General features: G+C 35.7%; 7 protein-coding genes, 3 long non-coding RNA genes and 1 pseudogene across 13 annotated transcripts; 5 read left to right on the top strand and 6 right to left on the bottom strand.

Annotated features, from left to right (window-relative positions):
- Positions 1 to 9,223: 9,223 nt before the first annotated feature.
- LOC119076558 lies at positions 9,224 to 20,611 on the bottom strand. Its single transcript, XR_005087650.1, has 3 exons — positions 20,425 to 20,611; positions 12,121 to 12,125; positions 9,224 to 9,237 (listed from the first exon to the last, which is right to left on the bottom strand). It is a non-coding gene; the product is annotated as an uncharacterized LOC119076558 (long non-coding RNA).
- Positions 20,612 to 41,251: 20,640 nt separating this feature from the next.
- LOC119076557 lies at positions 41,252 to 44,790 on the top strand. The gene is made up of 3 exons (XR_005087649.1): positions 41,252 to 41,423; positions 44,630 to 44,634; positions 44,780 to 44,790. It is a non-coding gene; the product is annotated as an uncharacterized LOC119076557 (long non-coding RNA).
- Positions 44,791 to 52,319: 7,529 nt separating this feature from the next.
- LOC119076562 lies at positions 52,320 to 53,050 on the top strand. Its single transcript, XR_005087654.1, has 2 exons — positions 52,320 to 52,471; positions 52,600 to 53,050. It is a non-coding gene; the product is annotated as an uncharacterized LOC119076562 (long non-coding RNA).
- Positions 53,051 to 58,316: 5,266 nt separating this feature from the next.
- Positions 58,317 to 59,483, top strand: LOC119077206. The gene has a single exon (XM_037184389.1). It carries the CDS (start codon positions 58,317 to 58,319, stop codon positions 59,481 to 59,483), a length of 1,167 nt encoding a protein of 388 aa, XP_037040284.1.
- A 4,234-nt stretch (positions 59,484 to 63,717) lies between these two features.
- On the bottom strand, positions 63,718 to 66,125 carry LOC119076513 (annotated as a pseudogene).
- Positions 66,126 to 66,748: 623 nt separating this feature from the next.
- Positions 66,749 to 68,026, bottom strand: LOC119077205 (uncharacterized protein K02A2.6-like). The gene has a single exon (XM_037184388.1). The coding sequence runs from the start codon at positions 68,024 to 68,026 to the stop codon at positions 66,749 to 66,751; it is 1,278 nt and encodes a 425-aa protein (XP_037040283.1).
- A 3,943-nt stretch (positions 68,027 to 71,969) lies between these two features.
- Positions 71,970 to 73,094, bottom strand: LOC119076542 (L-rhamnose-binding lectin CSL3-like). Its single transcript, XM_037183336.1, has 3 exons — positions 72,888 to 73,094; positions 72,414 to 72,704; positions 71,970 to 72,348 (listed from the first exon to the last, which is right to left on the bottom strand). The coding sequence occupies exons 1-3, from the start codon at positions 72,991 to 72,993 to the stop codon at positions 72,038 to 72,040; spliced, it is 708 nt and encodes a 235-aa protein (XP_037039231.1). The 5' UTR covers positions 72,994 to 73,094; the 3' UTR covers positions 71,970 to 72,037.
- A 14,554-nt stretch (positions 73,095 to 87,648) lies between these two features.
- On the bottom strand, positions 87,649 to 91,545 carry LOC119076525 (pyruvate dehydrogenase E1 component subunit alpha type II, mitochondrial-like). 2 transcript variants are annotated; one of them, XM_037183311.1, is made up of 6 exons: positions 91,278 to 91,545; positions 91,082 to 91,147; positions 90,499 to 90,891; positions 88,424 to 88,595; positions 88,187 to 88,364; positions 87,649 to 88,128 (listed from the first exon to the last, which is right to left on the bottom strand). In XM_037183311.1, exons 1-6 carry the CDS (start codon positions 91,332 to 91,334, stop codon positions 87,798 to 87,800), a joined length of 1,197 nt encoding a protein of 398 aa, XP_037039206.1. In that variant the 5' UTR covers positions 91,335 to 91,545; the 3' UTR covers positions 87,649 to 87,797. The 2 variants fall into 2 exon arrangements, with proteins under 2 accessions (XP_037039206.1, XP_037039207.1); XM_037183312.1 differs by having other exon boundaries at positions 91,287 to 91,521.
- An 11,697-nt stretch (positions 91,546 to 103,242) lies between these two features.
- Positions 103,243 to 142,137, bottom strand: LOC119076515. Of its 3 annotated transcripts, none has more exons than XM_037183300.1 (9): positions 141,266 to 142,137; positions 124,281 to 124,435; positions 120,559 to 120,734; positions 119,070 to 119,186; positions 107,731 to 108,074; positions 106,276 to 106,464; positions 104,879 to 105,020; positions 103,615 to 103,979; positions 103,243 to 103,526 (listed from the first exon to the last, which is right to left on the bottom strand). In XM_037183300.1, exons 2-9 carry the CDS (start codon positions 124,400 to 124,402, stop codon positions 103,323 to 103,325), a joined length of 1,659 nt encoding a protein of 552 aa, XP_037039195.1. In that variant the 5' UTR covers positions 124,403 to 124,435; positions 141,266 to 142,137; the 3' UTR covers positions 103,243 to 103,322. The 3 variants fall into 3 exon arrangements, with proteins under 3 accessions (XP_037039195.1, XP_037039196.1, XP_037039194.1); XM_037183301.1 differs by lacking the exon at positions 141,266 to 142,137 and adding an exon at positions 126,209 to 126,367; XM_037183299.1 differs by lacking the exon at positions 141,266 to 142,137 and adding an exon at positions 126,192 to 126,221.
- LOC119076535 (GMP reductase 1-like) lies at positions 110,253 to 112,103 on the top strand. Its single transcript, XM_037183323.1, has 5 exons — positions 110,253 to 110,450; positions 110,514 to 110,633; positions 110,790 to 110,873; positions 111,055 to 111,382; positions 111,445 to 112,103. Exons 1-5 carry the CDS (start codon positions 110,364 to 110,366, stop codon positions 111,873 to 111,875), a joined length of 1,050 nt encoding a protein of 349 aa, XP_037039218.1. The 5' UTR covers positions 110,253 to 110,363; the 3' UTR covers positions 111,876 to 112,103.
- On the top strand, positions 114,895 to 116,621 carry LOC119076534 (GMP reductase 1-like). The gene is made up of 5 exons (XM_037183322.1): positions 114,895 to 115,151; positions 115,228 to 115,347; positions 115,492 to 115,575; positions 115,637 to 115,964; positions 116,035 to 116,621. Exons 1-5 carry the CDS (start codon positions 115,065 to 115,067, stop codon positions 116,463 to 116,465), a joined length of 1,050 nt encoding a protein of 349 aa, XP_037039217.1. The 5' UTR covers positions 114,895 to 115,064; the 3' UTR covers positions 116,466 to 116,621.
- Positions 142,138 to 144,179: the final 2,042 nt, after the last annotated feature.

The following is a 144,179-nucleotide window of genomic DNA, read 5'->3' as shown; positions in this document are numbered from 1 at the left end:
CAATTGGGTATACAAACATCAAGCATGACATGAATATATACCCTGAGTTTCCTTTAAATTAATAACTCACACAAATTTGTCCGTACGTACGTACGTGTACTGGTACGCGCAAACAGCGTAACAATCTGGCTTAGTTAGCCTAAAACTAAAACGTTACGGTACTTCCCGACAAGCTATCCTTCACTAGTGTATCTTTACTTGAAATCGAAAGATAGAAAAAATGATGTGACAAATGCCCTCATTATGAACGGAAACTTCGATCGGATCTATTTGATTCAAATCATGGAAATAAGATTTGCTGTTCAGATTTCTATCGTTACCGGTCCTGCTGACTTTCTTGTGATTCCGCGACTAGCGACATTGTACACAAAGACGTTCGATCTTTTTTTTGTTCCGATTCGATTTCGCTGCTACATTGGCTTACCGACGTTACTGCTATTATTACCACTCGTTTCATCCTTCTTAGGGGCCCTGCAATCGGATTGAAAATGTCCAGGCTTTCCACAGTTGAAACATTTTCCCTTTGGCCTATTTCTGCCAGCATTCCGTGCAACAGAGTCTGCAATTTTCGTTGCAACGCCACTCGTACAACGCTTCTGAAACTCATCCAATATACGACTTTTAACGAAATCGATTTTAAGATTCACCGGATCGATCGTTTCGATTACAGTGACTAAGTTGTCGAAACTCGTTGGTCACAGTCAAAAGCGAATGGCAAACGATATCGGTTTCTTCCATAGTCGCCCAAACTCTCAAGTCGCTCAAATCTTGAACACATTCGTCGAACTTCAGAAAGTGTTTTACCATTTCTTCGCCATCGGCATACTTCATTGTTAACAGTCGTTTTCGGATTATAAGCTGTCCCGCAACGCGGGAATATATCTTTGGATTCCTTCTTATCTTTTATGTACTCCAATTGGCTATCGTGAATGCACTGGATTTATATTGATTTGCTCTTCTTTTCCCGCAGCCTCAATTTGTTCTCTTCCTCCACAGTATCAACGGTGTCTACCAGATGCTTCAGCGGAGTTTCAATGAATTCGAATAAGTCTTTTTCCTCCAAGAGAACTCCCATGCGGAACTTCCAATTGTTGAAATTGGTTCCGTCAAACTGGATATATTTATTGAATTGACGACCTTCCGTAGCCATTCTAACGTTAAACTGGGCCGATAACCTCTTGGATTAAGAATAGTTGTGGATAGAGAAAGCGGAGCTTTTATAAAAGATGTCTTTATTGTATGACGAACTTGTACAGAGTTTTAAATTAATTTTACATTAATTCATCAACACGAATAATGATCAAATTAGTAAACCAACAAACGTGAAAAGCAAAGATCATTTACTGTCAAATTTAGTTTTTGTCAGCTCTAATTAAATTGTTGTTTACTGAGTTACTACATCCCGTGTTGTGTTATGTATAATTTAAATGCAAGTGATTTAAAATTTATTTCGATTGTGAAACATCCATAGATTTTGACAGAAAGTGATCTTTGCGTTCCATACAAATTAGTGACAACAAAGCGACCTCTGCAGTGCATTGAGTGCATCTCAAGTGACAATAAGCACAATGACTTGACGTTCTTATTGAGAGAAAAAATCGAACTGATTTGCCTATGAACGTCCATATGTTTGTAATGACACTGGTAACTTCTGATAACATCTATTTTGTGTTTCATGCAGCGAACTTGGCATTGTGTATCTACCTACTCCAGACTACGCCTACGCTACTCCAAATAGAACAGAAGTGTTCACAAACCAAACGAATGACTACACCATCGTCATTTTTGCTAGCAATAACGATGAGGGTATAGTTCTCGCATCACTTCTAAGTGACGATGGTCAACTTATAGTTCAACACCACAACAATGAAGTGATTATCGTAAATCCGACGAATCCGGCCTGGTCGCCAGATCCAAAGTACCACTTTTGCCACGAAGTACAGCCGGATGGTATTGAAAACTGTTTACGTGATTTGAAAAAACCTTTCAAATTTGTTGTTGCATTTGATGTTGACGATATGTTCACGGACTCATTCTGGGAGATGCTCTTTTATTTGGCACTTTATGATTCTCAAGATCACGTCTTTTCGAATAAGTTACAAATGGTAGCAACAAACATTCCACATGATGGAATTGTGTTGCAGCAGCATATCGACGAGTTAAAAGGTGCCATCGATAATGCACTGCAAGTTCATTACACGGCCGTATTTCAGATGGCTGGAATGCACGTGATTGAACATAACGGTGTTGTTGCACAAATGGCACAACTTGAATCCGAACTGGTCGATATTAAGAACGCTGTTGACCATTGAAGTGAATTTGTTCGGAGACAACGCCAGATTTTATGAACTCTTTATCGAAACATATAACGCAAACCTTAAATCCAAACGTCACAGCGCCAAATTCGGACAATATATGCGAAACAAGACGATTTTCAAATTTTGACTCTCAAGGATTTTGATCAGTCATAATTCCAGTGTGTAGAGCTTGATAAGTGCCTCGAAATAAAGATGTCGTGATTTCAAAGCTACTCAAAAATGTTTCCCTTAGAACTAATTTATACCAGGAAACGGGCATACATATAAATAAAATCATTCAAATTCACACATTCAAATTTACCACAGAATTTATGTGACTGACAAGCATTTTTCTTTCAACTCATGTCACACCAAACGAGACAATTGTGAATATTGAAAAGCTGCAAACGCACTTACTCCGTTTAGGTCTCCGTTTACTTTTTAACAATGAGAAATGTGAGGAGCTTCCATTGTTCGTTAGAAACACACATGTACAAAGTCCACTTCCTAAACAGATGTGTGAGAATTCTTAGACGTAACTGTTGCCGAAGTACATATTACATAAGGGAAAAAAATTGTGACAAAAATAACTCGGACATGTTTTTGAGCAACAAGCTACCGTAACTGCCTTTTCGACCACTTTAGAGTCGAAAAACAGTTTCCTGAGCAAGTTGCTCAGAAGTGACTCAAGTGAGTTTACGAGTATCAGAAAATTGTTTACGAATAAATCAACTACTTCCACAGCATCCAATGTATTCCGGAATATGCCGCATGCAAAAGTTGGTAATCACAAAGAAATTCACGTAAAATGAACAGAAAATATTCTTCATACAATGGATCATTTTCGCAGTGGGCAAACTGATATGTAATAGTTAACTTTCGCATGGAGCAGGCAATAAAGATTTCGCATCAAACCTGTATAATAAGGGAAGCAACGGAAGCGACCCATCAGCGCCTTTAATTTACCGACGATTTAATAACGTCAAAAATTTGTAAATTGCCTTAACCTCTTTAATTCCTGACAAGTGGGACTTTCGAGCTTACGCCTGTGAAAATCTTGAACAATTTTGAATGGGCGTCAAGACATTTATTTGGAAGATTTTTACCCTACATAGTTACCAATAACATCCTATAGGTTCAAACGCAGCCCTGCGCTAAGGAGTACCTTGAAACGTTAAGCCTTTTCAGTAACTAGACCAAGGATCAATCTAGTTCGTAAACGGTTTCTGCACTGTTGATCGGTTAGATTTTATGGCTGAAAAACGGTTACGAAGAAAAGTGTCGTTGAGAAAAGCTTTCGAAGAAACTTACGTACCAAGAAATGCATTAAAAACAGCAGCGGAAATAGGTTCAGTTTGCAATTTAAATAAATTTCGATCAACATCTCTCTCCCAGTAAAAAAAAAAATCCGCGCTTCTATAGTACACACAACCATTTCTTGCATTTACTTCGCAGTTAATTTTAAAATAATGGCGAATGGTTGGTGTCTCCATTTTTATTCTCAGCTCCATTGTGGCATATACAGAAAGAAACATAAATTTTTATGGCTACAATTTTGTGCACATTTATGAACATTTCATTTTCATATAGAAGTACATACACTATGTGTGGAGAGCACAGACAAAGCAAATTCGTTCGCTCAATGGTGTAATAACTTCCGGATAAATTGCTTTCGGTTAGAATCGAAAAATAAAATGTTATTTGCAATATTGTGTTTATGCAACGTCATCGTCACATATTTCTCAATATCCGGAGACTCCTAAACACTTCCATTTACATTCTAAAAATTCTATTTTCACATTTATATGGCACGATAAACCACAGTATGAGCGTTATGCACCAAAAAAAAGCAAATTTCTGTTCGGTTCCGACGTTGTCGATAAATATCAGCTGGAATGATTGAATTTCTGCTTTTCGCTTTAGATGTATATGACATGACAGTATTGCGAGACGAGGCTATTTTGGAGACAAGTCACACAATGAGCCACAATCTATTGAATATTGAAATACCCGAAGTTAAAGCAAAGTTGTTTAACAAAAAAGGATCGGATCTGATTTGAGATTTGAGTGACTGGAGAACCAAAATCATAATATTTTACTTTTCGTAAGAATCTCAAGGAAACGCAGACCTTCAAATTACATTTGGCTCCACCGGATTCGTTTCGACACAAACTTTTCTACAACGGGAATGGGATGCGTTCCGTATCCTTATATGGAGTGATATGCACACTAGCTTTTAGACCAATACGTTCCGATGACGCGAGATGTGCCGCACTTTTTGGACTAGGTGGACTAAATTGAAGTACCTTCAACGGAGGCTAATCCCATTTAATCCCATCCTATTTAGTCCAATTAGTTCATTTTGTCCAGGAAGAGCGGCAACCCTTGGAGTTCAGTACCACAATGTGCGTGCGCAGAAACGAAAACCAACGTTTCATATCCAAAGTTTCACTACTATATGACAAAATAGGAAACAATAACTATCGTGACGTAGACGTGTCTCTCTATATATTCTTCATGTAAAAGAAAATTGGATGCAATTTCCTGGATAGAATTTTTCATTATAAAAGGCGAATACACCACGACTGTCGTTAAATAAAATTTCTTTTATTCAAATAAGAAAATATTACGACGCACTATGCTAAAATTTCATTAAATTGCAATATCATTTTTCATATAATATTCCTTTCTTGGAATACGTTTTGCGAGTCGTACTGCTTGCCACATATTTTTAGAATATTTGCAGGGGAATTATTTTCTCTTCTCTACTTAGCTTGCATAGGTTATCAGGTTAATTTGTTTATCTGCCTAGAACAATAATTTTCCGCTTATCCCTCTAGAGCATTTCTGTTTATCTCGGTATATATGATTTCGGTAGATAAACAGTTAAAAACAGTAAAATCCAAAGAAGAAACCCTATGATAATTGGTGATACATGCAACTCAAAAGCATTTTTAAGACACTTCTTATTTCCAAATACGACCCGAACTCAGCCCGAATCTAATTTTCGAAATTCAAGGACCCAAAAATCCGACAAAATTGATTTTGGGTCGGAATACCTAATGAAAATATGTACATTGAATCAAAAGTGAAATTTGGCATGTTTTCTGATCTGGGAGTTGTTTAGAAAATGAAAATCTAGATTTTTAGCCCCGTACGAAGTACAAAGGGGCTTATAGGATTACGATGCCGTGTGTAATTGATGGAATTCGAAGCAGACGGTAAGGGCAAAGTGTTTGCCTATGTTCATAGATGCCAAATCCGCAATAAAAATTTTGTCTGTCCGTCACGTCGATATCTTGAGTAGATCAAATCCGATTTCAAAAATTTCCCTGAAAGATAGTCGAAATAGTGAGGCTAAGTTCGAAGATGGGCATATTCGGGTCGGCCCTTCGTGAGTTAGGGCCACCTAAGTGATTTAAGGTCTTTTGGTGATATTTATGGCAAAACAAACGATGGAAATGTAAATGACATGGCAAATGATAGGTATTGTCAATACCAATCCAGGAAAAAAAAAGTTTTTTAAAATCGGGTGAGTGGACCGTGAGTTAGGGCCTTAGAAGTGAAATGCTACTAGGGCCCTATGTGTATTTTACATAGAACTCGAGTAAATTTCATTCGTTTTTCGTAATTTTCGTTTGATTTGGAAGGTAATCGAAGGCCGAATAGAATGTTGTTGAAAAAAAATTAAATTTGGGTCCTTGGCCTAAGGCCGCTACTAGGGCCCTAGGTGTATTTTACATATAACTCGAGTAAATTTCATCCGTCTTTCGTAATTTTTGTGTCATTTGGAAGGTAATCAAAGGCCGAATAGAATGTTGTTGGAAAAAAAATTAAATTTGGGTCCTCGGACTAAGGCCGGTACTAGGGCCCTATGTGTATTTTACATACAACTCGAGTAAATTTCATCCGTAACAATTGAATACGATTTCATCTCCAAGAAAAGCGAAATTATCTGCAACACCGACACTAACTACGAAACCACTACGCCCTAGACTAATTTAATAACGAAACATGCAAACGTTTGCAGCATTAGCATTAAATTCTAATGTTATTTCAATTCAATAACAGCAGACAGCATTTATGAGTGGAACAAATTTAAAAGATTCGCATTGAAGATGAATAAATCAAGAAAGCAGTAAAACCTCAAGCCAACCGATTTTCTCACACCGAACAATAATAGAAAAGTCAGAAGGGAAAAAAATATATAATTCTACATCCACCTCATCGCTCTCCCGCTCTCCTCCACATCACCCATATATCATTACATTTCGACATATCTGCACCATCGAAAACTTATTATTTCTTGAAATGAAATTGGGAAAAACCATAATTTTGAATATAACGCTTTCCATTTTCAACGTATAGGTACCACACCATGATAAACGTGTTTTTGAGTATAAAGAACCCCAGAAGAGATTCGAGTCGCATTATTTGTAGCGAGGGGAAAATAGCTTTTAAAAATCCTGCTGCAACACGGCGACAAATTGATCCCAAAGATCTCAGACAATTTCATTTATTTGCTAATAATAAGTCTACTACCTGTGGAGACACACAGCGCCATATGCCACGGTGGGCTTCAACGATGGCTAATTAAAAATGTAATGTAACTCAAATTTTATTGTAGATAAATGTTAGTCGATGTCCACTGATCATAAATCAGGGCAAGTGGTCGGAAAGTGGACGGCAACTTTTTGAAATATTTTTGAAAAACTATTTTTTAACGGGTACAGCGTCTCTCCTGCACAACAGTGTCAACATTAAGGTCCTACCATACAGTTTAAATTAAAGGCTATTCAATTACCTTTCGAACGATACCACACTTTCTATATTTGTGTTTAAAAGCGTGAAGTTTGAAGAATATTTTCATATGAGTAGGTACTTTAGTGCATTTATTCAATATTGAGAGCTAAGATGGATATAAGCCGAGACTCTTTGATGTTAGTTTCGTATTCTAGGAACTATTCTTGACTAAAACTGACCAAATATCTCGAATATAATTTAGTTTGTTCGATTGATTCAATGTTTTTCAATAAATTGCTTACCGCCGCGAATACTTTTGAGCATCTAGGCAACCACATGGTGCTTAGAATGGTACCAGATTTGCTATATGTAGTGTGCCACAGCTGTGCTGTACAACTCATTTTATAGGCGAAAGTCAGTCTACTCGAAAGTACAGAGATCGTAAGATTTTGGACTGAACTCAAAACTCTTTTCATTGCCAATGTTTAGTTTCATTTTGGTTTCTATTTACGATTATAAGCTAAAACGTTCAATAATTTTGCCATGTAGACTGATTAAAAAATCTTCGAAATCTTACGATCTCTGTACTTTCGAGTAGACTGACTTCTATTCGCCTATAAAATGAGTTGTACAGCACAGCTGTGGCACACTACATATAGCAAATCTGGTATCGTCGTGAAGCTGGGATCCAGGACAATTCAACTGATACAAAATAAGACCATTCTAAGCACCATGTGGTTGCCTAGATGCTCAAAAGTATTCGCGGCGGTAAGCAATTTATTGAAAAACATTGAATCAATCGAACAAACTAAATTATATTCGAGATATTTGGTCAGTTTTAGTCAAGAATAGTTCCTAGAATACGAAACTAACATCAAAGAGTCTCGGCTTATATCCATCTTAGCTCTCAATATTGAATAAATGCACTAAAGTACCTACTCATATGAAAATATTCTTCAAACTTCACGCTTTTAAACACAAATATAGAAAGTGTGGTATCGTTCGAAAGGTAATTGAATAGCCTTTAATTTAAACTGTATGGTAGGACCTTAATGTTGACACTGTTGTGCAGGAGAGACGCTGTACCCGTTAAAAAATAGTTTTTCAAAAATATTTCAAAAAGTTGCCGTCCACTTTCCGACCACTTGCCCTGATTTATGATCAGTGGACATCGACTAACATTTATCTACAATAAAATTTGAGTTACATTACATTTTTAATTAGCCATCGTTGAAGCCCACCGTGTATGACATGAAAAAAAAATGATATTCTTACGCAACCACGTTCACGTTTTGATTATGTCATACAGATATTCAAAATGATGAAACTTCTTATTAGCCTTGAAAGACTGTTGATGAGTATGCAAGGAAGTAAGGCTAGATACACAAAATCATCGTATTTGGGTTTCGTCATACGAGTCATTCAGTTTACACACTCCGTTCGTTGCAGCAACCAAACACACTAAAAATACCGAAATTATGAAACTTGATTGAACGACAGGATGTTTGTGATAAATATTCGCTAGAAAAAGGTCCATGTGGAATTTTGTCTGACATGGGATCATGTTGCTGGAAGGGAAGAAGTTAACCACTGAGCCGTCATGCACTATAAATGTTATAAGCCTTGATTTACGGTCGTGAAACGGTAGATGCCACACGTCAGTTTTTCTACGTCACTCTGTGATTCTTAGGAAAGAATTCTCCAAACCAAATTTTATAGGAAAAAGGGACCGCTTTCTAGATCAATATAGCTTAAACTCCGGCTAACCTTATTGAACTACAGGCAGAGTTAAAAATTTCTGGACTACGTATGTACGATGACGAAATGATCAAGCGATAATTGTTTGCATTTATCTAAGCTAAGGTTGTCTTATCTAACCGAATTTCCGATACAAATATTCGAAGTAATAGATCTCGTAACAATCACTGTGAGTTACTTTACACAAGTGAAGTGACAGATTTTGTTGCGATGTTATTTGCCATTTCTAAAATGTTGAAACCTAGTCCCAAAGTTTTGCCTCGTCGTTACCCCTCGATTCGTCTGGTGTATGTATATTTTCAAGATATATACCCAAGCCGGTTGTATATACTATACTACACATAAATATCAATTTATTGGAATGTAAGATTATTTCCGGCAAAACGTTATTACAATAGACGACAATTTATACTTTGATTGGTTTTAAGAATTTTCTTGTCTGTAAAACGGTAAACGCAACCTCACAATAATTTTAAAACTCCGGAATTTAATCGAAAGTAAATCAAGTGTTAACGCGATGTTATGTACAATGATTTTTTTTTGTTGTTTTCGTGGCTCCCTTCAACGAGCAACGGATATTGGATTAAAAATAACAAAACAATAAAGCATTTAGGGTCGAACAACTGGCCCCGTCGAAAATTCCCATTCATTGTAAATTGATTCGAAAATGGATGTCTCGTAAATTTAAAGAAAATCTGATTAAATATTCCCGAAACGTTTACCACTTTTATTTTTCAATGAGAGATTTCCATTTACGAAAGCTATTATGCTCAAGTCCTTTCACAACAAATTTCAATTCAATTCATTATGTACATAATAATGTTTATGTGTGTGTGTGTGGCTCCTCGGTTCGGTAGATGATAATAATTGATGTTAATCTTTAACTTTTTCACCGCAATAACAATGTTGCCCATAAATAAAATGAAAAACAATGAAAAAGTTTCTTTCTTTCGTTTTTGTATATTTTCTTCTACGGCCCTTATTATATCAGCCATAGATGGATAGGGTGGATCAATTTTATGGAGAGGGAGTCTTCGGTAAAGTAATAAACTTTCGAACTGAGATCTTTAAAAATAGGATCATTAAATAGGTCGCTCTATTGGGCGTCTTGGACACTATATGCACAGAATGCGAATAGTCTTTCTTCGACATTATTTACAGGTGCCTCCTATTAATCTCTCCTGGTTAGAAAGGCTATTGGTAAGAAAGGATGATGTCATAAGATGGGATGAAGGCGAAGAACGAAGTGCAACAGAGTAAAAAAAAAACCTATGAATGTCCAATGTCATTCACTTCCAGCTGCTTATGTAGACTCAAGGAAATTATTTTCAAATACTTTTTAGTTGGATGGACTTTATTTGTAATTTCGATGAATTGGCTACTCTTTACTGTACACCCTTTATGAACTAAAAGTTATGTTACTTCCGGTTCGGTTTTGAAAGAAGCAATAAGCAGAATGAATTAGTTAATTGGATTTAACCTGCCCTGAGGCTGAGACGGGTTTTTCATCCATCCACTCTAACCCAAAATCAACTACGTTGCGCACATTACACTCGCCAAACTATGAAAACACTGAATATCGGAAACCACACTTTTTTAGTTCTCTCTCAGCAGACCTTGCAAACAGGTCTAGGGATCCAGGCGATGTTTTACCTAAATGGTGGAGTTTGTTTATGTTATTCGTCAAAGAGAGAACTTTGATACGAAGGCGGAGTTTACTCTCCGTATCAACGAGAAGTGTGATGCACATCGAGCGATCAACTCGCTCGGCTTTATATCGCGTATTTTCGGTTTCGTTTTTATTCTCATTCTTCTTCTATACATTCAAGTTCAGCCTTGAACGACTTTGTCTCGACGAAACATACATACTTATGCAAAAATTATTCTCTCGGTATACGAATTCACACGTATACTGTAATTTCATGGTTTCAATTCAAGTGATGCAAATAACTATTTATGTATCAAGTCAAAATACATTCTCCAAACCAATAAGTACAGTCAAAGTAAACTAAAGATGTGTCGAGGTGAAATTTCGACACAACCCTACTTTACTGTTTTGACGTGGTCATCGTAAAACCGTCAATGTGACCGATGTATAAATAGACCAGCTGGTAAAAACGTTTAGACACAAATTTCGTCGACTTTAGCTGCAGTTTATTTTACTCGCGAAGACCATCTCAAACGAGGAGTTGTGACGCTAGTATCTGTGGAAGACGACCAGTTTCAGGAAGATAGCTCCGACTGACAAAAATTATTATTTTTCTTATTGCGCGGAAATAGCGGCTCAAAAGTAACTAGAATCTACATCTCTTTCGAAAACGTTTGCTACGGAAAATAACTGAGGAGATTCTCTCCAAATCGAGATGTCCATGACTAACATATGCGATGCCTTCAAATCGATTCACCCTAATTGGAGTATAGCATGCATTGTATAAGAGGACTTCGGTAACAACAGATGAACAGTAAAAAAAAACGGTAACAATAGAATGCCGAACGTGCTGAAATTAAAATAATCGTCACGTTTTTGGTCAAACATTCTCTGAATGGAAATTTAATGTATTATCTGCGGCATAATGTAACATTTTCATAACAGTTAAGACGGTCATATGGACACCGACCCATAACGTAAAGTTAGACTTAAAGACATTATGTTTTCTTGTGTGGATGTTGTGTATAAACAATGGCTTACACTTATAGTGAACCCTCACAGTTCTTCCATACCCTTCGTCACAGTCATTTTATCTGAAAAATTTAAAAAGAAAGCCAAAAAGTACAGTTCAGAAGTTCTGTATTTTTTCTTCCTTCGTCTTCGTTCGCCCATCGAAAATAATTTGACACTGGAGGATTACATGGGTAATGTAGAGTAATGGGATTTTTTTGTTATTGTTCTCATACAGCCCAGTGTCTCAAGTTATTATTCTTGTTTTAGATGGTGCTAAGCCGAATGGATATTGTCAACTTTGGGATAATTTAAAAAATATTTCTTCGATTGTTCTTTAAAGTGGTTGGGCTACCAGTCGATATTACTTTGTTCGTTTGATGTTCATCGCAATAATAAGAAACATAGTAATGGAATGGGTGGATAGGTAGATATGCTTGGGATGGGTTTCTCTTAGGTTGTGTTGAAGCTTCAATATAACATATCCAATTTTATGTAAGTACTGATAACAAAGGCATCTTTACCAGTGTGCCTCACAAAAATGACTAGTTAAATTTTCTAGGTTATGGCCCTCACTAAGCGAAATCGAGAAATTGATTTGTTCCTGATGAATCTTGGAGTTACATACTTTGCTTACCTAGTAAATGTTGCATTCTTTCAAACGATTTCTGAATGAATATAAGCCTTTGTGGAAGCTAAGACAATAGAAACATCGTTATTAGTATTGGTTTCTTTCGGATCGATTCACATTTACGTGCACTGAACTGACCTATATCCCCATACTAAGCCCTAATCCAAGAATGTAAAGAGTAACCAAATTGAAGCTTCAATTACTTACAGACATGAACATAGCGGCAGCGGTATTCGTGACGCAGTTGTCTATCCGTAAAAATCGAAGCAGCCAAGGCAGCCAACACAACATTTTTTTAGGCAAATTTTCGTACAAATTGATGCACTTGGACATCTCGAAGTTAATCATAATTTTTCCCTCGATTTACTTCTCATAAACGAGACTCGGTAATTCACGTCGTGAGTGCGATGCAGAATTCGAATTTTCAGAGGATGAACAAATGAATTTAAAAAAAATAATTTCAACGCACTCTGATACGGTGAATTTAACACTGTATTTGGTTTTAAGGTAACGGCGTCGATACCCATTACTTATATGGAGCTTCATATACCATATTTTTTGTTACATTTTTCTTTTGGTAAAATGTTTGCGTTAAGGTGCAGAAAGCATAACCAAAAGTCATCATCGATACCCCAACTGCGGCACCTTTTCCTCATTTGGTGGTGTATTTGCGGGATTTTCTTCCACGAACGTATCGGTGGTGGAGCATATTAAATCACAGCTCAAGTGACAAAACACCTTGCTCGCAAATCAATACTTCTATGGAACGGAAGCGGCTTTATATTTTCGTCATTCAAATAACACTCGAATTCATCTGAAGATAAATCTCTTTTTTTTCGTGTGTCTGAACTTTATGTGCCTACCTACCTACCTGCAACGTCTATTTATGTATACATCATTGACATACATAAATGGAAAATACTTGATTGGAATGAATGTATTTTTCTGTTTGTAATGAGTTCTGTTTGTATATTATATGGTATCGTTGAATCGATTCCAGTGATTCTCGATTACCTGGAGGGCATTTGCAATACGACAAAGATGAATCTAAAAAAGAAACGAGGAGCACATAAGCCTAATAATGACAATTCTATTGTAATGTGGTACAAATTGAGTATTCCGTCATTGTTTGATTTTCTTTTCTGTTTTTTTCTGAATTCTGAAAACGAATGTTAGGTTATTCATAACATTATACGTTGTCGGTGGATATGTATTGATGTGGTTCTGAACTTATGTTTTCCAAACATATTTTTATTCCGAATTTTTGAATAAAATTTTTCTTCTTCTGTGCTGAGCTGTGTTGGATGGTGTATAATACATATATGTGTAGGATGAATTGGATGAATGCAAAACGTGAAAAATCTTATTATAAATATTTATCCAGCATTTATATGTCAATTCAATGTCTTTTGAGATGAAAAGTGGTTTTTTGAGCATAACAAAATTCAGTACGTCTGTTACTGATAGGATTTGTTAGAATATTTTCTTCGTTTTCGTTTTTTATCCGAATATTATATTTCGTTTCCATTCTAACGGTTTGTTGTCAAACAACGTTGTTTATCAAAAATATTGAACATTTTTAATTGAAGATTAGAACATGGGAGGGAGTCTAATTTGGAACGTTTTTTTTATCCAAATGTAAATCACTGTAAATCATTTGTCAACAAAGTATATATGGGAGACGAGAAGACGAAAATATTTGTCTTCTATTCGGAATTTTATTATTTGCTCAAATTTTGCATTACACTGAAGTGCTTCTGTCATAATAATGAATGGATGGTAATAAACGAACGTTTTTGGTTGAGCGTTAAAAATAATTCAATTTACCAATATTTTCGCTCAATTGGTACCAATTTTCTGAAAATAACGGTCGAGTGCCTAATAATATTAATTTGTAAAAGGAAGATATCCCAGAAATATTACGCTCGAATATAATTTTCCAATAATGAATTATTAAAAATGTTGTATTGATGGTCAGCGAGCCTTCAGTAATAACGTAGCATTGCAGAAGGTATGACCAGAATATTGAAAAGTCTGAAAAGGCGTTAAAATGACAAAAACATTGTGGATTATTCGGTCTGGACAACTTTTGTACTTAAACATAAAATGTGTGCATCGGTAGGACGGACGTTGAAAAAGATTTCATCAAAAACATAATACGAAACGCCAAAACGTAGGCTTTAATTTTAGCTGAGTATCGATTGCTGTTAACAATGATTTCTCGGATCAAACATTCTTCTCTCGTTTCTTGAGAGCACTCGTTATTTCCTTGAAAAGCCTGAATTTGTACGGATTTTATTGTATTTTTGATATCTATTTACAAAAATCCTTTTTGAAAAATGTACGACGAAAATAGTGACCACACACGACGTAGCTTTCAATAAAAAAATTGATTTGTTTGTAGAAGGAGTTCTGAAATAAGTCAGCTCTTTGCTTAAATTTGCTGAGTTTCATGGACAAAACAGATGCGTTGTTTCTAGGCTGATGCCATTCCTTATCCTTATTCATGTTGACTATTCGCACGCGCGTGCAAATAGCCATTCCACACTGTTGAAGAATATTCGCACGCTCGTGCAAATGGTCAAATCAAATGAATTGTCAAAGTGTAATGGCTATTAGCACGCGCGTGCGAATAGCCACAGCGTTTATCAGTTAAAAAAGACGTTCTGGGTAACAGTAATAAATGTCTTGTGTGGGGTAATTTAGCAATCTTTGTGACCCTACAGCTGCAGAGCTGTTTTGAAAATCGTGAAAATTGAGGTTTTTTCTCCGTCACTGCAAATACGAATGTAGCACTCTTACGGAGAACTATGATGTCTCTAACATTTACTTTATTTAAAAAAAATTAAGATCAATCATTTTTAACTTACCAGTGGACATGGACAGCTTACACGTTCGGGGATTCTGTATCATTAATAAACATCGCACAAACACCGAACATAATTGTTTCCATCGCTTGCTCGTAGTAGAGAACCACGAACAAAAGATAAATTTGAATTGCGCTTCAAAATAAACAACAAATTCCACACAAAAATATTATTCGGTTCATATCACTATCATACAACGAGCTATATGAAACCGTGCAACCGTTGGTTGTTTGTTTGCTAGAGTCTTTCATCACCGTATATTTATTATCCGACAGTGGATCAGTACTCACATGCTATGTACGATTCGTTCAACCGTTAAACCATTGAAACGTAAAACGTAAACAAGAATGCCTCATCCCGACCGAGCTATTGAAAGCTGAAAGAATATAAATGGTGAATGCGACGCAGTAGTTTCAGTAAATTTTTGGGTTTTTTAAATTTCAAAGATGAAAGGGAAGTCAACTCTTCCAAACACCAGCTACGAACTGTTCGGCTACACCACGACATGCACGACATGTCATCACTGATACCACACAAAGTACCGGTAATTAAAGCACGTTCAACAGTTCAATGAGTTCGTTACAAAATCTTGTAGTTTCTCATTTTGCAAACATTTTTTTTGCGTTACCAATACTCTCTCTAGCAAACAAACTTAGCAAACAAACTCTCAGCCTTCTGTGTCAAATTCACACCCTATAAATAATTTCTTTATGTTTTGGTAACATGAACGCAGTTGACAAATCAATTAAACCAAATCCAGTGATCCATGAACTGCCTAGATATATATACCTTGTAATCTATTCAACAAATTCGTTCGATATATGGCTTCGGCCGAGACAGCAACGTGTTTTATTCCTTGTAGATAGATTTCTCTTACTACAGTATACAGTATTTATTATACAAACTACAAACACTACTCTGCATTTTCACTGACTATGCTGCATGTAAATTCCAAAGGCTACTGGATTCTTTCACTGTTTGTTTGCTGCAAAAAAATCGAAGGGGAATTAGTCAGGAAACCCACAAGATTTTTGTAGTAATTATATTCTTCATACAAAATAGAACAATTCTGCGTTCACAGAATTTATTTTCCGATAATTAAAATATTTTTAAAAACCATTTAATGATTTTGCATTACTTTCTATTAAATATTCAAAAAGGCTGTCAGGAGACTGTAAGTTTTTTAGAACAGTTTAGAACTTTCATTTACTAACACATATAAACAATAACAAAGCCACATCGGAGCCATGTCATAACATAGCCGTTTGTTGTTGTTGCTAAGTTAAATTTGATGTGAGTTTTATGGATTTTCATTTCAATTTAAAAAAATATAAAATTGCGTTTTTTTTCGTATATTGCTGAAGGATTAATCTTCCTAAAATAGGTCTATTTATCAAAATAAATTATAAAAATTGGCTGTTTCCTGACTAATTAGCTTTGTAGCAAAAGAAAAACTGAACAACTTTTTAGAATAAAATTTCGCGGCCTGTATGTGTTAAACATACCTACCACCCACACACCCACATGTGTATCTAAAACGGAACATGTTCTTGTCATTTGTAATGAAATTACGTGCAAATCACATTGATAGTTTCTTGGAAAACATTCATGGCATGTGCTGAGTTATTTGACAGTTTGCGATTTCCGCTTGTAATATTACATTTTGAATAATGCAGATCATTATTATTGTGTTTGGATACGTGGATGTGGTAGTGGTATGTATCTGAAGTCTGAAGTCACATTTCATATATTTGACAAAATAATTTATGAAAATCAACAGTTGCTTTAGTCGAGATTGTTAAATTGGTTACAGAATCATTGGAATGCCACATTTCTGTTGTCAAGTTTGAAAGGGACAATTCAAATGGACAAGAAGGGCTTTAGGGAATGGGTGAATCCATTAAGTCCAATATCAACTAATGGAATTTAAATAAATTCACAAAAATGCAAAATGTGAAACTTTAGGCGTGTTTCATAAGTAGGTAGAGAGTAATGCTAAGGTTCTGGGCGACGATTCTCGTACTTTCGTACCTCAAAATGTCGTAACTTGACAGTTGTGTGTATAAAATCCCATAAGAACTCTCATGTTACGAATTCTTATAGTTAAAAACGTATGAGAACGCACTGAAATACTAGGTTCGTGAGAGAAATAACCGAAATAACCGGTTATTTTCGATGGAACTTCAAAACAAGAAATCTATTACAACCCTGTAAAACAGCGGTGTTTATTGGCCTTGGCTTTGCCTCGGATCAACAAAATTCACAAGAAAACTCTACTTTTCATCTTTTTATCCCTAAATATTAATATGTATTATCACATACGCGCTGTGTTCGGATGTCAAAATTACTTAACTAGAAGTTTAATTCAAAAATTACACTTCAGGTCTATGTTGTTGTCTCGTTTTCGCTTATGTGATAAAATAGAGTACACACTTGTCACTATCAGTCTCGGCAAGCCTCGACTTCTTCGTGACAAGTGTGTAATATATATTACACATAAGCGAAAACGAGACAACAACATGGACCTGAAGTGTTATTTTTGAATTATTCTTCTAGGTAAGTAATTCTGACATTCGAACACCGCGCGTATGTGATGAAATCCATTACATTGCAGGGGTGTGTAAGAACTACTGAGTGCGCAGGCTGTGTTAAACTCTAAGCTGAAATAACTTTGTAGGCGAATCTCTGATCTCTCTGCCATGGTTTGAGAAGATGAAACTTTTCACTTATCTAAAGAGAGTGTATGACCGAAGCCATTTACAATAATTTCATACTCCCGCAAATGTATACCAAATCACGAATTGACATTGAGCGTTACAGTCTTGGTTTACAGTGAATATATTTTCCATGATTCGCAATATAACTTATGTATACTGTCGCGATTACAGTTCACACACACCCGAATATTATATATGCATGTAACGTCGGGTATTATTGAATTTTCCGAAGGATCTCTTTTAGTGAAAATGAGAAAAAAAAGGGAAAAACGAATAAAAATTGTCTGAACACAAATTGAAAATATGTTTGAACGAACATGCTTGACTTGCATCTCTATGGAAAAGAAATAGACAAGTTCCATGTTAATGGTGAAATGTTGCTTATAGATCGTCGAATCATTTATTTACTTCTTTCGAACGATATTTAGAGTGGTATTTCAAATTGATGGAAATTTGCGATTGAATTTAATTTTTGAATTTTATTGAAAGTTATTTATTTCGCTGTTGCTGAAAAGGATTATGATAAAAATAAAATGTAAACTTGAGGAATATTGCATTCATTTTGTATATTAAATAAGCTCTCCAAATATTTTATCGGAATAAATCAATTCTACACCCTCCTGCCAATTATTCAATTCAGTCGAGTGTTTAGGAAAATATTCAATCAAAATTATATGGCGAATCCACATGAATTCGAATATGACGAAATTCAAAACTCAACCATTGTCCCGATATTTATACAAAATTAAAAGTCCGCAAACCTCGATGTTTCCTTTAAATGGCAGGTTTTTTTTTGAAGTAGCATTCCTCTTCGACCATCAATTTTGCTGTAAGCCAGCAGTATTGTGCAAATGCAAAAATTTAGTGCAGTCGACCGGAGTACATACTTTAATTGTTGGTTTTTAAGTCGCCCACAGTTTCAAAGTTACTTATATGTCGAGCGAGCTTTGATTGAGGGTGCACGACTCTTTGCGGATTCTACCCGCTTATCCTATTCCATTCTGTATAGAGTTGGCAAAAGAATCGAAAAAGAAATAGTTTGCATGAATTACCGAAACCGAGAGAACGAATGAAATTTAAAAATTCAATTTTTCATTGAAAAGTCTGTGCTTCGTCCGAGAGAAGCCGAAAAAGACGAGTCAAAAATTAAAAAATTGCAATTTGGCACAACAGGCCTTCAACAAAAACCAAGTCAAGGACCTTCTAGCAGAGCCGATTTTCGCGAAATTTAAAACTCAGGAAATTTTCTTAGTCGTCTGGGGCTCAGTAGTGTTTCATTGTTGTCCCATGAAGGACGGATATGTGCACAGACTCTCGATATCACTATTAAAGGTAAGACTCTTCTAAATTCTACGTTTCAATGAAATGTGACACCTGAAATCATTCAACTAACTAAAATGAATATGCATGCGAATGAAGAGCGACGAGACGACTTAACATTTTTCCTCGCTATGGTAAATAAGTAGCCACAGCCACATTAAGTCAAACACAATAAATTATTATCAAAAAAAAAATTGTTTTGAAGAAAAATCTCCGTTACATTAAAACCTCCATCCATTCCAGTGTTTCATTTTTCTCAATAGGTTCCAGGTCATAAATAAAAATTTTTGAGTATATTATCCCCGATCCTATAATAAATACCCTCCGGAAAAAATAAATAATAATTTTACTCGATTCTGGTCAAATAGAGGAAAAAGAAAATCCAAGCAGAGCAAAGAAAGAAGAAATGTGTGAGAAACACTTTAGCGTTTAAATATTATACATAAAAAGAACATTCAACCGTATCCATCATACATTTTTATTTTCGCACGTTTTCTATTGTATTCTGGGTGGAAGACTATGCCAACAAGAACCAAGAGTATAATATAACAGAGCTTATAGTTCCACTGACTGGTTTATCTCATCTCATGCTATATACAGCGAATCGTGTAGCTCTCTGTCTATATGGGGAAGGTGTGTGTGGATAAATATCTCAAAAAAGATACAAGCGAAAAAATAAAACATTATTCAGCATTTTCCTAAAAGGAAAACGACGTTTATTCTTCCTCAGAGCGGGTATTGAATAATTTTCTAATAAAATAATATATGACTCAGTATTTTTCACAGAAAAAAAAGAAAATAAAAATAAATAAAAAATTTATTCCTCATCATACATATAGTACTGGGAAATTATACTGGTTTCAGAGATTGATTTGAGTTTACGAAACAACGCCGAATGTCAAACTACCGCTTAGCTATGGGTGCTGATTTGTAGAGATATTTATTTATTTATTTTTTATTTTTCATCGTTTATAGACCAATTAACAGGCCGAAGCCCAATAATAAATCAGTCTTATACAAATCTTAACAATTAGAAAAAAGAAAGAAATACAAAAATAGAAGACCTTATACTACTAATAAAATTCATTCATAATAAGTATATGTAGATGGGAGGAATAAACATTAACATTTTCAACCAGATTACAAAGTGCAGGCGAATAATACGGTATCTTTCACCAAGTGAACGTGTTTCTCACCAGCCTTTTAAACGTGTTCAAACTTACGTTTGTCCTTCTAATATCTAAGCTATGAAAATGTGAGTCATGATTTCGCTGCAACCTATAGATTGAAGAAAATTGGTATACTAGTTACTAGGTATTCATTTCTCATGAACTTATTTTGGTAAGTACGATTCGCACATGTGCTATTAGATTCGATATTCCGACTTTGTGCGGTAATACTTTACTTCATTATCCGCATTTTTCTGCAAGACTAGAAAGCTTTTTATGACGTAATTCACGCCGTAAGTGTGCCTAAAATTTGAATTTTAAGTGAACGATTCGATGAAAAAGTGAACAGAAAAGTACATTTCAACACTTCCTTGTATGAAGATGACGTTACGTTAGAAAGACCTCCGCACTTTCCACTTTGAATTTCGACCGCACTTACGTCGTGAATTAATGAAACCAATCTCTTAGATAATTTTGAAAATATAACCGGTTATGTTTCTTGTTATGTTTTGACATAATCGTCCTCGTCGTTTTGTAAAGAGAGCATCACTCTGTACTACAAATACTTTGTGAACATCGCTCTCTTCAACAAACATTTTGTAAACAGAGCATCACTCTCTTCTACAAATACTTTGTGAAAGGTAACATAACTGTCTTTAACACTTTGTATAAGGAAATAAAACTCTCTTCTACAAACACTGTAAAAGGAAGCATTACTCTCTTTGTATAAAATACTTTGTAAAAGAAAGTATAGCTCTATTCTACAAACACTTCGTAATATACATAAGTGCTTGTAGAAGAGAGTGATGCTTTAGGCCCAAAAGTAGTTCACCGTTTAGGGTCTGCGTTTGGAAAATGCACATGCGCATATAGAGAGTTCTCCCTCTGCGCATGCGCGATATCAAAACGGTGTCCTAAACGGAGTGACTGCGATTATACGCAGGTATATAAGTATGGTTTTCACTCAACAAAAGTCGAGTAAACAAAACAAAAATTGGAAAAATGCAATTTTGTCTCTCACGCTGAGTACTTTTTTGGTAGGTGGAAATCAAGCCTTAGCGATTATATTTTAATGCTAACTTTATTAATTATATCACGAAAAGTTTTCCAGTTTAGCGAAAAAGTGCGAATAGTGAAAAAAAGGCTATTCGTAGAAAAGACGATTAGTCTTTATTTTACAGTTTACAGTTTGTGCGATTAGTCAAATAAAAACTCTGTGTGAAGACCTTTTTCGGTTTTTTATAATTCATTTTGATAAGATGTCGACCACCCACAGATTACCACCTAATAGGTGACCTTACGCATTCAGTTGGAAGGGCTGACATTTGGGGTTTATCAAAATGTCAGGATTTCGCCCATTTCAAGGGAATGCGTTGAGCCTACGGCTTACGGGTATCAATAATATTCAATATGATTCAATATAAAAAAAATCGAAATTTTGATAAAATTGTAGATATCGCCACAGCATGTTTTATTTTAATTTTTCAACGTTTTACGACCAACTAACGGGCCGAAGCCCAATAACAAGTCAGCCGACTTTTATTCGCCAAACTACTCCTTTATAGTTTATTGAACTTAAACATAATAATAACAATGTGCAATAACAGCCCACGGAGGGAATAGAAGCGAAACTATTAGTAGAGTAGAATACCAATTATCGTAACAACGCTTTTGCCGGTAAATCGTGATAAAGCTTTATTAACTCAAGCTCACTTGACTTAAACCGATTCAGTCAGCTTTCTTTTGTTTACAAATCTGACAATCGGTTTAAAACTGTTTGCGGTTGAGTTTCGAACTTAGAGTAATTAGAGTGGTCCCGACATCAGTTTGTATAAGATTCACATTTCGTACAATTTTACGTAGAGCTTTTACTAACACATGTAGGCGTTGACAATTTTGATAGTTGTCAGTTTTGTATCTTCTAAATCGCGTACCTCTATTTTGAAATTTTGTTTGAAATCATTCGCAATAATAATAATTAAATATGGTGCAAATGTGATTCATTACGGGATGCCAAAGTAAAGGAGTCAAGGGCAATGCCTGTTCATTTTTCCCGTGATTTTATGCGCTTAATAAAAAATTGCGCGAGTTGCATTTGTTTGTTGATTTGTAGTTTTCCTTCAAGAGACCGATTGCCCAACTAATTTGCTGCATAAAACAACACGGGTCAATTTCTATTATTTTCGTTGTGTTAAACCTGTTAAACACAATGTGTTTGTTGATATCAGTTCATATCAGTGGTATGTAAAAGGTTCACATTTTAAAAAGAATCCTTCTCGCAGGCCGATTTAAATTTTTTGCGCTAATTTGCCCACCAATATAGTAGGGAAAAACCCACACTACCAAATATTACGTATTTCATGTCGGGACCACAAATTTTACGTAATTCTGTTCGTAATTTCCTCTCTAGGTATAATTACTCTAAGCTCTAAGGTTTCGAACAGAAATATTAAAGTAACTTAAACAATAGCAAAGTAAGAAATAGTTATTTGTTCAACGAGGGAAGAAAAGTTGGAAAAGTGTTGTTTGTTTGCTGCGCTATGGCCAAAAGTAACTCCGAGATAAACACAACGTTTCTCACTACAAAGGCTATCGTAGTTCCAGAGGAGTAGAGAAAATGACTATTTTTCTGCCTGAGTTGTGAAAAACCCATTGATAAAATTCACAATGAGAATATCTTTAGTTCTGACTGGTTTCCTTTCTTTGTGAACAAATGAAACAGTAGCAGCCAACACAGTTGCTTTATCTTAGTTATAAAATCTGCAAATTTCTTTCAGGACAATTTTTGGAAAAACATTTTTCCAATTTTTCCCTTCTTCCTTATTTTTTCCTGACTTTCCCAATAAATATTTTCGAGATAATTTAGGAAAATAGCTTTTCAAAAATTTAACCCATCTTTTTGGAATGATACAATTGATGCAATAGTAGCTTATGTTTTATACTGCAAAAGTAATTCATTACAGGAGCCTCATGTCATGAGGTAACATTTTGATGATGAAAGCAAATTCAACAAGCAACAAGTTTGAGTTTATTTAGAGAACTGCTGGTTCCAATAGTAGTACCTGGCCTGGCTTCTTTACCAGAAAACGATACAAATACAGGCCGCTCACTCTAATTCCGGACTCCTTATTAAGGAATTAAGGAGGTTTCAGCTCAAAAATAAGGAGAAATAAGGAAATTGTTAATTGAAATTAAGGAAAAATAAGGAGAAAAATAAAAATTTTTCAACTTAAAATTTTTGCTATTTTACAAATTTAACGAATTTGTCATGAACTGTAACAATACTCTCTCTAGCAACCAAACTCTCAGCTCTCTGTGTCAAATTCACACCTTATTTCTTTGTATTCTACATTTTGACTGACTACGTTGTAATCTAAATGTAAATTCCAAAGAGAGGGTATTGACTGTAAGTGTCTGTTCGAAAAGTAAAAAATCGGTTTTTAATGTTTTTTTGAAGTGTACCGAGTTTACTCGACTTCGGGCAACGAAAATTGATATTTATCGAACCAAATAGGGTGTGTATGGTATCGTTCGAAAGTTTAGTAGTCTATAGACTAAAGATTGCAATCAATATTTGCACATACCAATTTGATTAGCAGAGGCCTTAGGTTCGAACTGTTTCACGCCGTGAAATTCACGGGGGTGCACAATTTTTTTTATATATATTTTGTCCGACACCTTGTGATGGGATCTTTTCAGAATACTTTCATCGGATTTTTATCTAAGAAATCCTGCTGAAAGCTTACTTGGGTCACTTATTGTAATGGAAAATTCAGTAGGCACTATGCTACTAAGCTTGCAATAAAACAAAGAGTCATGGGGTTTTATTTCCATATGATGCGATTGTCCACTTTTTTTGTTATGGGTAAGTTTCGCAGAACTCTTTTATTGCAAGCCTCCAATTTCGATTGAAGATCGACCTTATTTTCGAATATAAGTTCCTAACATTTTTGTCTCTTGTGTCTCTTGCTTTAATTATATCGAGAAAAAAAAAAACATTTTTGCAACCCCTTTTTGAAGGAATGCCATTTACTTTGGCTTGGCCTCTATAAGTCCGAAAACAGTAAATTTAAAAAAAAATGTGAAACAGTATCTCTTAGAATTGAAAGGCGCATAAATGAGTCATTCCATTCCATTTTAGAAACCTTTGTCTTATAAGTGATACTCGAGAAAAAAACATGGTAAGTCCAGTAAATCAATCATATTGGAATGACAATGCGCCACCACTTCACTTTTCTATTAGAGTTCTTTGTGTTAAATAATAAAAGTAATTTTAAAATCAATATTTGCCGCGCAGCGATTTTTTTTAAATTAATTTTTGATTTTCTGTCAGTAAAATTTGCGAAAAATAAGGAAAATAAGGATTTTTTATCAAAATAAGGAGGAATAAGGAGGTTTTCATAAAAATAAGGAAAATCAAGGAAATAAGGATGTGTGAGAGGCCTGTACAAATATTGCCAACTGCTGGCATTTTGTCAGCTTGAGCTTCGAGTTTCAATTGTAATGAAAACGTTCAGCAATAAAATCTTCTCCACCACAATCGAAAGTTTTTCACTTGATTCGGTTAGTCCTGCCATTCGACTTTGCATTCACATCCCAAAAATTCGCTGCAAAAGTTACAGACGAAGTAAGAAGAACGGAAAAAAAAACTAAACTCAAAATCGCTCCGGTCTCATTAATGGTAAATTTATGCGGTTAGCAAAGATGTTATCATTATGCCGTATAGTTCGTTGGAGTGGTTTGGTTTTCGGTTTGCGTTTGTTGTTCGTCAGGAATTTAATTTAAAATGCGGTTACAGCGTTCCATACTTATGAATCTAATTGAAAGAAAAAAACTAAAAAAACATTTTTGCTAATTATGATTTCATTAAAGACAGCACCATAAAGTGGGTTTCTATTAAAATTTCCGTCCGTGCGGTAATTAACTTTAAATAAACATTCAATTATCATGTCTTCAATCGAATATTTTCCATTCATGCCAAACGAATGGAAATAAATTTCGCCAGAAAGCTCCTTTTCGGTAGCTCATATTTCAATTGCTTCATGTAAAAGTCATTTCTTTTCAGACTTCATAAATAATATCCCATAAATGGCACCCCTTATACAATTTAAATCTGAGTTAATGTGACCCCGATGACATGAACTGTATATATAGCTTCATGTCTGACCCGAGATATCATTAAATCTGAACGGATTCATATAACGATCTGTTCAAAAATATTGAAATGGGCTATTGAACCGGGGTGGAGAGCCTCGGTGAGAGCGTATTATGGGATATACGGTTAGAATTATTGGAATGTGTGTGCATGTTAATATACGATGAACGATATTGGTAGTTATTGTTACGAGTGCAAATCAAAAATTTATTGGTGTATGGATAAACTGAAGGTCATGCTTGTGGGGGGTGGAACTTTTTTGTTTGTTCGTATTTACAATGGGTCTTTGAATAATGAATAAATGTTGGTTTTTCATTGAGAATTTCATTAACAGTGGCGATGAAATTATATTTCCATAGCAACGCAGCTGTGACTTCTCATTGTGGAATTTAAAATTTAATTTCAAAAGTTTTTTTTTTCAATGTAAAGTGGATTTCTGCATTTCGGTAATTTAATTGATTTCTTCGTCGCACAGTGTACGAAGTATGCAAAAAAATATCCTTGGACTCCTCTCTCTAAAGTCTTCTTTTTGTAGACCTGTAGTTAATCCTAAACCATTAAGAAGACACTAAATAATGATTAAGGATTGAGTCATTGCTCCACTTGAGGTTCGCGAACAAAATACTGTCATGGCTGCGTAAAGTACTTACATACTGAAATAAATTAACATGCCAGCATTCCCAAAACTCAAGCGGTGTCTCCTATTTAGCGCACATAAATTCACCGAGTCAGACACGATCCATTGTTTGACCATTGTTATTCTGACCAGGAGAACCAGTTCATTCATTAAAATTAAAAGTTTCTAAATGACTTATTTCGCTACTAAACGTCTCAAGTTTCAGTGCGACACAAACATAGACTGCAGTAAACGAAATTAGCTTAGAAACTCTGCTTTCTGAGAATTTGTTAACCCATAAAATCCACTGTCGCACATACGTATTTAAATATCGTCCAAAACCACTTACAGTGGAGGTGTGATGCAAGTACTGTTATCCACTTACAAAAGAACTGATATAGGTGTACGTGACGCTTACAGATTTTTGACACGCAAAAAGATATGCGTACAAATGGCAGCTGATGAGGAAAGTACGCGAAAGTTTTATCAACAAAAATTTTACCCGAAAAATTTTATGAAGAAAATTAAAACAAAACAAAATTGTATCAAAAAACGGACGTTACTTATGAACGTTCCCTAACATAGCTAAACAAAAATTATTGAACTGACAGGCAATAATGTTCGTACTACATGTGATGACATGTGTTACTCTTGCCAGTAAAGTAAGTTTCACTCGATTGAACTCGAAACCTGTCGATATTCGACAACAAAGAAATTTTTGGAATTCAGCAGGAAATCACAAAATAAGTACTATACCGTCGAACCGGAGAAGACGAAGAAAAAAATTAATTCTCGTCACAACCATTCGATGCATAGTGTCGCTGTGAATGAAGTTGTTATGACAATTTAAATTGATTTCCCTGCAGATATTGCTTAAAAAAAAAATTCGATGCAAAATTATATATTGATCGAAATTCATTCATGATACCTACGACACATTTGATCACACAAAAGTTGCTAGGAGAAAATGGATAAAATAATATTGTAAATGCAAAAAATAGTATATTTTAACATAACCCAATACACACAAGGTGTGTACGTCCACCGAGAGCGAAGTTAAAGGGAAGTACACACCTTGTGTGCATTATTGGGCTAATTTAGAGCCAAACCACATCGAAACTTTTTTTGTCATGAAGTGACAGTTTTGACATTGACATATTTAACGTTGTCATTTTTGACATCTGAAAAATGACGTCATAACCTCAATTGAAAAATTGTCTTTAAACAATTAATTTTGAACAATTTTACAGTGTTGTAGTAGCCTTATTGTAATATTTACGATAATATTATTCAAAATTAATTGTGTAAAGAGACGTTTTGTATACAGTTCACGTTTTCAATTGAGGTTATGACGAAATTTTTCAGATGCCAAAAATGGCAAAAATGAGTGGAATTCATCACTCAAAAAAGAACACGAAAAATGATAACATCAAAAATGTCAATGTCAAAACTATAACTTCACGACAGAAATTTTTTATTAACAACCGATTCATTTGTCTCCCGACCGAATCGTTATCTCACATCAATACACTCTCATCGTATAAAATGTGTTTTTTGATTGTTTTTTATATTTTTGTTGTTGCAATACACATTTCACCGGGGTAAGTATATTCATAACCGTTTCATATTGCATGCATGGTACATATAGCAAGTATGTAGTAAATATACCTATTATTATATACTTGTGCACACATTTATAAAATATTCGATTTAAATTGCTATGTTGCATTTAATTTAAGCCTGTTGGGAATGCTTGTATGATGTTTTATAATATTCCAGAAATTTCACCACGCGGATTATGAAAATGTTTTTTTGGAAGTGGATTATTTAGTAACAACACAACCTACCCCTTGGGACACTTTCACATTTTAATTCATTATTATTTCACAGTTTCACATTATGGTTGCGATTATTATCGGGCAAATCATCGTGGCTTTAATGCAGGCCCGTAACTAGAACGAAATATTTGAAGATGTACCGCGGTGTAATAAATACCGCATTTATCAAGACTTTGCATTTACACGATTAAGTCGTCAGTGCAAGACTCAAACTCAATGAATGGCGTTACAAACAAACAATTATATGTAATACAAAGAGATGTTTCATTATTGTGGAAAACAACCTGATAAAGCGAATTGTTTGTGTTTGCGGTTGAGTTTCGAAACCAAAACCGACAATTCAATAATTCAATGTGAAGTCTCGACTTACACACTGCGCTATTGAGTTATTGTCACGGTGAAGCCACACATTTCCCATCATTTGGTCAAAAATGTGCCATCATTCATCAGTGTGAGTCACTGTGAAAAACTGGTTCAAAGGATGTCTAGGCCAAAAATAGATCTTACAGTGAAAATCTTTACGTCTATCTGAAAACAAAATGCAGCAATCTGACTAGTGTCGAGCCCTAAACAGTGCACCTACCTGATTGCGGCCCTGCTTTCAAGATAGCCACAAATGATTCTAATCAAAATGTTAATTGTTGCCAAAGAGTGACAATAATCAGGGTCAGATTGACTACCGAAAGACACTCTTATGAACTACAGGAAAAAGCGCTTTGAGTGAAGGAAAGGCGACAAAAGACGCTCTTTAAGTGAAAAAGGTGTCAAACGGCAGAACGACTGTTACAAGACGCCAGTATAGCGAATTAAATGAAAATCATAAAGTGCTCGTGTAATTTGCCTAGTTGCCGCATATAATGGCCCTTCCGGGCTTGATAATAATGGATAGTCAGTCTGCTTTAAATTTTGTTTCGGCAATATAAGCAAATTGCTTGTCTGTGCCATAAATGTTACAACTGACGTATCGATTTTTACCTTGAAAACTTAAAATAAAACAAAGAAAAAAATCATTTCTCGAAAGTGACGACAGCCCAAGTATTTCGGTCCATTTGCTTTTGGAAAGATATCCTATCTAATGCTAATTCCATCACCGAATGAAAAGAAAATTGCAAACTTGGAATATTTTACTTTTAGAAATGTGTACAGTGGACACTTCTTTCCACATGAGGGTTATAAGTAAAGTGAGGGTGGACATGGTTCGAACATGGGTTAATGCAAATGCAAAGAATGTGGATCGAATTGTCATAGGAATGCTAACCCCTTTAAGTAACAAAGCACACCCAATTTCTACATGTGTGTTTTTGTTTTCGTTGTACATGTAACATACCTTGTTCGGCTCCTGAAAATGACCGAGTGTTTGAGATCGTAGAAATATATGTTCCATTGAATAAGTCACGTGTTGATTCCTGCCTCTCTATATTGTTTTCAACGCTTAGTATCAGGGCCTACTTTTTAGAAACTTTTAGAGAAAATCGAGAAATTCAAGAAACTTTGAGAAATTCAAGAAACTTCGAGAAATTCAAGAAATTTCGAGAAATATTTCTTGAATTTCTCAAAGTTTCTTAAATTTCTCGAATTCGAGAAATTTCAAGAAATTCCAGAAAATTCAAGAAATTCGGGAAACTTCGAGAAATTCAAGAAATTTCAAGAAACTAATTTCTCGAGTTTCTTGAAGTTTCTCGAATTTCTCGAATTCGAGAAATTTTAAGATATTCGAGAAAATTCGAGAAATTTCAAGAAATTCAAGAAATTAGTTTCCAAAAAGTAGGCCCTGCTTAGTATTGAATTAAAACCATTAAATCAGCTACTTCTTTTATTAAACGCTTCATATTGTCTTTGATATCAAATCTTGTATTTCATTTGTTTCAGCAAACATTTCGTGTATAAGACCGCATTAATCAGGGCTGTCGTTTATTTCTGACACCGTTTTCGATAACAGATGACTAATAGACCTTTTAAGTTCGAATGGAGACTAGCTGGTCTGGAAGGATGAATTACAGTTCTTCGATCTAAAAATGACGAGTGTTCATAAAAACTTATAGACTTCATTTCATTCATCTCTCCAGCTCATCTAGCCTTTTTTCGAACTTAAAAGGTTGATAGACTGTTTAGTTGAGGAATTCATTCCATCACACTAGAGCTACACAGATGTTTTTTGTAAAAACTTTTAAAAAACTGAAATGAAAATGAATTAATGAAATGAAGTACTAGATCAACCAGGGATACTTTGTCAGAATATGCATACAAAAATTTGTGTATGCAAAAGCCGAGGTCTTACAATAGAAGGTTACGCCAATCAGTCACTGGGGCAATTACTGCAAAGATTTTGGTACGTTCTGCTGTGATTTCCAAGTAAAATTTTAGTACAATTTCAGTTTTCATAATGAAATGAAGCGAAAAGTAACAAATTTTTTGCGATACTGCCCTAGTGAAAAAATGGGGATTTACGCCGTCAGTGTGCCTAAAATTTGAATTTTGAGTGAACGATTCGATGAAAAAGTGAACCAAAAAATACATTTCAACGCTTGACGTATGAAAATTACGCTACGTTAGAAAGACCTACGCACTTTCCATTTTGAATTTCGACCGCACTAACGGCGTGAATTAGCGTAACCTTCCATTATACGACCGTTTCTAAAATGAAAATCGGTTCCGTTGTATTCAAGCCGATATTACAAACAAACTTATCGTTGATTTTCATGTTAACAAAATGTTACGAACATATAGCCCGGCATTAAAAATGGTAGAATGTGTTTTCCATCACACTTATCCTTTCCACATGGAGGCATGTGTGTTTGGTATGTGTATAAAATACCTGTTCTTGTTTCTTGGAAATTGCCTTGTTTAACTTTTGAAAACAAGCAATAAACACATACTTTGTCGGCGAAAAAATCTAACCAAAATTAAATTAAAGGAAAACCACCCGAAACAACGGACATGAAGAAAAAGTTTTCCAATTTTAAATTTCTTATTTGACACAACATCTCTACGAACACAACAAAACTAGAACACATACCCAACCTCACATATATAGATAGAATACCCGTTTCCCATGTCCATTTTGACAAAGCTACAGTTTCAATTTTGTTTTACAACTATAGTCCAGCCATCGCCAGCCATAGTCGCTCAGACAGTATGTTCAGAAAGAATACGTTATATAATAACGTCGTTTAGGTTATGCATCATATTTGCGCTGAATAGCACCACTAAAATTTTGCCGTAAGGGATATGAGTGGAAAAAAAACTTTTCTCGGTAACAAAACACGCTCCGTCGGATAGACACAATGTTGGTGAGGTCTTCTCCGATAGTATTTGTAATGGTAGAATATGCATTTTGTACATTTTCAACTGGTTGAATACATTTTAATCCACTCAACGAAGACTGTGTGTATACAATATCATACTCTCTGCACAATCACACGGTGTGTTTGATAACGAACGAATTGATATGAAAATTTCAACCATAAAATATATCAGTAAATTAGATATCCATTCGTGTTCCATGAGTATGTGAACAATTTCCGTTTATCAGTCGCATAGTTAAGAAAGGAAATTGGCCGCAAGAGGATCACTATAGCGGATATCCGTTAAACGAAAAAGAAAAATGTCTTCTTCACCGAGAGTTGGACTTGTTGGATGGAATGGAAAATTGAAATGAATTTTTTGGGAAACGAAATCGTTGGTTGTCATTAGAATTTAAGCAAAGCACAGAAGAGTTTTTTTCGTTGATAGTCCAGATGTTCGTGGTCGTGCTGGACCAACTGGTTCGTAGAAATCTCAGTTATAACTCCCTTTAATTTTGTAATTATCGTACCTTAAGCAAAGAGTAAGAGCAATACCCTGCCTATCAAACAAACTTCGTTTCGACGCTGTCAAAATGCCACCTTTATCCTTTGTTTGTAGAATAGTACACTGTTGACTAATTTTTTATTTTACATGTAAAATGGAAAGGCTACGAAGGCTACGTTGCATTTTTACACTTTTTTTGAAAGAGAATATTTTTTCCGCTGAAGTGAACACAGCAAACATTCATTCTAGTACTTATAATAGCAATGTATCACTAATGTGTCGAAATATTTTCTGTGCTTTTGTCGCCACAAAACAAAAAAAAATTGTTTTTGCATCGAGTAAAATGTTCAATTATGCCTTGGTGACCTAAAGAGACTATGCCCGAATACAATGGAAAGCATAAGAAGTAAGTTTATTTGAATTTTTTCAGTGAAGTTTTGTGATAAAATTTTCCATACATTTTCGGGAAACTGACCTGTCATTTCCCTTTGACGGGCGATTGTTTCCATTTTTAGTCAGCGAAAGATTTCATTGAAACTATGTTTGACTAGTGTCAACACACTTCAAGCATGAGTGTTACTCTAAATAGGGTATTGAAACTTGTCATATAACTGTAAAACACTGTAAAAAACAATTTCATACAACTAGAGAAACACTACCCTTCGCACAATCTAGCCCTTTTTGTACACGTTAGAGAGAAAAGTGAAATTCGACATGTTTTCTGATTTGGGAGTTGTAGTGATTTGTCAGGTGTTCGAAAGCAGTGCTTTCGACAGTTAAATGATAATCTTTCATTTTGACGAATTGTATACTCTTTTGAATACGCCAGTAGGTTTAAGTGCAAGCCCGTTGGTGTTAAAATAATAAATGAAAATAAATAATTGATTCCACAAGAAACTCGTTAAACAAATGAAAATCTAGATTTTCTGAATTTTGTGTAATCACAACAAGAATAAAATATTAAAATCTAGATTTTCATTTGTTAAACAAAACAATTTTTGTGTGGACAACAACTTCCACTCACAAAACAGAAAGCATGTCGAACTTCACTTTTTTCCTTGTAGCAAAATGTCCTAAACGGCTATGATTGTTTGAAATCAAATTTATTTTTGGAACTTCTGTTTACTTTATAAGCTTCTAGTTCGTTTGAGTTTTGAATAAACTTAATTTTAATTACGAAAAAGTTTATGAATTCTCTGTCCTCAGGTACATATTACACATAGTACGGTTATATCTATAACTCGCTAGTAATGTACAAATCTCTTGACTGTTTTTCCATCTTTTAATTTACTTTTTCTCATTTTCTTGATAGAGCAGTTTATATGAAAAATGTGCACTTGAAAAAACTTTCAATTACTCGTCTGGCTCGTTAATATAATATTTTCTACTACGCTTAACATTTTAATTAGCTGCATAGCGTGTTATTGAAAATGAACTCTAGATATCATGTTTGCTGCTTCTCGGATATGGAGGATAGGTGACCGGAATGGCGCACGACACGACAACGTACGCCACACCTCTTTCCTATTGTTAAAAACAATTTGTCAATTTAACGGAGCTAAAACGAAGTCAAAACGGCATGCTTTTTTGACTGCGATTGAAGTGTTAATAACATAAAGGACAGAGCGCTTTGATGGCTTTAAAATTTTGTGGTTATTCGCAATCAACTAAACATAATCACTAATAGTTATGCCAATATGTCAAACGTTGGTATTTTTGAAGGTCTTCGAATCAGAATGACAACGTACTATTTGACAGCGGTCACTACGATGACTCATGCTTGCAGTGCGTTGATAGAATGAATGTTATAAAAGTGTTTCAACACTGCAAACATTCAATTGAAATAGTAACATGAAATAGACTTTCGCTGAACTTGAATCATCCGAAACGTGGATCAATAAAAGTAAAAATATTTTACTCAAAAATGCAAAAATGTTCAATTTTTTTCATTTCAGGCATCAAGAACAAAATAATGAAAACTATATAAAACTGAGGGAAATTTGAACAGATTGGAGGTGGGTTCTCTCTCTTGCTTTCTCTCAACTCTTCCTTTAAAAAAGAAATTCTAAATCCGCAGTCAAACATTTCACCATTCAAAAATAAATGAAACATTTCGTCGGCATCGACTTTTAATTGGTGTCTCTGACCTACCTGCATGATAATACGACAAAATTCAACTCGTATACATTTGAAAGTTTTAGATGTTTTGTTTGAATTTGTTTCTATGAAAAAACATTCCCGCTCGTTTGGGTTATATTTGTTTAGGAAGCATGCCTGAACCAGAGGCGCCGACTTCTAAGGACAAGCGAGGCTCGGGCACCACTACTCGAACGATGAGCACCACTACATCTTTCCAGTTTTACTTGAAAGAGCACCACTACTACCAGATTCGCTTGTTGTATGAGCACCACTACTCCCAAACACAAGTCGGCGTCACTGCCTGAAACAGTTATTAAACAAAAACGGAAACCTGTCCCGTCATCCTCGTCATGCTGGGACAGTTGTGTAGACTTAAACAGATTGTATTTTATACCAAAATGTGCACTTCGTTTCTTTTCACATTTAAAATGGGTTTTATGTGGGCGAACGTTAGATTCGGTATGGAAGCTCTGGCTTTGATGATGAATTGTTCATTCATAACCTGGGCAAATTGCTTTTATGCATTAAAATGCACATGGCGACCCCACTATCCTGTACACATATATAGCTTTTGCAACAATTGCGCTTATAAAATTTATGCTCATATACCTTACGAACTACACAAAGTGTATGGCTGACTGGTTAATGTGCCCTACTGCATATGATTTGTAAGATTTTTATGAACGTTTCCGGGAAACGTATCGAAAATTTAAATTGAATAATCGAAAATTTAGTGCAGGGCGGTAGTGGAAAGGCAACTGAATAAATTGATTTGTTGCTGAATCGTGTATGAGGAGTTGAGATGGATGTGTACATATGTGGTGGATGTATTACGATGATTTATATCATTTTGTTACTACAAACTTCGCAAATTGTGAAATCCGGACTGAGGATTTTTTTTGAGCTTGGACAACACGACAGAATTCAATGAGTGTGATACTTTACAGTCGATAGTATCACACGCTTGACGAGTTGAAGGACGGGTTCTTATACATTTTTAGAATGCCACGTCACAAGCAGCTTCATTTGCTGATAACCTTATCATCATTCAGGTTCATCAAAGCCTTCAGCTTTTTCTTTAAATATGCTCAGAGTATTTACATTAAATTAAATTGATCCCAATTCAATAAGCATATTGTCAGCGTATCTCATACCTAGCACCAAAAGCACCGACACATGTGTTTACATTCCGTTGTGGATGAATCATCTCCATCACTGCTGGCAACCTCAAAACCTTCCATGTGTCCCTTAAAACAATTTCCATTGTTAATTATTTCAGCTGAAAACTTATACAAACTGATATGGAAGGAGATCTCATATAACTGTCGCTGTCGCATAGTGCGATAATTTTAGGTATAACAAGTATCGAAACCCCACCAGGCACAAACATGAAGTCTCATAAAATATCCCCGCACGTATTTGCTGCAGATAATAATATATTCAGAATTCCCTCGCATTAGAACCCATATATGCATTTCAGTTACATCAGCTACATTTAACTTCTTTTCTTCGGAAAATGCATATAAAATGCATATACTATACACAGTCATTGAGAAATCCTTTGGGTTGCATTGAATTATGCACCATGTGTACAACAGCAGTACACTTATAACTGGAACATTATATATGCACCAATTTATACACATCTTTGAGTTGTCTCTATGTCGTTTCGTGCACTTTTTCACCGACAAAAAAAAAGATTGTTGATTTTCTGCATTTTTCCGAGTTTGTTTTTGTTAAGAAGAAGAAAACAATATGGAAGGGGAAACAAAAATACAGCAACGAATAATGGAATGAGCTTTGACTGCTTTCTTGCTCAGAATAATTTCTTTCTTCCTTCGTTCCGCGTATAGAACTGTAACGACCTGCACCTAGAATTGGTGGGTAATTACTTAAATAAGTTCATTATTAACATTCAGATACGGCTGCTATTCATCTGTTATCGACAACGACAATACACTTAAATGACGAGCTCTTGCCAACGTCGCTTTATATGGCAAAATGTTCGTTTGAACAAATGAAGTAAAAGATTTGTAATCAATCGAATTAACGCCATTTGTATAATTTTTAGAAAATAAATTTTCCGTAGCTATTTTAAATTGATTTCATCATACTAGAGCTACGCGGAAGTTTTTTGTAATAACTTTTTGAAAACTGAAATAAATGAAATGAAAATGAAATTTTCCGAAAATAGGCAAGAGATCCATTCGTTTAAATTAAATCAATTCTTTTTGTGACTTTTTAAAATGTTGAACTAATTAAGTGAAAGTACCAGATCTTATATCAAAATAATGAGGACGGACTATATTTTGAAAAGTAACTATCTTTTTTAATGACTTTGAGTGAATTGCGCACTTTGTGTAAAGGTAGATTTGTAGTCATTTCATACTTTTCGTGGGATAGGTCTGTTCCAAAGGTATTTGAGCTGTCAAAGCGTCATCTACAAACAAAAAATTATTGTTGACACAATGTCCGTGAAGAGGTTCTGTGTAAGCTGTCATTCGTATTCGGATGTTGTCAAAAAACATTTTTACCATAAGTTACAGCGGCTAACTCTTATAACCCAGCCGCTAAATAGTTGCTTTTTAGGTCTTTTTTCTTTTAGAAAAAAACCCTATTGTGGACACTTCATCTGTCCGTCTGTCTGTCTGTCTGTCTGTCCGTCTGTCTGTCTGTCCGTCCATGTGTCTGTGTCACAAATAAAAAATGAGACGATAACAGCCTTGATTCAAAATTGCAATGCTACTATGAGCAAATCAACACCAGGCAAATAATAATTATTTGTTATCTGATAACCGATCGCTCATAGTTAGCATTGCAATTCGAAAATTTGGTAGTTGGTATCTGACAACCGAACGTAATTTTCGGCAGAGATGTTTACTATTCGAGAACTACGCACCGACTGACGAAATTATTCTACCTGCTTGCCGATTTATAAAACGAAAATTTGGTAGGTGGTAGTTTTGGTAGTTGATATTTTTGGTAGTTGCCAGCTGAAATTCAAAATTGCAAAGTCACTATGAGAAAATCAACACCATGCAAATAATAATTATTTGTTATATGATAACCGATAGCTCACAGTTAACATTGCAATTCTAAAATTTTGTAGTTGGTAGCTGACTGCCAATATTATAATTGACTACCAAACGTAATTTTCGGCTGAGATGTTAACTGTTTGAGAGCTGCACACCGACTGATGAGATTATTTAGGCTGCTTGCCTATTTATAATTCGATAATTTGGTAGTTGACTACCAAACTGGTAGTTGAATACCAAAATGGTTGTTGAATAGTTGAGTTTGGTAATTGAATACAAAATTGGTAGTTGACTACGAAACTGATGGAACGATGGTGGCGATGTTTACTGTTCAACAGCTGGATATCGACTGAAGAAACTATTCTTCCTGCTTGCCTATTTGTAACTCACGTATTTGGTAGTTGGTATCTCGAGAAGTGAGAAAATTGAGAGAAAGAAAAAAGACCTCACTAGGCTTATAGCCGGTCTATTCTTGTTTTATTACAATCGCTATACCGAACTGGTGTGCATACGTTATTTTGCACCAGCTGGTCCCATTTGGAATTGTATGTGACCAGCTGGTGCAAAATACCGTATGCACACCAATTCGGTTTAGCGATTGTAGATGTTGTAGATGCAACAAAACTTATTCTACAAAACCAGTCCATTCAGTCAACATACATTTTTTATTGAAATTTCAATCGTCAAAATAATATCGGTACCACGGTGAGCTTCAAAAAAATTTTATTCGTCCTCTCGTGGACATGATATGTTTTTAGTGGTTTTTGTAGAGGGCGGCACCACGAGTAAGAATAACATAACAAGAAAATATTTCGATGGAAAATTTTTTAATTAGATTGATTTTTCGTTTTTTTTTTTCGAACCTGCGGGAAGCTTTGAAGACTGTGTGGACCCTACTGGTGACTTGTTTGATGACAAAAATATAGTTGCTGTTTAGCCTGAGGTCTGAGCTTTTAAGAATCTCTGGCTACCTTCGTGAAAATTTCTTGAATTTTTCTTTCAATTTTTTCTTATCTTAGAAATTTTCAGAAAATGGAGCAAATCCAAGAAAATTCGATAAAATCGACTTGTTCATAGGGAACACTCCTAAAGCTCATGGTGAATGTTTATTCTTTAAAGTTTGGCTGAGCTAGATTCTAGATTGCATAAATGTCGGACATGTTGTACACCTAAACGATTAAAGTGTGCCCACTTTATAAGTTGATTCAGGGTTCTAGACTCAAAATGTTGTTATTTTTGCAACATAAATTGTAATTTTACGAATACTAATGTAATAATACCACTTAAAATGGAATTACAGGCAAAAAATGCTTGTTATGTCGATGCGAATATTCAAAATGCATATCGCACAGATCCTTATTTTTTTGTACTAATCCTTGACGGGCGCAATTATAATTGGTACTTGAAAGACTACGGTAAGCTGTAAATCAGCGTTTATTGTGTGCATATAAAGTTGCTTTGAAGGGAACAAGGTATTTTAAGTATTTATTTAAATCTCAAAATATAGCTTAGACCTTCTCCTGATTGTTTAGTAATCCAGAAAGTTGGTAATGTCAAGTAAATATTTCGTTTTGCCGTTGATCCTATTGCGCGAGGCATAAGTTTATCGATAATTTAGACTATTCAATTAAACCCTTTATTCCGTGTCAAATAAACTCGTCAAAACATGATTCCAAAAACGTAAATCGATAAAAGAAAACGCCACACTTCTGTTGCCAATATAAAAGAAAAGAAAAACTTTTTAATCACAAACTCGAAGCAACTATAAGTTCCTTAATTAAAACAATATTGCTCAAACTATTCATGCCGAATCATAGTTTTGCTGGTATTTTCTGTATGTGTATTTGTGTGTGTACACGAGGACCATGGATGACAATGGGGGTTTTAAGTTTTTCCCTAAGTAGAGTTTTGGGAATAACAACAAACTCTCCATTCAAATTGAGCGCAATTGAAGTGTCTTGGTATAGACGCTACCATATAATAAGCGAATGCTGTATGTTCACTGCCTGGGTTTCGGTTGGTTTTATTACACATTTTAGCTTTCTCGTTTTGTGTATGCTTAAATGCAATAATGAAAGTAACGAACGAAGTTATATCAGAATCGGGTTTTGGTGTTCTATTAAAAGCTATTAAATGTATTGTAATAATGTAAAATGTTTTCGAATCGTTTTTCGGGCTACTTATACAAACGTGGTAATGAAGCTATTAAACGAAAAAGTTTTTGGTATTGTTCCGGAAATATCTAAACAGAGCACCCAAGATAAGTTAGTCAGTCAATGGGTTTTTGGTGGAGGAGTAACTTATTACGCAAAAAAGTTAGCCGACTTTAGGTCAAACGCTGATTATACGGTTGAAATATTATGGAAATGTGGACTGGGCGCACTGGGCGTTGTTTGTGTCTTTTAAATAGATTCATTTAACGAGAAGGAAAGATACAACTTGGTTATGTTAATTTATGACCCCGAATCGGAATATTCGTTAATTAATCGCGATATTCATCGATAATTAGTCAGGAAATGAAATTTTCGGCTTTTTTTTAAACAGGAAGGCTGATTCGGCCTTAATAGGTCGGTTGTTTTTCAATGTTTTCGAGCTCTGTTTGTAGCTTCGAGTTATATTTTATTCTACCTGCGAAAAACGAGAACAATGACGCGGCTGTTGTTATTTGCCACAGTAATATATTGTGGCATAAAAGTGAAAAGACAGCTCTGATTACTCCGCTGCAAACTAGTGGAACCTTAGAAGCTCAATAGTTATCACACATACCATAGCGTTAGCTTCATAAAAACGGGTCCTTTCGGACCGGTGTAATGGGTCCTTTCATATCATTTTATCACCCGATTTGATGATTCAGATTATCTCCAGATTAAAACTAAACTAATTAGAAATTCAAAGGAGCACTCATGTCGAACAAATTATGACAAAACTACCGCTAATCGAATGTAGAATGTAATTAAACTGAGTTAAAATCCAACACACCTTCAAAAATGAACGGGATGTGGTAGCCTTCTCTCGTGTGAAATCAAGTGAAAATAGATCTTTCCGAAGTTTGTCACAAAAACCTATTTGATGAAGCATCAATATAATCAATATATTAAATGAAATATTGCGTAATACGAAATGCACAAGGTACCGTTTCCCATTTATCCATTACAAAATTTGCCAAATAACAGAAACTCAATTCAGTGTAAGGTATGCAAACCATCCATGCAGGGGTTAAATGGCTATAACACAGATCCATACACATAAGCTAAGACATTGTAAATATATTTCTCTCGTCATTACATTATATTCAATTTAAATAATTAAAGTTCGTCTTTCACATATTATAACCCTTGCAAGTCGTGCAACAAGAACAAAGATTTTATTTCCATAGAACGAAAACTCTTGTATGTACATTGTACACATTCATAATCGCACAATCGTCCGTATGCAAAATTGCACTAAGCTAAGATTGCAACCGATGAAACTGTGTTTCTTCTCAGACTGTAATACGTGAATGTATAGTACGGCTTTATGGTAAATATGAAATGTTTTTGTGCTACATAATCTCATTTCGAATACTAAAGAAGGTGGTAATAAAGGTCGAATTGATATGCCTTCACATTTTACATTATGTTATGTGGAGTAGAACGTTACACCGAGCAGGTAATATTTGTAATTTATCTGATGCAGAGGCTTTTGTGTTCGGAAAAGATTTAATGAATTCCAGTAAATTTTGAGCCAGATTTTTTCGTTCTTTTCAAATTACCATCATCATCATCATTTTGAAGTAACGATCGCCATTGTCTCTTACAAATTTAAGTTCACACACGTTGTTCAATAGAAGATGGAAAGATTTGAATGTTTTGATAATAGAAATCATGTGGAGACGTGATACAGTTTAATTCACAGTTTTCCTTCGACAGTACGGTCAAGCAAAGCAATAACCCAGTACTTTCTTCTACATAAGTGTTTGATGCAAAATCTATTACTTCAACAGTTTGGTTTAGGGCTTGCGCCAGGTCGGGTTGAGGAAATTGACTTTATCCTGACCTCACCTTAATTTTGAGATTGTTATTTTAAACCTTCTGTCCAAACAATTTTACAATAATTTTGATGTATCCGAGGTAAAACAAATCCGCTTGATTGTGCAACATAGGCTTGTTTCCATTATCCATTGCGCAAAGCAAGAAAAAATCAGGCTAAACCGGACTAAACAGATAATTGTCAAGTTAAGTTGTCAGACCTGACCTGACCTTACATTTTCAGGTAACGGGCTGTACACCTTGTTTTAACATAAATTTAGCTTTGAAAAATATACGTAGATTCATTCTCCCTATTTTACAGGTTGTTCATCTTGAGAAAACACAATTTTAGATTTATCCGAGTTTTAAATGTCATCGACGAACCCAGATAATTAAGTGCTTCCCAGTTTATGATATTTTGGCGCAAAATTTGAATATTCTAATTCAAAATATCATAGACTGGAAACACCAAGGCTGTAAACTTTGGGAAGGTCACGCAGGTCGCCATTTTATTAGATACGCGGGAACACACCACTTCTGAAGATTTTACATATAAAGAAAATTCACCATTCGTCATGGCGACGAGAATCGTCAAAGTAGGTGAATTTTTGTATGAAATCCGCCATTTCATCGTCAGCTGTGGTGTGTCACCCCCGTATCTGTATCTGCGTGACCTCCCCAAAGTTTACAGCCTTGGAAAAATGATGCTATCGAAAAATGATGCTCACGATTCAGTGTTGCCAGACATCAAAAAAGTGCATACGATCCGAGTAATCGATGAGTTGTCATACTGTCATACCAACAGTAATGATGCATTCCCTCTTAATCACAGAATTTTCGGTACTTTAGCGCACTTAACAGTTCCAACAGTTTCACAGGAATTATATGGACTGTAAATAGTAAATTTTGAGTATAGGCTGACGAAACGGAGTCTGTAGGTCAAAGGAATGATAACAGGTGATGCTGATGCTGTGATGACTCCACAGATGGGGAGCACCACCTTGCATCGTTTCTCTACTACAGACACTTTATGGGTAAAGTGACCACATGAACTTCAGTAACTTCCCTGGATCCCTTGCCACTGTATTCTAAAACCTTTTTCTTTTTGTTATTTTCATTGATACTCACTGAAACCGAAACTTCTGAACAAAATTCCATAATTCAAAACGTATTGACATAGTTAAATAAATAGTTGAATTAATTCATCAAATTCGTTCGATCCAGCGACTAAACCCAAATGCAAATATTAAACAAAATGTTTTAGCTGGAAGCGCCACCGCGAAAATAATTCAAAACTGGAACAGTGGTGCAACTTTTATTAAATTGGAAAACTTTATGGATATTGAATGTTTTGCGAAATTATTTTTTTTTTGTTATGATTAAGGCTTTTTTCCTCCGTCTCGTCTATCGTTTATTTAACATAAATGTTTCGTAACCGAAATGTGAAACAAATTTCATAACAAAAAATAAATTTAATTTTATTAGGAACGTTATTGTACATACCCTAAATTTCGTTTCTCTTCTTTTTTTTTGGTTCGTATTTTATGAAATGCTCCGAAAGCTTAAAACAAAAATAAAATTTACTCGGAAAATAAATATATCGCTCCATATAATACATAAACGAAGCTCTTAACTTAGAAATGTATATGTTCCACTTATAAATTGCAAAGCCCCTCTTGAATGTTCTAATATAATCCTTTTCTAAAGCTCCATTTTCTTCTCATAACCCATACATTCTTTGTTTGCCAGGGGCGTAATGACATGCGGGTGTTGTTTGGATGTACTATGAAAACATCACCAGCGCTGACCATTATATTGATTTGAAAAAGAAAATATTCGACGTGATCAAGCTAAGCTTGTCGTAAATTAACGACTTACATTGATCAATCAAAATGTTTCCCTTCCCTAAACAAGCAGAATCAATACTGTGGACTCCTCCATTAGAACATTTTCTACACTAAAAAGACAATGAGAAAAACGATGTATTGTTGACACTTCGTCTGATGACAGTTCGGAGGAGAAAATGTCTCTTTTGTCACCTCTTGTTTTGGAAGATATTTTTCCCTCGAACCACCTTGTTTTTGATTCGTGGTAAAAACGGTTAATCACACCTCGCACATAGGGTTAAAGGTGTTCACCTCTGGACGAAAATAAGATACGGCTTGTCAACTTTCGACACCCTGGACTTTACTTAAATAGTCGTGGAATACCTCCTAATAAATGTCTAAAAATCTAGAATTCAGTTTTGGATTTTTAGAAATTTATTTGGAGGCATTCCTCGACTATTTAAGTCCAGGGTGCCGAAAGTTGGCAAGCCGCAATTAATTTCAATGTGTTAATCGTCTTTATCAAGCGATTCGTCACCCTGGCTCCGCTCCGGTTGCAAAACTTCGCTCTTGTACTTCTTGGGATTTCCTATTGCCGCCCCCGGTAAACAAATACTTTTGCTGATCAGTACCTGATAGTGATAAATATCCACTCCAAATTATTCTCTCTTCATTTGGATTCACCTGTTGTAAGCTTGGTGGAAGCACTTTATGTAGCTCAAGTGATTTGAATTTGAAAGGTTTGCGATAAGAGCTCTAAGCACTTTTTCAACATTCAGGCGTGAGACCTTACAAATATAGAAAAAAAAAAGTTTCAACCTAAGCTTTGGGAAACAAACTGAGAGACGACCGAAGCTCCCCCTCGGAATAAATGCCAGCTCCTGCCCTGTTTTCTTACAATATGTATAATGTGATATGTGAGAAATTTAATATATTTGTATTATAATAATGTTCTCGATGTTCTAAATTCAAAAAACTGAAATAAATAAGACAAAGAAGAAGAAGAGGAAGAAAAACGACCAACGAAGAAAAAAACAAAGTAAACTGTGCTACCATCTGGAAGGCTAATACATTACCGATATTTCGTATAAAATGTTATTTTATTGAATTTAATGCAATGTCCTGGGATTTTCCCATCAATGTGGATTGTGGATGCACCAGATGTGCAAGTTATTAAATGACCGACCGACGGTGCATCTATACTCATACGTACTAGCTGAAATTATTCTCGCACATCGATCGGACAAATTGTGCAAAATGTTCGATAAATTTTATCCGTTTGAACGAAATGATTTTTTGTAAAAATATTTTTTTTCGGAAATTTTAGTAAATTTAACTTTCAGTTCCGGTTAAATTTGATTATAACTCATTTGACCATACTAATGCAATGAATAAATATGTCGAACGCAGGTGTTGGGAATGCTCTTTTTTGTGTAGTTTGGGTTATGAAGTCAGTATAGGTAATTATCTGTTTTCGGAATAGACCGTGTGCAGTATAAATAATTTATTTTTAATTGATGTAGATTATTATTCTGTAGAACAAAAGTGTAAACAGAATATCTGAAAAATGTCTGCTTGATTTTATATCTCACTTTAAAAGCTGTAATTTGAATGAAAATAAAAGGATATCCGAACCATTCTAATTCATTCTAATTGGATTCTTACTAAGATTCTAATAAGTGGGATGGCATCGGGATGGCAACAATATTTTTTAATAATTTCTATAAAAAAAATTAAATATTTTTTTCAATGGTTTTCATGGTAAATCTTCTTTTTATTAAAATATGAAACTTTTTTCTCAAAATCGCACACGCTCTATTAAATATCACGTTGTTGTTTAAACATATGATTGGCTAACGACATTAAATACGACTCATTATTTTTATTAGTCAAGTTGTGAGGTATGTTATGCAACATTCTTTTCGATTCTTCAATACGATTAAGTCGTCAGTCTTCAACTACAAGCTTGGCGAAAAATTTAGAACCTTAGTCTCATTTCGAGGATCATATTTCTAAATTTAACCGATCTTCATAAACTTTTTATTCCTTGATTGGTATGATAGTCCATGTTCTTGTGTCAAAAAAGAAATGGTTCCGTGCGTCTAAACTTCTTTAAGATTTTTCTTTAATTCGATGTTGTTTGCTATTAAAAGTTGTGGAGCAAAAACTTTCATATTTCATGGAATAACTCTCTTTTGGTGGAGTCGGAATAGGGTCGGTATAAGGTTTCCCCCAAAAAGGATCTGGGAAAATTTACGAACTTTAAAGCTGTTTTCTCTGGCAATTTCCAATCCATTTTTCATAAATGAAATGTTATTCGAATGCTATATTCAAGTACTTCCGATTTCAGCTGGTCGGCCATGATCCATATGATATGTCCTTGGAAAGTCATGTATGTCCTAATTTAAGTTTTTTCTAGATCAATTGAAGATGAGTAGTTATAATTTGGGATACTATTTCCAGTGTTTCTTGGAAAGACATTTCATCCATACTTCATGTGTATGGGAAGACTCAAAAATTGTCTCATCCAGAATAGCGCCAATTTCAATGATCTTTCGCTGACTCTTCCTATAAACCTTGGTTCATTCGACACTCCTTTAAATCGAGGCTTTATATTTAGGAATTAATCTGACCGTTACCACATAGTGAACCATCCCAAATATACAGACTTCACACAAATACCATTGAGCATTCATCTTAATTATGTTGGCCTTGAAGTACTAGATTTATATGAACGTATGTGTTCTTTAAGTCGCTTTTCAGATGTTGAATTTACAGCTTCAAAATGTAAGGCAACTTATAGAAATTAAGGAAAAATAAACGAAAAAGGAATGTTGTCAAAGCCCGAGGGGGACCGCACTGAATTTGCAACTCTTTTTGCAACTCATTTGCAACTCTTTATTTTTGCATGCAACTCTTTCGCAACTCTTTTTTTCCGCGTGAAATTCCTTTGCAACTCTTTATTTTTGCCTGCAACTCTTTCGCAACTCTTTTTTTTAGATTGCAACTCTTTTCAGTGCGCTCCCCCTCGGCAAAACCGTCATAAAACTCTGAAAGTTTACTTTTGTGGAATATTGTCCCAAAATATCAACGTGGATCAATGGAAAAACCACATTCGTCGATTAATATATTTCACCACAGCGAAATCTGAAAGTGAATACAAAATTGAAAAGAGAATGGCATCTATTTTTTTGTCAGCAAATTTATTCTTTTAGTAGCAAAATTATTTATTTCATCAGCAAATTTATTCTTTTTTTCTGCAAATTTATTTTTTTAGCAGCAAATTTAATCTTTTTTATCAGCAAATTTAGTGTTTTGTATCAGCAAAATTAGTCTTATTTTCAGCAAACTTATTAGTACTCGAACAGCATCTTTATTGCTTTCTGAGCAGCAATATTACTGACTGACTGAATAATTCTTTTGCAGCAAATCCCTGGCAGCAAATTTATTACTTTGTAGTCAGCAAATTTATTGTTTTGTAATATGCACTTTTAATGCCTTCGAACAGCAAAATTTATACCTCGAAGTTATTGCTTTTTGTCAGCAAATTTATTAGTGTTTCAATTGCAAATTTAATTTTTTATAAGTAGGAAAATTACTATCTTCAATCAGCATATGTCCCGCAGTAGGACATATAAAATTATATCACTAACACCACTAACACGAAAACGTCAACTCAACAAGCGACGAAAAGTAGAACTTTCCGTTGCCTTTATTGCGAAAAACGTTGTACACAACTCGGTGATAGATCTTTTAGGCACACGATGTGTATTGTCACGCTCGACCTGCGGTATCGAGTGACAATCTACACACCTAGTGCCTAAAAAAGCATTTATCCCTCGATTTGAATGGGGCTTCGTAATTTCGCTATGCGAATTTCTAGGATGCACACCTTTCATAATAATTTCACTTTAACTAAGTTTACGGATCGCTCGGCGTGTTAAAACGCTCTTTATGGGCAATGAATTACACAGACTAATTATTAGACGATGCGAGAAAAAAAAAATTAACTCCTAAGTTACCGACACCGTTCCGGCGCCCGGCTCGCATTGCGGCCCTCCGCTTCGCTCCGGGGCAATGGGCCGGATCGCTCGGCGTGTTAAAACGCTTTTTAAGTGCAATGAAAATTGGTATCCATTTCGTAAAAAGAAATGAATTGTCCGTGTAGTGTCAATAACTATTTACGTTGACGTAAGACGTGAAATAGTTTGTGTCACTAGATGTAATGTTATCAAACGTGCGAAGCGAGCGAAGCATGTGACAAAAACTACCACTTTCACAACGTGTTGCATACAACGTTTTCTGCAACCAGCTGCGAAAAATGAACTTTTGAAAATTGTTACACTGCGATTATATATCTCAATAGCCGAATGGTTAGAGGTGTTGCTCGATAAGCATTGGGTTTTGGTGTCCATTTCACCACTAGTGACGAAAAGAATCCATTTCACCAAAAATAGATAAAAAATAGCTAAAATAAACAATTAATTTTGCTTATGACAAGAAATAAATCTGCTGACAAAAGTAGAATAAATTTGCTGTTGCAAATCAATAGAATTGCTGTTAAAAAATAGCTAAAATAAACAATTAATTTTGCTGATGACGAATAAATAAATTTGTTGACAAAAGTATTAACTTTGCTGATAGAAATAAATAAATTTGCTGCTAAAAAACAGCTAAAAAAATATTTAATTTTGCAGATTGCAAAAAAATAAATGTGCTGACAAAATAAGATTAAATTTGCTGCTTCAAAAAAATAAATTTGCAGACGAAGAATTAAATTTGGTCACAATAGCAATAAATTTGCTGAACTAAAAGAATACATTTGCTGATAAAAAAAATAATTTTGCTGCAAAAAATAGTATGTTACATACCAAGGATCAAAAAGGTCCGCTTCGCGTCGCTCCATCCCTGGACGTTTTCAACACCGTGGTCTAAAACACACCTTTTTGATCCGTGGTATGTATACTATTTTTCTTCCTGGAGTACCAAAGTCACATTCCGAACAAAACAACATACAAAAATTTAATGTCGTTGTTTACATTTGCTGACCGTACAGCATTATTCGTTCAGCGCGTAGCAATATCAATTAATGCATACGCGCGTAGCATTATCATTTAATGCATCTTTATAACAAAAAAAATCATATTTAATACGCTTCGAAATTCGAAATGTAGCGAAGCAACGCTCAATATTAATACAGAATGAATATTGAACATAAAATTCGTGCATGTTATTGCAGTTCACACAATAAATTGCTGGATTTGTGTTTAAATTGACTTCATTATATCACATGACACATCTGGGAAAGAATAAAGATAGGATCGAAAATGACATAAGCGGGAATGAAAATTGAGAGAAAAAGGTAGGGGAGAATGTTGCTCTTTCGATACTAAATTTGGTGAGTGAATGTGACGGTTTTGGTACTACAGGAAGAAAAGAATAATTTTGCTGACAAAAAAAGATTTCCCAAAAGAGAATCACTTGGAGAATCATTCCGACTTCGTGTTTTACTTTTCACTAATCATCAGAATTTAAAACGTTGTATAGAAAAAGCATCACAATAACGCAGTAATTATCCGATTTATGAATATTGAATGGAATAAATTAACGTATGTAATGTACGGATATCATTAAACCATTAAGAGGCAGCCAGGCAACTGATGATGCTAGCGCCAAACATAAAATTTTATTAATTCCATCATTAATCGTTAAAAATTGTATTCGTTGTACAAACAAGGCGTAATTGAACCTCGCATCCGCATTCACCTAATGAGACACAGACGGAAAATATATTTAAATTGAAATTGAATTAATGATCAAAACATATTTTCCTCTTGTCGTTTTATGTTTGTGCGTAAATGTCGTTTTGAGTAAAACAAGCCTAACATGTATCTCCAGATAGAGGTATACAACGTGTATAATAGGATGTAGAATGGCATCAAAAGAATATGAATCATTGAATTTGCGTTAAAGAATACCATAATGTCGATTATCCTGTTTGAAAAGAAGTTGAGAGGTGGAGTAATTAGATGTTCGAAAGGATTTTTGACAAACTTTCGTAAATTGAGATTCGCTGGCAATTTTCTGCCAAAGTACTGTTCGTTGTGGAAGAAGTGTTCTACTCATGATTCATGTCGATGTATCTTCGACATAGTCCCAAAGAAAAGTCGCTTATGTTTTCGTCTGCGTTGGACATTCCGTTTCTGTTCGATACGAACAATCTGACGTTCCCTACGCATACAAAGGTCACACTTTGTGTACAGAAGCCATTTTTTGTGTACAATCGAAAACTACCTGTGCATTAGTGCTACGTATCATCGTAATACCAACCACATGAAATTTGTGGTTGGATGAAAGTCATGAAGTAGTAATATTACTAATGCACGGAATTCGTGAGGTAGTAATATTAGTACCATTTAGAGTCGTGCGTCGGTCATTTTTTTTTCGGCGGCGATCAGCGCCTCTAGTACCACGTGAAATTCACCAAGCAGTGCAGTAGTAACGCATGATGTTCATCAGGTAGTAATATTACTAACTCATCTCGTTGTGAAAACAGTCATTTAAGTTAATCAAAAACCTTTCAATACCGGTTGATTTAAAAAAAAAAATACGAAAGCCTCAACCCTACAAAACCGCAAATATTCATCTGTACAAAATGTGAACAAATTTCTCAAACATCGTACCTATACCGAGAGAAAAAAAAACCCGTCTCCCCCAAATGTAATAAAAGTTCATTGAAATCATACCATAAATAGTCAAACAATGTCGTAACATACTTCACATTTCACTTATAGACTTCTTATAACCAAACAGTAAAAAACATACAACAGAGAGAAAATCGCAATAAATACTAATATCCTAAAATACTCTTATCTCCCCAATAAAAATCATAAATACTTCAACCACAATCGCATTCTATGTGTATATGTATGTACACATCAAAACAACATCCACTCCACAGTATCCACATCACAAGCGACGCCTCGAAGTATACGCATAACATAAATACGATACAGACAACTATTTCATGTCCAAACATATTTTTTTCTGGTAAAGCCACACTCATCCAATACCCACATCCTTTTCTCCATTTCTTTCGCTTCTTGAAGCCTATACGAAGGTCAAAATATAGGGTACCGGGTAATTAGATTTTATTAAATTCTAACAACCACTTCCGCTTTCCACTTAGATCCGTTTCTGTCTCTTTTTCGGATAGTCTGTTGAATGATAGACATTATCGGTGAAGCTCCCATATTGTACGTACAACTAACTTTTCGGTTAACGTCCTCTCTCTCTCTCTGTGTGTGTGTGTACGACAACGTTTTTATGGCTGGTTGTTTTTTATATTCAATATTCGGATAGGGGACCACATTTAAGGACTTATGACTTCGACATTATTTTGGATTTAGTACGTTTACTCTGGGTGTGTGTATTCTCCGTAAACAAAAGTTTGCTTTCGGAAATTCGGATTCGGTTTGGTTTTGATTTGGTTGGTATTGTGTGTATACGTCTCTCTATTTCCGGCTGGGTTTTGGAAGATTTTTTGTAAACACACAAACAAACGAGACACACATTCATTCCATTCTTTCCATGAAATGTAGCCACACATAAGAGAAAATGTAGCATTCATCTTGAAATGTTTACTTTTGTATATCCACATCCGCTTTGCTCTCGTACAATTTCTGGTGAATGGGGACGAATTGTGGTGCATTCAACGGTTTCGGCACATATAAATCTTATACCATAAGCTGCTACGCTTGAATGGTGATTGAGATAGTTAAAATTATGTTCTTTTGTCGTTGTAACAAATTGATTGTTGAGAAACGTGTGAAAATATCGGATTAGATTTGGAAAATCTTTATCGAGTGGACATTTAACAGCAAATCTCGAAGACTGATGATAGACCGAAAGAAAGAAAGACTGATCAAAGATAGACAAGCAGCTTTAAATGAATATTACTAGGAACAAAATCAAAGGAGTAAAGAGAGACGTACGTTTAGAAGCGGATTTAAATAGGCTGACAACGAAGTACAATCGAGGACACCAGTGGTATTATGTTTGTAATGCTGACAAGTGATGAGGGCCTAAGTTATATGAACTGAAACGAGAAGGTCTGTATTAGTGCAGCAGGTGGTCAGCGTGGGAATAAAATTGAAAAATTGGCTATTTCTACAAAGGAACAACGATAAAGTCAAATATGAAGTGACATCACTCCCTTTTAGGGATGGGAGACCTTTTATATTATCGATAATATCAATCAAAACAATTTATCGATAATTGATATATCAAATCGTTATCGATAATTTGATAATTATCGATAATTATCGAATTATCGATAATTTGATAATTATCGAAATATCGATAATTATCAAAATATCGATAATTATCAAAATATCGATATTTCAATAATAAAGTTATGTTACTGTGAAGAAATTGAAAACTGTTCTAAGCAACTTTTCGAGATCTCTGTCTAATTTATCATCATCCTAATGGAAAGATGGAAGAGTTACAGCTGAAAACTGCATGCATTTGTATTGGTTTATCTAAATATTCATATTCATAGTAGCTATCAATATATCGATTTTTCGATAATTATCAAAATATCGATATTTTGATTATTATCGAAATATCAATTATTATCGATTATCGATATTATTTTTGATAATTTTCGATAGAAAAATTTATCGATAATCGATTATCGATAATCGATAATTATCGATTATCAATATCAATATCGCCCATCCCTACTCCCTTTCTACTTCATTAATGGTGATTAAGTTCATGTCCGAGAGCCTATGAATGGATTTTCGTCCTGATAGTTTCGTATCATTCGCACCGACACCGATGTAATTCCCATTTAATTTAGAACGTATATGGCTCATGATCCTGATATGACAATCAAAAAGAAAATCCACTCGTAGGTTAACGTAGACATAACTAGCTAGCACGTGACAGTTATAATTTATCAAAGAGATAATTATCAAACGACACCCCTATAACCAATGCCCATTTATAGATGTCTCCGAACTTTTCCTCGGCAGTTTCAATTCTCTAGGACTTTTCATCTGGGCTCCCATGGAGAGACAAACAAGCAACAAACTTATATACATTATGGCTATAACAAGCGAAGTTGTCTAAGATGAACCTTCCCAAACAGACTACGTAAATAACTTGTCTGTGATGAAAGCTACAAAACAATTTTGTGGATTTAATACAGTTTCCGGAAGGTATTTCTCGTAAAAATATTGCACAGGAATTTCATTTTCGTTCAGTAGGGTATTGATGTATGCAAAATTTTGGCGATGTTTCTTTCTTACTTCTTCGAATCGTTTTGTCATATCACAAGCTTTGATAAAAACAGATGGACCTCGGTGGTACAGTTTGTTCATTTCATTTTTACACAGTTTTAGATCGTATCGCAGACAGTGTAAATATAAATCAACCTTATTAAAATGGTCAGTCATCGTCAACTACACAACATATGATATCAACAGCGACGACAAGATTATTGAAGTAATAGATTCTGTATTAAACACTATGAAATATTTTACACAAATGAAGCAATAGACTAAACGATTTTGTTGCAAAACATCCTACATTAAATTTTGAGAGAACCCTACTGCCACCGCTGATCGTTTCTAGATCAGCGCACATCGCTATGCGTGACTGAACGAAATTCATGCACACGAATATTTATAATTTTGATAATATTCCGCCTACGTATATTTGCTAGAACTGAATAAATCGTTTGCTTCTCGTTATCAATATATTTAGGTCATTTCACAGTATACGGTAATTAATTAACGCAATTGACATTGGGGTCTCGTATTTTAATTTGTTTAGCTACAACCGCTTGTGTGTTTCTTAAAGAGCTCAGTTCATCTCGGTTTTATATTCTTTAAAAAGTAAGTAAGTGAAACTCTGAATGTAAATTCAACTGTGAAGAACCTTAAGACAAGTCAAATCTGCTTATGTAATCGCCTATACTCAACCATTCGACTGAATCCTCACTTCAAAATTTTTAAATTTGAAGAAATGAATCATATTATGATGTACGCCTTGTTGGCCACAGTGGCGGTGTTAGATTTCGTTGCACCTACGCCAGTCACACTGTGTGTATACAGGACATGTTCCAATACCGGAATGGCTTGCCCTACTGGAGCCATACTCCAAATTCGAAATGGTTATCGTGGAGAGGTGTACGCCGAGCGCTGGAGGGATTTGTTTCAAGAAAAATGTTCCAATGATTGGGTTTTCTGTGTTCGACTAGTACCGAATTCTGGAGATTTGTACTTCAGATATGCAAATCGAGAAAGGAGAATTCCTGAAAGTTCCCGACACTCAGCCGTCAGTGATTGGTGTAGAGACATGTCTGGAGTGGAGTACTGGTTCGATGTTTGAAGATCTGTTTAGAGTACCATCAATGCTTGAAGTGCGTTGATTAAATATGAGATGCTTATTAAAGCGCACTTTACGAAGTGAAATCATTGTTTTATCTATACTTGTTGTATCCTGCGGAATTCGAAGGAATGGATGAGATGGTAAGAAAACTCGCGAAAATAAATCAAAAATGGAATTAGCTTAATTGAACTATGAAAGATCCGCCGGCTCCGATACTAAAGTCTTTCAGATTTCAGCTTGTTTGCTTAGAAACCTTACCAACACACGCCCAACAGCAAGTATAGTCTGGACCACCAAATTTAACAACTAAACGCCTTGAAGTATGCAATTAAAACTCTCTGAGGCGCTTAACTAATATCTCTCCTAAATATAGGCTAGACAGAAGCTTACAAATTCATCGTATAAGCATCAAGGAAAGTAAATTTGTGTTTTTTCGCATTAGTTGCTGGATTTTCGGAGTTTCATTGTTATTGTTAGTATGAGCTGGTTGTTCCGATGGTGGTACTTGGACTTCCATCAGGTTTTAGGGTTTTCGATGTTTTCAGGTTGTTTCGACATAACAAACCTGCTCCCGTGATTATGCTATTCAAGGGGTTTCCTCTAGCATTACTCAACGTTCATGAAGTATTTTTTATGAATTCGAGTTTTTGTTGACATAACCGACCTGTTCTCATGATGGTTCCTAGATTTTGGGGTTCGAGTTGATTTCTCTAGCATTTCTCAATTTCCATCAGGTTTTTCGATGAATTTGGATTATTTTCGACATAGCCAATGTGCTCCGAAGTTGGCTCCTAGATTTTCTGTTATACGAAACGCAGCGTAACTATTTGAATTAGTCAATACATAGTTCCAAAAACCTGATATCTAAAAAAAAAACTTTAAAGGGCAAAGATTGATAATGCGATAAAATTGCTAGAAAAAGATCCATGTAAAATTGTCACATGAATGAATGAGCGAAACAACAACAAAAGTACCAAACACAAATACTGTCTTCTATAAATCAGCAATAATTAAAACTAGAAATTAACTTCCCTCACACTAATTTCAAACATATCTTTTAAGGCATGCTCAAACCAATGTATACCCCATAGTAAAACATCCAAAACAATTTATACAAAATAATAAAATAATTACATAATCTTAAGGTCGTTTCGTTAACATAAAATTGACATAATTTCCCTCTGTACAACAAAAGTTTTCCTTTAAAAAATTTTTTTTTTAGTACAAAATTCCGCACATAGCATCAGCGAGCTGGGTTTATATTTTTCCGTAAGAATAAAGTGCTGTTTTATGTCGCGTATAATAATGAACTCGAAACCATTTTGCCTAGAAAATAATGTTCGAAAATATAACACAGCCAAGAATATCACATAGACGTTAAGGAGAAGGAATCCTTCGCTTTTAATGGTCGGAGTATCTTAACTTCACTTTAATTGTGTTTACATGACAGTGTGCATGTATATATTACGTATATTGTGTGGCTTTTTTCCGTAAGATTTATCGTAGATACGTAAAATTAAATTTTTTATTACATCGGGGGATAATGTATAGTAATGGTGAGGATTTGTGTTCCAGATAACAAATAACTACCACATAAGATTATTATGTTGTGCCCTTTTTGACTGTTACAGCATAGTATAATTTCGCATCTTGAATGGGTACCAGATAGTGTGTGTATGTGCCTTTGTTGTTGGTGCTCTGTTATTTTTCTTTTCTTTGGTGGAGCATATGTATTCCAGCTTGAACAGTGACGATGTTACGGTCTATGGACACAATTAAGATGATGGCATTTGGCTCAAATTGTATGTGATATGTGTTGCTGTGTTGACTTTTCCTCGGAGTGAAAGAAAGAATCACGTTACGAACTTCAACAAATCACTCAAGTGACGTCAGTGATTGGCGACTATAATTAAATTTTTCGCCCGTCACATAGTTGTATATGTATCATTGCTGACAAGTAAGGATAGGCTATCCATAAGTTCTGTGAGGGGTTGTCTATTAAAGTCTATTTACCAAAGAGCGAGGCTGGCTTAAAAGCTTACGAGATATTTGCATCACTAGAAACATAATTGCGGTTTTACAAGAGTGATATACATAAACCACTGAAGGTAATGCAAATCCGTAAAAGCAGACGATACCAAAGTTTGATGGTGCACCTCTAACTTGGATTTCGTATTTTCTTGTCATTGATTGTAGGCCGATGACACACGAGCAATTTTTCGTTGATGGGATCGATCAACATCAACGTAAAATTGATGGTGTGTTTCGACCTTAAGATTTGTATCACCTTCAGTATTTATATAGTTGAATTCACATTCGTCCGTTTTCTAGCGATACTTGACAGTTTGACAGTTTGAATTAAAAACAACGTTGCAAAAGTCATATAAACAATAAAGAGGCGTCACGTAAAAGGAAGCAAAAAGAGACGATTCAACAGTTGAATTTCAACTTATACTTCGACGGTAGACCGAAAACATTATGGAACAATTTTGGTTGCTTAGATCGACAATTATGCGTCTTTCATTGTTACGTAGCATAATTATCGATCACGTCAACGCAGAATTGCTCGTGTGTTTTTGTCCTTATGGATAACAAAAACAGGAAAGAGATTCAACGCCGACCTCGCACAGTGAATTCAAAGCAAGCCTCTTGCGAGCAATGGTCGTTTTCGTTTTCGACGACGTTCGGCTTCGTTATTGTGTCAAGTTGACGTCACTCAAATAGAGGACTGCACCGATCAAAGTTGGCTATTTTTTTTCATACATCATTTTTGATAGCCATAAATAGTCAACAGGTGTGTGTTTGGCCTTCTAATTGAGTGATGACAAAGTCAGCTTCGGTGCTTGACAGTGCTATGGTCGAGTATAAGAGTCAAACCACATCGAAATTTTCTGTCGTGAAGTGACAGTTTTGACATTGACATTTTTGACATTGTCATTTTTGACATCTGAAAAATTTCGTTATAACCTCAATTGAAAACGTGAACTGTACACAAAACTTCTCTTTAAACAATTAATTTTGAATAATATTGCAGTATTATCGTAAATATTACAATAAGGCTACTATAACACTGTAAAATTGTTCAAAATTAAATGTTTAAAGACAAGTTTTGTGTACAATTCACGTTTTCAATTGAGGCTGTGACGAAATTTTTCAGATGTCAAAAATGTCAACTGTCCCTTTATGACAAAAAGTTTCGATGTGGTTTGACTCTAATTTACGTCACAATGACAGAAAAGTCAAGTTTTCGCGGGGAGTTTGTTGAATCACTTGAAAATGTGTTTTTTATTTGTCATATGAATTACGTGCAATATTTAAACACAACTCCAAAACGATTCGCTAGCTAAAGGAGAAAGCTAAAAAAGTCATTTTTGTATTTCATACTCCTTCACAGGTATGTTAGGGTGGTTCAAATTTCCCTGAAGACGAAGAAATCGTAAACTGTAATTGAAAAATGGACAAAAATGACATTTTAAAAATGTTGAAAGACGTAAATTTTGTGTTTCTACGTATTTCTTACAATTTCAAAGCAATCTAAACAAGAAAACAAAAGAAAACAATTTTGACCAAAAAATCGGTGTAAAAATTCTATGCAAAACCATGGATTTTTTTCATGAAAAATTAATGTGACGCCCACACTTTGTAAAATACAATTATACTTTCTTCGGCAAAATTGTAGCAAATGATATAGAGAATAATATTACTAAAAACATTTTTTTTACTTTGGAACATATTTAAGAAATTATTTAACTTTAACCTTAAATTTAAAACATAAATTTGAGGAAAAGTCGGAAAACTCTTAAACGATTTGGAAAATTCGGAAAATCTAACTACGCCATAACCTTTGACCCTTTACCTTGAAAATGAGCTACCACACGTATCTCTCCGTTTCACACAGCCCTGTCAATAATTCGACAAAGACACCTCTGCATTTAAACTATAACAAAAAAAAAACGAAACTAGTAATTAGTAAGAGGAGAAGCGTATGTAACCATTCGTTCGAAGTATTATTCAGTATTCTCTCTGGCAGACAAACTTAGTTTTGACGCAGTCAAAGTACCACCTTATTTCTTGAAGCACAAATCCACTTCGGATTTATTCCGACTGTTGACTAATTTCCAATTTTACATGTAAAATACAAAGGCTACGTTCCATTTTTACCACCTAAATAAATAGTTAAGTGTCCATTCCACACAACAAAAAGTACTCCGTGAGAGAGCCGTGAGAGAGCGATCTGTCAAATAAACAAAGGAAAAATTAAAAAAAAATAATTTTGTCTCTCACACAGAGTACTTTTTTGGTAAGAGGAAACTAAGCATTAGGTTGCTAGAGAGGGTATTGCATTATTACATTATACGTTTCATATACACTCTTTATTATACAGTCCTCTAATATGGGCGGTCTTTTCTCCGAAAACTGCCGTGTTTGCTAATTACAATGTTGCAATCCATTGATTGATAATTGTTACTAAATGTATTTACAAATCTATTAAATAAAATCGATACATCAAGGCTCAATAGTTGATTAGTGTTCAGTGAACGTTGCTGGATGTTAATAATTAATTGCACATTACATAGACAGAGAATCACTCAACTGTCTATTTTAAGTGGTCTTACTAGATAGCTATGAGTGCAGCTGTAAACTGTGTCTGACTCGTAAAGAATAATGACGACTGTATCAATAGCCCTAAGGTTATTGGCAAGCATTTCTGCTAGTGAATATCAGGAAAGTTCTGTTATAAACATATTGAACGACCGCTACAACTTCGACCACAACGTGATGTTAATGGATTCATCTGCAGACATCAACCGTTTTATAACTGTAGGAAGACAAGTGCCATTAATACCACAAAGTGTATTTGTCCATCAGAATAATCCCACCCGATGGAGTAATGTAAAACAAATCCGAAGCACAAATCCATTCACGATAGTCGGTCTCGGAAAATTCCGACCAAAAATAATGCGAAAAGAGTTCGACAACTTGCTGGAGCGAGTAAAGGAAATTCAACGATTGAAGCTCGACATGAAAATCGGACTATTTTTTGCACACTCAATTTCGAATGACGATCTATTGGAATTGTTCAAGTGGTTTTTTGATTGTAGAATCATCAACATATTCGTTGCTTGTTACGGTGAATCGTCCGAGTCTGTAAACGTTTTGAATTTGTTTGCTTTCAATCCTTTCGGAACGTTTCGTGTGTTGAATGTTACTGTCAGTGATTTTGACAAACTATTTCTTAGTCAAAATAGCAACTTTCAACGGCATCCGCTTAACGTAACATATGATGGACGTATCTATTATGACCCATTGTTGCGAGTCTTATTTACAGGCATGAATGCTTCGGCCAACATGGTTTATTATGAGTCCGGCGCTTGGGCTAACGACGAGGAATGGAATAATAACTTTCTGGAAAATTCCGAGATTGATTTCGATACGAACGTACAACCAATACAAATATCACAACCAAGAGTGTCAAATGTCATTATCTATCCCATTTTCAAGGACAAAACAGTGATGATAGTGCCGAAATCTAAACCATACCCTGAGTTTTTAGCTTATCTACAATTGTTCACGTCCACCAATGTATTCATTTACATTATCTTCACTATCGCTTTGACTATAGTCCTATTGACGTTGATTCGACACAAGGACGACAAAGAGGCCAATTTGTTCAAAAGCGGATCAGACATTTTGTATCTCCTAATGAATGAGAACGGGTTTATAACCTATCAGATGCGGTCTCTTTCGGAAATTTGTCTACTCGTACCACTAACCTTCGCCGGATTTATATTTGTCAATGGCTTTATGTCCATCTTGCAAAGCTATCTCATTCAACCAGTCATGCAACCTCAAATCAATACGTTGGAGGATATTTACAAAAGTAACATCATGATTTATCCAGACTTGGATGATTTGCAGGATATGTTTCGAAGCCTGACTACTTACAAAGGACGTAAAGAAGCATCAAACAGTTATACATATAAGAGCCGACTTCGCGGACGTTTTTCCGGCATATTTTCTGAGTCGGAGAATTTTTGGAAAGAAAAAGAGCAAACCGAAGAAAAGCTTGGCGTTAGAGGCTTTCACATTTCTGATGTGTACCTCGACGAAAGTTTATATGCATATCGCGTAAACGATGCGTTTCCATTTGCTGATCGCATGAATGATATAATTAGTCGGCTTCAATGTGCCGGATTGATTGAGAGATGGACACGATTTACCGCTGCTGCACCATTTACAGGCAACGTAGAGGACCGAGACAAATTACTTAGAGAAGAAGTAGTTTTTCACTATCTATCTGCACCCAATCTACCCTATAATGAAGAACCTTCTGATTTCCCAATATTTGTTATTTATGGCTGGGGTGTAAGTGCAATCGTATTTTTCATGGAAATTTTATTTCATTTACTGTTATCTAACTTTTCGCGTATTCGACGCGGTCTTGCTGCCGGGTGCTCAAAACGTGGAATTAAATCAGTCAAAGAACGCATTTTTCATCTCTTCCGGAAACTTTAAAGTGTGTTGTTGAATACATGGACAATCTACTAACTACTACTAACACTACTAGATATTTGTTAGTTTTGAATTATAAAGAGCGCCTTCTGCACAAACTGAGTAGTTCATTCGATGAGGAGCCTAATGTTTGAGAATTATTTCGTAAAATTCCCATTTTTTTCATTATTAAATTGCTCGTAAAACATCAAGACAAGTTCAAAAACATTTAAAAACTGTGTAATTGCAAAGAAAAAAAGGGAATTTTTGGAAATTAATTCTTAAATATTAGGTTCTGAGAGAATAGATCAATTTGTGCATATTGTTACTTCCTATTAAATGGTGTTGTTTGATTGCAACGATATAGTTTTCGATGTTCTTTTTTTGTACGTCGCACCTGATCATATCGTAATAATTTTCATTTGTAACCCGTTTTAGTTTCGTGACAGCATTGATGTTTATGTTCTATAGTAATCCTCTCTCTAGCAAACAAACTCTCAGCTCTCTGTGTCAAATTCACACCTTTTTTCTTTGTATTCTACAAACAGAATTCTACATTTTGACTGACTACACTGTAATGTATATGTAAATTCCAAAGGCTACTTGATTCTTTCACCACCTTAATAAAGGTAGTTTGGTTGCTAGAGAGGGTATTGTCTATTAAGTAACGTACTTACTAACGTACTCTAAGCATAATTAATGTTATGATGGTTGATTTAATGTGGCTGAATGTGGACTCAAACCAAGTGTGGTGAATTTAATTCGGTTCTTCTCATGCGCAAAGGTGGTGAACTAAGTTTTAAAGTGAATTTATTAGATTTCGTATGTTTCATGAACTCTGCGTATAAGAAGTATACTTTCTGTTGTCTGAATGACCTTAAGCATCACTCCCTAATCTTTTCCGGTAACTTTATTCGTTACAATACGTGGTGTATCTTCTCCAGCGGCCTGGTATAAGCTCTGAGCATGGGGAACGCTCTCTTCAATTCGCTGGACCCACTTTGTTTAATGTGCTGCCGGTGGAAATTAGAGATTCAGCACGGCCTTCATCATTCTTTCGTAAACTAAAGGCGTTCCTACTAGAGGCTATACAGTATTTTGAATCATCATCTTTGTTATTACTTTTATTTTTCGTGTGAATGGCCAATACCACATTAGTTTTGCATACCCGGAGCTGCATTGTTACTGCCATTTTTGACTTTTCACTTGGACATTGATCCGCTATCCTTCCTTATAAATCTTTCCCTAATTTTAATTTTTGATTTTGCTAAAATCTTCCTTTATTGCCGTGAATTAGTTTTTAATTAACATTTTTTCATTCTCTGAGTTTAACTATTTTACATTTAATTCCCTTGACTGAAAGTCATGGGTCTTATGGATGATAAACACCCTAAAATGTTTGTCACACAATGATCACTACTATGATTGAAAATGCATGAATGTATGACCAAAAACCTTAAATACAGAAAATGTTTGTCACACTTTGATGATTCGTTGATAACACGATAACTTGAGTAATTTTCAACGGATTTCCAAAAACTTTTTTTTTAATCGACGGGGAATTGAATTAATGAGGTTAAGTTCGAAGATGGGCTATTACGGTCGGGTGATCTTAGAGATATTCTCAAAAGAATTTTTGTCTGGTCGCTTGATTCCACGATAACTCGAGTAGCTTTCAACGGATTTCCAAAAACTTTTTTTTTACCGACGGGGAATTGAATTAATGAGGTTAAGTTCGAAGATGGGCTATTACGGTCGGGTGATCTTAGAGATATTCTCAAAAGAATTTTTGTCTGGTCGCTTGATTCCACGATAACTCGAGTAGCTTTCAACGGATTTCCAAAAACTTTTTTTTAATCGACGGGGAATTGAATTAATGAGGTTAAGTTCGAACATGGGCTATTACGGTCGCGTGTTCTTAGAGATATTCCCAAAAGAATTTTTGTCTCGTCCTTTGATAACACGATAACTCGAGTAGTTTTCGACAGATTTCCAAAAACTTTTTTTTTATTTGACAGGGAATAAAATTACGAAGGCTACGTTCGAAGATGGGTCGTAACGTGCTGGTGATCTTAGAGATATTCCCAAAAGAATTTTTGTCTCGTTCCTAGATAACACAATAACTTGACGTAATCCTCAACGGATTTCAAAAACTGTTTTTATTCGACGGAGAATTCCATTTCCGAGGATAAGTTCAAAGTTGGGCTATGACAGTGGGGGATCTCAGAGATATTCCTAAAAGAATTTTTGTATCATCATATTATCGTGTTATTAGTTGAGTAATTCTTAATGGTCCACAAAAGACAATTATCCTCCTAAGAAAGATATTTTTGGGTTAAGCTCGTTAATGGAATATACTGGAGTAATATTCTAGGATTTATTCCAAAATTTTGTGTGTGTAATATCTTTATATCGATGATAAGAAAAAAATTAAAGTTTGGACGAGTGTGAACTTTGCGGCCAGAGCGAAGCGAGGGCCGTAATCACACGAGTTTAATTTTTATTCAATATATAAGCAAGAAATTCGCCTCTTTCCAGGGTCTGCTAGAAGACAATAAAACTTAAGAGACATCGATGCTTAGCTAAAATTGTATCCTACATTTGCGTATCTCGTGCTGCCTTTTTGATTATATCTTTTCATCAGAATCCTTTTTTCAAAACACACGACCGCAATAACGACCACGAATGTATTAGCTTTCAACAGAAAGTAGATTTGGTTGTAGTCACTTGACCAGTTCTGAAAAAAGTGATCAGTGTAACGAAATTTTCATAAACTGCCCAGTTTTCTCAGGGTTGGTCAAATTGCTACAACCAAATCTATTTTATGTTGAAAGCTGACACATTCGTGGTCGTTATTGCGGTTGTACATACTTGAAAAATGAATCTGGTGGAAATAGATTACCAAGAGACGGTATTTAAAAATCACCCAAATGTATACTTTTCAGCAAATCATCGATGCCTCTTAAGTACTGAAAATACGTATGAACCAGTATATGGTCAAGTGCTGGAATTTCTCATATACGTATTTTGTATCGAAAGTACGGTACGCATACCCTAGTATACTTTTATGTACTTTTAGAGTGATTTTTTTTGCTCGGATTACAAAAATCTTCTTGAGAAAAGTAGTCAATCAGTCAAGGGATCTGACCCATCCAAAAGATGGGGCCTAGTTTATAAGTATTTTAGAATAGCACCTTTGAACTGTTTGTAAACGTACTATCGTATTACATTTGTATGTCGATTTTCAATGAATGAAATATATAAAGAAAAAAAAAGCATTCTAACTGTCCGACATTTTGCATATTTGCCACGGTCTTCTATTCCCAAAACTTTTTTGACGACACCAACTTTCCATCGGCAATACATTTCGAAAAAAAAGAGTTTAAACCCCCGAAATTGAAACATTTTCCCATCTTTGGTCATTTCACCCGTATTCTGTTCGCAAAACTCTGATACTTTCCCCAATATTCCATCTTCCTTAGTTAAGATAATCATTTATTTAGCTAATTTGCTATTATAATAGTTATAATAATAGTTATAATAGTCAAAAAAAATTTCATGTAAGGGGTCGAAAACCTGAGAAAAATATCGAAACTCCCTCATTTTCGGCCCCGACACATGAAAATACAGTTTACATAAATCAGTGATTTAAAATCACAGAAAAAAAGGACTACAGCAAAAGTCACACTTTTCAGTCAATTTCAAATCAACTTTCGTCTCCCCTTAAAAATCACAAATTTATGCTGACGTCCTTCAAATAACTATTTACTATTAAAAACTCCCCCACTCTTCTACTTCTTCACTTCACTCGGCAATGAGTTGAATTCAATGAGGCCTTTATGGAATACTGAATTACGCGCTTTCACCAATACCCTCTCCAGCAACCAAACTTCGTTTTGACGCAGTCAAAATACCACCTTATTTTGACAAATGTGAAACTGACATTTTATGTAATAGAGTTGCCGTGCCGCGCAATTTTTTAAAGCAATATTGACGTCACACGAAAAAGACAAATTTTAAACTTTATCTCATTTTTGCACACCAAAGTAGCGGAGCAACACACAAAAGAACACGTCACTATCAGAAATTAAACATTTTGGAACACCGAAATGGTTAATCGAGGCGAAATATTTTTGTTGTGTTCCCACAATAAAACATAAACGGATTCGATTTACATATTTCATTTATTGTATCGAATTTATCTCTGATAACAAAACTATGATTTCGCTTTTACGATTTAAATCATTTGACCGCTCGATAACGACTAACTGATACGACGAGCAAATTATGATTTCTTCATTGACACATATGCAAATGTGTATGTGTGTGCATATCCAACATCTCCCCCCTTAAAATAACAAACGCATTAAAGATCCAAATATCGCCCCTTAACTGATCGTGAAAAATCTGTACGGATTGGTGGGTGACGGTTACGTTGTGGTCGGGTTGGAATAAGTGGAATTGATGATGCTGGAGGTTCATGTAAATTTTCGTTGGTCTGTGGTGCAATGTGATGTGGTAGCGATGATCCAATTTGCGGTGCAGTATCAAACGTATCATACAACAAACTTAACGTTGGACTTGATTCCTCATTTTCGTATTCGTACCTGACTCGGATTTGATTAGCATGACGACGCCAGATATTTCCATCACATTCGACATTGTAGACCACTGTGCCAGATCGTTCGATGATAACGGCTGGTGTCCAAATGATTTTCTTGTCTCGAAAATCACGAATGTAAACTTTCTGATTCGGATAGAAAATACGATTTTTCGCTCCATGTTTGACGTTGAATTGATGTTCCATTTTACTGTCACGGACGATGTCGAATTTTGCTCTCGGTTTAACCAAATCTAAAGTTGAATGTATTTTTCGTCCAAGCATGACTTCGGCTGGGCTACAGTTTGCTGGTAATTGAGCGTTTGGCGTCATGCGATAACGCTGAAGAAATGTTTGAAGGACGTTGGGTATACTTTCCTCTCCCTTAGCTTTCTTGAGTGCTCGTTTGAAAGTATCGACAAATCGTTCGGCTTGCCCATTCGATTGTGCATGGTAAACTGGTGTTCGGATGTGATAAATGCCTTCCGATTTGCAATAATCAGCAAATTCTTCCGAAATAAACGCTGGTCCATTATCAGATACCAAAATCGACATGTTGCCGAAGCGAGCATTGATTTCACGTAATTTGGAAATCGCGACTGCTGAAGTTGTGTTAGTGATGACGAATATTTCAGGCCATTTTGAGTAGGAATCGACCACGACAAAATAGTAGTGACCCTGAAATTCACCAGCGAAATCGATGTGTACACGAGACCATACATTCGATGCCTTTGGCCAAGACGATAATGTTGCTTTAATGGGTGCTTTCGCTGTACTGGCGCATCGGGAACAACTTTGCACGTATTCAGTAATGTCTTTATCAATGTTTGGCCAATACACGTAGCTTCGAGCCAAAGCCTTCATACGAACAATGCCTGGATGAGCAACGTGCAGTCGTTGAAGAATTTCCTTCTGTAACGATAAAGGAATGACGACTCGTTCATTGAATAATAGGCAACCATCCATTTCACACAACGATTCACGACGATTATAAAAAACCTTTAACGTTTCATCTTCAAGATGTGTCGGCCAATTCGATTTCAGGAAATTACTCACGGAAATGAGCAATTCATCTTCAACGTTTCATGGGCAACCATTTCGGCAGTGACAGGTAAGGTACGTATCGCATCCACCAAAATTCGATTGATCGAGTCCTCCATAATGCGAACTGAAGAAACGATGATCGGTTCCAAAGGCGATTGGTGATTGGCAATAAGACGAGACAAAACGTCAGCATAACCAAATTTTTCCGTTTTGACGTATTCGACGTCGAAATCGTATGACATTAATGATATCGCCCAACGCTGCAGTCGACTGGATGAATGTACCGGAATGCCCTTCTTTGAACCAAATATTGCGAGCAATGGCTTGTGATCGGTTTCCAATACAAATTTTCGTCCCCAAATCATTCGATGGAACTTTTGAACTGCGAAGACCAAGGATAAAGCCTCTCTTTCGATTTGTCCATAGTTGCGTTCTGCTGGAGTGAGACTTCGTGATGCATGCTCAATTGCTTTCTCGGAACCGTCTGCATACCGATGAAGAATTACAGCACCAAGACCTTGAGACGACGCATCAGCTGCAACTCGGATGGGTACGTTTGGATCATAGTGAGCCAATAGCAGGTCGGAAAGTAGAATTTGTTTTGCTTTGTTGAATGCTTCACGACATTCATCATTCCATTCGAATTTAACGTCTTTGCAAAGCAACCGATCCAATGGAGCACGTAAATTTTTCATTTCCTTGACAAACTTGGAATAATGATTTATCATACCCAAAAACGACTTGACGGTGGTAACATCGTGTGGCTCAGGCATGTCAACAATTGCTTGAATCTTAGCCGGATTCGGACGACGACCATGCTCATCTATAATAAAACCAAGAAATTCGATTTCTGTCATTAAGAACTCACACTTGTGATGCCGAATACTGAAGCCAAATTCTTTGATTCGTTCGAAGAGTGCGATCAGATTACGGTTGTGCTCTTCTATCGTACGACCATTCACCGTAATGTCATCCTGATAGCCACAAGTTCGGTCCAAGCCAGCAATCATTGCGTCAACAATTTGTTGAAAAACGGCTGAAGCGATTTTCACTCCAAACGGTAGGCGATTAAATTGAAATAGGCCCCGATGAGTGTTGATGGTGATGTACTTTCTCGATGATTCGTCCACAACGAGTTGAAAGTATGCGTCAGCAAAATCGATTTTCGAAAAATATTTTCCACCGTTAAGCGTAGCGAAAATCGAATCGGGTGTCGGAAGCGGATAATGGTATGTGTCCAGCGCGTCGTTGAGACCAGTAGCAAAATCGGCGCACATTTGTATCGACCCATTTGGTTTCTTTGTTGTGACAATTGGAGCAGCCCATTCGGAATATGAAACGGGACTGATGACACCCAAGTGTTGTAAACGATCCAGCTCTGCTTCAACAACAGGAACAGCAGCGTAAGCAACTGGACGTTTCGGACGGAAAATTGGCTTAGCATCAGGTTTGACACGTAAGGTGACTTGAGTTTTAGTGCACGTTCCCAAAGTCGAATCAAAAACTGATGAAAATGTCTGCCGGAAATTTTCCATGAACTCGTGTTGATTGCTGGAGTCTGACGTTTTCATTATTTGGTTACAAACGGAATTCAATGGAATGTCAAATAATCCAAACAAATCCAGCCAATCATTGCCAATTACGTTTAAATCGTGCGCATCGGAGACGCGTAGCAAATGCCAGTAGTGTCAACGTCATTGAATAAGATTTTGCATTCAAATTCAATTTCCAGCGAAAGCGGACCACCAGATGCAGTTTGAGCTAGTTCGGTGCAATGAATCGCTGAAGGATGACCCAATTTCTTGTAGTTCTCACGTGAGATGATAGTAACGTCGGATGCCGTATCCACTTGAAGTCGTATGGGACATCCGTTGATGAGTACAACGATGTATTTCCTTTTTGCCGTATGATCCACTTTAGAAACAGTGAAAATTGGTTTGCATTGTTTGGACGATGACGTTCCTTTGTTCGGACTCTGATTTTTTTGTTGCGAGATAACACAAAAACCTTCCTTGTGTCCAATCTTGTTGCAATCACGACAAAGGTGTTTAACATATGTACATTCCTTGACGAAATGTTTTGCTCCACACAGCCAGCACGGACGATACGGTACTTTTTTCGATGAATCTTGAGCAGGTGATTTGCTGTACGATGCTTTGTCAACGGTTTTAGGTGATTTCTTACTTTTATCGTTGATCTGCTTGACATATGGCGTGGATGTGCCCGATGGAGTTTTTGCAATCAGCTCGGCATCCAATTTGAGATCCATCAAACGTTTGCATTCGACAGTTAACGTAGCCAAGGTCAAGGCTGCATCTGATTCCAATTTCATCAGTAAACGAGTACGAAACTCTTTGTCACATGTCGGCAGTCCACAAATAAAAATCAGACATTTGAACTGATCAGATGTCAATTTGGCAAAATCGAAGCGTTCACATTCCTTGTTAACGATACTGGCGAAAGCAATAAAGTCGTCGGATGATTTCTTTACCAATTTCATGCAATTGTAGCGGATGCTAAACAATGATTCCGGTTCACCGAACATGCGCTTTAATATCTTTACTGTCTCTTCCAATGAATTTTCGTTTGATTTTTTCGGCAGAATGAAATTCACGTACTTAGAATGTGAATCCTCGTCCAATTTACGCAACAATAATCGTACCTTAGCCGCATCGTCAAGGTTTTTTGCATCAACCGTAAATACGTCCTCATGACGAGCATACCACGTACTGAATGTAAATTTGCTGAGTGGATCATGGATGTAACTGGTAAGCGAATTTGCCAATAAATCCATGGATCGTTGTGCAGCATTCGTTTGTAGAGCGTCGTTATCCAGTTTGTTAACCGCAATTTGTTTCGCTAATTCTTGCAAAACAACCGTTTGATCAGCCAACAATTGTAATAACTTTTCGTTTTCCGTCATTGTCAAATGTTTATGAAATTAAAATGTTCCAAAAACGCACAAAATGTTATTCGTTGAACACATTTAACTTGACCTACACGGGTCTTCAAGGTGTCATTGAAATGTACACTTATTGTTCGGACAACACAATGAACTTTTCACAAAATTTGTCGATTGAAATTTAGAAAATTCATTAAAATGTCTTTTATCCTCGTCGCCAAAATGTTGTGTTCCCACAATAAAACATAAACGGATTCGATTTACATATTTCATTTATTGTATCGAATTTATCTCTGATAACAAAACTATGATTTCGCTTTTACGATTTAAATCATTTGACCGCTCGATAACGACTAACTGATACGACGAGCAAATTATGATTTCTTCATTGACACATATGCAAATGTGTATGTGTGTGCATGTCCAACAATTTTTAACACAAAAAATGACATCGCTGCTTATACTTCATCTAATATAGTTTTAAAAGTGTAAAATTTTCTATGACAGAATACACTGTACAGTTTTACCACCTTAATTTTCCTAGTTTGGTTGCTAGAGAGATTATTGGCTGTGGCGCTTCTCTTGCATGTGAACCAAAAGTTGTTTCTCAACCTCGTTGGAAAGTTATGGACTTGCGTCAAGTCCACTTGCTAAAGTGTGTGAATGATAATAGCAAAAATAAAGAAGAAAAAACAGTGAGAGTGAACTCACACAAGCAGAATTTGAATTTACAACCAGTACCAGTACAAGTGGAAGGTTTGTAGTCTTGAATTCAATCAGGTGTTTCCCTTTCGCAGTATGAAATGCATGAACCCGCACTTTCTCTATTTGCGGTACAAAAACTGCAACATACATTTTCACAACTGCATGAAATGTAACAGCAATGTACAGCAATGTCATGAAGGCGAGCGTGTCTTTGACTTGAAACGAAATTCAGTCGTCCAAATTAAATTACTTTGGTAAAATCTTGTAACTGACGGCAACCAATAATAATAAACTGTAATATTGCTTCAACAACGCAACAAAAAAGTATAAATACCGAAGCACTCCATACAAACCAGAATTATAACACAAAAAACATAACAATTTTGAATATAAATGACATGGCCATAATATGCTCTCGAAAACAATAAATATCATCTGGGGTGTTTTTAAAAGTGGTTCCAACGAAAAACTGCTGGTTTTCAGTTTCATTTCTTTGTACACCAAGTTCGGTTTTTTGTGTAACTCGTTTTCCTCGACTTTTTTTTGTGTATACGTCTCGATCGACAAATCTAAATTGATGCAACATTTCCTTCAACTTTTTCTTTTATTTCTTTTTTTTATGTCTCTTCCTTAATGTTTTATGTATATGTGGAAATCGATACATCGAGAAATGGAAAGTCGAAAAGTTGACGACATTTTTCGCATATATAATCTAAATATTCCGTTTATCTATCGTTAAAAGATAAATTTATTTGATGTCATCAGATTTTGACGTATATTTTTATGGTTGTTGTGCTGCTTGTTGTTGTTTAGTAACTGCACCGACAATCGAGGATACAATCAAACAACTGGAGTAATGCAGATCTCTTTGACAAGATATCTTTGAATTGTATTTTTACAATTTAATTGAAGAGGACAATACAATTGAAGAGGTAGCTATGTACGAAAATATTTCCAATGTTTTCCATAAATTTCCAATATCCTGTGAAATTGATGGGATTTCATAGGAAAGAACTTTATGTAAAGATGAAATGTTAAACTAAGAAATAACGTTGCGAAAATCCTATTTCGTAGTTTGAGTGTTTTAAAATTTAAAATGATTTAGAAAAAGTTGATATCGGAGTAGATCGTTTTACAGTAAACATGAATCAATAAAAAAAAAACCTCAAATGATAAAGGTGACATAGGTCTTTGTGTTTTTACTTACTAAAAGAAAATTTTCATAAAAAAAGTTGTGTCACAAGTCATTCATTCATTTCTTTGCCAGGAGGCAACCCAACCACACACACAGAAGCCCTACACGTTATTGAGATTTCGCCTTCTCAGGACCATGCATTTTTATGAACCAACCCAACGCCATCTTGACGAGTCCATAGTCTAAAATATCGCTAATATTCTAACTTTTTAGACCCGTACGAAGTACTGGGGTCTTATAGGTTTACGCATACGTTTGTAACACGTCGAATTAGACTCCCTGAGTAAGGGGAAACCTATTGTGGTTGTCTAGAGATGCCAAATCAGTGAAAAAAAAATGTCCGTCTGTCCGTCTGTCCGTCTGGTTTTTCCCGTTTGGTAATGTCAAAAGACAGGCTAAGTTCGAAGATGAGTGATTTTGGATCGACCCTTCCCGAGCTGTGGCCCAATAAGTGCTTTACGGTTTTTCGAAGATATCTCCGGACCCTCAAACGTTACACTTGTAACTGATACGTCAAATAAAAGGTATTTACAATACCGATCGACAAAAAAAAGTTTATGGAAATCGGATGACCGACTCGTGAGTTAGACCCCTTGGTGTGAAACAGGCGAAGGGCGGCAAGCAGTTTTTGCTTGTAGGTCGGCTACATTTCAACATATTTCGTCTGTTTTAGCTTTATTAGATAGGTATTGACCGTCCCAATCAGGTAAAAAAAAGATTTTGAAATTATGTTCTCCGGAGCGTGAGCTAGGTCTCTTGGAGTGAGCCCTTATCTGGCTACTCGGCCGTACAGTGAACGTGGAGTATTTTGTCAATATCTCGAGTAAATTTTGACCGAATTTCATGAATTTTTTTTTTGTTTGAAAGGTATTAACGAATGTAAAGCGTTGGTAAAATTTCCGGTCTCCTAACAAAATGGCTGCCGGTGGCCATATTGGATTTTTATAAAAGTGATATAAAGTGGGAAAAATGGTACTTAGAGTGTTTCTGTTAACATGGAAATAATTTGTTATGTGTGTGGGGTGCTTCAGGCATTCCATATATGGACATCTATATATACCTATATACAGCTATATTGAGCTATATACAGGCATATAGAGCTATATAATAGCATATTCCTCTGTGAAATGTTTATTTACAGTGAAATATAGGTATATAGCGGTATATAGCTGTTTAAATAGGAATTTATGAAAGTTGACTTCGTACGGGGCTGTCTATATTGCCTCCGGCAATTTATTTGTATGTGCTAACAAGGCAAAGGAAGATAATGTAAGTGATTTTAAAGGGCGAATAGCTTTTCAGTAGAGAATGAAGTAAAAGAAATGAAGAGTTTCACAGTAAAGGCTTTTGATACGAATAGGTGTTTCGTACGGGTCGGCGTTAGCTATGTTTTTTGTTATGGCTGAAGCAACTTCGTCATGTTGCTCCCCTGGAAGAAGATATGGAGCATATATCTTGGGAGTTATCGAGGTGGGAAGAATTTGATGCTTAAAGCTCCTAAAACGTTTTTCAGAAACGCGTTCTGTCTACTTTTCAGAAAGTCCCGTATTTCATATCAAACGTTTTTTTTATGCCAGATGGTGCCACCACATGCCATCGTAGCCCAACACTCCTATGAGCAAACATTATCATCTTGAAAGTTCCATGAACGTTACTATAAGAAAAGTGCTATAGATTTGGTGATTTTCAAAACGGGAATGCTATTTTGAGTGGTCGTATAATTGACATGTTCTAATGACAACAAACAAGTCAAAAAATCTCAGTGAAAGTAACTGACAATAAACAAACCATTGCAGATGCAATGAAGAAACCTGTTACGGACAACTATCATCTGTTATCGATAACGATTGCAGGAATAAACAAAAATTTATGAATAATGCGGTCTCATATAGGAAAACGTAAATTTAAAAAAATGAAGTAAAAGATTTGAAATGAACCTCTTGAAAATACTTAGATCGAATGAAGTACTAGATCACATAGTAAAACTGCTCACATACTTGTCGTTCATTGAGTTTTATAAAGACAGGGTAGCAAAAGCCTACAAGACTATAAACACTATTTTGCTTCTCCAAAACCAATTTTATTCTTAACAATTTTTTTTATACACAAAGCAATCAAAACATTCAACGTTTTCAATTTCTGCGCCTGACACAAAGGTACATAACTTCCAAATATTTCAGTGTACCCACACATGGATCGCCAAAGACACCATTGGACGCTGATACAGTGCACTGTCGTTTGTCACCACAATTTGCTCTAACAATTTCGACGCTCCTCTGGCTCTTACAATTGGTAGTAAGAACAGGACCATTGCCATTATTGCTACATGTTCTTCTAGTTGTTCGGCCGTAATTTGCTTGCAACACCGAAATTCTTTCTCCTCGTTCGCATTCTATTTCCAAATTTGAATGTTCGCATGCTATCGCTCTTTTTGGTCGCGATTCTGATGGCAATAACAAAATTTAAAAAATGTTTTCCCAGCTGACCAGAAAATTCTGATTCACTTACCGGTTTCAGTGCACTGATATTCCACTTGCAAATATTTGAATGTGCCTTCGCACGGATCACCGAAGACGCCATTGGTAGCCTGTACGGTACAGCTCTCCTGATTCGAGCACTGAGCTTTCACAATGTCAAGGCTGTTTCTTGACACACAGTTCACGGTACGAATCGGTGCATTACCATTATCATTACATGGTGTTCTTGACAGACGACCGTAATTAGCGCTAATCACATTGATCACTCCGTTGTTGCACCGGATGGTCAGTGGACTTCTCTCACAAGCTTGGGCTGATAGTCCTATGATAATGATAAAAAGGGAAATTATTTCGAAAGCTAATTATCGTCGTAGAAGATTCTTAATGTGTTTTTAACGAGGAAGCGAAAATAAAGTTCTTTCTGGTGCGGCGTATTTTGAGAGAGCCATATTCGCTGCCCCATTGCAGAATTAGTTTCACATCATACATGTCTGATTTAACTTACTTAATACATGGAATTGTTTAGGAAACTTTGATCCGTGATCAATATCTGCATCAACCGTGACAAATGCCACTATCATTAGAAATCCTAAGGTATTGATCGTAATCATTGCGATAATTTATTTCGAAATTATAACTAAACAACAGGAAACGGTAATTTGCCTAACTAATTCGACAACACTCTGTTTATTGAATGAAGTGATAGTCCAACGTTCCGTTCTTTTATATGGTAAAATTACTCGCTGTGAATGGGTTTGTGTTCTTAATTAATTTAAGGAAACTGTTCCGAATGTCACGTTCTAGTTTTTTAGCGAAATGCAAACTGAACAAATATTTGATTTAAATTGTGACCCGAAGGGAAAATGATGCATTTAAAATAGTGCTGTGCTGATCCTTGGCAGAAAAAGAAACGGCGTGTTGAATTCGTTTGCGTCAAGTTGCAGTTAGATTCATTTGGATTATGATTCGCTAGACTTTTTGGTGTGCAAATTGGTATAGTGTTCCTTCGAGCATTGTATCAAATACCGCTGTCGCCTGATGAGAAATGGTATTTCTGTACTCTATATTAATGGAAAACGTCAAAAGACGTAATTATGATCAGAGAGAGGGTTCCGAAGAGAAGTTAATTATAACTTGACTTGGATTACTTGTCATTGTATATTTTCATATAAATGTTTGACCTAAATTTTATTTCCTTCTCTCTCATCATGACAGTCTATTAGTCACAAGAAAATATGATTATTTGAACATTACAAAAATGAATTCATCGGAAAGTCGGGATCCGTGATTTTCCTGTTCCGCTGATGTTTTACCATACCTTCAGCTTTTACATACTTTAGTTTTAACAGCATCTCACATTTGTCATGCATACAACTTTTCGGGCACGTGTTACCCCCACGGAAAAAATGACTATGGCAACGAAAACAGTCTATAACCTGAATTCTTCTCACATAAAAAAGTAAAAGAAATTTGCACAAGTGTTTTTTGTTTGCATCAGAATATAGAATGAATGTTCCACGCGAAATTAATTTATTTTAATTAAAAATGATGCGAACAAGGTAAGGTCAAAGCCTTTTTTTTATAAGTTAATGATGGTCTAGTTTTGACAGTATAGGCTACGGCTAATAGTTTTTTACGGTATGGCAGGGCAATAATTTTCTTTGCATGAAACGCTTCTCAATCTCTTTGAAAATACCATCTAGCGGGGCCTATTCCAATGAAAACAATTTTCTTCAAACTATTGGGTTTCATGAAACTTCACAATTTTCACGAAATGTGAAATTTCCGGAAATCAAAAATATTGAGACAATTCATGGAAACATTTTCACTAATTTAGGCCATGGTGACATAACCTCACATTCAAAGTAATTGCGGCTTGTCAACTTTCGGCACCCTGGACTTTACTGAAATAGTCGCCTGGACTTTACTGAAATAGTCGTGGAATGCCTCCAAATAAATTTCCAAAAATCTAGAATTCAGTTTTGGATTTTTAGAAATTTATTTGGAGGCATTCCACGACTATTTAAGTAAAGTCCGGGGTGCCGAAAGTTGGCAAGGCGCAATTAATTTCAATGTGTTAATATTTCCTTGAAAAACGATCTCTATGGATGAAATCGTGTTCATTCGGCCACCGAAAATTCGTGTTTACAGTTACTTGTAACAAACCTATTGGCCCGATTCTCTCACATACAAGCCAGCTTCGTTCTGTGCGTTCTCGCAGAATCGGAGATTGAGCTGACTCTTTGTTAATGAGTCGAATCACTACTAGTCGATTTGTACAAATGTAATATCAAACTTAAAATGCCAACTATGACAATGTTCCTGATGCGTCATAATGATGCGGGAAATAAAACGTATTCGCAAGGGAAATAAAGTACGAGCATCGATGCAAATTGTATAGCATTTACATCAGGATGTATCCAATAAAATAATGTTTGTTCTAAATATATCTCTGCAGCTGATTGAATTTATAGTTTAATCGTAGAACATTTTGTAGTGTACGGTGGAAACGGGGAAGTCCTTCTATTATATTCGTTCCACTCCATTCGCTGAATAAGCAAAGAAAATCCATAAATTAAATCAAAAAGAAAGCAATAAACTATTTAAATTCGTTTTCAGAACAGCAAATTTATGTCGCTTTGTTATTGTTACTGGGGTACAGAAAATTGTAAAGTCAACGCCATTATTTTTATCAAGATTTCTCAGTTTTTCCCTAACTTTTTGGGTTCACATCACATGCGACATTTTTCTTCTCCGTTTTTTTTTTTCTTCCTTCTATGCTTTGCTTGTCTTGTACCAAATTTCTTATACTTCCAACTCTTTGTTTTTTTTTGTGTTACTCTGCTGTTGTTATACTTTTCACTCGTGATTTTTTCTGGGGATGGTGCATGTAAATTGCAAAATTTGCATCAAACACGATTCCGTTAACTCAAGAACTTATTCAACCGTGAAATGGCAAACGAATAGAAAACAGAATGAGTTTAGAATACATTAGAGGAAAAGTGGGTAGGGGGTACACAGCGGTGGATTGGTGTTTCTTTTTCGAAGTTATAGAAACAAATTGTTTTCAGTACAAAAAGGAAAAGAACAAAAAGCAAATATCCGAAAAATGAGTGAATGAAAATAGAAACAAGAGACTGCTTGACGTTAATATGATATGTTGACGAGGGAAGTTCAAGGAACGATATATAACCAGGCACCTGTTGTCGAAAACGGCGAGAAAATTAAACCAAGAACTCTACCTGGTGTCTGCTTGAACAAACGAAGTAATAGATTTTAATGACAAATGGCAGAAATTTAGTGAGTGATTTTTTTAAGGTTGCCGGCACTTTGCCAGATACATATGGCATAGATACATAACCCATCTCCAGCGCTGTTATCTAAACCTTTATCTTATCGAAGTTGACAGTTAACGAATCTTGTAGCTCAAAAAACACACGAGTTAGATTGATTTTATCGTAAAATGTATACCTCAAGTAATGAATTACCTTCGTAGCACCCAATAAAATCTGCTATTGTGTCAAATGCGAGAAGTTATTTTGATCAAAAGAAGTAGAAAATCAAATTATTGTATGACAATACGCCTGACGCCTCTGAAAGGTTAACAAATTTGAACTTTCATTAGACAGCAGACATTACCAACATCATAATAATGATTGAATCTGCTACTTCATTTGCTGTAAATCATTTTTATCATAATCGACAGAAAATCCTTTGTTTTGTTGTTGTTTTAACTCACATTCTTTTTGCTATTTTATCTTGGGTTCTTTTTGTTTTTGATGATTATCATTGCCTTCAGTGGTTTATATACTTTGGGCATGATGTTATATGGTTAAGGTTTATCGTTGTGTTGATATATACTCATGTCGGGACCACATTTTTTCGGACGAGTCAAGATACAACTAGTTTTAGAATACAGTAAGGGAAAAGTGACAAACGAAGTTTGAAGTAATAGATTTTGTATCGGTCTGTGTAAAAGTAGTCGAGTGAAAGAAATATCTGGCTTCAAAATATCAAAGATGGACATCACAATACTACCAGCCATTGGTATAAGCGATTTTATTACGTATTTTCGCTGTGCTTTTCACGTTTCTTCTTTTTCCTATCGTTTGTTATTCGTCTATTGAAACTAATGTTCTGCGATTGTATTATGGGAGTGAAAATTGAAAAATTATGTTTATGCTTATGGATTCCCCTTATTATTCAGGTTCACTGAGCTATTATTCGTCAAGTCAATGCCTCTAAAACACGTCCAAAAATACATTTTCTCTCCGTTCAGTATCCAAAAATTTTCGCTTACAATAAATTTCCATTTACGACTGAAAAACAGAACCGAAAAGAGGAATCCATAAATTAGAGACGGAGAGGAAAAAAAAATAATTTTTCGTTTGAAATATACAACCAACAATTTACATATTATTACGTTGGGAATTTCGTAAATAAATATTTTCCCATATTTTCTCATTCCGATACACTATGCCAGCAGCGATGCATCAATCATATCGGCTTGTGTATAAATTCGATATTTTACGAAACAAGACTGCAGCACTGGCTGTTTATGTATATGCTTAGACGTGGACGAAACAAATGGAGATAGACACTTTTACAAATGACAAGCTGTTCAAATGTTTACTCCTTCATTTAAATGTATTTAGGCGGTGCTTGTCTGCAGAGCAGAGTGTAAACATTACAGTAAGTTCAAGGTTTTATACACAAATGAATGAATTATATTTGCAAGCACAAATTAAAGCTGAAATTCACTACATTCATAGCCGCTATCTTAACCTTTTAGAGTTTGCTATGGTTTTGTTGCAGTGGATGGAGCAATTCAACGAACTTCCGCCTTAATTTGTTGTCAAACCAATTTTATGTAGGAAAATTTAATTTTATTGCTTACCTCATGCGGAAGTTGATCATTACGAAGCAGATTGGCCCCTGCGAAAATGATCCATTACTCGAAGAATATTTCAGTTCATTTTACGTGAATCTCTTTGTGATACACAACTATCCCATGGAGTAGGTAATAAACCAGAACGGATGCGGCTACGTAATTCATTAATTAACAGGGTTCTGTGGATTTGCTTCCTCATGCCTTGCATTGTGTTTAACTAGTGATCCATGTCGTCAGTACCTAGTGACAATATTATGGAAGAAAATACCAGCACGAGCAACTGTATAAGCCATAAGCTCATTATAAACTTACACCAGCTATTCTTTACATCACATATCTAGGTTGACAATTTGAACTAGTGTGTACTCTTCGGTATTCCTTTTGTAAATTCTCCACAATACTTTGTTCGAAATGTAACCCCAAGCAAATTTATAATTTTAAGCTGCAAAGATTTATTTAATCAAACGTAATATGCAAGATCCACTGTGAAAGCTTTAATTTATTTAAGCAAAATTTCTGTTTGCATTAAATATAACCAACTACACCGTCGTCGTTGTCATAATATATTATACAATAGAATACACTACGCACACATCATATGACTGACGTGTGTGTGTTCTCATCACATAAATTTATATTTATTTACTATGTGGCACATCTCAGAACTGCTAATTACGTATTCTAACTCAATTACCATAAAATTGTCAGAGTTATTTGCATAAACAATAATCTCTGGCTAAACATATAGAATATCATGCGCCCACAATGATAAGCGGGGGTGATGCAAGTCCGATATTAAAAAACATTTGCCGCTGTCATTCGAAGCATTTTTGCATAGTTTCTATGAAAAAGTGGGTCCAGCAACGTTTCATTAGATTTTCTTGAAATTTGGAATGTAGGTTCCATCACTCCACATGCACCACCGTCTTCTAAGTGATACCGCTTGAAAAAAAAAGTTTACTTTAAAAAAAGTGGGTCACAACTGGCAGGTGATTCGGCTTCTTTCTTGAAGGTGGTGAAGGTGCATCGGCCACTTTTAACGCAATTTTGTTAATATTTCTGAGTTCAGACGCCGAATGTGTCACTCCCAGAAAGAAAAGACACAAGGACCTACGTCACCTTCATCCTTTAAGGTTTTTTTTTACTAATTTGAAATGTACGTTAGAATGTTCGCTGTATGTGCGCTATCAGTGATGTTTCAAATGTTTGTAGCTATTATTATTCAGAATGTTGAAATTGGTTAAAATTCTTAAGTATCATCTTGTTGTTCGCATTCTTCTTAGACTGGGGGCGGAAAAGGTTGTTTTGTTGAATGTGTATGTATGTAGTCAGGGCATATTTTTGTGAAATTGATTCTTAAAAAATGAAAATTTTCTTATTAAGAATTTCCAGATATTTTAAAAATTCGTGAAATTTCTGGAAATTCTAAAAAATTCTTTAAATTATCAGTTCTTGTAAATTTCGCGATTTTTTTTTTAATCTTACAAATTCTCGAAATTCCTGAAATTTCTGGATACTCTTAAAAATTATTCAACTTCTTGAAAGTTCTTTAAAACTCTCGAAATTCTTAAAAATCTTTAATTTCTTGAAAATTCCTAAAATTTCAATATTCTTGATTTCCAGAAATTCTTGAAAATAAATCGAAATTCTCAAAAAAAAAAGAAAATCCTAAAAATAGACCCTGATCAGTATGTTCAGTAAACACCGCAATCAATTATTGTGCAAACATTCCATTCAACATAGATTACCACGTTAACCTTTTTCACTGCAAAAAAACAGAAATTTGCAGCAAAAAAGAATCATTTATTTATCCCATTCTGTCTGGAAAGTTTTACACTGTCACAATTATCCACTTTAGCACCTAAAGTCGTCCTTGCAGTTACACCATACATTTTGTTCATTTTGTACCAGATCCACACGAGAGGTGAGGGTCTATACGTATGCATAAACATTATCCACCAGAGGTATTTATTTTCAACTTTATGTTGCAGAAAAGTGGTGTTTTATTCGGGTTATTTTGTGGTTTTAGTTTCGCAAAATTGTTATCTACCGGTCTGCCCGCCCCACGGGTAATGAGAATTCGTCCAAGTGTAAGAACGAATGTTGTGTTACGTATAGATACACTTGCAACACAAAACAGTTTCAACTTTTAAAGAAAAACGGGTGCATTTGCACACATATATCGTACACTCTAACCGCTTGTTTTCGGTTATGTGTTCGCTTTTATCGCCAGTATAAGATTGTGAATAACATTTTGAAAGATAAGTGTGAGATAGATGTCGGATGCACACACAAAGTAATTATAAGTGATTATTATATCCTGGTTGAGCCCCCATATATGCTTAATACAATTGCAACGCTTAATATGAAACTACAAAATTTAATCAAAATTGAAATTGGAAAAAATACAATGGATCAGCAAGTGTGGCTTTTCGGTTTGATTATCTCTAAACAACTAACTCTACTCGAATGACGTTTGCTTGTTTGTAAAGTTTAAAAAAAGGATTCAAACGAAAAGACAAATTGTATGAAAATAAAGTATAGTTTCCACTTAAAAAGAGCACTCCGTTTAGCTTCCGTCTACATGACAGTTGTAAAATAAAACAAAAGAACTGTCACGCAAACGGAGTGGAAATTGAATTTATTTCAATTTTTTACTCCGTTTGCGTGACAGTTCCTTTGTTCTATTTTATAACTGTCATATAAACGGAGGCTAAACGGAGTGCTCTTTTTAAGTGGAAACTATACTTAACTGATAACTGAATTACTCTACCGATTACCGGTACCCTAAACCCACGTATACCACGAAATAGCACAGCAGACTCACATTGATGGTACAACGAGTCACAAATTTTTTAGCGAAACTATTATGTGACCTACCACTGGTGCACTAATGCAGGTTGTAGCCGAAATTCACCAAACTATTTATTATATGCTGTAAGATGCTGACATACAAATGTACTGTCTGTGATTGTATCATGGTTGGTTTGTATCTTAAACGCTTGATCTAAATGCATTGCTAATTATGTTGGTATTTCGTTATTAATCATTGAAAACCACAAATTGCATCTCATTTAGTTAATTGCGTCGTTCAATGTACGAAAATGCCAGCTTAATTAAAGAGAAATTTGTTAAGGCCCGTCATTGGGAAATGACAGGACAGTTTCCCGAAAATGTATGGAAAATTTTATCACAAAAATTCACCGAAAAGATTCAAAGAAACTCACCCATGATGCTTTCCATTGTATTCGTGCACCGTCTCTTTAGGTCCCCAAGGCATATTTAAACACTAAAACACTAAAATTTTGTTTTTTGTTTTGTCGCGATAAAACACAGAAAATATTTCGACACAATTGTGACACTCCGCTATTATAAGGACTAGAATGAATATTTGCTGTGTTCACTTCGGCGGTAAAATATTTTCATTCAAAAAAGTGTCGACACTTCAACGATGGTAGACATTTATTAAAATTGTAACCTCTCCCACTTCTTTAGTAAGCTAACAAGACTTCGCTGAGTCTAATTATGCCACCTCTTTGAACAAAAATATCGGCTGAGGTCGAATAATTCTCCGCTGAGCTTTAACAAACCTCCACTGAGCTTTAATAATTCTCCGCTGAGCTTTGACAAACCTCAAATGAGTTCTAATAATTCTCCGCTAGGCTTCAGTAAGAGTCCGTCAGACCTCAGCACGTTGTAGTAAGGCAATGAAGCTAAGCGAACACTCAATAAGCATCAGCGGATACCTAATAATTGTTGCTACGATTTAATAAGACTCCACTTAGCTTTGGCAGATCTCCGCTGAGTGTCCGACTCGCTCCATTAAGCCTTCCTGCAACTTGCTTAGGCCCAACGGACACTTCCTGAGGCCTAGCGGAGAATTATTAGAGCTCAGCGGAGGTTTGTTAAAGCTCAGCGGAGAATTATTAGAACTCAGCCGATATTCAAAGAGGTGGTATAATTAGACTTCGCAAAGTCTTCTTAGCTTACTTAAAAGAGGAACGAACATTTATTTACGTTCAGCGCAGTCTTACGAGAGGCTACATTTTTAATAAATGCTCTCCCATCGTTGAAAGAATGTCCGCTGAGCTCTCGTAAAGCTTTAAAAAATGGTCGATGAGCAATAATGTATACGCTACCCTTTGTCAACCGTTTGATGATTGTTTTTAAACGTCCGACACTTTTTTGAATGAAAATATTTTACCGCCGAAGTGAACACAGCAAACATTAATTCTAGTACTTATAGTAGCGGAGTGTCACAGTTGTGTCGAAATATTTTCTGTGTTTTTGTTGCGACAAAACAAAAAAAACTTTGTGTTTTTGCATCGAGTAAAAAGTGTTTTAGTGTTCAAATATGCCTTGGCGACCATAAGAGACTATGCCCGAATACAATGGAAAGCATAAGAGGTGAGTTTCTTTGAATTTTTTCGGTGAATTTTTGTGATAAAATTTTACATACATTTTCGGGAAACTGTCCTGTCATTTCCCAATGACGGGCCTTAAGCAAAATATTTGCTTTTCCAATTTTATCGTAAAACTTTTGGAAGCGATTCAGACAAATATTTAATTTACATCAATATGATGGTAGAAATAGGCAATGAGGTGCACTGATCGAATGTTAGTTAAAGATTTTGTATCAATCTGGTTGACATTGTACAGAAAAAAAGGTTTTTTGGCATGACATGGAGGCTGAAAACCACTGTCGACATCAGAATTGTTTAGCCTGTGGTGAATATAGGATTACAATGGAAAATGCAGAATTATTGTCGATCTCATCAACGCAAAATTGCTCGTGTGTGGCCCTTGTTTTGTTTTCGGCCGAAAATTACACGAAATACTAGTAGGACGTTTGACCACTGTTTCGATCTGAGAGAAAATTAGATACGTCTTTCGACGTTTTGCATTAATATGCAGTTCAAAAATACCATTTCTTATCAGGCCATTGCGACAGTGATACAGTGCTCTCGGAACACCATATCAATTTGCACACGAACAAGTATAGCGAATCATAATCGGAATGAAATTCCAATTCATCACTATCCTTGCAGACTCGTGACGGTCTGCGGTGAAAGCCACCACAAAAGCTAAATCAAGGTTTGGCTTTTGTGTCTCATACGATGTTTCAAACTTTCATAAGCCGTATGTATGTAACGACAATTCTTCTATAGATAAGAAGTGCAATGTATCTATATTTGTTGAATTTGTTGCTAAACCAAATGATGAAACAATCATCGTTATATTGGTTAACACGAAATACTGTGGTGAATATCGGAATACAATTATATATTCACCACACCCTAAGCAAATGTAAATAGGTTTCCGTTCTTTTCACAGCACAACCATCACTTCGATACCAATTTGGATTTTAAATGATGTGTGAAGCCTAAGTTCTACCTGCTATATAGCCTTTATTTCGCTGGACCTTAATGTGGGACTGATATTATATGGGACCTGGTGCTGATACGAAACCAGGCTTTCGGTCTATTACAGCACTTAATCCTAATTGTCTGCATAAACAATTTTTTTTTCTCGAAATTTATCCTCCTTGAATATTATGAAATCAATCAAACTTTAATCAACTTCCTCAATAAATATAAATCGAGTGTATATCGTCGTCGTTACCGTCACATCCATATATAAACCTGTAATGGAGCTATATTATGACAGTCTGCCATCAAACATGTATATCATCCACTAAAAAAAGCGAAATTACTGTAAATAGAGAGGTATAAAGGATGGCTGATGTAAAGGTATCGTTACCCGGCTATATGTAATGTTGCCGGTAACGAGAATCAACATTTTATTAATTTTCATAAATAAATAATATTTATTTTGATTGATGATTTCCAACCATTCCGTAATCGTTTCAATCAAAGTTTCTGCCAAAAATTGATTGGTTACATTGAATTTATGGTGGCTGTGCCTTGTTTATATGAACACTTATGTATAAACGTTATGGCGATATGCGTTTCCAATATGGTATAGTATATAGTCGCAGTGCTATAATCCGAAAGTAGTTGTTAACACATCTCCATAATGTGATACGATACGATCCATAGTATAACCGTCGTCCGTATAAAATCAGTAAAACAGGAGGAAATAGGCTTTTGGTATTTATGTTCCGCAAAATATTGAAATCATCCAGTTATTATAGATGCGGCATTTCAGTGAGGAGAAAGAGCATAATATATCGAATAGGTACACACACAGTAAAATATGCTGTTAGATGTTTGAGTGAGGTTATGTTATCTTCGGTAACAATGTGAAATTGAGGGGTATTGATGATAAATTTTCGGCCATTGCAACCTATTTCATGTAAAAAATGATTTATATCTGATAAAGCGTTATAGCGTTCGAACTTTGATAAATTTATGTATTTCGATTGTCGTAAGTTATTTTTCACCGCAAAAAAAATCAATTCGATTTATTAGATTTGTCGGAATTTTTTACTCTATTGGCGATTTTCACGCTCTATGGATGTCATTTCTTACTGCGTGTGATTTGTGTCTCTTGGCTATGCTATATGCTCCTGATTATGCAATATTTTAACCTGTCAAAAACACTAAACAGGTCGACATGTAACAATTGTATCTGTACTTCTTGTGTTTAAAATATAGTCTGACACAGAATCTACTACTTCATTTGTTTAAACATACATTTCGCTATACAATCTTACGTTGACCGATGTCATTGCTTATTTTTGTCATTGCTGTAGATATCAAATGGTTAAAACAACTGCATTCATGCGTTCTATTTCGCTTCGTTTCATTCGATTCACAAACATTAACACACCGATGTACACTCGTGTCCACACATTAAAACCTAAACTGTCCCGACCAAAATGTATAAACCACTGAAGGTATTGCAAACCCTCAACGGATCAGAGTTTTCACGTATCCAAACTTAGAGGTGTATTTCCTATAGGTTTCTTCCAAGGTCGTTCAAAATGTCAATCGTCATCCAGAGAGAAGCCAACACAACCTCACTTTGAAGTTTTAACGAATAAATTTGTTTAAGTTGCGGTTATGATTGATTCTGTGGATGACCTTCGGTTGTTTTCGGCCTGTCAAAATTCGTTTTTACCGTACGATGGAAGAAACCTATGCTCACAATACAGTAAATTCACCTCAAAGTATGGATATGTCCGTGATTGCGAATTTGCATTACCTTCAGTGGTTCATTTACTTTGGTCCTGACTACCGACTAGCCTAGTCAATATTTAGGGATACTATGATCACATGAGCCACATCTTCGTCAAATTTGATCTACAAATCGTCGGTAATGTAGATCGAATCGGCAAAAAAAGATAAAGTATGAGGTTAATAAAAATGGCGAGGGGAAAACCACTCTTTTTTATTGGTGTGATTAACATGATTAACCAGTGATTAACATGATGATTAATTGGTGATTTACCAGCATTTGAACGGGGGGAATCCTCGCAAACTATAAATAAACGTGAAATAAGGCATAAGGCGGTTTATCAATGTTAATCACCGATTAACCGTTTGGATTCACAAGACTTATGTTTCTGATTAACAGATTAGCTGATTAACCATGTTAATCACAAAATAGTGGTTTCCCCCTCGAAAAAAGGGAAAGTCCCCTGAGCTGTGCTGTAATTTTCATACAAAATTTTAGTACAATTTCAGTTCAATAGACTACGCCAAAATGATTTTTTTCTCAATTTTTTTACATAAAGCAGCTAAAAATTGAAAATAAAGATACCCGTGTCTCGTCTTTTGACGAAAAAACTTGAAACCGGAAAGATTTTTCACTTTATAAATTCCTGAAATATGTGATTTGCGCCATTTTCCACCCAAATTCCACACATAAGGTCTTAAGTTTGCTACTTCGAAATTACAGTAGTATGAGTAGTATTGTTCACTCAGTTCATCCAGTTTTGACTGATTCACTGAATTTTGTTTTGATGATATGTCAAATCGGGACAGTAAATTTTAAATCTCAAACAAGTTTGTGTCGAAAATTTGTAGTATTTCGCGTAAAACAAAGTGATTCAGTTTAAATTTCGCACAGAAAATAGTTCCGACTCATTCTAGTGTCTTAAACAGAATTTAGTACAAATTCTCCGAAATGATTTTAAAGACAAATTAATTTGGTCAAACATTGGTGTGAATTGTGCCATTCAGTGTTCAATTCCTTAATTTTATGTGCCTAGAAATTGCCTGCAATACGTTTCGTGCTAATTCAGTCGGTAAAATGTGAAAAAAACATACAAAAATATGTTGCTATTCAGGTAAACAAAATTCTTGACATGTCTGTTGTGAAGATAGTCGTAAGTGACACCACAAAACTGAAATTTTTTTGTCCGGTAATTTAAAAAATGATTTTTTTGGCGGAAATGCTTCTATTTGAATGTGTGCATGATTCCGGTAAAATAAAATAGTGATAAAGTCACCACTATTGATGACCTTTAAAATGGCATCATTGGTTAAATATGATTGGCATTGTCTATTGAAATTTTGTGTTAAATTGCAGTTGAAGCTACCGACATTTTTGTGCAATACGGTCCCAGTGAAATGATGTCGGTCTGCGTTAAACTATATAAATATTGAAGAGGTGATGCAAATGCTCAGCGAATCGCAACCAACAAAACATGACTCCCATTTTTACGAGAAAATGCAAGGCCTCCAAATATTTCTTATGTTCATGCTACAAGCAGAGCTGTGTTCTCTGTCATTAATTTTCTATGGGAAAGACGGGAAATCTTGTAACCATATTTCCTGCAAATACACTTAAAGTTAAGACTTCATCACTGCTTTGTTGTATAAGAAATTTGGTTTTCCAAGATCACAACTTGTCATTTCTCTCATTTTATCCGTTATACCTACTGTTCGTTATTCCTTATCGAAGCGAAGGAACTAGCTTCAATTGCATTATAAATTTATAGAACTCTTAACCAGCCATTAAGCATCGAAATTGATTTTCAAATTAAACGAAAAATTCAATTTATATTTCATTTGAAAACGGGTCCCAAATGATTACAACTTCTTAGCGATGATGTCGCCAACCGGCTAAACGAAAAACTTCGGTATAATTGATGATGATTATGACGATGATTATTTCAGCGAATGTTTATTTTCGTATCTTAGAAATTTTTGTAGTCGTCTATTAACTTCTTTCCAGAAGATTTATCAATTTTGATCGTTGCAAATAATTCGTTATTTATGCGTTCAATTTCTGTAAACGGTAAATCGTGGTGTGGTTAAATTGGGTAAACGTCTATCTCGGCCACAGATACCTTAAATTAATGGTAATACGTATAATTGGTACAATATATAGCGTATAATAGTATTATACTATAATACACATCATTTAACCAAGTCAATTCGACTCACTCATGTATTATGGTAAATTGTAAGACTATTGTGTACAGAGATTAATTGTCAAATCTTTTATCAAACTATTGAACAGAAATTTTTAGAACAAAAGTTCTTATGCAAAGCTTATAGAGTCTGTATCCGTAATGTGTAAGCTAATTATTAGGAGACATTTTCAATTCAATTCTAGTGGGAAGACAATGTCATATAACCGAATCAGATGGGTGGCACGATGTTCTATCCAAACGCCATCTCTCTCTTAACAAGAATTGTTTTGACATAGACCCAATATTTTATTTGACACAAGTAAATCGTGGTAAACGTAGTGAGGGATTGTTTTGAAAAACCGCCTACCGAAATCGGACGCATTTTCCAGTGGACTTTTTTATCTGTGCCTAGCAAGGTATTCGACCCTAGACGCCAAAACCACTTTCAAAAAAATTCTTCGAAGTTTGTGTGGCTGGTGAAAGGTGATCAAAAACTGAAAACTTGCACTTTTCTTACAAAAATTTCTCCAGTTACGCGAGCCGTACAGGGTCGTGTGGGGTGTCATTAGAAAGGGAATCACATGTACTATTGAGCGGAATGGGGACTTATTGTGTTTAAAATTCATTGACACTGAAATATGTGCAGTTGAAGTTTTCAACCGAAGACTTACACTGTTCTTACTGAAATTTCTCGGGGTACACAAAACGTATATGGTCGTGTAGGGTGTCATTTGACAGGTAATTTAATGTGCATTTGGGCCAAATAGGGTCTTATGTGGTCAGTAGACGACTAGTCATCTGCTATGGACAACAACGAAAACAAAAATACAAGACTAGAACTGGCTAGGTCTTTTTATATTGCAAAACCTAGCTGGAACGAATAAAGGAATAATTTTGTCTGAAGTAATGTGATGAAGTAAATAAATGAAATGAAAGGAAAAGATTTTGTATCAGACACTAGCGACTATTTCCTGAAACAATGGAAGTACCAGATTTGACAGCGAGTTTTAACTGAACGATACTCTAACAGTCCCAATTGAAACATTCATCACCATTTCATCGTAAAGTAAATTTTATTTTCCAAAGTTTGAAAACACGTTAATCATTTTATGCCTTTTCGTCTTGTGTGCCTCTTTTAAGTTTATTGCCTTGTTTGTTGCACCTATCACCGTTTCCGATATAAAACAATTCGATTCGATTTACTTCGCTCTAAGATGATTCAATGTCTTGTGTGGGTGCATTTGATTCGGACTCAAGCCTCGAATTAGCGGAACGAGATTCTTTCCGTACACATCCGTATACAATTCGTCCAATGGGATTTCCTTATCAGACTTTGCCAATTTTGTCGCTGCATCCACTTCTGTTTTGATATCGCTGTCAAATTTCTTGATTTCATCGTTCGTCAACAGACCGGCGTTGACCACTTTGTCTTTGAACTGGGTGATAGGATCACGTGTTTGCCGAACTTCTTGAACTTCGTCACGAGTGCGGTAACTTGTTCCTGGATCCGACATTGAATGACCGGAGTATCTACATTTTGGAAAATGAATTAAACTCCCGCCCGTCAACTGCACTTTACCACACTCACCGATATGTGAATACTTCCATTACCAACGGGCCGTGGTTGTTGACATACTCTATGGCAAATGCTGTTGCATTCTTAACACCTATAACGTCCATTCCATCGACCCAGATTCCTGGTAGAACATCACCCCGCTTATAATATTCGGTATTACAGGATGATCGGCTCGAACTTGTTCCCATACCTGAAACGAACAATCTAAGTTTCTGTGCTGTTTTTCGACGGTACATTTTCAAACCGTACCGTAACCATTATTTTCGCACACAAATATGCAGGGAAGTTTCATCAAATAAGCCATATTGTATGCTTCGAAGACTTGTCCTTGATTCGATGCACCATCGCCATACAATGATAAACAGACTCCACCGTTTCCTTTGTACTTACAAGCTAATGCCACTCCAGCTCCCAATGGAACCTGTGGATTGTTGAATGATTCCATTAAGTGGACTCAGTACAAATACAATTCGTAAGCCATTTTTGACAATGTGCAGTTCAAAGATGCCCTCTAGATACCATTTCTCATGGACCAAGCGATTGTGGTTTCGGTACAATGTCCTAGGAACACTATACCATTTCACACACGAACAACTCTATAGAATCACAATTGAAAGACAGATCAAAGTGTTTCAAGCCTACACAAGCCGTACAAAGCTTAGTGATGAATTGTTTGATTTTCAATTATGATTCGCTATAGTTGCTCGTGTGTAAAACGCTGTATTACCAGTACCATTGTAGCCATGGCAAACCCGAGGGGGTAATCACTTTCTCATATAATTCCGTATAATGACCAAAAAATCCCATATAATCCTTGTCATAAAATCAGTGATTTACCCCTCGTGCAAACCGTCAAAAAGCGGTTTGTGTGTGTATGAAAAAAACTTTCATAAGTTCTCGTATTTATGCACGGCCTAACTTTCTTTAGGTTTGTGGTAACACACGAGTTAGAAGGTTTAGTGACGAATTGAAATTTCATTTTCAATTATGATTTGCTAGAACAATTCGTGTGTAAAATCGTAAGTACAGCAAAAATTCGCTTCGCTTCAGCAATCGACTGTAGTGGGGAACTGACCTACACTTCTCAATGCTGTTGCATTCAAACGAAAGTGTATTACGTTTTCACTTTTGATTTGAATTCATTTAATTTTTGATTCAATTATATCGCGTGCACCATTTTAAATAGGGGAAAGTATAAATGACACCGTAATCTCGCCTTCACAATGTCTTTGCTGATATGCAAATTTTACGACTTAAGCCTTTGAGAATTCAGCGAAGGTCTTATCTCTCCAACCTTTTTCCTCGTTCTTATTTCTTGATGGGAGTACAATGTACACTCCAAAGCACAGAATATTAATTTCGTGTCTCTATGATCTGATGTATGAGATGTAATACAATACATACACCGAGAGTAAATAAAATGGAAGCTTCTCTGAACGAATGCTAATACCTACAACACAGCACACACCAGTTATCATACGCAAAGTAACAATTAAGTTGAACATAAGGATAAGAGTGTCAGATAAAGTGTTGTCACACTGTTGTGCAACTTTACTCGGCAAATATCTCAACAGAACAATTCCGACAACATTGTTTTAGAACATGTAACAATCTCTATCCTCAGTCCTTTTAAGAACTCCGAACATATCATCACACACATATGAAATTCATTATTGTTTTGGGATGAATTTTATATTCTTATGTGTGTAGTGCATAGACCGTAATTTAAGGATATATATATACGAAGTTTCTGTTGCTGTTGTTGTCGTTCTTTTGTTTTCATTTCATTATTTCTGACCCAATTTTCGGCGGCCAGAATGTCCATCTTGGGGGAAAGTTTATTTTTATCAAAACAATTTATGTTGGTGACAATGTAGTATGCTATGGGTTTTGTGCAAGGTTCTGTGTGTACGAATTCAAAGCTCTTATTTAAACGTCTCTGGCAACGAGAGCACACATAGCAAGTAGGTTCACTGTTCACATACAAGTTATGATTAAACGAAACATTCGCAACATAATCACTTAGCTGTGGGGTGTGCACCATACCAGCAATGGCTAGCACAAGGTGCTTAGGGCGCTGAAAGGCAATTGGCGTAAAATTTAATCAAAAGAGGCGCATATATAGCAATTTTAGGGGAAAAAAATGGTAGGCGTAACCATGCTTGCCTGATTTGACCATACGGCCAGTCCAGTTGCGTAAGTTTCTATTTCTCAGACATCCCGAGGAAAAACGGAATTACGAAAAAGAGAAGTCGAGAGTGATCAAAGAGTATCATAAAAGGAACCTCCGTACCATTTCAATCTCTCCCTATGGCAACACTTACTTGCGCTCCAACAATTCCATTGCCACCATAAAAGTTTGGTGCATACATATGCATCGAACCGCCTTTACCCCGAGCGCAACCAGTCTGTTTACCCGTCAATTCGCACAAAACACCAGCCGGCGAAACACCCATCAAATATGTCCATCCATGGACACGATACGCCGAAATGATGTTGTCCTGAGCACGCATAGCAGCTTTCATTCCAACGGCACAGCCCTCCTGTCCGGAGTACAGATGACAGAAACCGCGAACGATTTTCTCTTTGTACAAATTACCGGCAGCCGTTTCCATGCGTCGAATTGTCTGCATTTGTCGGTACATTTCGATTGCTTCATCTCGTGTCACTGTGCCGCGTTCAGCCGGTCCCGAGTCCAGATTGTGCAAACGGTAGGGCTATATCAATCGAAATTTGTGTGAATTTTCAGGAGAATTTTTTTTTGTGAGAAAAAACATGAAGGTTGATCAATGACATGATTTTGTTTGTATGTTTGCACGACCGACGTTATATTCATCACATTACACAAAACAAACATCTAATAATAAAACAGATGTAGCACAATTTATATGTATATCTCACACTCACTTTAATATCAAAGGTAGCTTGCGTTGCATAAGTTCTGCCGCAGTTCGTACCAACCGCTTGAGCACTCTGAAAAATATAGGGAAAATTGGGGGAAAAAAATTCTCGCTCATTTATCAGCACTAATCAATTTGAAATTTTCAATTTTCCACAATAATAAAATCCAATGTTTTTTCCCTGCCATGTATCACTTAATTACATTATTTACAGTTCTGGCCAATGCACCCATATCACCCAAAATCGTTCGAATCATCATGGAAAAATTGGTTATTTTGTTCCTAAATTGAAGGAATTCGTTTAAAAAATTTCTATTTACTTTTGTACAACTAGTAAAATCGATTGCACTATAACCATGAGTTACGACTATCGAACCAAAAAATAAAAATAAAAAATAAAAAATTTATTTGCCAATTCGATTGGGTGCTAACAACAGCGAAATGAAAATAATTGAATTTTCGGTTACAGAGAAGAGAGAATTCCACGAGAATTCACCGCATAGTTTTATAGTCGTTGGCACATGCGTGAAAATGAAAGGAAATCAAAATGAAAATGGAAAGATTTTGGTGCGCAGTAGGGTGGCTAAGAATTGTAGTGTAACTATGCTTTCTTCCTTTAACTTTGGTGAATTTGGTGAAAACACATCAACCCATTGGGTCGTGATTTTCGCCATTTTTTTTTTGGTGTGTACGAAGAAATAATACCAGGTGGCGATAGTAGTAACTCTATGATAAATTTGAATATATGTATGGAAGATGGGATATTTTTCTTAATAAATCAATTTTGGGGAATGGAAATCGTAGTTTTTGATATTTTTAAGTAAAATAAGATTGTTTTCTGTTGTTTACTAACTCTATTCATCCATTGCCGAGAATTTTACGTTTATTGCATATATAACATAGAAACAATTTGCAAACCACAGAAAGAAATATTATTTTATTGAGAAAAAACATAAACTACGATATTCACCCTTTAAAATTGATTAATAAATAAAATAACCTTATTTTTCGGTCAAATATTCATTTCATCATAGAGTTACCACTACCGCCATCTGCATTTCCCCTATCATTGAATGAAACTATATCACAACCCATTACAATGTAACTATGATTCGTGAAGTGGTCACTGGTTCAGTGACTTTATTATAGACTGTTATGATCAGAGCGAGAAAACCGAAGACTAGTTATTATAACTTGCCTTGGGGTACTTGTCAAAGTATTTACTTCTCTTTCGTACGTTGAAAGCAAGAGGACCGAAGACCAGTTTATTGTAACTTGCCTTGGGGTACTTGTCAAAATATCTCTTTCATCATAACACTCTATTTGAATGTGCCCTTCATGCGATCTCGAAGTACCGTTTATGTCCCAGTGAAAAAAGTCTGTCTGCGTAGCCTGAGCGTAGAAGACCTTGGGTGATAAGCAAACAGGGACTACTTTCCCAAATTTTAGTATATTTTCTCAAAAATATTCCATGGTAATACGCGCAACGGAGAATACTTGGTGTTTCGCTCAGCGATCCAGAAGGAAAATCAACAGAACGATGGACAAATGTGGTTAAGAAAACAGGAGGCAAAAGTTTTAGCAACAATCGGCAATGTACATCCAGCAGTATGGATACAAACAGGCTGAAAACAAAGAAGACATGCAATGAATGGTAAGAAATTCTAAATTCGCGTCAACCCATGATGCATAAAGCTTTAGTTACGCATACAATGACATCCAAACCTAACTCCACAATTTACACTTTACACTTTTGTACTAATATATCAAAAGGTATGCATGTACAATGATAAATTTGTAACTGCAGTACAAGAGTATAACACGACAGCTTTTAATTAGTACTGTTACAATATCTACATCTCAAACGTGGCTATAAATTCATAATTTCTTGAGAAGCATGTGACTAAATAGCAGATATAACTGCAAAATAAACAAAGACCAAAAGGTCGTAGGTCAGGTCAGGTGGTTCATTAAATTATGGAAAAGTGTGTTTGCTCATGGTTGATATTACCTCTGGGTTAAATGCAGTTTGTCTCTTGGATAAATCGTTTTGAAGAGTTAGAAAAAAAGAACATTTCACAAAAAACCCTGTAGCAAGACTGCTTTGAATATTTAGCTTCGATTTCGATATCTAAACTAAGATCATTCCGCTGTCTTTCTATGTTCACAGGCATATCATCACAATATGTAACCAAACATGTCGAAACTCTTGTACGAATCACTTGAATCTCTTAGAGCAAAAGAAGCAACAGACTCGATAATTGATCACTAACAAAAGTTATGTGTCGCCTTGTGCATCTTGTATCACAAAACTCTAAAATTAAATTGATTGCCGACTGATTGTATTTTTAGAAACACGAACTTGCATATTATGCTAGTCGCATCAATTTTCGTATGCACATTCGCGTTAATTCAGCCGTTATATGACGTCATCATTTTAATAAAAACGAATGCAAAAAAAATGATTTGCTTTAGTATTCGTACCGTCACACCGTCGTACGAATGGAAGAAATTTTTAGAAATTCATGTTAGAGGTACACATTGTTGCTGTCAAATTCAATTTTTGATCATTTTTGAGGATTTCGAAACCCCATTCCCTACTTATGATTACTTGATGGCTAAAATTATTTGTTTATTTGTACAAAAAGCTGCCTCCTGAATATTGTGGTCGTTGCAACAGAAAGTCAGCCGTCTTCAACTAGGGAATATTTTTGGTAAAATATTTTCCAACATTTGCACGATTTTTCGGAATTTTCAAAAAAAATATTTTTTTTTAGAAAATTAGTGAAATGAGGAAAATTCAAGAAAATTAGTTTTCGAAACTCAACCGCAAACATTTTTGAACCTATTACCATTTATAAACAAAAACAAATCTGTTTGAATTGGAATCGAGTGAAGTTGTAAGTGGAGAATGTGGGAAAAACATTGTCAGGACAACGGGAAAATTTGACTACTACTAGTTTTGCTCCTAGCACCATCATAGATGTCGCTTTTATCGCTCAGCATAAATCTGGAATTATAAAACATGTCGGTAATGAAAACATGACAATTAAGCTGCGTTTTTGATTGTAAACTGATCTGTAACCTTGCCAAGGCCTATACTATCAGGTCAGGTCAACCTGAAATGACCTGAAACCTGAATTTGACCTGACAACTTGACTTGAATAATTTCAAGTTGACCTGATGTTTTTTATGTTTTTTCTAAATTAGTTTTGTCAATAAAAAATCTTATTTATCAGATTCCTGATAAGGCCTACGATTAGGTTTTTGTTGTCTTAGAGCGGACGCTTATGGTTTATTAATAAACAAATCCAACGGTATGGAAAGTCGATCAATCTTCACTAGGATCAGTACCTACACTTCGAATATTTTACATTTTATATAAGGTCAATAAGAAACTTCTAGGACTGAAAGCTCTTATCAGCTAACTTGATAAGGTTAAATAACTCGTGGATGCCGTTCGTTGCTGCCAATAAAAATTTAAAATATTCAAAGTGTCTATAGTAGATTGTGCGACCTGGATGTTTTCCGTATGTTGATTCAGAGTTTAAACATTGTTTTGAACCGAAATAACTGATTTAGAGCCTTAATTCGCGGGCTCAGAACACACCTTTGCCAACTTATAATTCTGAAGTACATGCCCACTATCAGAGTAAATTTCACTCTAATCGGTCGGTTGGTAAATTCTAACGTCAAAACCACATACAATAATCAGAAGTCTCTACATTGCAATGGCAATTACGTGAGTTAAAATGAAAGATGTTTCTTGAATGCTTTCTGGCTCGATGGAACATCTCGTCAGCGTTACAATATCAGGAAAGGAAATTCACCCTCTTAGATCGGTAGGATCTAAGACCATTCAAGAGCCAATTAAAAAGGGAAATTATAGCGAACGCCGAGTTAAACGATTAATTTTTTGAAATTACGGAACTGTATATCGGATTAACGCCTTCTATTGGAGACTTTGATTTTTTCAGAAATTCAATTTCAGGTCATCAGGTCATGACTTGAAAGCTCAGGTCAGGTCAGGTCAGGTCAAAGTCGATTTATGTTTCAGGTCAACCTAACCTGATCTGTGGTAAGCCGGAGAGAGAATTTTCAAATTTCAACGTAAGTCGTCTTGTAGGCCACGAAGGTTTTTTAAGCACCGAGTCTCAACAATTTTCACTCGAATACACATGTTAAACGCAAAAATTGCTACGTACTACTGTGGTGGACCGACCTACCGACTCAAGATTCAACAAAACGCTACCAGTTTTATTGTCCACGTAAACAGCATTACATTTATCTCGGCTCTCGTCTTCTAAATAACAAAAAACATTCATTTTTCAAACATAAATTCCATTTTCCAATACAAGGCAATTTGGTAAAACGGTTCGTACACTACGTAAGTGTGTGTATTGTGTGTATGTGCTATTTACGGCATAACCTCCCTCAACTTAATTTTTGCGTTTTGCACACTTTCGCTTTCTGCGTCAAATATTTTTTTGCTCGGCAATTTTTTTAGTGTTGATAAATCGCACTCCAGAGTATACGATTCATACATTTTCTGGCATTGTTGTTGGATGTATAGTATACGTATACAGTAACTATAACTATAAATGGCTTGCAATGGTCATCAAAAGTTCTGCGAAGATTTAGATTCGGTTGAAGCAACAAAAACGCAAAAAAAAGAAAACGAGAAAAAAAATTGGATGTAAGAAAAGGGAAAAATCGAAACAGATTTATCCAGCACTACACTGGATATGTAATGGGACGTGTGTCTGATTTGATGGTGGTGTGGATTAGTATTAGTGAATGGCAACTAACAAGACCTACCGAGAATAGCGAACAATTGTGTGTACCGGCTATAAGCGAAAATAGCAAAGCAAGGCAAGAAGAATGGAAGAAGAAGAAGAAAAAAAAGAATTGATTCAGTTTGGGGAATCGTAAATAAAGAATCAAATGGTTGAAATGGTTTTACAAAAACGATATTCGAATTTAATGATGATTTAATGGTTCTCCAAATCGTATAAGTGGTGTGAAAAAGAGGATATCCTAAGTTGGTTGTTATAATACACCCTTGACATGATAATAAATAGGAGGAAAAAAGCAAACTAAAGAAAAGAAGAAACGAGTTTCCGTTTCTCTTTTTTCCCATCTACTTCTTCTTATGCTTTAACGAACGTTGCTGCATCCTAATAGATAGGAAATATTTTATATGGAAAACATAAGCATAATATATAACAACTCAACTACTTCGTATTCCATACACACTTACAGTGAACGACATCTCAAATGTCTCACTGTCATTTTTTTCAGAGAATGTCATTGTGAATTTGCAATGACACAATAAAATTCTCAGAAAAATTTGATAGTGAGACATTTGAGATGTCGTTCACTGTAGTTGGGTGACTTGACTTTTTTTTTTCTGCCGAACATCTCAATCGTCTTGACGTTTTCACCAAGGTAAATATAGTGAGGAGGTACTGCCATGTACAACCGAATCAGATGTGCAGTGACACGAAAGTTTGATATAAACGCAATCTCTCCCTGCCTTGAAAATTACAAAATTGCTTAGAAACCTGGGCCATCTGTTTTGTGATAGGCACAACCAAGGTAAATATAGTGAGGAGGTAATGTCATTCAGACGCGCGGCTAAGATTTACTTGTGTTTCACAAAATGTTGTGCCTATCACAAAACAGATGGCCCAGGTTTCTAAGCAATTTTGTTATTTTAAAGACGAGAGATGGCGTTTATAGCAAAGTTTCGTGCCACTGCACATCTGATTCGGTTGTATATGTCATTACCTCAGCCCATTTATTTACCTTGGGCACAACATTTTGTGAAACACAAGTAAATCTTATTCAACCATTTTAAAAAAAGATGTCAGTGGCAACGAACTGTGCTAGGCCGCGCGTCTGAATGGCATTACCTGCGTCTGAATGGCATTACCTCGGCCCATATAATTACCTTGGTTTTCACCACTTGTCAGCAAATTTACTTTAGCCTAATATTAGCGCTGAAAACTACAATCAGGGTAAACCTTCACGAAACAACCGTATTGGAAGAAAGGATGATGCTCTTGTAATTTTTAGACAGATAGTTGGTATCAGATGGCGTTGCTTCCGCCTCGCCTGTTCAATTTTCGCCGTTCAAGGAAGATCTAATTCATACCATATTCCTTGAACGGAAGTCAGATCACATTTTTTGTACGAAGAAAAGCTTGCAGCTGTCAAAAAATCCCGATGAAGGAATTGTATCCTAGGTTTTCTTAGGTAGGCACGAAGTTTTGCATGAGAGTGTTTTAGTGTATCAGTTGTCAGAATTCCAACACAAAATGGAAGCTCTTATAAAACGAATACATTTTTAAGACCAACTAACCTTTACCGTTGAACAAAAGAAACTTAAGTCGGAAAACACACGAGCAATTTTGCATTGGTGGGAATGAAATATTCACCACAGGGAAAACGCAGCATAACTGACATAACATCAAGGCAAAATTGCTCGTTGTGTAATCTGATCTGATAAATCTTGAAGAATGCGTGACCCCTCGCGCTGAAGGCGAAAGTATGGAATGAACTGAACTAACGTTGCGCTCGAATTCACCTGACACTTTGTATTGGTACGTTAATGCTAAGAGGCAACCTGTTATTGTGAATTTTAAAATAATCAAAAGTAGCGTTACCTCTACAACAGTAGGTATATCACCTTGAAAACCGATAGAAGCAACAATTTCCATCGCGCCACCCTACTACAAAGCCCACACGTCTTCAGAATCTTTTGAATAGGAAAATGTTGAATAAATTCTTTTAAATTAGATTTTCTATCTTCACCCATTCGATTTTCGATAAAAAAATTTCCCTTTCAAAGTATAAACGGAAATATTAGGCAATCTTACCGTCGACATTTATTTGAAATATTTTCGATATATTTTTAGAATGGTCACACACAATAATATATCCAAACAATACGAAAAACCTGATACCGACAGACCGAACCGAAACCAGTTTTTGGAACCATATAAGCAGAGAGGAGAATCATTTGATCATAAAATACAGCAATTTACATGATATTCCTGTATAATGATATGAAAATGTGGTTGATGGTCCCGCATAAACCCCCATTTTATTCGCTTCTCTATACGACTGGTGTATAAGCTGCCCTCGCAGCAACAAAACGCTTTTGTATTTTATTTATATCTTGCATTTTAATATATTACTCGAAGAGGGGTAGAGGAAAAGCACTACTTTGGTGGTTCATTCATTTATACAATATTTTCTGGAATGTGGTCATCCATCCATTCACATAGAATTTAGAATCATAAACAGAGTTTCCTGTATAAGTTCACTAAATGTTCGCATCATAAAATATAAGTATCCTACAATAATGGCGAGGTGGAGGGAGAGAAGCGGTTCTATTTTATTATGCACATACCTGGTAAGTTTTCCATTAACTCTGTGCTGTATGCGGTCTGCTTTCGATAGTATCTCGATGATGTATATATGCCATACAGACACTCACATGTATTTGTAAAAAGGATTTTCGATTATTATTTTCTTTCCGTTGAATGAATATGTTTTCCACGATTTCCAGCACATATACTCAACATTTCCATTATGTTTACGCTAACATGGTTAAGCCTGTTATGGTACTTGTGCTAATAATGAAATATTACATCCAAGGGTTTTTATATGTGGGAGGTTATGCAGATCACTGGGACAGTAATCGCAAAAATGACGGAAATTTTTGCCGTGGTAGCCATATTCATCGATTAAATTCTCTTGAAAATTCTTACAGATATGCAAGGAAGTTACCAAGATTTTTGCGAGATACTCCCAACTATGAAAAAACTGCGGTCTGCTCATTTCAACTTCTACATCCACTTTACAAGCTTTAGTTTTCGCTAGTGTCGAAACATTTCGTACATAGGTGCATAATCTACTATCACATGCTTTCGAGCTTAAAATCGATCCTTTCATCCCTAAGGTTGTAATAAGCCACTTTTGACCCTAGGGAAAACAAACGTATGTAAAATTGCAGTTTCTTTTGACTCAGAGATCTTTAACCATAATCAATAATCTTTTACTTCATAAAGTTTAACACAAATCTTGGTATTATAAGACATCACTAGCTGTTCCTTGCCAACAAAAACAGATGCCAGGCGTCTGCAAAATATTTTTAACAGATTTCCTTGCCATCTTTACGGTGAGACCAATTTTATTGTAATTCCGTCATGACACCAAAACCTAAATTAAAATTTGTCTCATCCCAACAACACCTCCAACAATTATGTATAAAGGATTAAAATTAAAATTAAATTGATTTACCGTTTTCCGTGCTACGAAATAGGAAGAGGACGGTGTTAACCCAGTCAATTATAGCGGCTGGCGAGCAAGAAAGAAAAGTTATGTACAACCTTTGTAGTAGAAAGTTCCATCAAGTTCAACTGTTTCGGAAAGAAATTAAAGCTCAATTCTAGGTGCAAATTTCACTAGAGCTGATCCAACGTTCGTAGGTGGATGAACAATTCGACACAAATATTCGAACCATTGAAACTGAATTCTTCAACTGGTTCAAAGCCCATTTGTTAAGGCGGCGTAATTTCCTCCTAGTAGGAGGCTCTTACACCTTCATCTTCACGCGCAACCGAGCTTTTTTTTATTTATTTTCCTTTTTTTTCTGTTATTACGAACTGTTATTGCCAAGGTTTGATATCCCGGTAGAAACAGATTTAACGTCATCGTATATTTAAGGCGAACTGTGAAAGGGGTTCACCAGAATATTGAAATTAATAAAAAAAAGAAATTCCTTTTCCCCAAAAATACTGTTCATAATGTGATGGCATTTATTTTTTTCATAAAGTAGGTTAGCACAAGGCAAGAAGGGTGTGCGGACAATAAATAAACTCTTTAAATGATCTCCATTTCGAAATGAATGTGGGTAGACAGCGAGCGAGTATAAAGTGAAAAATATTTTATTCGACTATTAATTCCATGATCTTTTGGTTTGGTCGTAATTAATTTTAATTATTTTCGTTTTAACTGATGTCATTAATTTTTTTGTCAACTCCACCATGTCCAAATTGTACATGGGAACACACAGCCATACGGAAGGAGATGTATATAGGTTTACAATTTGATGTGGAAAAGCTTTGCAATTCCTTTTTTTCTCTCTCCGTTTTCATACATAAGCTTTGCGAATTAATCGTTCTCGAAATTATAAGCGAGGGTTAGATTTTCAGAAAAATAGCATTTTATACCTTCCGCTAACCCACCGCAGATATTTCACTTCCTATATGTAGGTATATAAAACAAAATACTTGATGGAACGACACACATTTAACCGCAATTTATGTGTGTGACTGACCATTCGCCTTAACGGAATGTCCAGTGACTGAAAACCATAAATCATTTAAATTCTGTCACAATGCTTGCTCCCACAGTGCAATCCATATACTGTTGATGTGTATAGTATATACGCACGCAATTTCCGATTCGTTTGATTTGTAATTAAAATTAAATTAATGATAGTTTTGACAGTTGGTTCTATATAAGGATTGTAAGTTGTAACAAATGAGCCAGCATGTGAATTAGGTTAAACTGTCTGAAACATGTCTTCTTTTGGGATGAAGTCTTTTTTTACAGAAAAAAGTTCTTTTTTATTGCGATTGACATATATATGCTATATAATTTAACAGATTTGGTATGTTGGTAGCATCGATATAATATAGGGTAGATAAGTACAATGAAAGTAGAGAACAGGTATGGTCAATCGCCGAATTCGTCTTAAACGCACTCACATTTTATGTCAAAATAATATGAAAATGAGTGTGTTTAAGTACGAAAATCAAATTTTTATGTCCTCCGGGCGGACAATAGACCATACCTGTTTTACACTTTCATTGGATAAGTAATGTCAAAGCAACTTTATGCGGAAAGATCACATGGATGTATGTGTAACGTAACTTACGTTTTGATAAAGCGCGCGAGATAATGTCATACAAATATTTGAAAACAATTGAAACTCTGCATTTCTCAATTTCCTTTTTCTCTTCGTTTTGTGTTGTGATTCGTATTTTTTGCACTTGTATGTGTGCTATATTTCCGAAATTTCGTTCTTCGTGTCTCATTATCTACAGTATATTATATCGATGGTTGGTAGCGATTTCGATAAGTGAAGAGTTGACGCTGGTGTTAAAATCTAGTGAACACCTGTTTATTTGACATACTTTTCCGCAAATGTACAGAAATTGTGACAAACAAAAAATGTTTCTTTTTTCTCAGCGATTCGCTCGCAGAACTTACTGGCCATTTAGAGAGCGACATATAGTGTCAAAATTGACAGAATTCTTTTGTTCTAATGTCAATTTTGACACTATACGTCGCTCTCTAAATGGCCAGTTATGCTACAAGAATTGACATTGTGCACACGGTGCATAATACACTAATTTTATACTTTGATTTCGAAAAGTCAAATTTTCCTTTGTGGTTTCGTTATCTGATCTGATAACTCTTAGAGAAAAAAAAATCTTATCGACGGTTTTCAAGATCAACAAATGTCACCACTTTCCATGTGCAATTCACGCCGTAAGTGTGCCTAAAATTTGAATTTTAAGTGAACGATTCGATGAAAAAGTGAACCGAAAAATACATTTCAACGCTTCATTGTATGAAAATGACGCTACGTTAGAAAGACCTCCGCACTTTCCATTTTGAATTTCGAGCGCACTTACGGCGTGAATTTGTCGTACTTTTAGCGACGATATTTTTTTCCTTTGTTGCAAATCGCCAATAAACTTTCCGCACCCAGTGTGTTAAAGTTACAGAGTTTTGGCCGATAAGTTATAGAATAAACATGCAGACTTCAATGTCACTATCGTCCAGCCAAAAGTATCATTTAGGCTCTTCACGTCCACGTTTTTAACCAGTAATCCCAAATAAAAAGTAAATGTACATACCAGATGGCCGGTTCTTCAAAATCGGTCGGTTTATCTCGAACGTATTCATTATTCATGTCAAAATAATAAGAAAATGAGTGCGTTTGAATCCGCTTTTAAAATCGTTGTGTCCTCTGCGGCCATTAGACCATACCTGTTAGTTTGTAATCATTGCAAAGAAGTCCAATACATAGGGTTAACGGAGAACAATTTCTGACCAGTTAAAGTTAATTTTAACTTATCTGTGGGTCACATGTCAAAATGGGAGGAATAACATACACGTTTGAAGTGGGCTTTTACTCGTAATGTTCTTATGATTATTTTTTGTCGGCTGACCCAACCACTTAACTGGCTTTTGTTCTGCATGATTAAAAATGATATTGAAATACTGTTTTCATATCACGGTTCGAAATCTGACATTTCGCAAACTTCTTTGACCATATACTCGAAAGTTGGAAAACTGGCGATTTTCTATGGAAATGCTAGTTCTAAGAGGATACAATCATTTTGGGTGCCGATGCTCCTCGAAACAGCATTCTGTGCGGTCAGTAGCCATTTTTTTAAAACAAACTTTCAAATTTTTTTAGGATTTTGTTTTTGTTTTCTGTTGTTGCTTAATTTTGTTTTGTTTTTTACTATGGAGTTTTTGTATTGGTTAACAGTTCAACACTTATAGAGAACAAAGATTGAAAATTGAAGGCAACTTTTATTATGTTTTATAAATTAATCAAAATTGATCAAACGTTTTATGGATGGAACGTTTTGCATTTTTCCATTTTAAAACGAAATTTAATTTTTTCGCACGTGTAAAATACCCTACACAATTCGATTTTCTCACTTTGTGTTTTGTTTTGTTTAAAAAAATAAAATAAAAATAAAAAATACGCTGCAACAACGCACTACAAGCATGAGTGATCAAAGTCACTATGACATAGTGGTCAGCTGCAGAAAGTACCCTATTTTACATGAAAATATTTTTTAAGTGTTTTACGTTTGTATGATACACTGTCCAGTTTCAGTCTCTATTTAGAGTACCTACTCATGCTTGAAGTGCGTTGGCTGCAATCATTACGTTAAAAACATTTTTATTTATGTGCATCATATCAAAAAAAAAAATCACATGGCGTGACAGGTATGACAATTCAACATCTCTATATCTGGAGAGTGATAACGGCATCACTTCTCTTTACTCTATTCTATGTCAATTCTAGATTTACGATTTAGTTGACGATAAAAAACGATAAAAGAATTGCTTGTAAATTATTTAATTTATTTTTCAAATAAGCAGAGCAATATGATATTACAATATAAAACCTCCATCTCTACGGCTTATGGATTCGGATGACTTTTACAATTCGGTGAATGTTTGATTTTGATAGGGAAAACTAATGATTGTGCCCGTGTGAGACTAGTCTCACTAGGACTTATGTGAAAACGAAGCTTACGCGATGATGGTGATAATTGCTGGATGGATGATGATGATGGCGGATGTATGGATGATTCGTTGCATAACGGTTGCATTTGTATATGAGACTAAAATGGATTTGAAAAAAGAAAAAAAAAAATTGAATAGAAAAACATTTGCCGCGATGTATCGTTAGCCGTTATATGTTCACAGTACTGAATTTTGCTGGGAATTTTTCTCCGTTTTAAAATCAGCAGCAGCCAGCAATTTTGTGTTTGCATTCTTAACGGCCATTTCGGCTTGGAAATTTGCATAATCCGTTGGCGTTATGGAAAAGCGTGAATTTTTCGGCTGCTTTCGAATGCTGTTACTCGACGCCGAACCAGCATTCGTTGGCGATTTACTGTAGTAACTCGAACCGGTCGGATTGCTGCCGTAGCGGGACGACATCGTATTTTTGCGCTTCCTGCCGAGAAATAACTCCTTGACGGTTTGGCGGTATTTGTTGGACAGTGCACAATACAGCAAAAAGTTAGCAGCTGCATTTAGTGTCGTTAAAAAGTTGCAAACAATATTAATGCCTGATGGGTTGAACGGGGTGTAGAAAGTGGTTGACAAGAGTTGGGTAACATGAAAGTTGAAAATAAAAATATTTATCTTTTCTTCCAATCAAATTAATTCCACACGGGGCAGGTGAACGTTCAATGAGTTTAAAAAAAAACCTTTTCACAACGCAGGCGAGAAAATAATTATTTTCTCCACTCCACTGAAACTTCGGTGTTGTGAGATAAATTTAACTCTGGATAAAAGTTGGAAATTGCATTTTATCTGGTGACGTGCAGCCCTTACTACACTCTCTCAACACCATCGAAATCCAAGTGCCAACTTTTCCTCCTTGAACAAATAACTATTTCATATGTGCGGGGTGATTAATCTTATTTTCTCCACTCAAAAGGACATAAGAAATTGACATTTTGTTTACGCTTTATTTGGTGACAGTTCAAATATCAATTTCCTTTACAAGGAAGGGAATATGAACTCTCTGTCCCTAGGGAAAAGTCTTCTTTTCCTTCGAAAACGTCATACTACACTCGGGAAATAATTTGATATTTCGTATCACTATGAGTTAAAGTACCTCGGGCTAAAGCCCTCGGACACTTTTACTCATCTGAATACGAAATATCAAATTCCTTCCCTTGTATAGTAATATACTATTTCTCCCATCTTTTTTTTTAAAGAGGAAAAAATAGAAATTTTCCAACCCGAACTGTCACCCTTCAATTTGTTTTGAAAAGACGTATAATTGATGTTCTTGTTACGTGAAGAAAATCGGCGAATCACACTGTGACGTTGTGTTCACCTCTGGAAGAAAATAGGAAATTCAAATTTTCATATTTTCTTCCATCGGTAAACTATTTATGTTCTGGAAAACTAAATTACGGTTTTGCGGATCGAGGGTGCAATAACCGGGGATAATTACCTCGAGTTAAATTACTGTGTTTCTCGTTTTTCATCGAATAGATAAGTTGAATAGCACCTGGAGTCTGGCACACCAAAAATAAGACAACAACAGCAATTAACGTCACCGTAACTTTGTTCTCCTGTGCCGTTGATCTGTCACTCTGTAACAGTGAATGATACAAAATAATACAATGCGAATGGAATAAAGTTTTGTGCGAAAATGTCAAGAAAATAAATAATAATATTTGTTAGGCGGTAGACGCGAGAGACCGGTGGTAGTGGTGGGAAGAATATATGAAATCATTGTTCGTAATACGCTTCGGATGAATAGTTAGCTATGAATAGGCATAGGTATCGTTCCTGTTGTTTACCATTGTATATAATAAACAGAAACGAAAAATCAAAAGTTGATCTAGCCTCTGGTGCTGGTATGTGTATGGATTGAAATTTAAGCATCCACTGTAAACTTTACGCACGTTCCAAAATTTTGTTGTCGAACAAAAAGTTCTGTCTGAAAACTTTACACATTACGTTGCCAGCACATACGGGACACCAATGATTTATTGGTTTGGAAAATATACGACTGTCCAATTTCAGTTCATCTGATGTATCATCCAGCGAATGGAATGCAGTGAAATGTCTAAAAAAGGTCTTATTGGAACAGACTTTATATGATTTTCTAAATACCAAAACTGGACATTCCCTGATTGCGAATTGTAAAGAAAATGGAGCTTCACTAATTTATCTTCATTATCAATAGGCTGACGATGTTTTTTCTTCTGAAATATCAAAAAGTACCTTCTATTGACATAGTCAGACTTTTAGAAACTAAATTAAATAAATAATATTTCATTTTTCTTAACATTCGCTAAATATGAACGGAAGACACGCATAGATAGCCCACAAAATTGCAGCTTAAATGTAAATTCATAGAGAATTATTTTATATTGCTGCCCTCTCGGCGAAACATTCGTATCAAAAATAATTCTCTCTCTCTCCGCCTTCGCATGCATATCAATTCAAAACAAGACGCATGCTAGGAAACGGCCGTTTTCACTCCTTGGACTGTTAGCAAGTACCATGAACACAAGGCTGTATACTTTGGGGAGATCACGCAGATAGCCATTTTATTAGATACGCGGGAACACATCTTTTCCATACAAACAAATTCACCAAAATTGAATTTGTATGGCGTGGTGAATTTTTTGTATGGAACGTGGTGTGTAACCCGCGTATCTGCATCTTCGTGACCTCCCCAAAGTATACAACTTTGCTATGAACATACTACTATTTACTCTTCTAAAAACGATACTTTCAAATAACCTTCGGTGCGTGATTTCGAGTGTTTTCGGATCATAAAACGTGTAAAAAAAAACTATTGATATCAAACAATCAGAATAAAACAACAGAACATACCTGTATAGTGTTAGTCATTGTTCGTCTCATTCTATGCGATCTACGCACAGCTGCCACCAGAAAGCAATTGAATGTTGCCAATAGTATCACCGGTATGATTGTCCAAACAATTGATGTGAAAGGGTAGAAAATACTTTTGTATGTAGGATTTTTCCCAAGATCAGATTCACTGTCGAAAATTTCCGTTGACTGTAATTTTGGGCGTACGAGAAATAAAAAAAAAACAGAAGGAAAAAAATCGATAATTAAAACTGAAATTACAATTTCGAAAACGAATGCAAACCGTGATTTACAGACAGGGTCTACTTTCGAGAAATTTTCTTAGAATTCTGGAACTTTTTTTAAGATGCATAAGTGAAGTTAAGGGAAAATTAATAGATATTTATGTTACTAGAACTCAGAAAACGATCGTCTCGAATTGTTTACTACATCTCGAACAGAGTTCTAGTAGCATGAATGGTTTTAGATATCGGGATACTGACAGTTCGCTTACTCTGCTGTAAAGTGTTCTTTAGATATATCTACCTACAGAGATACAAAAGAATTGAGTGATTAGGTTCTCCTTTAAAGCTTTTTACGATTGGCGCCCCGAAAAGTTCTAATAATCGGGTATATCTGAGGGCAACAAATATTTCGATATATGATCATATATAGCTAGCGTGAATATATTCCTCAGTACTATCAATGATTGACGCTGTCGGCAAGTCGGTCCTCCATCGCTTCATAGGAACAATATTTTCATGGAGCTCAAAAAACCGAATCACCTGCTGTGCCATCGCTAATTTTTGCGGAAGTGACGAGAACTATTGCCAACCATAAACATGATTTTCTGAGGCAATTGAATAGAAATGAATGAATTAGTGGTGACATTCCCATTCGCATGCAGGGAACTCTTGAATTCCAAAGGTCAACGTTTTTCTTATTGATCTAGAAAAAAAATTCAAAATCTGCTTCGGGACATACATGAGCTTCCCAGGCTCCACTGGATGTGTTGTAGCCAGATACAGAAGTGTTCAACTTTTGCTTTCTAATGACACCTCACGTATGAAAATTGGTTTTGAAATGGCCAGTGAAAATGGTTGACTAATTTTTCAGAAATCGTTTTAACTGCAACATCCCACCAAAATATATTTCTTCCATGAAACATGAAGTTGAGCCATAATTTCGACAACAAAAAGAATTTTTTATTCAAATTGCTTTTCCGGGCGGAAAGTTGTCCTTTTTCCAGAAAAAAGCTTTGGTTGTACAGTCTTGTAACAAGAACTTTTCATGAAAAAATAAAGGCGATCGGAGTCGTTTTTGACTAGGCAAGCTCCTGGACTATATTTTCAGGCTGGACCTTTATTCATCCATCAATTAATCTCCAAATATTTCTCGAAAATAAGCCCTGCTTCAAGTACGGCGTGGCTATATGTTACGTTAAATTAACTCAAAATCCTCTTTCACTAAACTCACCGGCACACAAAAACTTTGAATTTCCGATTGATTATAGAAAACTCCGTTAATCTCCCATAATTTTGTATTCCGCTTGGTAATCCTATCGCCACCATTGTAGTCATAAAAAGCATTTTCATCATTCACAAATTCTTCCGTAAAATCGGATTCGGTCGTTGTACGAACCACTTCATCAATTTTTGCCATTGCTTTTAGAGTTACATTTGGAAAAGCATCGTCTACATTCGGACATAATGCTTCTGGTGAGTTTGTTGGAAATGATTTGTTGTAATAAGTGGTTTGCTCCTTAAGTTTGTACTCGAATGGCGTCGTTATCGTTAGGGCGAAACAAAGGAGTGCAACGACTTTAAGAGAAATTTGTGATTAGTGAATTGAGGCAATGGATTTTTTTCGTGATTTTATAAAGGTGGCGTAAGTGTTAATAAGCATCACGGAAAAGCAAACAAATACAGATTAGTATGAGATGTCGCACACTTCGGCATTACTTTATTATGCAGGACTGACGATAATAACTTTAAATGTGTAGTTTATAGCGCTAGCGCCGGCAATATTATTTGCTGTTGTTTCATACTATTCACGCTGTAAGTGTGCCTAAAATTTGAATTTTAAGCAGGCCCGCAGCTACTAACGGGCAAAGGTGGGCATTGCCCACCCTGACATGAGCGAAAAACCGATTTTTCTTCAATTTTACCATATAAAAATATTTTTGTCGTACTTTTGCCCACACTGAGAATTCCTGCTAGCTGCGGCCCTGATTTTAAGTGAACGATTCGAAGAAAAAGTGAACCAAAAAATGCATTTCAACGCTTCCTTGCATGAAAATGACGCTACGTTAGAAAGACTTGCGTGAGAAAGATTTTGAATTTCGACCGCACTTACGGCTTTTGGGCACTAATGCTTGATTTCCACTTACAAAAAAACACTCCGTTTTGCATCCGTTTAGCTAAACCACGACTCTTTTCTATTGTTTAAAGTGTATACGGAGAGAAAACGGATTAATTTTTTTATTAGTTGTAGTCAAGTATCCGTTCTTTCTCCATTACATGACAGTTGACATTTCAAACAATTCAGCACATGTTATACCTATTGTTTGAACTGTCAACTGTCATGTACACGGAGGCCATTTTTAAGTATGATTTACACTCAACAAAAAGCACTCTGCGAGAGAGAGAGAGCTGTCAAGTAAACAAAGTAAAAATTTAAAAACATCAATTTGGTCTCTGTCACTGAGTGGTTTTTTCGTAAGTGGAAATCTTGCATTAATATCTATTGATAGGCTAAATAGACACCGAAAAGATTGTAGTCAAAAAAATCACTAACCATAAGTCAGTTGGTAACTTCGTTTCCACTTTAGGAAAAATCGATCGGGTCATTATTTTAGTAGTATGGTGGAAACGGGAAATGGAAACGGTGTAATAATTAGGTAACATGCGCTGGATATTTGAATAAATTGCAGATGAAGGAGAGAGAAAGTGTGTGTGGGTGAATCACACTGACACTCAAGCGAATCATACAAATAAAAGCACACAAAGCCCCAGCGATATTTGTGCACCCATGTCTTAGGTTCATAAAAAAAATTCCGGGACATGATTGTCAAATGTCCAAATACCAAATTTTATCTCGTGCCACAAAGTCTTCAACATTGAATACCCGCCCGCCATAATAAATTTAACAAAAAAAAAATCTATTTCTAATTTGAAGTTCAAAAGCAGCGTCGCTTAGCTCAAGCACAAGGTGAAAAATTCTAATCTTTGAGCCAACTGTTTCTGGTGAGATCTTCTCAATTGAATTTTTCATTCTGAATTTAGGAATGTTTATCAACAAAAAACTGTCTTTCATAACTGCAAGCCTCGGAAAATACCGTTATTCGAAATGATAGCCTTCGAATTTTACCAGACAATTGTGCGGTTCATTCAACATACTTTTTTCCCCAGTGGAAATGGTGGAAATTGTAACGGACAATAATGAAAAAAAATTTAATTTTCTACTCACCTAAATATAAATAAAAATCCATTTGAAATCATATGGACGGAACCTGGCTATATCGTTCTTTCGGGATAAAAATAGATTCATAAAAAATAGACATTCGCTAACTAAACAAGTGTTTGCACAGAGAAAAATCTGATGTTAGATGAAAGACCATCTAATTAGTGAGATCGAGCCGCTCTGATTTTTTCCTTTTAAATTTAGCGAACCGACGAGACACCTGTCGTCAAAAAGTTTTTTTTTGTTCGTATGCGTTTCGAAAGCGTGTGATCTGTAGGGGTTTTAAGATCCAATGATCAAAGACGAAGTATGGGCTAAACCCAGTGTGCTGAAGCATTTAAGGGCGTTGAGAAAATAGAATAACTAGCGCTGGGAAATAGCTATTTTCGTTAAAAACTGCTAAATTATCTCACTCGAAATCGATAATCGATAAAAGATATACCGAATTCAAGTCAGCCAACCAATTTTACCTCCTCATTTTTCTCTGTGCACACGATGCTCGTGCACTTGAAAATGAGAGACTACATTCGACATCGGTTTGTTGTATAGTGAAGGTTGAGTTTTATTTTTTTCGTTCAAATCGTTGAAAATTTGTGATTAAAAAACGTTTTCGTTGCTTGGGCTTTGTATGAAAATCGTTCAATAAAATGCCCAGAATCGATCAAGAAATTCGGTTGGACTTTAAGGATGTCCTGATTCGGCCGAAACGTAGTACGCTCAGTTCACGGGCGGCGGTAAGTGATACACGTGCGACCGAATCATAACAAAATGGTTTGATGGTGTCACTTCCTAATTAGGTTGATTTGAACCGAACATTCAAGTTCAGGAATTCGAATGCAGACTACGAAGGCATTCCCATCATAGCCTCTAATATGGATACGGTCGGTACATTCGAAATGGCAGCTGCGTTACAAAAGGTAGGTGTTAGTTCAGTGTTAAATTCAAGTGTTGCACCCAGAACTGGAGGGATACTTATTAATTAACCGACGCCATGTTTCAAGGAAACAAAGATCAGTTGAATCAAATTTGGCTACACTCTGACTCTAAAAAAATAATAAAATTTCCACTTCCAGCACAACTGCTTCACAACAATTCATAAACACTATCGATTGGAAGACTGGGTTAAATTTGCCGATGAAAACCCAACAGTTTTAACGGTTCGTATGAGTACTTTCGTGGCAAATTAAAATATGCGTCAATAAGTTGTGTGATGCGTGACACAATTTTCAGAATAAGTGGATGAAGTGAGCTGAGCCGCTTAGGATTACATGAACTCAATAGACTTAATTGATAAATGTGTCCACTCTCTCAATCATATCCAATATCTCTCTTTCGTAGAATGTCGCTGTTAGTGCTGGAGCTAGCAAGGAAGACTTTGAGAAAGTGAAGAAAATTATCGAACTCGTACCGGCCATCAATTACTTGTGTTTGGACGTTGCTAACGGTTACTCGCAATTGTTCGTCGATTGCGTTGCATCGTTTCGCGATGAGTTTCCGAAGAAGACCATAATCGCCGGCAATGTAGTGACTGGCGAAATGGTCGAAGAACTGATTTTGACCGGTGCGGATATTATCAAAGTTGGAATTGGACCGGGATCGGTTTGCACAACGAGAAAGAAGACTGGCGTTGGATATCCACAGCTCAGTGCGGTTATTGAATGTGCAGGTAAAAGAGAGTCAGTGCTTCGTATTCACAGCCAATTGCTGAGACTCAAATCAAATTTACAGATTCGGCCCATGGACTTAACGGTCACATCATATCAGACGGTGGATGCACGAATCCTGGTGATGTGGCGAAAGCATTCGGTGCCGGTGCTGATTTTGTCATGTTGGGTGGAATGTTGGCCGGCCACGAACAATGTGCCGGGGAAACGATCGAAAGGAATGGCAACAAGTACAAATGTTTCTACGGAATGAGTTCAACCACTGCTATGGAAAAGCATCACGGTGGTGTGGCTGAGTACAGAGCATCGGAAGGCAAAACGGTTGAGGTGCCGTTCAAAGGGGATGTGAAGCATACAATGAACGATATACTGGGTGGTTTGAGATCGGCCTGCACATACACAGGTGCGAGTAAATTGAAAGAGCTGAGCAAACGGTGCACATTTATTCGAGTCTCGCAGCAGACGAACGAAGTGTTCCGTAATTTTGAAGTTTAGGAAATTTTTTTCACGGAATTGTGTGCGGTTTTGAGGCAGCTTCTGGAGTAAATGGAAAGGCGCTCAAATTAAATCGATCAAAAATTTATTGAAGGTGGCAGTTCCATTTTACAGAATCGTTGGACAAGTTTCTTGTTTGTACATTTTTAATGATGGGAGAAATCGAAAAAGCTTTTTGTAGGCTTTAGGCGTGATCTCAGTCTGTTTTTAATAAAAAAACGAATTTCGAAAAAAAAAATTAAAAAATTTGTTTTCCTAGTCGTAGTGTTTGGTTGGCCCCATTTAAAATTCATAATGCCTGAACAAACAAGTATTTGCATACTACATGCGTCAAAAACCGTACTCTTAATTTTTCAAGCTCTGCTTCGGCACCCTCTCTCGCCCTCAGCATGTAAAATCCATTGCATAAATCGAGATAAAAATTCAGCTACGCCTCGTACCAAAAAAAATTCACACGAAAACTCTACTTTCCATCTTTTTATCCCTAGTTATGTAAATGACTATTGTTTATCAAGGGGGAAAATGGGAAAGACCTACACAAGAGCGCAGTTTGATCGAGGTGGAATTTCCTATTTCCCCCCCTAGGAGTAGATCCCTGCTAATGAGAATTGTTTCTACTAAAGCCACTGCAAATTGCCGAAAATGCACGAAATAGTTTCAGTAAATTCCGGAAATTTTTAGTAATTTCCAGTAAATAATATTCGCAATAGACCATGAGTGAACATGCAAAACAAAAACAATGGGACAGTTCAGGTGAAAAATTCATACTTTCTCCCCATGAGAAAGAAAGAGGTGGAAAATCAGGAATATCCTGATCTAAGTATTTTCTTAACAGTCATTGTAGAAAATTAGGTTGCCTCCCACCTCACACATGAAAAGCACATTTGGGATAACCATTAACCATCTTTGTGGCAGAGTATATAAACACTTAACAGACGGCAATACTTTCCTCCCCAAAATACATGGTACTAGTGAGAGACACAAAATGTACATACAATTGCAGAAGATGGAATATGGAAATAAGCAGTGCAAGATATTGCAACTAACAAAATCCACACGCACAAAAAAAAATGTTACGGGTGGTAATACACTGATTGATACTGATTGACGAAAAATGAATTTTTCATGCACGCGTTGTTTTGCCTTATTTTCTCGCCTCAATAGGCTATGAGAAAATTGCGTTTTCTTGACGACTGGTCGAATGACATTTCTGGTAAGAAAAGTATGGAGAAAATAGAACTTTTCTCATTCGAACTGTCACTCGACGAATCGATTTTCTCGTCTGCTACCCTCGCTCCACTCGGTAAAAAAAAAACTATTGATTGACTGAAAATTATCGAATTACCGATGAAAATCGATCAGTCTGTAAAAGGAAAATCTTTGACAGTAATTCGAAATTTCAGTCGATCAAAATGAATTTTTCGTCTATCAGTTTATAACATTCCAATTATCACCAATCACCACTACATTCACTCCACAGTCTCCATAAGAGCAACAGATGTAAAAGAAATTATGCAAAATCAACAAACAATTTCAGGAGGTGTCTTTCGTTCTCAAAACGTAATTTACATAATTATCAGCAACGTTTAAATACTCGATCGATATTTCTGAACGTGTGACATAGAAAAATGACCTTCCCGACCCCTTAGTCATTTTCTGAAGAAAAAAAATATCATTACACGCCAAAATATACCCATATAACCTTAATACTGAGAAGTAAGTTCTTCTGATGTGCTGTCATCTCTTTCAGATGCGTGTAACATATGTAACAAGCATTGACAAAATCCTTTTTTTTGGTCGTTGAATGTCTACATTTTATGTTAACCTCTGCCCGAATGAGGATTGTTTTTTATTCTTCCATGAAAAAGACTGCGCACATACGCACGTTTCAATGATAAACACAAATATGTTACATCAATACTGATAAACGACAAGAAATTGTTATGGCAGTGTGAACGCATTTATTATCACCATGAAGAAATGTCAGCGAGGTAGTGACGCAAGTCGTTTGTAATGAAGTGAAAATGTGAATAAAACGAAGAAAAAAATGTTGTCAGTTGCATAGATGATTATCACACAACATAGTGTTCACGGAGAGCGATTTCCGACCAGTTAATTTTAACTAATCTTTGGGTCACGCGTTAAAATATGAGAGGAATTAGACTGTTATGATCAGAGCGGAAAAACCGAAGACTAGCTATTATAACTTGCCTTGGGGTACTTATCAAAGTATTTGCTTCTCTTTCAACGAACGTGGTACGTAAAGAGCGAGAGGACAGAAGACCAGTTTATTTTAACTTGTCTTATGGTACTTGTCACAATATCTTCTTCTCTTTCATCATAACACTTTATGCTCGCTAGAGTGTTAAAAGAGCGGAAAAAGATAGAAAAGGAAGACTATTCAACTGGTCTCGATGATGTGTCAAAATTTGTATGTAAAAGTCTAGTTTACTAGCAACACACCAATTAATTCTCTTTAAACACTATTAATGAGTCAAAAAATCATGAATGAAAACTAAAATTGGGAGTTAGACTCTATTTACAAACCAAATAAATTGGTTTGTGAGACTAGCTATACAGACTATTCAAAGAGCGTAAAAGAGAGAAAAATTAACTGGTTCCGTTGGGTGATACGTCAAAATTTGTATGTAAAAGTCCAGTTAACTAGGAAAAAACCAGTTAATTTAACTGAGCTCGATGAGTGAACACTCTTTTTGACATTCTCTTTGAACACTATATATACTAAAATCGCTCTCACTTAACACATCCAGTGTTAAAAGAGAGCAGAAATTTTGACACATCCATAGAGTCCAGTTTTTACGCTATTTTAACACTGTATTGGTTAGGTAGTTTTTAACAGATTTCTGCAGGCAAAACGTCCTGATGATGATTCAAGACAAGTAATTCAGTTTGAAAACGTTTACTTTCGGGACTTGCGACACTGAAGCCGGCGACCGTGCTTCCATGGTAAAAACAGAATTATAAAAAAAGATTAGACATTTGCAAACTAAACAAGTGTCTGTGTACATGCGAATGTAACGTTTTGTTATAATAGCACACATTCGACATCGGTTTGCTGTACAGTGAAGGTTTCATTTAATTCCGTTCCAGATCGTATACAGAAAATTTGTGATTAGAAAAAATAAAGTTTTGTTTGTCTGCTCTGTTCGGTGAAAATCGTTCGATAAAATGCCCAGAATCGATCAGGAGATTAAATTGGACTTTAAGGATGTGCTCATTCGGCCGAAACGTAGTACACTCCGATCACGGGCTGAAGTAATTGGAGCACGTGCTCGATGTGATCTCCATTATCAAATGACCATCAAATTCTGATGAATGACCTTTTGTTTAGGTTGATCTGAACAGAGCGTTTACGTTCAGAAATTCCAGTGCTGACTATGACGGCATTCCAATTATGGCTTCGAATATGGATACGGTCGGCACATTCGAAATGGCAATAGCTTTGGATAAGGTGAGTGTTGGATCTCATAAATTTGGTTAGATGTTGAGGTCTGGACGACTAATTCAGGCAAGGTCACGGTCCAAGTTGAATATCGAATAACTAATCTAGTAACGGCTGTATCAGAGAGTATCTGACAATTTTTTTCTTTTGTAGCACAACTGCTTCACAACAGTTCATAAGCATTATCAGTTGGAAGACTGGGTTAAATTTGCCGATAAGAATCCAACAGTCTTAAAGGTTAGTGAAACATTTACCGAGGCGAAGTATGGTTTCCTCCAACAGTCGATTCCTTTAACAGAATGTCGCTGTTAGTGCTGGAGCTAGCAAGGAAGACTTTGATAAAGTGAAGAAAATTATCGAACTCGTACCGGCCATCAACTACTTGTGTTTGGACGTTGCTAACGGTTACTCGCAATTGTTCGTCGATTGCGTTGCATCGTTTCGCGATGAGTTTCCGAAGAAGACCATAATCGCCGGCAATGTAGTGACTGGCGAAATGGTCGAAGAACTGATTTTGACCGGTGCGGATATTATCAAAGTTGGAATTGGACCGGGATCGGTTTGCACAACGAGAAAGAAGACTGGCGTTGGATATCCACAGCTCAGTGCGGTTATTGAATGTGCAGGTAAAAGAGAGTCAGGTGTGCCGTTGTACGATCAACAACTAAAACCCCAATCGATTTGTCATTCTAACAGACTCGGCTCATGGACTTAACGGTCACATCATATCCGACGGTGGATGCACGAATCCTGGTGATGTGGCGAAAGCTTTCGGTGCCGGTGCTGATTTTGTCATGTTGGGTGGAATGTTGGCTGGTCATGAACAGAGCGGCGGTGAGACCATTGAACGCAATGGCAAAAGCTTCAAATGTTTCTATGGAATGAGTTCGGCCACCGCTATGGAAAAGCATCACGGCGGTGTGGCTGAGTATCGAGCATCGGAAGGTAAGACCGTTGAGGTTCCATTCAAAGGGGATGTGAAGAATACAATGAACGATATACTCGGTGGTTTGAGATCGGCTTGTACGTACACCGGTTCGAGTAAGTTGAAAGAGATGAGCAAACGGTGCACATTTATTCGGGTCACTCAGCAGACTAACGAAATATTCCGTGGCTCTGAAGTTTGAGAATTGTTATTCTTTATGCCAGAAGTGGCCGTTTTTCCTTGCATCACCTCCTTATTTTAAGATTTTTTTTGTATTCAAGTTTCGTGTATCTTATAACGATGTGTAGTTCGACTATTGATCGCTCCCATCTTTTTGTATAATAAAAACCAAATTTCCATTAAAATTTCAGTTTCATTCGAATGTAACTAGTTATACGTCGTGGAAGTCTCTAGTGCTCTAGATCCAAATCACAAGTACTGATACTGACAGATGATAAGTTTTGATGTCAATGAAAAAAAAGCGTCGACAAATGGTTTCTGTTAGGCTTACGATGGCATTACAATCCAAGTCGTGATCATCCATTTTTCGCAATTCCGGTCCATAATCATCACCATTTAATGTCGTTTTGAGGGTATTTATTTCACTGTATTCCCGGACACAGTGCGATATCAACTTTTTTTCGCACGCTAAAGAACCTATTACCTTCAACGAAGGCTAAATTTTTATAAATAAATATCTTGCATTGACCAGAAATCGAACCCCCGACACCAAAAGGTTTTTGAACACAAAGCAGCGACTATAGCCATTCGGCTATAGAGTCACACAATTACACCGAACGTATTGTTGAAGCGTATATACTAAGCATTGACTACTCGATTTCATTCAACGCGTCTCTTTACATCACATTGCAATGTGTATTATAATGCAGCCTTCTTGATCGTTCAAATGAATTTCTGTATACACAAGAATTTTGGAACAAAATGTAGGCGATGTTTTGCATTGGAAAGGTGATTATGGCCCGAAATTGCGAAAAACGTTGTATCTACCAAGGTAGGTATGAAGGTATTTTTTCGCACACGACGTCTAGTGCGAAAAAATACCTTCATACCTACCTTGGTAGATAAATAACTATTAAGCAATCGTATGCTCGAGAATTGCGATTAAGACATAGAACATAGGAATCGTTTCGGAAATTACGTAACGCTATTTCACGGATTGACATCTCCTTCCCCGTCGCCACGTAGAAAGGGTCAAAATTATTCCAAGATTGTAAGAACCGACACGTTTTTCATCTCCGGTGTTTCCTGTTCACTTGTGATTGCTTAAGAGCAAGCTATTAAGGTACAGTGATAGAGAGACCAGGACCTATTTTAAGGGGAATTAAATTCGCTAAAATTCGAAGTAGTAGCAAAATTTGCAAAATGAAAACATTTTTAGCAACTACTCAACGCACTTCAAGCATGAGTGCTACTGTAGATAGGGTACTGAAACTCACGTATGTGAACTCTAAAAAACCATTTCGTACTCTATTTGGCAGCTGTCGACTATGATCACTATTGCTGGAAGTGAATTGAACTACTTCAAAAGGTTAGGAGCCGTCTGAAGTAGTTGCAAATCTTTTTTTCACAACAACGTCAAAAGACTTGGATCACCTGAAGAAGTTTCAAAATTCGTAAACGGAAAATATTTTTTGCATTTACTTCAAACTTCTCCAAAATCTCTTCATTTTTAAACGTTTTTTGATGCATTAACTTCGAAGGCTACATATACATCATGTTCATTATTAATCATCGACGTAACTCCACTAAAGTTTTCGTTAAGTTGTCCTGAACTTCAATCGATTGCGTGCAAATCGCTCGTTCAATTCATTCGACATGTCTGACCAGCTGGTATTGTGTCTGACCAACGCACTCCAAGAACAGTGACAAGACAGAATTAAAATAAGAGGCCTTCATGACGCAGTAGTCCAAAATTCTCATATAAATTCATTTTTTTATGTTGGCATGTGTCACTGCGTTACGGACGTTCCATACAAAATAAGTGGTCAAATGACACCGTTAAAAAATCTGTTTTTATACCTGTTATTGGAGTGCGTTGGTCTGACGTTTGGAAGGTCATGAAAATGATGTATTGAAAAACCTATGGCCTTAATATCACATATTTCTTAATTTTTACACACAAATGAAATTGTGGAAATTTTAGAAATTTTAATGATTTTTCGGAAATTTAATTGACAGAAAATAGGCCCTGAGACACTCTAGAGTGATCGTAAGTTTCGTGTAGTAGAATATAGCTTTCGAAGTCACTACTTTCGAGAGATCGTAAGTTCTCCACAGCTTTGTTTCATCATACACAAATCAAGAGAGTGTATATGCCGTTAAACATGATGAACCAAAAAATGTTTCGCTAAAAAACAGCCCATAAAAAAATGTGTTTCTTTTTCCTCTTAAATTTTACTCACAAATGTAATGGGAAAATCCATTATTCATATTCATACAACAAACCCCTCGCGTAACACACTGAGCCGGAAACAAGGTTACAAAATTTTCATGTGATGACGTATACCACGTACATATACACGTCATAATAATAAAAATCCGACCCATAACATTTTCCATGCACTTCAAAACATTGCTAATCCATCTAATAAAACATAACGGAGCCGATAAACAAGCATTATTATTATCGCCTCACATCCTTTCAGAATGCCTGCAATTAATCTAAAACGTTAATACATCCATAGAGAGACAGAGAGCGAAAGAGCGGTAGCTTAAACACACATGCATAAAACACGCATTTTACCAAACAAAATGTTAAAATTTAATACAAAATGGATTTTACTACCAGCAATAACTCTTTTTGCCCGCGACTCTGTACATAAAACTTGTCCAATCAATGGATGGCAGCAAGCTATATATCTTTCGATGGTAAAGCTCACAGTTAAATAAATTGATGTATACACTGCAAACGATGGACGGGAGAGAGAGAAAAAAACGGGTTAAATATAACAAAAGAAAATTTGTAAAAAATTGTCATCATTGTGGATGGGAAATTACAGTTCCCAGAAATAAAGGAAAATTAAAATAAAAGAACTTTTACCAAATTAACTTAAATGAATTCTTTTTTATTGGCAATTGTGATTAGGGTGGTTTTAATTTCGTTGACGGTTTATGCTCAGCGTAAATTGATTGCATCTCGTTTTCAGTAAAATAAAATTCACATTTTGACCAATTGGTCCAAAATTATTACCACAAAATTTCAGTGTACAGGCGAGGAAAAATAAAAAGTTACAATTACAATCCAATTCTCCTTATACTATTCAATCCACATACATTACCAATGTTACGACATTTACGTTTAAATCGCATGTGGATTGAATAACATCAATTGGATTGTATTCATTGTAAAATAGGACTTCTTTAGTTTCTCGCACTGTATTATGGCAATCCTAATTTCCAATTAAATTTTCGCCGATCTAGTACGTTGAAGCGAAAAATGACAAAAAGCTCTCGTATCAGATCTGTACATTTCCTATCATTTCTTCGATTCACTGCAAGGTATGGAACTTCTAATTTCGAAAATGACTAGATGACCCGATGGTGATTAATGACAGCTTCTTTCATACAAAAATGACGGATGTGGTCAAGGTATTTGATTTTACGCCGATAGGAATTTTTTAACTGAAGCCATATCGCAGACAAGATATGTGTAACTATCGGTAACTCTTACTATGTACATTTCAGTACAAAATTTAGGGGATTTATGCGATCGGCGTAACCTCCTCCTATATGACCTTGGATGTGCTCATGCGGCTCATCTGATAAGTTTAGTATCTAGTTGTTGTATTTAACTGCGTTATTTGGAGAGGCAATAGCTCTTCATTAGATGCGCTCGGTGTCTCCGAAGTTGCCACAGACATATACCAACTCTCGAGTCTGATTTTTTTAAATTTTATTTCCTTTTATGACCTGAGACCCTAAGATAAAGCAAAGCATACAACTAGCCGTTGAAATTTTGGCACTAAATGTATGGACCGGACCATCTGAAAAATGTATGAGAATTTCATATCACTGGTTGTATACTTGCTCAAGTAATCACTTCCAAGTGTAGCGCAAAAATGGCAGAACAAATAATGAACATGTTGTGCTTCGCTCGTGAGATGTACAATGTGAACGAAATAAAAAATTCATACGAAAAATAAACCACCCTACAGTGTTGCACATGCAGATCATGAATCTATTTGAATATGATTCTCTGTTGTTGTTTTTTTTTTTCATATGAATAAAATGTGTTGGTATCTGTGCAAATTTAAATATTTAAATTTTAATATTACCCGATGCATCAGAAATCCAGTGTGACAGTCCGAAAGCCGCCCAATAAATTTTGTACTTTAAGTGATGAATATTGGGATGATGTTCCCACGACAAAATGAATACAAATAACAAGTAAATGATGTCAGCTACAGCCAATGCAGTTAAATAAATGTTTGTTGAACATCTCATTCGCCTCCTATTCAATTTAAAAAATAAAAATTTATTATTCAATTTGAAATGTCTGTCAATTGATTGAACAATTCTTTACCAAATTGTTCAATCAATAAATGATGAATTTGTTTATGTACTGTCCGTTTGACAAGGGGATCGCCACGGTCCAACAGGGGGTTTTGAACATTTGTTTTTTACACGTTGGCACACGTGCTCTTGTCAGATTCAAGATTCTTTTTACGAAGGTTACGCTGATTATACTTTGTGAAAAAGGCCAATACCTTGCAAATATGTCACATCTTGGACAGAATTTGACACTGCAATATCTGCAACATGAAAAAACTAAATGTTCGAAACCCCCTGAAACCCCATGCTTCCACCTACGTAATATACACAAACTAGGTGAGCCAATCTCAATTTATTGACGTGCATCTTATAGGTTTGTTCCAAGGCCATATGAATTGTCAAATTTCATCCATATAACCATAACCTCAATAATACCTCTGTGTAAATCGCGTAGGCGACGTTGGTCGATTTGTATGAAATATCACGTAAGCGACGTTGCTATGGATGAAATTGTCGTTGTTCGGGTTGTCAAAGTTCGTGTTTACAGTTACTTGGAACAAACCTACGTGTAAAACAAAAAAGTGGACGAATAGAGTGTTATGATGAAAGAGAAGAAGATATTTTGACAAGTACCCCAAGGCAAGTTGAAATAAACTGGTCTTCTGTCCTCTCGCTCTCAACGTACCACGTTGAAAGAGAAGCAAATACTTTGACAAGCACCCCAAGGCAAGTTATAATACCTAGTCTTCGGTTTTCTCGCTCTGATCATAACAGTCTATGGCATAGAGGTAAACTTGGTGACCAGTGTTTCTCGGAATTACAAAGCTGGTAATTCAGTCAATGAAAGTAGATGAGTAGGTATGGCCAGTCCATACAAGTCGGAGCACATACGGATTTGCATGGCGCCACCTCAAACGAACTCATTTCTAGTGGAAATTTGCACTAGAAATGAGTTCGTGTGAGGTGGCGCCATGCAAATCCGTATATGCTCCGGCTAGAACAAATTTGAACGTTTGGCCATACCTATCCATTTACTTTCATTGAATTCAGTAACATCAGTGTGAGGGTGACACCTTTCGATAGTTGCTTTATGTGTATTGCCCGTGTCACTTGAAACCATATTGATCAATATTTAGCGTGCACCCTAAATTATGGACGTAGAGCGACATCAAGGCTTCAGATTGGACGAACATTAGTCATTTTCATAATAACCTTACATTTTCCACTCAAAAGACCATGAGAAAAGAATGTTTTGTTGACAATTCGTCGGATGACAGTTCTGGTTAGAAAATGTCTATTTTCTCTCCTGTTGTTTTGAACTTTGTTTCTGTTGTGAAAAATTGTGTAACAAATTGATATATTTGTTGCGGGGAGAAAGACTGTTAATTTATTTATTTATTATTAATCAACGGTTTATACTAAATAATACAAAGCAAGTATGACACATCACACACATGAAAAACTTTGTGTTCACCTCTGGAAGAGAATAGAAAATTCCATTCCGACTCGAGCGATTCATGGCATTGGTCCTCTTGTATTCACTGAATTTCCTATTTCCATCCCTCGATTAAAATAGAAAAATTATAACAATAGTGATGTTTGTCGCCAGAGCGAAGCGAGAGCCGCAATTTCGCTCGAGTTGGAATTTCCTATTCTCTTCCAAAGGTGAACACAAAGTTTTTCAGTTTTTCGTATGTGCGATGTGTGATGATTAAGAGTTTTTCTCCACTAACCAAAAAACATCAATTCACCATACTATTTTCGAAAAAATAAGCTAAGTGACAGTTCAAGAGAGAAGAGTTCTATTTTCTCCACCGGAAGAGGAAGTGCTGCACTATTGTCACAATGTCAATTGACAAAAATTGGGTATGGCCAATTAAAGGGACGAAATAAGCTACACATGAAAAACATTATCGTCGTTTTCACACTCATGTCAATGATTAGAGTCGCAGTCAAAAATGAAAATTTACATTGAAAGGACTTAATCTACTGTTTCTTGATAATTATTAGTTTCAAAACATAGAATTTGGTTTCTTCTAATTGGACCTGCGTCACTAGCACTATGCTTACACGTACTCCATGACAACAAAATAGTTTGCATATCTTATAGCAAACTGAGTCTCATTTTGTCATTTAACTGTTGATTTTATAATATTTAAAGGATGACAATCCTTGGTATTAACGTTTTTTGCATGTCAACTGTCCCCTTTACACAAACAATTTTTGTTGTTGAGTATTTCTACTTAGCATGTAAATTCTTGTCCATAATTATTACCCCATTAACAGCATAAGCCAGTGCCAAACATTCACCTGAGACCGTTACTTAAAAAAAAAACAAACATAAAAAACAATTTAATCGCCGCAAGCAAATTTACTCTTTTTTAAATTGTATTTTCGCTAGTGTAACTTCCTGTTGTTTGCATACATGTTTGGAGTGTGGAGGAGATAGAACAACATCCATTTATTGTATTTAACTTTATGAAAAATATTTATTTTCACAAAGTGCTCTTGAACCTTTAATTTTCTCATTTTTTTTAAATTAAGGGGTCGTGCACAAATGACGTCACACTATTTGATGGGATTTTTCACACTCATGACGTATTATACTTTTTGCTAATTTTCGACCCACAACGTTCTATAGTTTCCGATTTTGCAAACCCCCAGAAACTATGGTTCTGAAAGAACAGGTTAAGACGAAGGCGGGTTGACAAATAGACAAATTTTGTTAAACACACGCATTACAAATTGTATGAAAAGAAAACTTGAAGAAAAAAAAATTATTTTTATCAAGTTGACATTTCGAGTCATCTTTCAGAACCTTGGAAACTTCAAAGGTCCACGAAGGCGGTCGACATCAAATTTGTTAAACGCTCTCATTACTACTTACTGAATGAAAAGTCAACTTGAAGATTAATTCTTTGTTAAATTGAAATCGTCATATAAACTTTGTTAAACTAGGTGGCGCCACAGAGAAATTTTGATTTTTCAGAAGTGTCTTTACCTGTTCTTTCAGAACCTTGCAAACTTTATGTCTTTTAGATTTTCATACATTTTTCTTCATTTTTGGTAATGGAACGCACTCATTTCATTTCTAACAGATTCGTTGTGATGGCGTCATTTGTGTACGATTGCTAAGGTCTTTCTAAAATTTTAATTAAAAAACTTTATGATGTGTTTTACAGAAACTTTATTTACTAAGCTCTCTCAGAAGTAAATCGAACGCTATGCAGAATAAATAGCATATGAAGTGTTTGTTTTGTATTTAAGTATTTTCCTCTTTTATTTTTTAATGAAACGAAAACTAACGAGCAATTGTTTCTGGGTTGTATTCAAGTAGACTGTCCGGCAAATTGAATTAGAGTTTCATTTTACAAGACGAATATACTACAGCCACATAAATATGAGAATAAAACCCCTCTCTGTCCTTATGTCATATCACCTATTTAGAGAACATCGACATCAAAATTATTGAGTTATTTTTCTTGTGAAATTTTTTTTTTATTACCTTGTAAGAACAACAACGCTGACGAAGTTTCCCAAAATACCAATGATCGCAACACATGGAACCAAAATTCTCAAAAAATAATATCGTAATGAGTTAAGTGTCTCGTCGTCCAAGTCGTCCATGGCAATGGAATTTGATGAAAGTGGGCGAAATAACTGAAAAAAGAGAGAAGCAAAAAAAAATTATTTGTGTAATGTAATGGGTCTTTTGAACAAAATGAATAGATAAAAAAAAGATTAAAAATGATTCTTTTTGGTAAAAAAAAAACAAAAAGCAGAAAAGATTGAAAAGGATTCAACGTTTAACACATTATGAAGAAATTCCCGGAAATTTTAATTTTATTAATTTTGTGCATCGATATAATATAGGGTAGATAAGTAATGTCAAAGCAACTTTATGCGGAAAGATCACATGGATGTATGTGTAACGTAACTTACGTTTTGAGAAAGCGCGTGAAATAATGTCATACAAATATTTGAAAATAACTGAAACTGCATTTCCTATTTCCGCCTACCGAAATCGGACGCATTTTCCAGTGGACTTTTTTATGTGTGTCTTGGCATCTTGGACCCTAGAAGCCAAAATCACTTTCAAAAAAATTCTTCGAAGTTTGTGTGGCTGGTGAAAGGTTATCAAAAACAGAAAACTTGCACTTGTCCTACAAAAATTTCTCCAGTTACGCGAGCCGTACAGGGTCGTGTTGGGTGGCATTAGAAAGGTAATCCCATGTACTATTGAGCCGAATAGGGACTTATTGGTTTTAAATTTCATCCAGACTAAATTATGTGCGGAAAACGGAAGGCTTCCACTGTTCTTACAGAAATTTCTCGATGTACACAAAATGTACATGGTCGTGTGGGGTATCATTTGAAATGTAATTTAATGTGCTTTTAGGCCAAATAGGGTCTTATGAAGTTTGGATGCATCTATGATGAAATATGTACACATAAACATTTCAACTTCTATTTCATCGTAGATGCATCCAAACCACATAAGACCCTATTTGGCCCAAAAGCACATTAAATTACCTTTCAAATGATACCCCATTTGAGTTTTAGAGTTTTTCCATATTTTAGTACATTCTGTCATAAAATTACTGCTGTCACTGCGTTTATTTTCATGAGAACCAACTTCATATGCTGAACTTTGTTTCTGTGAAGTTGGTTCACTTTAAAATAAGCCGCAGATAATGAAGTACTTTGAAAAAAATGTGGCGCCTCTACAGGCCAACCCACTCGTCCCATTAAGATGCTTTTGAAGTAGACCATTGGGCTGCCCTCACTAAATACAGATAGGATGCAGTCTATAAACACATGTGCCGTATTTTAGACTTTAGTCGAGGTTGTGTTTTAGGAGGTTATGTACATTTTACGCCGTTAATTTGATTTCTACCGCACTTACGGCGTGAATAATATGAAAGGGCCCTAGCTGGCAGCACTGAGGTGTCTTTAATAGTTATCTTTTTACATCAATGGGTTGTGATATAGTTTCGTTCAACGAGAGGGGAATTTAGATGGCGTTGCGAGTAACTCTATGATAAATTTGAATAATCGTATGGAGGATGTGAGATTTTGCTAAATTTAAAAATTTTGGAGTACAGAAATCGAGGTTTTTGTTTTTTCTCGTTATAATTAAAATGTTTTCCATCGTTTAAAAATAGTTTCAGTGAAAATTTATTTTTTCTTAAAATTTCATTTGGAACTATTTTTATACGACAGGAAATATTTTAATTTGAACAAGAAAAATCAAAAACTTTGATTTCCGCACTTCAAAATTTTTAAATTCAAGAAAATTTCACAGCCTTCATACGAATATTCGAATTTATCATAGAGTTACTCCTAGCGTCATCTGTTACTCTTTCTACGTACATGCAAAAAAAAGATGGCGAAAATCACGACCCATTCGCTATACCGTTTTTGAATACATACATATAAACACAGTGATCGCTCAGTAGGCAGTTCGGTATATTGCAAGGCTGTATGTGACTAGGTTACGCAAAACGTTGTATATGAGTATGAGTAGTCAGATCGCCATTAATTCACTAAGTCAGCATCGCAACAAAATGCAGGTAACTTAAACTGCATTTCTATACACAATTTTAACTGAACTGAAATTCGACTAAACCTATTAACATTACAGCCTAGTTTTTTGTGCATTTTTTTGCGATATGTTCAGATAACGCCCAGAGATATCAGCGTCATATTCTCGCATAAAAACTTGATTTTAGTGACCTCTTCATTTCATTATCGGTTCACGTCTAATGTGTGTCATTGTGGTGTGTATCCACTCAAATCCAGTTCATCACCGGACAGCACCGGTTTATTTCTTATTGCTTCTAACCTTTCCGCAATTTGAAAACGTGATTTAGTTTAATTATGAAAACGTTTTATTGCTTTGCAGCTTCCAATTTATTTATTGTTCACCCTTGCATTTTGTCATTGGACTGACCATAATCATGGCTATCAGCAATAAATGAGAGAATAAACACGAAGATTTGCAATGAAAAGAAAAAACAATTTCACTTGAACTTACAATACTATCACAGCATATGCAAATTAGACTAAAATTTTCGACTAAAAATTCATTCTCTTTTCCGCAGATTGTTTATTTATCTGGGCTCTATATGGGTCATTCCACGTTAGGTGTGAATTTTTTGTCTAAATCTCCGACAATATTCAATTCTTTCTTGAAATTCATGTTGTCTTTGGAAAAAAAATTGGACATCGAGATATAAAAGAAAACCTGTAAGAATAGTTTGTAAGAGTAGATCGCAGCCACCAGCCACTTTGTCATGAAGAAAACAAATTTTAAAATCGGTTTTTCGAATCAATAGGGCAATTCCCGACCCGAGTTTAAACTTTTATACTCGAGTATAAAGTTTAAAGTGTAAAACTTTGACAGAACTGGCATATCGATGAATGGTTCAGTAATTTGATAATATTTACCACCAAAGTATCGTCAGATCTTGATTTTATTTATGAAATCAGTAAAGCTGTTGTCTCTTAAGCTAAAGACAGTGAGCTGGAAAAACAGTTTCACCTATATGTAGCGCTACTAAATGACAACTAAAAACATTGCACGTCGAACACGTGCTCCCATGCAATAATAATTTTTTCCAGCTCACTGCCTCTAGTTTCAGAAATATGAACTCTGAAGATTTCATCAATAAATTCAAGATCCGACGATTGTTTGGTGGTATATATTATCAAATTACTGAGCCGTTCAACAATATGCTAGTTCTGTCAAAATTTTATACTTTAAACTTTATACTCGAGTATAAAAGTTTAAACTAGGGTCGAGAATTGCCTTAATAGCGTTTTAAATCTTATTGGGCTTGTTAGTTTAGATGGCTAAAGAACACAAGGCGAAAAGCTTAATTCTATAGAGTGGCAGCTGTTTTTGTCAAAAATGTGACGCAACTAACCATGGAATGTCCCATTTATATAATAGCAATCATCAGTTTTTTTAAACTTCCAGTGTCACTATTTGAAAAAAAAACATCTGTTGCTGGTGGGGCAATGAATGAAGTTGATTGTGCAGGGTTTATGTTCGGAGTTTTTCAGTTGTTTTCAACTGTGTTGAAGAGGTCGAAGAAAACTGGGGAAATTTGTGCTGCATCCTGTTATAAATTCACTGTTTCGTTTCCATGCAGTACGATTTAATTGCTTCATGAATTTTCAGGATCCCCTTTTTCCTTTTTTTTTCTAAAATTCTTTTCCGTCAAAATCAAGCTCACAGTCATGGGTCTCGCGTCGAAAATTTGTTTCGAAGGATTCTTTTGAACATCGACATACCAAAATATTTTTTGAAGGCTAATTCCTGGATAGGTCTTGGTGCAAAGCCTCCAATTCCAGCCGAAGATATTTTCTGTGTCACCATGTGTCACCGGTGGGGTCTGATCGAAACATTAAAAATCGTGCATCATGTCTTATACTTTGGCAACAAGTTAAAGACATGTATGCCTATGACCTAATTGGAAGGCTTGGGTTGAGTTCTTCATGGACTGATCTTATTTTTTTTTTCATTCATGATTTGTGGCATAGCACTACTTCTAACACGAACACTCATTTTTCCAACGTCAAGAAGCCTCCCAATTTTCCAACATGTATGCGTGTACGATTGCATGTGTTGTGTGTTTTTATTTACACCAAGAAATCATAACTTCTATCTTTATGAGATTATCACATACGCGCGATGTTCGGATGTCAAAATTACTTAACTAGTAGAATAATTGAAAAATTACACTTCAGGTCTATGTTCTGCCGTGCTTTGCATAAAAAACTTTTTCGAAGAATAGAACAAAATAATTGTTCTTAATTGTGAAGAAGTTTTTTATGCAAAGTACGGCAGTGCTGTTGTCTCGTTTTCACTTATGTGATAAAATAGAGTACACACTTGTCACTATCAATCTCGGCAAGCCACTTCTTCGTGACAAGTGGTGTAATATATATTATGCAAGGCTTTATTGTGATTACACAGGCCTCCGAATTTTTCTTATGTAGAAGCATAGCTGGGCGACGATTTCCATATTTTCATAACTTATAATATTCGTAACTTGACACTTGCGTGTATAAAATCCCATATGAACTGTCAAGTTACGAACGAGAATTGATATAAGCCGCAGGTAATACTTTTAACAAAAGAAGTAACAGATTTAATGATTTACTTGCGCTGTTTACCGCTGCTTCTGAAACGGTGCCGCGGTTAATCATAGCGAAGCATTTTTTAAACGAGTGGTTTCGAACACGAGAATTTCAATCAATGCCATGGTTTATCATCTTTTTATTTGCTAATTCCACACATTGAATAACCATCCAGACGCTCCATAAAAGCTCCATTAACTAAACTTTCATCCAATCGACAGTTTCAATCAATCAGAAGCAAAAACAATTGAATTTATGCCGGACACTTTTATCCCGAAATCAATCTTCTGTAGTCTTCCAATACGATTATGTTATGCGTAATACCAAAGCATTATTGATTTACGAAGATCGGAGATGGTGTATTGCATTTCTCTGGAATTCTGATCACATTTCAGTACAGAGTTTATAATGTGTACGGAAGGTGATGCTTGTACACACAAAAAGCGGTCAGCGTTCAGCATGTAGTCTGGTGTATACGAAATGCTGGCCGTGTTAAGGGACAGCTGAGAAGCTTTATAACTGTGATTCATTCATCATTGATTGTGTTTGTTATTAAACGTGATGTTGCAAATCAAATAACAAGTGTGGTCGGGAGGGTTTATGTTGCTCTGGATATGTATATATGTTGCGGTAACCTATTTAGTAGCATCAAAGAAGCATATATCAATGTACCCTATTTAGGTTAATTGTGCACACGTACAAATATATATGTATGAACAATGGTCATTGGACGATGTTATATTGGGATGTTTGATTCGTAATAATGATATTAAGTAATATTACTGTAAATGGATTGTTCGACGACAATATTGTGATGGGGAAAATTAATTGGGTAAAGAGGTTCGGTGTGTATTGACGAGACGGGAACATCGTCAATCTTGATCCACTTGCCATTCATATTTCAATTTGGATTGCAATGGGCTGTTTACATTATTATTGTAATTAGCTAAATAGATATTTACAAATTTGATTAAATTAACTTGGATAAGTGGCCGAATTAATGTCGTGGACAGCATATATAGTTAGTGTGACGACATTAAATGTAATTAACTAAATGGATGTTTGCGAAACGGATTACATTGGCGACGATAAATATTTACAAAACGAAAGAAAGCTTTCGTTGGTAGCTGGAAATAGTGTTTTTTTTTTCAACTTTGATATGAAGAGTTTTTACTAACTTTAGCAGCAAGAAGCAGGATCAGGTCGGTAAAACAGGCGTAAATAGTTGTTTCAATACCCTCTCTAGCAAACAAATATTTAAGGTGGTAAAGTCGTTTGTGAAACTCTGCTACTTGCTTACGATTCGTGAGTCTGTTCACTTTAAGCCTAATGAAGACGAAGTTTATTTGCTAGAGAGAGAATGCACCCGGGCTCTCATTGACGCCGTAAGTGAGCTCAAGATTTTGAATTTTTAGTGAACGAAAGAGTGGACTAATAAACCGAAAAGTCAATGTCAACGCTTCGCGCATACGAGAATGGGAGATATTTTAAGTGTCAAAGACTTAACTGTAATCGTACTTACGACGTTTACTCGACAATTCGCCCATTTCCTATTCTTTGAACGAACTGTCAAGTAAACGTATGGCCAAACGGCGCGGCGTAAGTTCGATTGCAGCCTAGGTCTCGGACCCTTTAAACATAGGGAAGTTGCAGGAAACGATCGATTTTTTAAGTAATTTCGCCCATATTAATAGAGGTCCTATTGAATTTCATTCAATACATAGCTTGACAGAGTATTGAGTATTCTGGAAAAGCTCTAAAAATGGTTGTTGTTCTGCTTATATTTCGCGACTATAACAATTTCTTTTCGATTTAATAGATCGATAAGACCTTTCCAATGCGTCCAGTAGTAGTAGTCTGATCACTTTCAAGTTTCAATTTTCAGCACTTTTTTTAGTAAATTTTAATTGTCGCTTGATTTCGATTCGATTTCTTAAAATCTCGTACAGTTTGAAGGGTCTTCACAAATGAATCGTCTATCAAGCTACAATTATTAAACATAAAGCTTGTGCCGAATCAGCAACAGCTGAACATCTCCAGCTGGTCGACAAAGACAATACCTTTGTATCGAAAACAATTCAAACGCAAGCTACATGCAGTGCATACATACGTTAAGGTCATCTATGTGCGCATGTATGACTGTAGTAAACTCGTTGTTTAGAATGTGTTTTGATTGTTGATCAGCTGATGAAGTTCAGCTGTTGCTGATTCTGCACAAGCTTTACGTTTAATAATTGTTTGTATTGAATGTATTGAATTACTTCATAAATCGATCGTTTCCCGCAGCTACATGCGCTGCTATGATGAATTTATGGATCGTTGGTCAGTTGTCACCCTAAAAGTTAATAATAGTTTTTTTACTATCGCATGCTAAAATGCTTTTTTTTTGGCCCAAGTCCAGGAGTGTTGGTGAATTTTTGGATTGATATGAATCTGAGCTTGATGAACGTGTAGAATAGGATTGGTTACCACACTTAGTCTCTAGTTCCATTGGTTCAAGGTTGCAAAAGTTTTGATTGAACGATGGCAAGCATGCAGCATGCTCAGCAGTCGCAGAGTATGCAAAATTCTTATAGAATTGCTTTAAAAACTATAATCTCGATGAGCATTTTTCCCATTGCCGGTATAATCAAAAGTTAAATTAAACAATTTCCAAACTAAACGGAATTTCAATTCAGTTTGTTGAAATGTTTCGACAAGTTAACATTTCTCACCATTAATCAAACATATTTATATCTATCTATAGAGCACCACTGCCATTTTCATAAATATTTTGATTATGGCAAATAAATTTGTTTTAGCGAGTTATTTAGTTGTTAAATATCGGAAGAGATGAGAGATGAATATGGGAAGATAAATTAAATTAGAATTTATTTGTTTATTTGCAGTGGGAGATAATTGAATATTATGGGTTCATGAAAAATGATTGGTGTGGTTGGAAAGTTAGTTGTGATTTATAGTGCTTTCGTGTTTACACTTCATTAAATGGCTTTGTTATAAAATATTATAATTGAAAAAGTAAAGAGTTTTATTAAACGGATACACGGGAAGTGCTGACAATGTTATTTATTGGATTGTATACATATTTATTCGATGATTTAATTATATACAGTCATGCCACAGCTTTGGACAATAAATGAAATTGATAGACGGGAGATTCGATATTTTGGATCTGATATTTCGGTGGGACTTTTTGGCCGATATACAATTAAACACTGGATGACAGCTAAAGACAGATAATAAATTGAAAATGTCGTCGTAGAGTGACCTTGCTGCAAAAAAAAATGTCGTAACAGGCACTTGTTGGAGGCCTGATACAGCCGTTGCTGAGACTACAGACTGATCAGGCATTACTGTTCTGCTGTCAGCATGGTCGTCTGTGTATAACAGAGGAGCCCAAGTGTAAATTCAGACAATTTTTGGAAAATCCATTCTTGGTGTTTAATGGAGCATGCAATCCTCTACAAATATCGCAATTCAAACAGTATCGAACTCTCTTCGTCTTGAACATACCACCATTCTAAATTGTCGAATTTTCGACTTTGGCTGGCTGTAGCTTCTTGGCCAGGTTGTAGAGTGAAGCCATTTTTAACACGAATTAGCTTAGAATTAATCCCACTACCCGTTGCGATAACAATCTGTACTCCAACTGACTCATGGGTCCCAGGATGAACGATTTATGCCGATTCTCCGAAACGGTAAAGCGGATCAGGAAACTGAAAACCGTATCGTGTATTGCTCGAGCCCCTCATCCAGATTTCATATTCAGAGGTGGTGTCGCCATCTTATTTAAGTTTTGTTCAGCCCGACCGTGTAACGACTGTCAAATGAAATTTAAAGTTTTTGGAGTGTCTGGCACGAAATGAGTTTCTAGAAAAAAAAATCTTTCGTCGTTTGGGCTACTTGTAAGGCACATTGCTGGCAGCACTGAGAATGTTCTGACAAATTTACATCAGTGCTGCCAGCCTGGTCTCTTTCAAATAACTACTGTCGCTACTGTCTCGTCAGCATTGAACGATTAATGTTTTGGTTTTACCTCAGTGTTGCCAGCCATGGACCCTTTCAAATGACTGATGTTGACCAATACATTTATTTTGAAATACTGGTCTAAATTCGTACGATTGTGATACACAGCACAAATCAAGAAAACATGATTCCATAATTGATTTCAATAATGTTGACAATAAACATTTATGCATTTTATGTCCGATACATTATTTTACTATGCTAAAGTTTTCAAAATTTAATTATTTCGAAACTAACAAAATCTGACGGGATTTTTCACTATGTCCAACATTCCTCACCCCATCAACCGTCCCGTTACTAGAGGTGTGCGCCGATAACTTTTCCTTCGATCGGCGTAACCGTCGGCGTTGGGTCTAAATGGCTACCCAGAGCGATGAGCTCTTCAGAGGAAAATAGGTAATACATCAGACAATCAGATTCCTCAGTTTAAATAAGTCGGCGTGAAGAAAATTTAAGGGCTATAGCGATTACGCCGACAATTTTTTGACTTTTTACGGAAACGCTTAAAAATTGTCGGCGTAATTGCTATAGCCCTCAAATTTTCTTCACGCCGACTTATTTAAACTGAGGAATCTGATTCTTTGGTCTATTACCTAATTTCCTCTGAAGAGCTCATTGCTCTAGGTAGTTATTTAGTACAAACGCCGACGGTTACGCCGATCAAAGGAAAAGTGACCGGCGCACACCTCTACCCGTTACCCACCAAAATGACAATAGACAAAAAGTTATTATTACTAACCATTTCAATTCGTGTTATTACATTCTCAACGAAAATAAAAGACCATTGTGAATCCAGAGAGACATACAGAGAGCGGATAGAGAAGGACAGAAAAACATAAACTTTTTCAAACTAATAAAAGTTTGTAAAAATTATTTGACGCCATGTGTGGTGTGTGGATGAAAAAAAAAAAGAAAAATTGGAATGAAGAACAATAAAACAAGGCATCAGAACAGTCGGAGCGTTTGCTGCGACCTAGCCCCGTACGATCCGTAATCCTATTTCGTCCGTAACCATAATACGTCCGTAGCCGTAATACGCCCGGAACCCTAATACGTCTACAACCCTCTAATGCGTCTGTTACCAAAATGCAAGTCAAGTTGGGCATGGTCAAATTTACTGAAAGTGTTCATTTTTAAAATTGCGCATAGCGCAATTACGAAAGCCCGTACGAAGTACCTCTCAAATAAAACCAACAATTTACGACATTATTTTATAAACCCAAATTTTTTTGCCAACTTTCCATTGGGTATTCAATTACCTCTCAAATAAAACAAAAACTAGCAAAATCGGTTGAGATTTACTCGATTTATGTGCAAAAAGCACTTAGGGCCGAGTAGCGGCCTTAGTCCAAGGGCGCAAATTTGAAAGTTTTTTGCCATCATTCTATTCGGCATTCAATTATCTCTCAAATGAAACAAAAACTAGCAAAATCGGATGAGATTTACTCGATTTATGTGCAAAAAACACTTAGGGCCGAGTAGCGGCCTTAGTCCAAGGGCCCAAATTTGAAAAATTTTTCGCCACGTTCTTTTCGGTATTCAATTACCTTCCATAAAAAACTAAATCTAGCAAAATCGGATGAGATTTACTCGATTTATGTGCAAAAAACACTTAGGGCCGAGTAGCGGCCTTAGTCCAAGGGCCCAAATTTTAAACTTTTTTCGCCACGTTCTTTTCGGTATTCAATTACCTTCCATAAAAAACTAAATCTGGCAAAATCGGATGAGACTTACTCGATTTATGTGGAAAAAACACGTAGGGCCGAGTAACGACCTTTGAGCCCTCCCAACAAGCTCGCGTTGCATCCTACACAAAAACAATGTTCAGCAACTTTGTTCTACTCGTCAATACCTTTCATTTGATATATCACAAGCAGCTATTACGTGCGTATTTCGGTAGATATCGTCGAAAGACTGAAAAACACCTATAGGGCCCTAGCTCTGGAAGGGCCGACCCTACCATGCCCATTTTCGAACTTGACCTTACTTTTGTCGATACCAATCGGGGAAAAAAAGAATTTTGAAAAAAGGTTGTGATTTGCTCAAGCTAGAGGGGTCACGGACGGACGGACGGACGGACGGACGGACGGACGGACATTTTTTTTATTGCGGATTCGTCATCTATGAACATAACCAAAAGCTTTGCCCTTACTGTCTGCTTCCAATTCGACGTGTTACAAACGGCATATTAATCTTATAAGCCCCCAGTACTTCGTACGGGGCTAAAAATGATTTACCAAAATTATTGTATAGAGACAGAGAGGAGAGTGTACAACAGCATTAAAGTAAAACTTAGAAACAAAGATAACAAGCGAAAATTAAATTGTTTTCGATGTTGTTTTTATTACAATACATAGAGCACACACCACGCAAACATCGAATATTGGAAAATTATACCACAATCTGCGAAAAATTGTACAGAACAAAACAACAACAAAAAGATAAATTTTCCGTTAGTTAGACGGACATTCGATACAATGAAGCAGATGGTGAAACTGCAAGTTCTTTATGTGTTTACATAGTTTACATAGTTACGTAAAGTGTGAAAGTATAAACAGTTGTTAAGCATGGAACATTGGAACACAGTTCTATTTTCCACCATACGTTTTTATACCATCTTGAGTGATTGTTTGATTTTGTCACGTGATCGTTTCAGCCTATGATAATTCCCATTGGAGTAGTCAAAGCGATGAAACGCGTTTTTAAAATTTAAGGCCATCATCATCATCTAGCTCAGTCAGACCATCAGTCTAGGCAATCACAATTGATCAATTAGTGAGCCTTCAACTTGTTGCAGCAATATCTGTGACTTACGTCACATATGTAGCTTCAGTGCTAGAGAGGGCACTACGTGTAAAAATTTCAAATATTTACACTGCTTCAACGTCATGCGATTAGAACTTTATAAATTAAGGGAAGATAGATACAGGGTGGCCGCTCATATCTTGGATTATGGATCTTGTATTAAGGTTAGTTACCTTAGTATGTGCGTATTATGTAGATTGAAGCACAGGTTTTCAGGGAATACACTTACCAAAAAGAAAATCTTACCTGTCGCAGGTAACATTGTCTACAGGTAACCAATAGTTGCCTTAACTGTAGCGCTCCATACAAAATCTACAGCTGAAGCAGATAACATAGATTACCTGGAGACAAATTTACTTGCAATAGGTAAAATCTTCAACTCTTTTTTGTCAGTGTACCAAAACATGTGTGCCAATTTGTAAAAATAAAAAATCAACACCTACGGCTGACCGGTGACTACTCACTTAACGAACGAATAATACGAGAACAAATTTTCCTTAATCTATTTGATACAGAGACTGATTTCTACTGATATCGCACAAAAACCACTTACAGTGGAAGTGTGACGCGAGTCCCTTTATCCATCTACAAAAAAAAACGGTATTAGTGAGCGTGACGCTTACAGCTTCGACACGCAAAAAGAAATGCGTCAAGAATGGCAGATGACAGGGCAATTGTTGTAAAAAAATTTGAAGAACACAAAAAATCTGTCCTTCAACTCTATAAATTGACATGCACAGTGCGACACACACTTTATTTTCGTTACATTACAATTTAATCGAAACTACATAAAGAAGATAACGTTATTAAAAATTCCTCAAAGTTTTGCGAGATTTCGCTCTTTAGAGCTTGTTTCACTTTAGGCGAAATGTGATCACCAAAATCAAAAGAACTCGCTGCAATATATAAACCGAGCCCTTTGCCACTCGTTGATGCATTCTTTATGCAATCTAACGTTTTTCGGTTCATTGACTTTAGGCCCGGTTCGGCCGGTTGGTTCAATTTCGTTAATAGTTCGTTTTTAGTTCGTTCAATGATGCTATCGCAGTTAAAGTTTTCGGGATCAATGTTAAACGGGTTGATATCGACGTTGGTCAGGTTCAAGAATGTGTTATCTGCCACATACTTGCCGTAACAATAATTACGTTCCAATGTTTCAATTCTTACGTCGCAGAAAATACCAATGAATTTACGTTCATCTGTTACACACAGCACAGTTATGTTTTTCAGCACATTGTAGAATTCGTACTTGGTCTCTGCTAAGTGAGGATCTGAGACAATGTTTTCTATTAAGCCAATTTTAAGTAGATAGTCGGCAACATCTTTATTAACGAATTCGTCGATTAAACAACTTGCTTCTTTCGGTAAATGCTCTAAGATTGTCTTCTGTACATATGATATCCGTGACTGTACTTCGTTCTGCACTATGTGTACACAAGCCGATGACGGTGGTAGTCTCTTCGAAGTCGTTGGAAAAGTTTCACTTAATTTTCTTTTTTCCTTTAAATGTTGAACGACACAAGCTTTTTCTTCGTCGTAAGAATATTGTTCGGCAGTACAGAATTCTGAATAAAGCATCACACAAAACAAGAATAAAATTCTGCACAAAAAATACATTTTTTTAGCAAGGTTGAGTTTGAATAACTGATGTAAGACTGAAGATAGACTTAATCGACGACTTGCCCGACACTTCAGATTTGGACTAATTCGATAACCTTTGACATTCATTAGAGAGTGCCAAGGGGTAAACAACTCAATAAAATCGTGTCCAACATAATAGGGAAGGAAGGGACTAATCGATTTTTTTTCGCGATTTTTTGTCAAATATCAGTAGAAATACGAAAAATAAGAAACTTGTACATCGGGCATTTCCAAAATATTGTCAAATTGAAAAGATTTTAAGAAAATCTATGAAAATAGCACTTCCACCTCACAGAAGAAAAGGTCGTTAAGGTCGTTAATCGTAACATCAATATAGTTTTTGAAACGTCAAATCACCAAAACAAAAATTTTGTGTTGGCTCAACGCACTTCAAGCAAAAGTGCTCTTAATGACAGCTGCCAAATAGAGTACTATTTTGTATGAAATTTTATCCCCACTCTTTTTACAGTGTAAAATTTTGTATGGAGCACTGTCAAGTTTCAGTACCCTATTTAGAGTACCACTTTTGCTTGAAGTGCGTTGGTTGGCTGTGAAAAATGAAATAATTTCGGTGATTTTGGTGTAATGCTGAAAACAAACGAGACATTGAAAACGCGTTTTGGTCCTAGTTTTCATTGACAAATGCAGCAATCGTAATTTTCGATAGAGAAATTTCTAACTTTATTTGACAGTTGCGACAATTTCGTCATGAAAACAAGGACCAAAACATGTTTTGAATGCCTCGTTTGTTTTCGGCATAATTTAATTCAGATTTTATGCGTAAATGTTCTTCTTGTGTGGTTTTAACAGTTCACTTAGTGGTTGACTTAAAAAATTCGTCAAAGCCACCAAAATGATGACAATATTGTCGCTTGGTGTGATGTGAGTTTCAAAAGAGAAAAGAGATGACACTGTCGGCAAGTCGGTTAAGGCGGATACACATTAGGCTTTACTTTCCTCGCATTCCCAACAATTTTGTACCAAAAAATACGCCGATATTGAACGATACAATAGTTAGATGTGTATAGGTTTGTTCCAAATAACTGTAAACCCGAACTTTGACAACACGAACGCCGACGATTTCATGCACAGAGATGAACATAACCTAAACGTCAACAAATTTCTTTGTAAATTTTTCGTTAAAATTTTCGTCAACCTGAAAGTTGAGGTTAAGTTGCCTTCTATGTGGATGAAATTTGACATTTCGAAATGACCTTGGAACAAACCTATAATATATGACGCACAAGATACCGAAGCCGAATATATGAAAAAATTAACATGAGAATCGACAAAATACAGAATATTCAGAATTCTGCGATTCTGCATATTTCGCATGAAATGAGAATACTATTTTCTCTCTTTCGTTAAATATTGCGAAATATTGTATTCTCAACTGACACTAGATGGTAATGTGTATCCGCCTTTACTTCTGTCACTTTATCGAACAATATTTTCATGGATAATGTGATCGAAAATTTAATTTCCTAACAAATGATATTGATTTTTAAATTTCGTATCTCAAAAGACCGACTCGAAGGCAGTGCCATCGCTGAGATTTGCGGTAGTGACGATAACAATTTCCATAATCTATAGAAAATGTATGTTGGCTGAATGTACTGGTTTTGTAGTAACCAGTTTTGTGCCATCTAATAACAAAAGCAACAACTAAAGTCTAAAAAAGAATTTAACTCAACTCTATTCCAAGAAAAGATCGACTTTTTACTGGCTGCGCTATAATTGTGAGCAGTCTTTTTGTCGCATTTAAATTCCCATGTAGTGCGTAATAATTACTGGAATGATCACCAAAACTAATTGATCAACTTCAACACGAAATCGTCATTACAAATTGAAAATTTCTCTTTTTATTTTAAATGATTTTTAAATTAAATTGTGAGAAAAAATTGCTTTTATCAGTTTTTAAAAAATAGCTTTCGCGACACTACGAAATCTCCCTTTGATGAGTTATGCAAAAAATGTGGTATGATACTTCCATTTGAACTTAGTTAAGGCAAATTCGATTATCTGTTGGATCAGTTAAAGAGCGTTGATCGAACCGAGACTCATCTCATTATCAACTGATTGCGGTTATATTGTAGATTTGATATTGTAGGGACAGCTTATTAACTGTAGTTGCACAGCGACGCAAAAGAGAGTTAATTCAAAATTTTCTTGTGTTCTCCTAAATAAGATATTTTTCACGTCGTTAAGAGGCTTTAGCTTCATTTTTCCTATAATTCGCTAATGCCACACGTGCAGAAACAGGGCATTTAACTATTTATATATGTTCTACCAAAGTATGCTCCTTTCATATTTGTTTTGTATGGATTTTCGATCAATAGGATGGGAATATTTCCAATGAAAGTAGATAAGTAGGTAAGTAGGTAGGAAATTTGCACTAGAAATGAGTTCGTTTGAGGTGGCGCCATGCAAATCCGTATGTGCTCCGGCTAGAACAAATTTGAACGTTTGGCCATACCTATCTATTTACTTTCATTGAATATTTCTCTCAGCTTCGGACAAGAACCAAAATTGCGCGAAAAATAGGGCATGTTTAGGAACATATTTCTCAGGATTCAAGAGATGGAATACAGCAAAAATAGGATTAACGGTTAATTCAAACCTTACTTAACAGAAATGTGTTTTCGCATTTATAAAATTACTTGATTTTCACAATTATTTTTCACAATTAAAACACGTCTGCAAGGCAAATTTTCCACTTTAGGTACATTTCCTTTTTGTTTTGACGAAATTAAGTAAAATCAAAAATTTTTCTACGACGGCGGCCATCTTGTTTTTACAGTATTTCTGTGGTGGCCGTCTTCGATGTTACAGATTCTTTTGTTATTGAAGACACAATGAGCATTTCATTTGAATTAAAAGAGGTGGCGCCATAGTATTTGGTTTATGTCCACAGCTAAACCCTTGTATGCTCTTAAGTGTAGCTAAAGTTATGCTTCGAATACTGTGACTTTATTTACAAAGTTCGACCCTAAACTGACTTGGAAATGTACCGGATATCAACATTGGTCTCAGTGTGTTCAAATATTCGTACATCCAACGCCAGGCCGCGAGATTCATTGGTGCAATCGCATCATATGTTCTCATCAAACATTTCATTTATTAATTATACGAACAAAAAGGAAACAAATCCTTATACAAATGTCCGGACTCTGGACGGCTTTGCTTGGAGTTGAACATCAACAATCTTAGCTAACACATAAGACGATGCACTAAACAAACGCACGATGTTTGCAACGGAAAATATAACCATACGATTAGTAAAATCAAAAGTTTTTACTTGGGTCATTCTAAAGTTTTAATTGTTCCATATACGAACCACACTTTGTCAACAAAAGAAGCATAAAGAGAGTCGTTTCTCTCACTCGTACGTGTGGAATTGTAGAGACGTAAAAAAAATCCGTGTTTTTAGGAGACATAGCATACATTAGAATTGGAACAAATCGAAGAACAATAACATTTCACGAATCATCTCTTCTCGACATTATCGACAGAAATATCTGGATGACATCATATAATATAGTTAAATGTGTGTTAAAACAAATGAAGTACAAGATTTTGTATTGAACACCAAGAGTTAGTTTGAAAAAAAGGAGTAACAGATTTAAGCGGACTATGGTGATAAGGCCGTTTTGAAAGGTTTACGTACAAGAGCTCGTTCAGAAACTCTTCGTTAAGTTTCACTGGTGAGGATTTTGACACTTCTTTCATTCAAAATATGTCAAAATCTTCACTTTGTGCAGCGAATTTTTAGTTCCTGAACGAGTTCCAATGGAAAATGTTGGATACCGATAGGAATGCAAGAAAAATGTTCTAGTAAACGAAATGCAATAGGTTTAAACGAATATTTACCTGTTCCTAAATGATCATGTACTCCAGTTTCAGTCAAAATTGTTAACATTCCACAAGAAAATGTCCATAAAAAGAAAAGGCCTTTCTCCAATCAACACAAATTACAGAAACATGAAGACATTTCTATTGTTTCCACGAATTTTAACGGTCCAAAAACACCACACACATATTTTTCTGCCAAAACTTTGAACTATAAATATCCATCCAAAACAATCGGTTCGGGTTATATCATCACATCACTAATAAAACATCATCCATTCGCTGAATGTTCTGTTGATACATTAAGTATTCCAAAATTAATTGAGGCGATGGGCTAATTGATTTGAATGAACGTTTATTATTCACGTAAATATTGCTCGTAAAAAATCACTGTCTTCTGCGTTTTCCAACTTTTTCTTCAAAACAATTTCATTTCGTCGCCGCATCTGAGAAGTACTAACGCGATTTCATATAAATAACAAAATAAAATATTTTCAGTGTGTTATACACAGATACAGAACACATATCATCGGACAAGACATTGAAGGTTAAGAGAGATGTAAATATATCTTTTCGTCCAAATAGTAAAACAACCGTTTAATGAATGAGATGCTCTTTTAGCCGGGAATAGTAAAATGTGTGTTCTGTCCGCTCGTCAGCAACGTGTAATGTTACAAAGAAAATAAACAAAACGCCAATTTTATGCTGAAAAATTACTTCTTCGAAACGAACAATCACGACTGTTAATTGCAATTCAATCAAAAATATTTCCGGACAAAACAGAACCAGAATAATGTCGTGGAGTCTATTTTAACATTATAATTAACTGATGGTCGATCGGAACGTTGTTTTTTTTTTCTTTAATATGAACACAGCAGGAACGGAACACACTTTATAATTTTTCAACTAAAATGGTTTCGTATTGTGTGCCAGCATTATAACTATATGCCAGAGTGTTTGTTGTATAGTCTTAAAATAAACTTCGTTTAACAGAAAAAAAAGATCAAAACTGTGTGCTCAGTATTTACATGTTCCCGATGCGAAGAACTCATAACTTTTCTTCGCTCTCATTTCAACATTTCTATCTAAAAAAAATTGTTTCACGAAGAAAAGAAAAACTGTCTCACTCTCTCGTTTTCCTAAATCACCGCATGACCCCGCTTTATATTAGCTTAATAAATAGAAAATTTAACCGAAAGGAAATGCAAAAATCTCAACTATTCGACGGCAATTAGAAATGATCGAAAAGCTCGTCAGAATGTGGATTATTCTATTTTTACGGCAGATTTTTTATTGTAGGTGCCTTTATACATTATTGCATTAAATTGATTTATAATCGAAATGTTTATATTCAATAAGAGTGTGGCATTATCGAGACGAAACCAAATTTTACCCAACTGTGATCGGGCAAATGAACGAGGTGCGTTTTGGTGAATTTCGTTTATTGAGTAAACGAGTAGGTCTAAACGAAACCTTTCACGCACAAGATGCAATAATGTGGTAATATTTGACACCTCTTAAAGTCAGTCTACTTATCCCATCCTAACCTTCGATGTCGGCATCTATTGTCATTTTGTATCAATCTAATGAATTGGATATGTTAACATCAAAAGAAGTAATAGATCCAATAATTATACAGTCTAGATACGCTGTCAGTTCTGATCGGATTGGATTTTACATGAGAGGAATTTTTGGTTTTTGTGTGTGCATGAACCGCCCTGTTTGCCGTCCTTGAATAACTATGATTGCAAGTGACGTTACGCTCCTTTACGGATTATTGGACACCCCACATTCTATCGTTACGCAAAAAGGGTTAAAACTATCCTAAATTCGTGGGCAGCGTCAAGTTTTCATGGAAGGGATACTCTAGACTGAGGAATCCTTTATAATAAAGAGAACGTGAAGATTGAGATTCAGACTAGTGGTAACATTCAGGCTAATGGTAACATTCAGACTAATGAAATATTTAAGCTGATGGGAATGTGCATCTTTTAGGAATGTTCGGACTAACAAGAAAGTGAAGGTCCAGCATCGAACTTGTTTTTTTCTTCAAAATATTTTTTCTTTGACATCTTTTAGGCAGGGTCTGCCACGCCGTAATGATGAAAAATCACAAAAGCTTTTCCTTCAAACACTGTCACGTGAGCTCACTGACGATTGTAGTCAGCGCTAATTTGACACTTGAGAAATATTCCCATCCTATTGATCGAAAATCCATACAAAACAAATATGAAAGGATTATACTTTGGTAGAACATATATAAATAGTTAAATGCCCTGTTTCTGCACGTGTGGCATTAGCAAATTATAGGAAAAATGAAATTTCATTTTTCTTATAATTCGCTAATGTGACATATGCCGTCCATGCATTTAACTATTCGTATGGTTCAATTGGACGTTGACCAGTCAAAGCAGATGGTCACATTTTGTTCAGAACGTTGTACCCAGCTTAACTTTGCTTTAATTACAGTTAATCCGTAAATATTTCGAAACAGCCATCCATAATACATAACCAATTCAACTGATATATATTTTAATGTGTTTTAAATTAGAAATAAAAATAATTTTTTTTGTTTGGCATCGCGCCAATTCGAATTTATTGCATTCAGAAAAAAATATTTGCTCAGAAAATATTTACGGTATTAACACAGGAGAGAAAATGAAAATAATAATTACTTTGATAGGTCAATGTTATTTATATGTTATAATTATAATGGTGTGTATTCGGCTCGGTTTGTTGATTTATGTCAATGAATGATAATGATTTTCGTCTTATTACGACAAATTCTACAGTTAAAATGTTTACACGTACACGAATCATTGAATCGTTTCGTCTATTTTGAAAATTGAAAGTTTAATTTTAGATAAAATGCAGGCGACAGCTGGACATGACTGTTCTGGTTTTCTTGAGGGTTGTGAATACGCAAAGAAATGGA

The sequence above is a fragment of the Bradysia coprophila genome, unplaced genomic scaffold (assembly GCF_014529535.1).
Source record: "Bradysia coprophila strain Holo2 unplaced genomic scaffold, BU_Bcop_v1 contig_232, whole genome shotgun sequence".
In the NCBI taxonomy this organism is placed as follows: domain Eukaryota; kingdom Metazoa; phylum Arthropoda; class Insecta; order Diptera; family Sciaridae; genus Bradysia; species Bradysia coprophila.
This window is presented reverse-complemented; position numbering and strand designations above follow the sequence as displayed.

Excerpts from the sequence above, each read along its gene's own strand:
- LOC119077206 (XM_037184389.1), top strand. The coding sequence starts at position 58,317 with ATGGTTTATTATGAGTCCGGCGCTTGGGCTAACGACGAGGAATGGAAT.
- LOC119077205 (XM_037184388.1), bottom strand. The coding sequence starts at position 68,026 with ATGACGGAAAACGAAAAGTTATTACAATTGTTGGCTGATCAAACGGTT.
- LOC119076542 (XM_037183336.1), bottom strand. The coding sequence starts at position 72,993 with ATGATTACGATCAATACCTTAGGATTTCTAATGATAGTGGCATTTGTC. Across the intron at positions 72,705-72,887 it reads TAAACAATTCCATGTATTAA|GACTATCAGCCCAAGCTTGT; the intron begins GTAAGTTAAATC and ends TCATTATCATAG. Across the intron at positions 72,349-72,413 it reads ATATCAGTGCACTGAAACCG|AATCGCGACCAAAAAGAGCG; the intron begins GTAAGTGAATCA and ends TATTGCCATCAG.
- LOC119076525 (XM_037183311.1), bottom strand. The coding sequence starts at position 91,334 with ATGATGATTCGAACGATTTTGGGTGATATGGGTGCATTGGCCAGAACT. Across the intron at positions 91,148-91,277 it reads TGGCCAGAACTGTAAATAAT|AGTGCTCAAGCGGTTGGTAC; the intron begins GTAATTAAGTGA and ends TATATTTTTCAG. Across the intron at positions 90,892-91,081 it reads AAGCTACCTTTGATATTAAA|CCCTACCGTTTGCACAATCT; the intron begins GTGAGTGTGAGA and ends CGATTGATATAG.
- LOC119076535 (XM_037183323.1), top strand. The coding sequence starts at position 110,364 with ATGCCCAGAATCGATCAAGAAATTCGGTTGGACTTTAAGGATGTCCTG. Across the intron at positions 110,634-110,789 it reads TGGCAGCTGCGTTACAAAAG|CACAACTGCTTCACAACAAT; the intron begins GTAGGTGTTAGT and ends TTCCACTTCCAG. Across the intron at positions 111,383-111,444 it reads TGCGGTTATTGAATGTGCAG|ATTCGGCCCATGGACTTAAC; the intron begins GTAAAAGAGAGT and ends TCAAATTTACAG.
- LOC119076534 (XM_037183322.1), top strand. The coding sequence starts at position 115,065 with ATGCCCAGAATCGATCAGGAGATTAAATTGGACTTTAAGGATGTGCTC. Across the intron at positions 115,348-115,491 it reads TGGCAATAGCTTTGGATAAG|CACAACTGCTTCACAACAGT; the intron begins GTGAGTGTTGGA and ends TTTCTTTTGTAG. Across the intron at positions 115,965-116,034 it reads TGCGGTTATTGAATGTGCAG|ACTCGGCTCATGGACTTAAC; the intron begins GTAAAAGAGAGT and ends TCATTCTAACAG.
- LOC119076515 (XM_037183299.1), bottom strand. Across the intron at positions 106,465-107,730 it reads TTCAAAGTTTTTGTGTGCCG|TCAACGGAAATTTTCGACAG; the intron begins GTGAGTTTAGTG and ends CCAAAATTACAG. Across the intron at positions 105,021-106,275 it reads CAATGACTAACACTATACAG|AGTGACAGATCAACGGCACA; the intron begins GTATGTTCTGTT and ends TCACTGTTACAG.